This window comes from Scyliorhinus canicula, chromosome 12 (genome assembly GCF_902713615.1).
Source record: "Scyliorhinus canicula chromosome 12, sScyCan1.1, whole genome shotgun sequence".
Taxonomy (NCBI): Eukaryota; Metazoa; Chordata; class Chondrichthyes; order Carcharhiniformes; family Scyliorhinidae; genus Scyliorhinus; species Scyliorhinus canicula.
The window spans coordinates 68,738,630-68,882,808 of NC_052157.1; the positions used below are offsets into that span (position 1 = coordinate 68,738,630).

General features: G+C 50.5%; 1 protein-coding gene across 5 annotated transcripts; it reads left to right on the top strand.

Moving 5' to 3' along the window:
- The first annotated feature begins 52,762 nt into the window (after positions 1-52,762).
- On the top strand, positions 52,763-115,909 carry LOC119974722 (HEPACAM family member 2-like). Of its 5 annotated transcripts, none has more exons than XM_038813870.1 (6): positions 52,763-53,099; positions 97,676-97,823; positions 106,387-106,731; positions 109,347-109,616; positions 113,423-113,548; positions 113,693-115,909. In XM_038813870.1, exons 2-6 carry the CDS (start codon positions 97,766-97,768, stop codon positions 113,728-113,730), a joined length of 837 nt encoding a protein of 278 aa, XP_038669798.1. In that variant the 5' UTR covers positions 52,763-53,099; positions 97,676-97,765; the 3' UTR covers positions 113,731-115,909. The 5 variants fall into 5 exon arrangements, with proteins under 5 accessions (XP_038669798.1, XP_038669803.1, XP_038669800.1 ...); XM_038813875.1 differs by lacking the exon at positions 52,763-53,099 and adding an exon at positions 60,937-61,032; XM_038813872.1 differs by lacking the exon at positions 52,763-53,099 and adding an exon at positions 62,490-62,864.
- Positions 115,910-144,179: the final 28,270 nt, after the last annotated feature.

Here is a 144,179-nt window from a genome sequence, read left to right on the forward strand (position 1 = left end):
ATCATGTCCGGCTGCATCACAGCTTGGTATGGCAACTGCTCGGTCCAAGATCACAAACTGCAGTGTGGTGAACTCAGCCCAATGCATCATACAGGCTTGCCACCCTCACATTGATTCTATATACACCACATGCTGCCTCAGGAAGGCAGACAGCATTATCAGAGATCCCTCCCACCCAGACATTGCCTTCTTCCAGACCCTTCCATCAGGCAGAAGGTACAGAAGATTGAAGACTCACACATCCAGACATAGGAACAGTTTCTTCCCCACAGCTACTAGACCCCTCAATGACTCTCCCTCAGATCTGTTCCCTGTAAGAACACTGTTCACAAAGTCCTATGGTGCTCTTGCTCATGTATTTGCTTTGTTTGGCCCCTTGTTCCGCACTGTAACCAATCACTGTTTGTCGATGTACCATTTGTCAATGTTCTCTGTCGATTATTCTTTTTTTGTCTACTATGGAAGTACTGTGCATGTTCTCTTGGTCACAGGAAAATACTTTTCACTGTACTTCGGTACATGTGACAATAAATCACTGTTACTGTGAAGTTACAGTGAAAAGCTCCTAGTTGCCACATTCCGGCACCTGTTGGGGTACACAGAGGGAGAGTTTAGAATGTCCAAATTACCTAACAACACGTCTTTCAGGACTTGTGGGTGGAAACCAAAGCACCCAGACGAAACCCACGCAGATCAAATCAAATACTTATCCAGGAACTGTTTTAAAGGATGTGAGGCAACCCGCCTCTACCACTCTACCAAACAGTGCATTCCAGATCATCACCAGCCACTGGATAAAAAAAGATCTTTCCTCAAATTCCTCCTTGACCTCCTGCCTTGAACTTGTGTCCCCTCATAACTGACTCTTCAACTAAGAGGGACAGATGATCCCGACCCACCCTGTCCATGAGAATCTGTTCCTGAGGGTTTGGTTCAAAGAGAGAGGCCGGGAGAAGCTGGAATTGTTCTCCAGAGAAGTTTAAGGGACTATGGGAGGACGAGCTGGGGGTCAAGAGAGTGGTACTTATTGAAGAAATTTTGCACAGAGCCGATACAGAGCACGATGGGCCGAACGGGCACCTCCTGTGTTGTGCAAGTCTATTTATAGTCTGTGGTTTCTGTTTAAGATAGAAATGGAATGTGACCGATACTGAGGGTGAAGCACAAACAAGTGCAGGATCCCGTCAGACCGGTTACCGGATGCAGGCTCACCTGAAATCCCTGGCTAACCCCTCGTCACGCAAACGTGGACCTCAGCGCCACATCTTCGGCAGAAAGTGGGCAGCTCGGACAGCCGTGGAGGAAGTGGTGGATTGTTAAACCGCACAAGGGTCCAAACGTCAAGTCGCTCCCCGTGGCCGATTCCAACCTTTATTTTTAAAAATCAGAAACTTCCTGGTGGAGGCAGACACCACCCGACAGTCCTTAAAGGGGCCACGCACCCTTTTAAAGCAGTCTCCATCCCGGTGTTCATTTACAAAGGTCAGGTATTAGGTGCACAGCCACAGGTTCCCTTAGAAACTTTCGATAATCTTCTCACTCAAGCTTACTTTGATTTTGGAGGCTCAATTCAGACGTGTGGGGCCCACTCATTAGCCCAGCACCGAATACTGTCCCCCCTCATTCCTCCACATCCTACAAAACTTTCCCCTTCCAGTATTTATCCTTTTGAATCTGCTTCCACTGCCCTTTCAGGCAGCACCTTCCAGGTCACAATTCAGTGTAAAAAAAAATTCTCCTCATATCCACCGCCCCCCCCCCCCCCCCCCCCCGTTCTATTACTGATTCTCTTCAATCTGTGTCCCCTCTGTTTACCCGCCCTCTTGTCAACTGGAAAAGCTTTCTCCTTTTTACTTTATCTGAACCCCACTCATGATTTTGAACGACCTTGATTAAATCTCCCACTGAACCTTTTCTGGAGAACAATCCCAGATCTCTCATACACACACACAACCACTCACAGACACACTCTTTCTCACACACACACACGCTTGCACACTCATACACTGACACGCACATTCACACAGACATACATACACGCACAACCACTTACACAACTCATGTACACACTTTCGCACACATACATACACACGAACACACACAACCACTCACAACTCATACGCACTTTCTCTCACACACAGACATTGTCACACACATACACAAACATGCACTCACTCACACAGACACACTGACTCACACACACACATTCTCACACACAAACTCTTGCATACTCTACATTCACACACTGACACACATTTACACAGCCACTTACATGCATACTCACACAGACACATTCACACTCACAACCACTCACACAACTCATGCACACACTTTCTCACACAGAAATACACTCATACACACTTTCACATAAACACACTTGCAATCACATATACTCACACGCACATTGACACATTCGATACACACACCCACTTACACAACAACTCATGCACACTTTCTCACACGCTCACACAATTCATAAACACACTTTCTCATACACACACTGTCACACACACACACATATACTGACACACGCATTCACACACAGACACACTGTTGCTCGTTCTGGGTAAGTGTGCTTGTGGTGAATGAGATTCACACGGTAATATCTGTATATATATGTATCAATATTATAAGTGCAGTTGCACTACCTGACCACCAGGGGAGTAGCTCTGGGAGTACTCGAGAGTTGGTACTGGGCTCCTCCCTTGGCTCCGCCCAGTACTCCTCCCCCTGGAGCTGCTGTATAAAGATCCATGCAACAGGGTCAGCCAGCCAGTTCACCGAAAGTTCAACGGCTAACAGGCTGGCTCTGTTGTAAGTATATTAAACCGCTATTCTAATCCTACAAGCACATGTCCGTAGAATTGTTGGTTCCAACAGTGCTTAACACTCAATTTGGCTCTGTTTCGTTCGTTAGCTTTGTCGTCCCCAGGTATCGTTAAGATACCGCCACAAGTTTCAAGGTCAAGTTCAAAGCACTAAAACCATACACCAATTAGTAAGTTCAAACAATATACTTTAATATACTTACGAAACAGTCGAAGTAAATCATGGAAGCAGCCCTCAAGCCTGGACGCCTAGAACTCGACCCGCAGGATGCAGAGGCTAAGGAAATTTTTTTCCCACTGGCTGAGATGTTTTAAGGCCTACCAGGCAGAAGCCAGCACCGCCGGAACAACGGAGGAACAAAAACTCAGCTTACTGCACGCGAGGGTACGCCACAGAATCTTCACACAGCTAAATCCGGCCGGTTTTTACACCGCAGCGCTGGCGATATTGGACAAAATGTACGTTAGGCCTATTAACGAAGTGTATGCACGCCACGTGTTTACGACTCGCCGTCAGCGACCTACAGAAACGCTAGCCGAGTTTGTACGGGAACTGAACAATCTTTCCAATGACTGTAATTATCAAGCCGTTACCGTGGCTGAACATAGGGAGCTTGCTGTGCGGGACGTTTTCGTAGCAGGCCTTAGATCTAACTATGTGCGGCAAAGACTGCTAGAAAAGGTGGCCCAGGACTTAGACACTACTGTGGAGGCTGCCACTATGGAAGTTTCCTTCCACAGCCTCACGTCGTTTCCCGCGGACCCCGCGACCTCATCGTGGACCCCCGACCAACAGTCCCCCCAAACCTGTGCCGCACGGCCCCCCAGCTACCGCGCTGCCAAAGCCAGTTACTCTGCTGCCCCAGCCAGCTACTCAGCTGCTCCAGCCAGCTACTCAGCTGCCCCAGCCTGCCATTTCTGTGGCCAAAGCCAGCACCCGCGGCAACACTGCCCAGCCCGATCCGCAACCTGCAGCGGCTGCGGGAAGAAAGGCCACTGTGCCAAAGTGTGCCTCGCGAAAAGGGCCCCAGTTTTTAACTCCCCAGTAGAGAGAACAAATCGCTCCCAACACCAGCGGACCCGCGGGGCCCGAAATGCTGCGGCCTATGCCCCGATATGACCTCCCACACAGTCATTAGGGCCCTGCATAGTGTCTTCACCCTGTTCAGTTTCCCCAGCTACGTGCACAGCGACCGGGGTTCGTCCTTTATGAGCGACAAGCTGCGTCAGTACCTGCTCGACAAGGGCATCGCCACGAGCAGGACTACCAGCTACAACCCCAGGGGAAAGGGCAGGTGGAGAGGGAGAACGCGACGGTCTAGAAACGTGACCCTCCGGTCTAGAAAACTCCAAGTCTCCCAATGGCAAAAAGTCCTCCCAGATGCGCTCCACGCAATCAGATCCCTCCTCTGTACAGCTACAAATCAAACCCCTCATGAGTGGCTCTTCATTTTTTCTAGGGGCACTACCACGGGGGTCTCACTTCCGGCGTGGCTGAGGACATCAGGCCCGGTTCTCCTGAGGAAGCACGTCAGGGGGCACAAAACTGACCCCCTTGTTGAAAAGTGCACCTCCTCCATTCCAACCCCCAGTACGCCTTCGTGGAGTTCCTGGACGGTCGCCAGGACACAGTATCCCTTCGGGACCTGGCACCCGCTGGATCCAGCCATCCCCCCCTACCCCCACTGAGGAACCCCTTACCCCGTTCCCTATGCTGCCGCCCCCTCGCACCCCCGATTCCACAAGCTCGCCCCACCGGTTCCACGCGCCAGCACCAGCCTGCCCCCAGTCTCATTTCGAGCCAGAGGTGTATGAAGTTTGGACGAGACCCACCCCGGAGTCTGCCATTGTACCCCAGCTCTCAACACCCACCCAGCCACCGCAAGAGGCTGCAACCCCGGTGCTCCGCGGATCGAAACGAACAATTCGTCCACCGGACAGACTAACTCTGTGAGCCACCACCCCCGCCGGACTCGATTTTTTTTACAGGGGGTGAATGTGGTGAATGAGATTCACACGGTATTATAATCTGTATATATATGTATCAATATTGTAAGTGCAGTTGCACTACCTGACCACCAGGGGAGTAGCTCTGGGAGTACTCGAGAGTTTGTACTGGGCTCCTCCCTTGGCTCTGCCCAGGACTCCTCCCCCTGGAGCTGCTGTATAAAGATACGTGCCACAGGGTCAGCCAGCCAGTTCACCGAAAGTTCAACGGCTAACAGGCTGACTCTGTTGTAAGTATACTCTATGCGGATGATCTGCTCCTCTATATCTCGGACCCACAAAGCAGCATGGACGGAATCATCGCGCTCCTGAAAGAGTTTGGAGCCTTCTCGGGCTACAAACTCAACATGAGCAAAGTGAGATCTTCCTATTACACCCGCAAGGGGGGGGGGGGCAGCACTAAAGGGGCTGCCGTTCAAACAAGCCCGACATAAATTCCGCTACCTGGGGATCGAATAGCCCATGACTGGAAAGGGATCCACAAATGGAACCTCACCAGCCTGACGGAGGAAGTTAAAAAGGACCTGCAAAGATGGAACACACTCCCGCTCTCCCTCGCGGGGAGAGTTCAGACGATCAAAATGAACGTACTGCCCAGGTTCCTCTTCCTGTTTAGATCCATTCCGATCTACATCCCCAAGGCCTTTTTCAAAGCGCTGGACAAACTCATCATGGCGTTCGTATGGGGGGGTAAAAATGCTAGGATCCCAAAGAAGGTCTTACAAAAAACAAAAACCAGGGGAGGGTTAGCCCTCCCGAATCTACAATTCTACCACTGGGCAGCAACAGCCGAGCGAGTAAGGGGATGGATCCAGGAGCCAGAAGCTGAGTGGGTGCGTGCGGAGGAGGCCTCCTGCATGGGAACCTCCCTCCGGGCCCTCGCCACGGCAGCACTCCCATCCCCACCCAAAAAACACTCCAGCAGCCCAGTGGTGACAGCCACCCTCCAATCCTGGAACCAACTGCGGCAGCAACTTGGCCTGACCAAATGTCGAACAGGGCTCCCATCTGCAACAACCATAGGTTCAAACCAGCACTGACCGACGCCACCTTCAAAAGGTGGAGGCAGGACGGGGGAACATTGACAGTCAGGGACCTATACACGGACGACAGGATCGCAACACTGGACGAACTGACAGAGAAATTTCAGCTAGCTGGGGGGAACGAGCTACGGTACCTGCAGCTCAAAAACTTCCTACGAAAGGAGACAAGGACGTACCCACAACCGCCACGACAGACACTACTGGAAGACCTACTGGACGCAAGTATCCTAGAGAAAGGGAACTGTAGTGACATGTATGACCGACTGGTAGATAGGGACGACACCGTACTGGACGCAACAAGGAGGAAATGGGAGGACGACCTGGGGATGGAGATAGGGTGGGGACTCTGGAGCGAAGCACTGCATAGGGTCAACTCCACCTCCACGTGCGCAAGGCTCAGCCTGACGCAACTAAAAGTGGTACATAGAGCCCACCTAACAAGAACCCGTATGAGTAGGTTCTTCCCGGAGGTGGAAGACAGATGTGAGCGGTGCCAAAGAGGCCCGGCCAACCACGCCCACATGTTCTGGTCTTGCCCCAGACTTGTGGAGTACTGGAGCCTTCTTCGAGGCTATGTCCAAAGTGGTGGGGGTGAGGGTGGAGCCATGCCCGATAGTGGCGGTCTTCGGGGTTTCAGACCAGCCAGATCTATTCCTGGGGAGGAGGGCGGACGCCCTTGCCTTTGCCTCACCGCTATTCTAATCCTACAAGCACATGTCCGTAGAATTGTTGGTTCCAACAGTGCTTAACACTCAATTTGGCTCTGTTTCGTTCGTTAGCTTTGTCGTCCCCAGGTATCGTTAAGATACCGCCACAAGTTTCAAGGTCAAGTTCAAAGCACTAAAACCATACACCAATTAGTAAGTTCAAACAAGACACGTTTATTATATTACAGTAATCTACTAGTCATGCATATAAAACTATAAGACTAAGGTAATCCTACCACTAATAGGCCTAATACTTATCTGGATAAGGGGACTGCAGGATCAGGGAACAACGGCCTCTAGCTTTTCCTGGGTCCGCAGGCTTCCAGTAGTTATGGACTACAGGGGGTCAGGAGTGTCTATCTTGTAACGTGCGTTGTGACTTACTTGCTGGCGGCTTCTGTCCAGACCTCGCCTCCTCAAGGTTCTTCTGCTGCAACTGAGTTCTGCTGGGAGGGCTGGCTGGTCAAGGAGAGGCTGGCAGAGAGAGAGAGCTGGGATCGCGGTCTCTGTCTTATACTCCTCTCAGGGTCTTGCGCCCACCTGGGCGGACCCTCTATACTCTCGCAATCGATTGGGTCTCTTCCCAATCGATTGATTTGAATTCCCCAATAGCGGGGCAATTCCTCGATCACTGGGGCGGTTCTTAGGACTTATTGTTTTGGACTTCTTTGGCGCCGAAAAGGCTGGCCTTCCATTGAATGTATCTATCTGTGTTTAACTTGTTTCCATTGTGTCTGGGGATCGCCCGGTATCGCCTCATTAATATGCTAACTGTTTTCTTTTCATAGTGCTGTCTGGTTTCTGCAGCAGTCAAAACTGGTTTCTGCAGTAGTCTGAATATACAAGCGCTTTGCAAGCTGCTTGCTTTGCAACATGTCCAATTTCCCTGCATTCCTTGCAATCTTCCATTTTGTGTTGGGCAGTGGTCACCCCAGGTGGCTACAAACTCACACCAACGCATTCGCACTTTCTCACACACACAACCCGTACACACACTTCCTCACTCGCACACTTTCCCACCACATTCTCACATACACACACAAACGCACACACACTTTCACAAACCCGCAACTCACATACATACTGGGAGTGACAGACGCAGAGAAACATGCAGAACGTAGGTCAGAGAGACGATCCACATAGAGACGTGCTCATACTGAACACACACGTACACACAAACACACAGAAAACCACTCCAATTCCGGCCGCTTGAGCATCCCCGATTGCCATCACACACTATTGGCGGCCATGTCTTCAATTGCCTGGCAGGCCCTAAGCTGTGGAGTTCCTTCATGAAACCTCTCCACCTCTCTCCTCCTTTAAGACATTCCTTAAACCCTATCTCCTTATCTGAGCTTTTGGTCACCTGTCCCTAATATCTCTTTTTGTGGCTTGAGTCCAAACTGTATGAGCTAATCACTCCTGTGAAGCATCATGGGATGTTCTATTTTACTAAAGATGCTTTATAAATGTAAGTTGTTGTTGCCATTAGGGACAAAGGAACACGGGTGGCCTATTCAGCCCATCGAGTCTGTTACACAGGAACAGGAGGAAGCCATTCAGCCCCTAGAGCCTGTTATACAGGAACAGGAGGAGGCATTCAGCCCTTCGAGCCTATTGATTGATTGATTCATTCATTCATTGTCACATGCACCGAAGTACAGTGAAAAGTGTTTTTCTGCAGCCAAGGGAACATACACAGTACGCACATAGTAGACAAAAGAATAATCAACAGAGTACATTGACAAATTGTTCATCGACAAATAGTGATTGGTTACAGTGCGGAACAAGGGGGTCAAACAAAACAAATATGAATGGTGTTCTTACAGGGAGTGTCATTGAGGAGTCTAGTAGCCATGGGGAAGAAGCTGTTCCTATGTCTGGATATGCGGGTCTTCAGACTTCTATATCTTCTGCCTGATGGAAGGATCTGGAAGAAGGCAATGCCTGGGTAGGAGGGATCTCTTATAATGCTGTCTGCCTTCTTGAGGCAGCGGGAGGTGTAGACAGAATCAATGGGAGGGTGGCAAGCTTGTGTGATGCGCTGGGCTGAGTTCACCACACTCTGCAGTTTCTTGTGATCTTGGGCCAAGCAGGTGCCATACTAAGCTGTGATGCAGCCGGATAGGATGCTCCCTATTGCACATCTGTAGAAGTTTGTGAGAGTCGATGCAGACATGCTGAATTTCTTTAGCTTCCGTAAGGAGTAGAGATGTTGTTGGACTTTCTTGACTGTTGCATCAACATGAGTGGATCAGGACAGACTGGTGATGATAGTGACCCCCAGGAACTTAAAGCTGTCAACCATCTCCACTTCAGAGCCATTGATGCAGATGGGAGTATGTGTCGTGCTACGCTCCCTGAAGTCAACGATCAGTTCCTTGGTCTTTCCAACGTTTAGAGAGAGGTTATTTTCAGTACACCTGCAACCAAGTGATTTGTCTCCCTTCTGTAGTCTGTTTCATCTGATTTGACATATTACACAGGAACAGGAGAAGACCATTCAGTACATCGAGGCTGTTACACAGGAGCAGGAGAAGACCATTCAGTAGATTGATGCTGTTATACAGGAACAGGAGGAGCCCATTCAGACCCCTTGAGGCTGTTATACAGGAACAGGAGGAGGCCCATTGAGCCCTTCGAGCCTATTATACGGGAACAGGAGAAGATCATTAAGTACATCGAGGCTGTTACACTGGAACAGGAGGAGGTGTTTCTGCCCCTCGAGCCTGTTACACAGCAATATGTGGAGGATCATTCAGTCCCTCTCAAGCTAGCTCTGCCATTTAATTAGATCATGGCTGATCTATTCCTTAACTCCATCTACCCACTTGGGTCTGCAACCCTTAATGACCTTATCCACCTGAAATATATCAACTGACCCACCCCAGCCTCGATGGTTTTGTGTGTGGCAGAGCGAGGGGGAGGGGGGTGTGCCTCGGGAGATCCATGTTTCCACTCCTGCTGTTGTGTGAGGAAGAAGGCTTCCCGACATCGCCCCTGAGCATGGCCTGCCTCGGATTTTACTGTCCTGGTCTGAACCCCCACCACCAGACAAAATAATCTCTCTATTGACCCTTTTGAATCATTTAATCATCTTCAACTTTCCAGTAAGTTCACCCATTTAGCCGTACAGGCTCAATCGCTTACGAGGCAGTAACCTGCCCCTGTAATTTAACCCTTTCAGCCCAGGAATCATCCTGGTGGATCTATGCTGCACAATACATCCCGCTTCCAAGCCGTTCCCCACCACACCCCACCTACGCAGGGCAAGGTCAATACCTCCTTCCTGAGGTGCAGGGCCTCTGACTGAACCCAGTTATAATCTGGATGGCTAAGTTAACACCTACCTCCATATATTCCGATTAATAATAATAATCGCTTATTGTCACAAGTAGGCTTCAATGAAGTTACTGTGAAAAGCCTCTAGTCGCCACATTCTGGTGCCTGTTCATGGAGGCCAGTACGGGAATTGAACCCGCGCTGCTGCCTTGTTCTGCATTACAAGCCAGCTGTTTAGCCCAACGTGCTCAACCAGCCCCAATTAAAGATTGATGTTCCCTTCAACTTGTAAAAAAAATTTTTTTTGTATCTCTCCACAAAGTTAAAGTGATTTCTGTTTATGATTCCTGTGTCTCGTTTAACCCTGGGCTGAGTGTCTGACCCTGTATCCGTGTCATCATTAACCTCGACTGTTCCCACCATGCATAGATTGCCCAATACTCTTCCTGTCAAAGCGTATCCGCTGCGGAAATCTGCTGATGTCAGCCTTCATTCCCTCCAGAATTGGCTATTTCGACATACTCATGGCTGATCTCCCTCCCCTCCATCATCATCAGCCCGTGTATTAGTCCTCCGGCTGACCCTGTGCTCGTTGACCAACACCAACTCCTGGTCAAACAACACACTAATTTTAAAATTCTTATTCTTGTTTTAAATTTCTCCAGAGGCTCATCGCTGCAATCTATGCAACCTCCTCCGGCCTCTACAAACCTCCCTATCTCTGTAACATCTTTCAGTCCACAAAATATTCCCAACTTTTGTAACCTCCTCCAGCCCCCACAACTCTGCCTATCTCAATAATCTCCTCCTGCCCCTACGTCCCTCTCTATCTCTGTAATCTCCTCCTACGCCAACAACCTTCCATATCTCTGTAACCTCCTCCAGCCCCAACAACTCTCCCTATCACTGTAAAATCCTGGAACCCCTATAATCTTCCCTACCTCTGCAACCTCCTCCAGCCCCTACAGCCCACCCTATGTCTGTAACCTCCTCCAGCCCCTACAACCCACCTATGTCTGTAACCTCCTCCAGCCCCTACAACCCACCCTATGTCTGTAACCTCCTCCAGCTCCTACAACCCTCTCTGTCTCTGTAATCTTCTCCAGCTCCTACACCCCTTTGAGATGTCTGCGCTCCTCCAACTCCGGCCACTTGAACCATGCCCGATTACCATCACTGCACCATGGGTAGCGATGTCTTCAGCTGTCTGGGGGGCCCTAAACTCTGGTATTCCCTTTCTAAAGCTCTCCACCTCTCTAGCTCTCTCTCTCTCTCTCTCTCTCTCTCTGCCTCTGTGTGTGTGTGTCTCTCTCTCTCTCTCCACCTCCGTCTCTAGCTCTCTGTTCCTCTTTCTCCAGATCTGTGTGTGTGTTTCTGTGTGTTTCTCTCTCTGCCCACCTCCCTCTCTCTGTCTGTCTGTCTCTCTCTCTCCACCTCTCTCTCACTCTCTGTCTCCCTCTCCACCTCCCTCTCTCTGTCTCACCCTCCACCATTCTCTCTCTCCTCCTTTAAGTTGCTCTCTGAAACCAATTTCTTTTTGTCACCTCTTCTTGAATCTCCTGACATGGCCCATGGTCAATCCTATGTTTGATAATGACAGTTATGACTTTATTAGGGATATTTTGCTCTGTTAATCAGTTATGTAAATGTGGTTGTTCCATAAGTGCATCACAATCACATGCTTGAGTGATTGGAATACACTTCATGATTGAAATGCACTTACCTCTCTTTGTGTGATTTATATTTGTAAACATTGGGGTTTCAGCACTTGGAGTCACTCATCCATGAAGGGAGATGGATGACTCAAGACTGCAGCTGTTTTGTGGAAGCTGTAAATCACAGCCCACTACTGGAAATCAATGAATGACTTGCAGACAATGGATCTGAGGGGTTGAAATACAGGTCACAGCTGGTCCCCTTCCAGGAATAAACATGTGGAGCTTTAATTACAGCTGTAATTATTTTCACTGCCCCTGGCTGGACTGCTCTCTATCTTCTAGGCAGTGGTCTCTTTACTGGGGGGTGGAGGTGGGGGGGAGTTATGGGGAGGGTTCCTATAGTCGGGGATCCCTGTGGGGTGTTCCTTTAGTTAGGGGGTCTCTAATAATAATAATTTCTTATTGTCACAAGTAGGCTTCAATGAAGTTATTGTGAAAAGCCCCTAGTCGCCAAATTCGGCGCCTGTTCGGGGAGGCTGGTACGGGAATTGAACCCGTGCGGCTGGCTTTGTTCTGCTTTGCAAGCCAGCTATTTATACCACTGTGCTAAACCAGCCCCTGATTTGGGGGGGGGGGGGGGGTTCCTTTAGTTAGTGGGTCCCTGTGAGGAGAGGGGTGTTTCGATTAGGATGCTGCCCATTAAGACCCATTTGCATTCATTTGCATCCTCCCACTGGCTCACAGGCGTGCACCTCGACCCCGCCGCTAGCGGGGTGTCAGAGCATCACTTTCGGATCAGTGCCCGCCGATGCCCGGCACCGATCCCCATGTCCCCATCTTCTCCACAGTATCAGGGACCCTGCTATCAGCGACGGGCAGCAGAGAATTCCCGCCATGAGACTTCCGAGGCCGGGGTTGTGCTGAGAAGTCGCACATCTAGCGGCTCTCCTCCCACAAACCTGGAAAATAGGCTCTTTTTGCCCAAGAAATGCCCACAAACACCAAAAAACATGCCCACACCATGATCACAACACAACAAAAAGGGAAATATGCCAAATAGTAGCCGCCATAGAGGACGCATGGAAATCAGGAGCAGAAAATGCCTGGACAAGCATGTGATCAAGCGGGCCGATGCAGGAGATGGCGAAACCCGTGCTTCGTCAGGGCAAAAAATTAACGGCCCACCTCACACGAAGCCACCCCCCCCCCCATCCCCCACACCGGGGGATGGGTGGAGGATGTTTCTCGGAGGATGTCGGTCATTCAAGCTGCGGTACAGGGTGCGGTTGCCGAAGTTCTGGCGACCATGCAGGTGGATCTGGATAAGGCGGAAAGGTGACTGGAAGCCCAGGAGGAATCAATCAAGGAACTGGAATAGGCTGCATTAGATCAGGATGACCGGATCATAGCCCTAGAAAAGAAGATGGCAAGGCTGTTCGTGATTCAGGGGAATTTAAAAAGAAAAATCGAGGACCAGGAGAACCGGTCGAGGCGTCAAAACGTACGAATCATGAGACTTCCAGAGGGGATGGAAGGTAGGAATCCCGCGGACTATGTGGCCCAAGACCCATATGCTGGGTAACCTGGTGGGAAGGGATAGCTTCCCCAATCCGCCAGAAATTGACAGAGTGCACCGGTCACTTCGCCCAAAGGCCAAAGCCTGGGAACAGCCGAGGGCGATAATTACAAAAATGCACCGGCACCAGGACCGGGAGCAAATCCTGCACTGGGCGAGACAAACCAAAAACTGTAACTGGGAAGGACACAGGATCCGGATTTATCAGGGCATTGCGCAAGGCAGAATTTAATACAGCAAAGTCTACGCTGTACAAAAGCGGCGTAAAGTTTGGGATGCTGTACCCAGCCAAGCTCCGGGTCACGTTCCAAGGCAAGGAGCACTTCTTCATGGCTCCTGCAGATGCGGACAAGTTGGTCGTGAAGACCAGACTAGAGAAGCAGCAGCAGGAACAGCGATGACCCGCCCACAGGAACAAACTTAATGCTTAATGTTTATTTTTTACCTTCTGTACAGCCAACTGTGAACCATCACCATATTGACCACTTTGCACCGTATTGTGCTGCCTCTTTCTGGGGACGAGAGAGGAAAGAGAGGAAGATAGGAACGAGTGCAGCAAAGCGTGGAAGAAGGTGAGGGGAATGGCGAATGAGAAGCTCAGGGATTGGGCAACGGGAGGATGCACAACTAGCCCTGGGAGGGGGCCACACACTAGCGGGGTAGCTAGTATCGGGACACATGCAGGAGAGAGAGGCCAGGCATAACTCTGCAAGGGGAAAGTATGTGGCGAGGGGGGGGAGGGAGAAGACACCGGGGATTAGGGGGACAACTCTTGGAAGAAACAGGGAGGAGGGAGAAGGGTGGAGCTGCGACAGGGTATGGGGGGGCAAAAAGACATTGGGGGAGAAGAAAACATCACAAGAGAGAGACAGATAAAGAAGGGCATTAAGCTGGCTACAACAGGCCACACATGGCAACTTAGAACAAAATGGCACCACAAGCAACCAATTTGGAGGGTCTGTGAACCAAGAGAAACCCTGGAGTGCAGAGGCTCACCCACATGGCAAACTCACAGTTGGCAGCCTTGTTGGGGGCCCTCTGGACAAAAGGAAACCCTGGAACACAGAGACCTGTCCTCATGGAGAGAATGGTGACCGTGGCCATCTTGGATGACCCCCTAACAAAGGGAAACCCCGGAGTGCAGGGACGCGTCCATCAGGTAAGTATGGTTGATCCCGCAGTAGCGGGCGGACAAAACCCCCTATCAAGATAGTCATCTGGAATGTCAAAGGACTTAACAGCCCAGTGAAGAGATCCAGAGTCTTCGCCCACCTGAAAAGTTTGAAAGCTGACATAGTCTTCCTCCAAGGAATGCATCTGAGCGAGAAGGACCCACTATGGGTAAGGAAGGATAGACCTAACATTCCTGCTACGGGACGAGGGCCAGGAGGATAGCCATACTGTTAAATAAAATGACAATGTTTATCACGAAGAGGACAGTTACAGGCCCGGGGGACCGTACGTCATGGGCAGCGGTGTCCTGGACAGGGTGCTGGTAGTATTGTTGAACGTGTACGCTCCCAACTGGGATGACATGGATGACAACTATGCTCCCAACTGGGATGACACGGAATTTGTAATGAAGACCATGGCAGAAACACACATCGACTGTTTATGAGGGGAGACTTTAAACTGCTGCACGGTGTAATGTTCTTGTCAGATGGCCTGATTTATTACAAGAACACTTGTAGCTAAAGCTATAAATGATTTATTAACATTAGCTGTGGGTAAAATATATACAAGACAACAGACGAATAACAGTAAAATCATGCACAAACAATTTTCTCTTCAGTTTCCTCCAGCCAGTCTGAGGTCAGCTGACTTTCACATTCACTTATATACTAGTGAGACTCCTAGTGGTCAGTGGGTGAATTACCACACAACCATGATGTCACTATATCCCCTTTTGAAAGAATAAATTAATCATTATCATGAACCTATGAGTCTAACAGTATTAACTTTTTTTAAATTTTCAAATCTGGTTTTGCAAATATACATATACACAAGAACAGCAAGCATAGTATGTATAAAAAGTCCAAATCTACAAATTGAGTCGATCGGGTATTCTTCTGATTCTGGTCAATCTTCTCAAAGATGTGGAGATGCCGGCGTTGGACTGGGGTGAGCACAGTAAGAAGTCTTACAGCACCAGGTTAAAGTCCAACAGGTTTGTTTCAAAACACTGATCACCTGAGGAAGGAGCAGTGCTCTGAAAGCTCGTGATTTGAAACAACCCTGTTGGACTTTAACCTGATGTTGTAAGACTTCTTCCTATGATCTTCTCAAAGTTTGACCTTGCTGCTCAGAACTTGGAGATTCAATGTTCTCCGTGACATTCTCATGCTCAGAAACTACTGAACTACATGACACTGCAGCTTGTGTTGATTCTGATGTAGATTCATCATCCATCACATTGTTGTGAAAGTTTATCTGGTTTTCAAGAGTGCGCGATGATTTCTTCTTAAAACCAACCCATCCTCTGTCTGTACATTGTAGAAATGAGGTGCTACTTCTTTAAGTACAATGGCTTTTCTCGACCAATTGCCTGAATCTTCTATTCTCACAATATCATCACTACTCAGAGGTGGCAAAGTTCGAGACACTCTAGCATATAACTGCTTTTGTTTTACTTTAATGTTTTGCATTTCCTATAGTACCACTGCATTCTCCTCCTTCTTTTCCAAGCATTGAAGTGTGATACACAACCTTCTATTCATGAGTGACTTTGCTGGTGATCTACAATGTGACAATGGTGATGCTCTGTAACTCAATAGTGAGAGATGTGGATCAGATTGTCCATTGCTTTCTTCGACAATTGCTTGACAATATGTACACCTTTTTCAGCTTTTTCATTGGCTTGAGGGTACAACGGACTCGATGTGACGTGATTGAAATTATACATGACTGCAAAGTGCTGCCACTCTTTACAGCAAAAACAAGAACTGTTGTCACTTGAGGAATTCCGTGTCTCGCAAACATTTACTTGGAATGCAGTATTAATCAGTTGAGACAAATTATTGTCCTTTGGTTAACATCATCAAAATAAATCTCAACAAGATGTCTCCACGCATTCAGAGGTTGATGATGAAGTTACAACGCCATGACTTCAATCTCAAATACACCCCAGGCAAATATTTGTTCTTAGCAGATGCATTATCGAGAGTGTCAATACAAAATATTAGTGGTGAAATTGCTGCAGATGTAGATCTGCATGAATTATTTCCATACTACTATCATGATCAGATACAAAAGTACGTGAGATCCAAGAAGAGACCATGAAGGATTAAACTCTTCAAGAGGTGATGAGGAACATCAACTCACACTGGCCCAAAGGTCAATGTATGGAGTTCTACAATATAGTCATGGCGTTGTAACTTCATCATCAACCTCTGAATGGGTGGAGACATCTGGTTGAGATTTATTTTGATGATGTTAACCAAAGGACAATAATCTGACTCAACTGTGAAAATTGGAAGCCCCTGGATGTTGTCTTGGAATTTCTCCAAGCCTCCAACTAAAGCCAGGTATCCTTTTTTGATTTGAGCATACGTCTGCTCTGCTGTCGTCATGGTTAGTGATGCATGTGCATCCAAGCGTCATGCTTGAGTTGCAGAAGAACTGCTCCTAGACTATTTTTGGACACGTCTGTTGACACTTTAATCTGCATAGTTGGGTCAAAAAATGTAAGAACTGGTGTGACGGTTAGTGAAGTCTTGAGCTTCTTCCACTCTTGCTCATGTTGCTCAGTCCAAGTGAAATCCATTGTCTTGTGCACGTAGATGTGTTTTTTAGCTGACAGGTTTGGAATGAATTTCTCTTCACTCTATATACTAATGAGACACCTAGTGGTCAGTCGGTGAATTACAACACAACCATGATGTCACTACATACAGGATCCACGTACAGACAGGTTGAACCCCAAAACGGGAAGACCTCCAACATGGCAGAAGAACTCAGCTTATTCATGGAGCAGATGGGGCAGTGGATCTATGGCGGTTCACCCAACCAAGGAGAAGGACTTCTTCTGTCATGTACATAATGTTTATTCATGGATCGACTTCTTTGTAGTGCGAAAATTGGTGCTTCCAGGGCCAGTAAGAGTGGAATATTCTTCGATCATAAGGCCGGGATTCTCCTAGCCTCCGCGCCAAAATCGCACTCAGCAGGGGGACGGAGAATGGGCCGTCGGACCCGTGACACCTTCGCGCGATTCTCCGGCGACTGGAGAATCGCCGCCAGTCGCACGCGGGCGGTCGACGCGGCACCAGTTGGAGGCCGTTGAAAGAGGCCCCCACGGCAATTCTCCGTGGATGACCAGCCGAGTTCCCACCGGTGTGGTTCTAACATGGCTCCACCCAGCGGGAGCTCAGAGTCGCAGCTGTGGTGGCCGTCCTCGTGGTGGGGGGAGGGGGCCTTCACGACGGCCAGGCCCGCGATTGGGGGCCACCGATCGGCGGGTGCGCACGATCTGGGGGGGTCTACTTCTTCGGCGCCGGGCCGCTGTGTGGGTCCGCCATGTCGCGTGGGGCCGGCACCGCAGGCGACCACTACATGCATGCGTGGACCTGCGGCCAGAAATACAGGGCTCCGTATCGGCAGCCGGAGCTGCGTGAAGCAATCCGGGGCCCTGCAAGCCCCTTAAAAATGTAGAATCACCCCGGACTTTCTATAAAAAAGTCCGGAGTGATTCGCGCCCATTTTCTTGCGGGGGTGGGGACATAGCCTCATTATTGGAGAATCCCGCCCATAATCTCTGACCATACTCAACACTATATGGATGTGCGGTTGGAGGTTGGACATGGCCCTCCTTGCCAACAAGGCCATCGATGAGTATGTTACTAACAACCAGAACGGGGTGGTCTCACCCTCTGCATTCTGGGAAACGCTGAAGGCTGTGATCAGGGGTGAATTTATAGCTTACAAAGCACAAAGAAACAGGGAAGAGAGGGTTGGCTAGGCAGCAGCTAGTCGACCCCATACCGGAGATAAAATGGCGATACTCCACGGCCCCAACCATAGAGCTCCTGGCGGAGAGGAAAAAGCTACAGATGGACTTTGAGCTGCTCTCCACGAGGAAAGCAGTACACCAACTCTGCCAGGCACATGAGGCCCTGTACAAACATGGAGATATGGCCAGCTGCCTGCTGGCTCACCAGCTGAGAAAGCAGGCAGCCACGAGGGAAATAGAAGTGGCAGCAGAAGACCAGACGGGCTTTGTCAAGGGTAGACAGCTAACATCGAACATCAGGCGCCTGCTGAATGTAATCATGACGCCATCCGGGGAGAGAACACCTGAGGTGATCGTCTCCCTGGACGCAGAAAAGGCCTTCGACAGAGTTGAAGAGAAGTAACTCATAGAGGTACTGGATCAGATCGGGCTTGGAACAGGGTTCACCGCCTGGATGAAGCTGCTGTACAATGCTCCCACCGCAAGTATACAAACAAATATCACCAACTCTAAGTACTTCCAGCTGCACGCAGACACATGGCAGGGATGTCCGTTATCCCCCCTGCTGATCCCCCTGGCGATCAAACCATTAGCGATCGCGCTTAGAATGCCAAAGATCGGGAAAGGGATCTGGATAGGAGACAGAGAGCACGGAGTCTTGCTCTATGCAGATAATCTTCTCCTCTACATCTCATTCCCGCAAAGCAACATGGAAGGAATCATGGCGCTCTTGAAAGTGATTGGAGCCTTCTGGGGCTACAAACTGAACCTGAGCAAAAGCGAGGTCCCGGTGAACCCGCAAGGGGGAGGGGCAGAGCCTGAGGAGCTGCCGTTTAAACAGGCCCGGAACAAATTCTGGCTACCTAAAGATCCAAATCGCTCACAACTGGACAGGGGTCCAGCCTGACGGAGGAAGTTAAAAAGGACTTGCAGAGGTGGGACACACTCCCACTCTCCCTGCAGGCGGATGCAGACGATCAAGGTGAACGTACTCTCCAGGTACCTCTTACTGTTTAGATCCATATCCCCAAGGCGTTTTTCAATTCACTAGACAAACTGATTATGACTTTTGTGTGGGGAGGGAAGAATGTAAGGATCCCAAAGAGAGCACTGCAGAGAATGAGATCTATAGGTGGCCCAGCCCAGTGTTATTCAAACTTTTTTTCCAGGGACCCATTTTTACCAGCCAGCCAACCTTCGGGACCCAACCTGGCCGATCTTCGCAACCCACGCCGGCCATCCTGCGCGACCCACCATTTTCTCTGACCTTGTTTGCTGCTGTCAAAAATGGAGGAAATTATTTTAGGTCCCTTTGGCCCTTGTACACGCTCCTCCAATGGAACCTGTTGGATGAAGGTGAAGCCTTCCGGTGTCGGAAAGTATGGAGTCTCCATCTGTCCAAAGTTCTGCATTTTTTCCTGTAAAGTTTTATCAAATAAACCCCCCCATCCCCACCGAACTTGTAAAAAAAACATAAAATGACTAAAATAAATGAAAAAAATGAATAAAAAACCCCCGAACTTGTAAAAAAAATGAATAAAATAAATGAAAAAAATGAATAATCCCCCCCCCCGAATTTGTAAAAAAACTGAAATGAATAAAATGAAAAAAATGAATAAAACCCCCCCCCCCAAACTTGTAAAAAAAATGAAATGAATAAAATAAACAAATAAAAACCACTACAGAACTTGTAAAACAAAAAGCTACAACCATTTGAAAAGATAGCGGTCGCACTGCGCATGCGTGCCTGATTTGCACATGCGCACTGATCATCGCATGCACATGCACAATGCTTCCAAATTTTTTTTTTAACATGTTCCCGGCCGCTTGCAGCCGGCGTTATGAAAATCCGGCTGCTGCGCGGGGATTTGCGCGATCGGCAGCACTGTGGACAACAGCTTCGCGGCCCTCCCGACACCCGCCCGTGACCCACCCACAGGTCGCACCCCCGACTTTGAAGAACACTGGCCTAGCCCTCCCAGAACTGCAATATTACCACTGGGCAGCGACCGCCGAGAGAGTAAAGGAGTGGATAAAGGAGCCAGAAGCTGAGCAGGTGCTTATTCAGGAGGGTTCCTGCAGAGGGCTCTCCGGGCCCTAGCCATTGCTGCACTCCCATCCCCACCTAATCAATATTCAACGAGCCCAGTGGTGGTCACAACCATCTGATCATGAACCATTAACCGAAATGTCCAAAAGGCCCCATCTGCAACCACCACAGGTTTACGCCAGCATCTATGGAAGCCACCTTCAAAGGGACTTTTACACCAACAACAGACTGACAATGCTCGAGGAACTGACAGAAAAATTCCAGCTGATGGGTGGAACAAACTTAGGACTTAGCACCTACAATTCAAAAACCTCCTATGAAGGGAAACGAGGACATATCCCTGACCACCACGGTGTATCCTTGACCATCACGACAATCACTGCTAGAGGACCAACTGGACGTGGACATCCAAGGGAAAGGGAACTGTGGTGATATTTATGGGTGATTACTAAGGGGGGCCAACACCCAACTGGACGATACAAAAGAGAAGTGGGAGGAGGACTTGGGGTTTGAAATAAGGTGGGGATTCTGGAGCGAAGCACTGCACAGGATCAACTCCACCGCCACATGTGCAATGTTAAGCCTAATGCAGCTAAATGTCGTACACAAAGCCCACTTAATCAGAACCTGAATGAGCAGGTTCTTCCCAGAGGTGGCGAACAAATTCAAACGGTGTCAAGACGGCCTGGCCAACCACGCCCACGTGTTTTGGTCTTGCCCCAAACTTGCTGGGTTTTGGACAGCCTTCTTCGAGGCAATGTCCAAAGTGGTGGGGGTGAGGGTGGAGCCATGCCCGAGAGTCAGAACAGCCAGATCTCTTCATGGGGAAGAGGGCCGCCACCCTCGCCTTTGTCACCCTAATCGCCCGCCGGAGAATCCTGCTCAGCTGGGGATCAGCACCACCCAAAGTGGCTGTCCGACCTGTTGGAATTTCTTCAAATGGAGAAAATTAAATTCACCATCTGAGGGACGGAGGAGGACTTCCACAAAACATGGGAGCAATTCCCTCGGTTGTTCCAAGACCCGTTTGTAGCCAACAATTAAGAAGTCAAAGAACACGAGAGGGTAGCCACGATACAGCAAGGATGGGGGAGGGGAACCCAACCATGCCCAACAAAAGAAGCATGAGAAGCAGTATCACACCAACATAACAGAGCAGGGCATCAAGTACAGATGAGGGAAGAAGGCAAAATAAGTGACCCAGTGGGGGTGGTGGGGGAGATAGGGTGGGGATGCGCTGGGGAAACAGCCAAATCAAAAAGCTAATGGAGATCGAATAACAGGAAATCATAACCCCCACGAATGCAAGAAGAAGAACAACGATGTATGTATGTAAATAATTGAAACCGACCGACGTGAAAATATGTTTCTTTATCATCTATCTCCTAATGTTTGTCCATGCTTAGACTTGTTTTGTATACTATGAAAAACTCAATAAAAACATTCTTAACAAAGAGAGAATCCAGGCCATTATGTTAAATTTGTGCAGAACCATTGTTAGAGTGCAGCTGGTCTCAGTTCTCCTCTCCCAATTACAAGACACATACAGAAGCACTGGAGGAAGTGCTGTTCACATCTTGCATGTTTGACACCAGAAATAGCATTCAAAGAATCAGCAAGTGGATAGTGCTCATTTCTCCAGGAAAGAGAAGTCCGAAGACTGATGAATCCACTTACTGGAACAACCAGAAACTAGGAAGGTCATCAATATAAGATGGTCATTCATGAATCCAATCGGGGAATTCAGGAGAAACGCATTTACCCAGAGAGTGGTGAGAATGTGGAACTCGCTGCCACAGCGAGTGGTTGAGGTGAGTGTATTGATATATTTAAGAGGGAAGCTGAATAAATTCATGACAGAGAGAGGAATAGAAGGATATGTGAGTGTGGTGGGATGAAGAGGGGCTGGGAGGAGGCTCGTGCAGAGCATGAATGGAGCAGTTGAGCCGAATGGTCTGTTTCGGCTCTGTAAATATGAAATATCGTCAATGGATCCATCAAAGTTCAAAATAGCTCCTTCAACTTATTTCTTTGCCCTTTCTGATAATCATCCAGATCCTCATTGGAAATATCTGCCTGTCAAATTCCCAAACTTGAGGCAAAGGTGTGGAAATGAGGAAGAGAAAATTCCTGCTCCCGGTGTTGTGCACAGCATAAGTGATTATTCGCAGCTCAAGATATTCACACAATAGAATGAGGGGTCCCAGAATTTTTTTTTCAAACCTTGTCGTTCCCTGGTGTTGAACTGGAGATCCATCGGGAACTCCCATTGTCTTTACATTGGCTGGAATTCCCCGGCATTGGGATTCACTTTTCCCACCAGCAGTGACCCCCTGCCCATGGGCCACCCGCTGGCATGGGGTGCCTTCAATGGGAAATCCCATTGACAAGCATTGACAAGAGTGAATCCCACCATCAGCGAACGGCACACATCAGGAAGCATGCGGCTGGGGGGCCGGAGAATTATCGCGTCCAAGCTGCTACAATAGGTCCCCAGGCAAGGTACCCACATTTGTTAACCTCTGTGCGAAGTATCTCGACATGAGCCCCACTTGATTATATTCCAGTTGGGATACTGTAAAGGTCCTTCCTGTTTGTTCCTATTTATTCCACTATTTCCCTATTATTTTTGCTGTAACATTTTCTATTATTACTTTATCAGAATTAAAGTCAGAGCTCAGAGTGTGGACAGGGGCAAACCCCTAACCCAGCTCCTTGCCTCCTCCAAAAACCAATTCAAATTGAATCCAATTCATGGTCCCCACAAGAGAGACATACCAGATCCAGGCATTACACCTGACATCACGCTCATCTGAGCCAAAAGGCCGAGAAGCGATAATAACATTTTGATCCATCGATGTTTAATGGACCTGTGTCTTTAAGGCAAAGCTGCCTGTAAGCAGCCTGCACCTTTAATTCAAACAGAAGACTCCGGAAGGTTGTGCCAGTTGAAACTGGTGATAGCAGACTTGCCGGTATCAGTGAGTACTCAGTTTGATTAATTTGGCTGGTGGCCAATGAATTGGTCCAAGAGACTGTGCTCTGCCTAGAAACAGGTGGCAATTTGATCTGAAAACACTGGAATGTTTTTCAGAGCTTCAAGGATTGACTTTGGTTTCAGGTTGACTTCTGGCAGCACTGATGTAGGTCTGCTATCCTCTCCCCTACACTTTTCTCCAGAAAGGCTGTGTTTCTGAACTGTCTGAGAGCCTGGATGAATCTACATGCAGGTAGAGTCCAGAACTGACCGACGCTCTCTCCAGAAAGACAGAGGCAAAATGGGCCAACTTTCTCGACAGAAAGATCAAAGCCTGAATGGGAACCTCAAACTGAAAGCAAAGTTGAACAGCAAGATGATGACTGACCAGAAGGCCTGCTGCCCATGGGTACTGCATTTTCTAAACTACCGAGACTTTGCCTGAATGAATCTACAAAGAAGATCATTGCAGGCTGTAAACCAGAGACTTTAATCTGTATGCTTGTTGTGAAGAAAGCGTGCTCAAGAACCATCATCTGAAGCAAAGACTTTTATCTTTAGATTTTCATCCTTCTTACTTTTCACCCCAGCTCGAGCAGCATTTTTTCCACCCATGGGGTTTGACCCGCCCAAACAAATCCCGAGATCTCTGCATTCACTTTTATGAAGAACGCCTTGCGGATAAAAATTGTGAGGCTCTGAAAAACAAACAAAAACCTCGGGAGGAAAGTCGTCAAAGAACAAAGAACAAAGTAAAGTACAGCACAGGAACAGGCCCTTTGGCCCTGCGAGCCTGCGCCGACCATGTTGCCCGTCTAAACTAAAATCTTCTACACTTCCTGGGTCTGTATCTCTCTATTCCCATCCTATTCATGTATTTGTCAAGATGAGCCTTAAATGTCACTATAGTCCCTGCTTCCACTACGCCCTCCGGCAGCGAGTTCCAGGCACCCACTACCCTCTGTATAAAAAACATGCCTCGTACATCTCCTCTAAACCTTGCCCCTCGCACCTTAAACCTATGCCCCCTAGTAATTGACCCCTCTACCCTGGGAAAAAGCCTCTGACGATCCACTCTGTCTATGCCCCTCATAATTTTGTAGACCTCTATCAGGTCGCCCGTCAACCTCCGTCGTTCCAGTGAGAACAAACCGAGTTTATTCAACCGCTCCTCATAGCTAATGCCCTCCATACCAGGCAACATCCTGGTAAATCTCTTCTGCACCCTCTCTAAAGCCTCCTCATCCTTCTGGTAGTGTGGCGACCAGAATTGAACACTATATTCTAAGTGTGGCCTAACTAAGGTTCGATACAGCTGCAACATGACTTGCCAATTCTTATACTCAATGTCCCGGCCAATGAAGGCAAGCATGCCGTATGCCTTCTTGACTACCTTCTCCACCTGTGTTGCCCCTTTCAGTGACCTGTGGACCTGTACACCTAGATCTCTCTGGCTGCCAATACTCTTGAGGGTTCTACCATTCACTGTATATTCCCTACCTGCATTAGACCTTCCAAAATGCATTACGTCACATTTGTCCGAATTAAACTCCATCTGCCATCTCTCAGCCCAAGTCTCCAAACAATCTAAATCCTGCTGTATCCATTGACAGTCCTCATCGCTATCCGCAATTCCACCAACCTTTGTATCATCTGAAAACTTACTAATCAGACCAGTTACATTTTCCTCCAAATCATTTATATATACTACGAACAGCAAAGCTCCCAGCACTGAACCCTGTGGAACACCACTAGTCACAGCCCTCCAATCAGAAAAGCACCCTTCCATTGCTACTCTCTGCCTTCTATGATCTAGCCAGTTCTGTATCCACCTTGCCAGCTCACCCCTGATCCCGTGCAACTTCACCTTTTGTGCCAGTCTACCATGAGGGACCTTGTCAAAGGCCTTATTGAAGTCCATATAGACACCATCCACTGCCCTACCTGCATCAATCATCTTTGTGCCCTCTTCGAAAAGCTCTATCAAGTTAGTGAGACACGACCTCCCCTTCATAAAACCGTGCTGCCTCTCGCTAATATGACCCCTTGCTTCCAAATGGGAGTAGATCCTGTCTCGAAGAATTCTCTCCAGTAATTTCCCTACCACTGACGTAAGGCTCACTGGCCTGTAGTTCCCTGGATTATCCTTGCTATTCTTCTTAAACAAAGGAACAACATTGGCTATTCTCCAGTCCTCTGGGACATCATCTGAAGACAGTAAGGCTCCAGAGATTTCTGTCAAGGCCTCAACAATTTCCTCTCTCGCCTCCTTCAGTATTCTGTGGTAGATCCCATCAGGCCCTGGGGACTTATCTACCTTAATATTTTTTCAAGACGCCCAAAACCTCATCTTTTTGGATCTCAATGTGACCCAGGCTATCTACACACCCTTCTCCTGACTCAACATCCACCAATTCCTTCTCTTTGGTGAATACTGATGCAAAGTATTCATTCAGTACCTCGTCCATTTCCTCTGACTCCACACATAGGCTCCCTTGACTATCCTTCAGTGGGCCAACACTTTCCCTGGCTACCCTCTTGCTTTTTAACTTTTTAACGTCATTTTAACTGTCTGAATCCACCCCGTCCATGATGCATCCCACCTTAGAAAGTCCCCCTCATCTGTTCTACCAACCGCTCCAAATTCAGTGTATGTAGCTGCTCCCACTCCTGCATCACCTGGACACCCAAATATCAAAAGCTCCCTTCCACCATCTTGAATGGCATATCTCCCAATCTCTTCTCCTTTCTCCTTGCCTGGATCGTAAAGACCTCACTCTTATTCATATTCAATTTGTATCCCAAAAACTGGCTGAGTTCTTCTTATATCCGTCCAATTCCCCCCAGCGGGTCTGATATGTACATAAGCAGATCGTCCGCGTAGAGCAAGACCCGATGTTCCACCTCCACCCCGCACTATCCCCTGCCAGACCCATGATGCTCTCAACGCCAATGTCAACGGCTCTATAGCCAAGGCAAACAGCAGTGGAGAAAGTGGACATCCCTGCATCGTCCCACGGTGCAACCTGAAGTAGTCCGATCTCGCTCGATTTGTCTGCACACTTGCCACCGGTGCCTGGTATAGCAATCGGACCCAATCCACAAATCCCTACCCAAACCCAAATCACCCCATTCCCACTCCACCCGATCAAAGGTCTCCTCTGCATCCATGGCAACTACCATCTCAACCTCGCGCCCCTCTGGAGGCATCATGAGTACATTAAGCAACCTCCTAATGTTGGTCGCCAATTGCTGCTTCTCAACGAACCCGTCTGGTCCTCCCCCATTACCTCTGGGATGCAGTCTACGATCCTTGTGGCCAGGATCTTTGCCAATAGTTTGGCATCCACATTTAACAGGGAGATCGGCCTGTATGACCCACAGTTTTCTGGGTCTTTATCCTGCTTTAAAATGAGGGAGATAGATGCCTGTGTCATGTGAGAGTACCTTTAAGAAATGGGTGTTTATCAATAGCTGTAGTGGATGTTCTTTTAAGAAATGGGTGTTTATGAAATAGCTGCAGTAATGTCAGAGTGTGGGTGGAGCTGGGCTGGCTGTCTTTCACTTTTGTTTTTGAGCAGGCAGCTACAGTGTGTTTTAGTTTTGTTTTCAGCTGGATAGCTGCAGGCAAAGCAAACAGCTGTATACAGATCTCTCTGCAATCTAAATAATGTCTCCAAATCATTTGAGGATTTCAAAGTAATACATGTTTCTGTAGAGAATTTAAACCTGCTGTATTTCTGTAAAAAGAGTCTTTTGGTCTTATGAATGTTGTGAGGAAAGTTATGAAGGGTCACTTATAGAATATTGTATCTGTGAGGATTTATTGGTGTTGATAGTTGTTAAGATGTTTACTGTGGGTTTATAAAGTGTTAACTGGTTTCATAATTAAACATGGTTTTGTTTTCAAAGTACCTTCGCTCTCTGTTGCATCACACCTGTAAAGTAGGCTCTTGTGCTCCCCATAATCACAATCTATTAAAGGTCGTGGGTCAGGTGAACTCCATGATACACTTTGGGGTTCACTAAACCCTGGCCCATAACACCTGTGACAATGTTAGGGGGAGCACTCCCAACTCCTTTGTTTCATTGAAGGTGGTCCCAAAACCGCCGAGAATTTCTTATAAAATTCCACCGGGTACCTGTCCGGCCCTGGGGCCTTACCCGATTGCATCTCCTCCAACCCCTCCACTACATCTACAAGCCCAATTGGAGCCGCCAGGCCCTCCAACAGCTCCTCATCAACCTTCGGAAACTCCAACCCTCCCAAACACAGGCTCATCCCCACTTCCCCGGCTGGGGGTTCCGACTTGTACAATTTACTATAAAGCTCCCAAAACATCCCATTCACCCCAGCCAGGTCCAAGACCGTAGTCCCACCTGTGTCCTTCACTTTCCAAATCTCTCTTGCCACCTCCTGCTTCCTCAACTGGTGTGCTAACATCCTGCTTGGTTTCTCCCCGTACTCACATACCGCCCCTCTCACCTTTCACAACGGCCCTACCTCCTTGCCCGTGAATACGAACCCGAATTCCATTTGCAATCAATGGAGTTCCTTTAACAACCATTCCTCTGGGACCTTTGCATATCTCCTGTCCACTTGCAGGATTTCCTCTACCAGTCTCCCTATCTCCACCTGCTCCGCCTTCTCCCTGAGTGCCCAAATCAAACTAAACTACCCCCTGACCACTGCTTTCAGTGCCTCCGAAAGTGTACCTGCCAAACCTCGCCCGTGTCGTTGATATCAACATACCCCCAGATGGCCTTCCTCACCCTCTCACACACCTTGTCCTCTGTTAATAGTCCCACATCCAGCCTTTATTGTGGGCGCTGGGCACCCCCTTGCTCAGTCGTAAATCCACCCAGTGTGGGTCATCTGCCACCCCTGCCAACAAAGTATTATCCAACATGAAGAAATTTATTCGGGAATACACCTTGTGCGCATGGGAATAAAACAAAAATTATTTTGCCCTCGGCCTCCCAAATCTCCATGAATCCAGCCCCCCCCCCCCCCCCCCCCCCCCCTCACCCCGCCCCATGTGCTCCATGAACCCCTGAAGCTCCTTAGCTGTAGCCGACACCCTCCCCGAACTCAAGCTCAACCGGTCCAATCACGGATCCAGGACCGTATTAAAGTCCCTCCCCATAATCAGCCAATGAGAGTCCAGGTCCAGAATCTTCCCCAGCACCCGTCTCATAAATTCCACATCGTCCCAGTTTAGGGCATAGATGTTTACTAACACCACCGGCATCCCCTCCAATTTCCCGCTTATCATTACGTACCTTCCCCCAGAGGCCGGCACTATATCTCCCACCTCGAACGCCACCCACTTATTAACCAAAATTGCCAACCCCTTCATTTTAAAGTCCAATCCCGAATGAAATACTTACCCAACCCATCCCTTCCTCAGCCTAATCTGGTCCCCCACCTTCAGGTGCTTCTCTGTAGCATGGCCACATCCGCCTTCAATCGCTTTAAGTGTGCGAACACAAGGGCCCTCTTGACTGCTCATTCAATCCCCGCACATTCCATGTGATCTGCCCGGTTGGGGGGCACCATACCATCCACCCCCCTCCCCCCAGCCATAGTCTCTCTTGGGCCAGCCTCCGCACCATGTCCCGCACCTCCCCAGGCCCACTCAAGGCGCCCATCGTCATCCATCCTCCTCCCCATACACTTTAAAAGCCCTTCCCCTGTCAGAAGTACGACTCTCTCACCCTCAAATCCTGGAGCAACAACCCCTCCCCCCATGCTCCCACCCCCCCACTGACCTTTCACTCACCCCCCCGTTGCGCTTCCATGAACTAGCCCGCCCAGCTAGCCTAGCAGCCCTCGCCCTTGGCACCTAGCATCCTACCCCCCACTGATTCCGCCCCCCGCCCCCCCACTCGATCATTAGTGCAAACAATCAAAAACAACCCTTCCCCAAGCCCAAACAAAGAGACCAACCCCTCATCCCCGAACAAAGAACACACCTGAAGCCGAAAAATAAAGAAATGACCCCAAACGTAAGATAAAAGCAGCACCATCACTGCATCTCCACCAAAGTTCAAAGTCCACATTCTCCTGCCAGTCCGTTGTCTTTAACAAAATCTACCACCTCCTCCGCCGAGACAAAATACAATTCCCAGCCTTCGTAGATCACCCACATACTCACATACTGTACCTCCCAGGTACAGTAGTCCAAACTTCACCCCCTTCTTGTAGAGGGCTGCCTTGACCTTGTTAAAGCTCGCTCTCATCTTGGCCAACTCTGCACCCAGCTCTCGGCAGCTTGTTCCCCTGGGGCTTCTTCATTAACACCCTGTGCGCTCGATTCACCTCCAAAGGCCGTGCAAACTTACCCTCTCCAAGCAGCTTCTCTAGCATCCTCCCCACATATGCACCAGCATCGGCTTCTTCACTCCCCTCCGGCAGGTCCACGATCCTTATGTTCTGCCTACGTGACCGGTTCTCTCAGTCTTCAACCTTCCCCTGGAGCCGCCTCTGCTGATCACACATCAGCCCCATCTCCGCTGCCATCGAGGCAAATTGTTCCTCGTGTTCTCCTGCCACCTCCTCCACCTTCTAGATCTCCTGACCCTGGGCCACCAGCTTCATTTCCAAGCAGTTGACCACTGCCCCCATCGAATCCACCACCCCGGGCCAGGTCCTCCAGACTCTCGTTTCGTTACTGGGTGGACTTCTCATTTAAGAAGCTCACCAGTTGGTCCATCGACCACTGAGCCGGCAGAGCCGTACCCTGCCCCTCTGCCATCTCCACGTGCGTCGCAGGCGCCGTACCAGCTCCAACACATTCATTTTTTGACCAGTTCTTGCCTTCAGCTCCATACACCAGACGGTCAATCTCTTCCATTCACTCTCCCACACCTTTTTCTACCTCACATCCACCTGTTAACCGGGGAAAAGGTCAGAAAAAAACACCACGAGCAGGAGCCACCGAATGTGCGTTCACTCACTCCATGGTCACCGTTGAAAGTCTAGCCTCCCTTTCTTTATTAAAACCACATGGTTGGTCACAACAAGATCACTTCAAAAACAATCCCATCCCTTGCATATACCTTTTCTCAGTCCAATTTTATTTATGCTTTAAGAGGGATCAATTTAATCAAGTCTTCCTGAGTTATTTAATCAAGTCTTCCTGAGTTAAAGAAAGATTGAGTTTATTTGTTAATCAATGCAAGGAAACTAATAAAGCACATGCACATGCATTCACACAGATCAGAAATGAGAAATCAGTCCAAAAATAAGCAAATAAAGAGATATATGAATCAGTCTTTGGCTTATTTGTGAGTAGAAAGATAGCAAAACATTGTGACCATTTGAGATTTGTGATTCCGGCAGCGTTGACTTCAGCAGTTGAATATTTGGTTTTGAGAATCCAGGGTTCTGCAGTTTAGCTGAGTGGAGATGACCTACTTCATTTTCCACTGTGACTTTGCCGACATGGCTTGCTTCAGAAATCAGAGCAAGAGAGAGATGGGCTTTTATCTTTACCTAACGGAGCAAGGATGACTGCTGCTACCTTTCTTCGTGCCTGTGTCACATACTCTGACACATCCAGCACTAGCCCATGGTTATAGCTGGCTTTCTATCCCAGTCTCTTGTGTAATCCTGAAAAAGGGGAGAACCAATGACAGATCTGAGGCACAATTTACAGATGCAACTCCTGCTGAGATGATAATCAGCTACTATTATCTCCACAGGAGATTACAGTCAATTTCTGCATGGCTTTGTGCCTTTGAAGCACTGTTCCGGTCGCCATACACCTCAGTTAGACCACAGTTGGAGCACTGAGCATAGGTCTGACCTCCATATACCTTGGCTAAGCCACACTTGGAGCACTGTGCACAGTTCCATTATCCCTATGCCTTGGGTGGATCACAATTAGAACATAGAACATAGAACAGTACAGCACAGAACAGGCCCTTCGGCCCTCGATGTTGTGCCGAGCAATGATCGCCCTACTCAAACCCACGTATCCACCCTATACCCGTAACCCAACAACCCCCCCCCCCCCCCCGCCTTAACCTTACTTTTTAGGACACTACGGGCAATTTAGCATGGCCAATCCACCTAACCCACACATCTTTGGACTGTGGGAGGAAACCGGAGCACCCGGAGGAAACCCACGCACACACGGGGAGGATGTGCAGACTCCGCACAGACAGTGACCCAGCCGGGAACTGAACCTGGGACCCTGGAGCTGTGAAGCATTTATGCTAACCACCATGCTACCGTGCTGCTAATTGGAGGATTATGCACAGTTCCGTTATCCCTATGCCTTGAGTGGATCACAATTGGAGGACTATGCACAGTTCCGTTCTCCATATTATCAGGTAGAACACACCTGGAACACTGCACAGTCCCGGTCTCTATACACCTTGATTAGATTATACTTGGAGCACCGTGCACAGTTCTGATTTCCATACACCTTGGTGAGACCAGACCTGGAACACTGTGCACATTTCCGTTTTCCCTATGCCTTGTTTAGACCACCCTTGGAACACTGTACACAGTTCTGGCCTCTATTTACCTTGGTTAGGCAACACTTGGAGCAATGAACACAGTTCTGTTCTCCATATACCTTGGTTAGACCACATTTGAAGCACCATGCCCAGTTCTGGTCTCCATATAAGAACATAAGAACATTAGAACTAGGAGCAGGAGTAGGCCATCTGGCCCCTCGAGCCTGCTCCGCCATTCAATGAGATCATGGCTGATCTTTTGTGGACTCAGCTCCACTTTCCGGCCCGAACACCATAACCTGTAATCCCTTTATTCTTCAAAAAACGATCTATCTTTATCTTAAAAACATTTAATGAAGGAGCCTCAACTGCTTCACTGGGCAAGGAATTCCATAGATTCACAACCCTTTGGGTGAAGAAGTTCCTCCTAAACTCAGTCCTAAATCTACTTCCCCTTATTTTGTGGCTATGCCCCCTAGTTCTGCTTTCACCCGCCAGTGGAAACAACCTGCCCGCATCTATCCTATCTATTCCCTTCATAATTTTAAATGTTTCTATAAGATCCCCCCTCATCCTTCTAAATTCCAACGAGTACAGTCCCAGTCTACTCAACCTCTCCTCATAATCCAACCTCTTCAGCTCTGGGATTAACCTAGTGAATCTCCTCTGCACACCCTCCAGTGCCAGTACGTCCTTTCTCAAGTAAGGAGACCAAAACTGAACACAATACTCCAGGTGTGGCCTCACTAACACCTTATACAATTGCAACATAACCTCCTTAGTCTTAAACTCCATCCCTCTAGCAATGAAGGACAAAACTCCATTTGCCTTCTTAATCACCTGTTGCACCTATAAACCAACGTTTTGCGAATCATGCACTACCACACCCAGGACTCTGCACAGCGGTATGTTTTAATATTTTATCATTTAAATAATAATCCCTTTTGCTATTATTCATACCAAAATGGATAACTCACATTTGTCAACATTGTATTCCATCTGTCAGACCCTTGCCCAGTCACTTAACCTATCCAAATCCCTCTGCAGACTTCCGGTATCCTGTGCACTTTTTGCTTTACCACTCAACTTAGTGTCATCTGCAAACTTGGATACATTGCCCTTGGTCCCCAACTCCAAATCATCTATGTAAATTGTGAACAATTGTGGGCCCAACACTGATCCCTGGTGAGGAAGGAGCAGGGCTCAGAAAGCTCATGTTTGAAACAAACCTGTTGGACTTTAACCTGGTGTTGTAAGACTTCTTACTATACCTTGGTTAGACTTCACATGGAGCACAGTGCACAGTTCTGATCTCCGTAAACCTTCGTTAGATGACAGACTGAGCACTGTCCCAGTCTCCATATACCTTGGTTAACCCACACTTGGAGCACTGTGCACCATTTTGGTTTTCACATACCTTGGCCAAACCATGCATGGAGCACTGTGCACAGTTCTGGTTTCCATATACCTTGGTTAGACCATATGTGGAGCACTGTGCACAGTTCTGAACTCCACATACCTTGGTTAGACTACATTTGTGGCACTGTGCACAGTGCCAGTCTCCATATACTTCTGCTAGAATACACCTGGAGCACTGTGCATAGTTCTGGTCTCAATATGCCTTGGTTAGATCACACCGAGCAATGTGCATAGTTCTATTCTCAATATACCTTGGTTAAGCCATACTTGGTGCACTGTGCACAGTTCTGGTCTCCACATTCCTTGGTTAGACCACACTTGGAGCATTGTGCATAGTTCTGGTCACCTTATTCTTTGGTTAGATCACACTTCGAGCAATGTGCAAAGTTCTATTCTCAATATACCTTGGTTAAGCCACAATTGGGGCACTGTGCACAGTTCTGGTCTGCACATTCCTTGGTTAGACCACACTGGGCACACTGTGCATAGTTCTGGTCTCCGTATTCCTTGGTTCAGCCACAGCAGGAGCACTGAGCAGTTTCCATATTCCTTCTTTAGACCACAGCGTGAGCACTGTGCGCAGTTCTGGCCTCCATTTACCCTGGTTAGATTGGAGAGAGAGTTGACTGTGGAAAGAGACCGCAGACTGGAATGGTATTGGACACGGGGTGAGAGAGAGACAGTGTGTGAGGGTGGTCAGCAAGGAAAGCAGAGATGAGCAAGAGAGAGAGAGATGAGAAGATAGGGACAGAGAGAGAGAAAAGAGGGAAAGGAAAAGTAGGAGGAAGAAAAGAGATGATGAGGTGAGAGAAGTGGAAGAGTGAAAAGTAGGAGCGGAAGAAAAAAGGAGAGTAGTGGAAGAAAGACTTGATGTGCAGGGGAAAGAGAGGCAAGTATGGGGAAGAGAAGGGAAGAGGGTATAGTGAGGAAAAGAAGGAGTGGGGAAGGAGAAGTGGAGCGAGGAAGAGAGTGAGAGGATGGGAGTGAAGGGGAGAGTGGAAGTGGGAAGTGAGGGAAAGAGGGAAATGAGGAAAAGAGGGATGTAAGGGAGAGAGGGAAGAGGGGAGTGAGGCAAAAAAGAGGGAGGGGAATGAGTGAGGAGGGAGGCGAGGGAGAGAGGGAAATGGGTAGTGAAGGGAGGAGGAAAGCAAGGAAGGGAGTTTGAAGAAGGGAACACGAGAGAAAGGGGGAAGGGAGTCGCAGGGAGGGGAGAGAGAGAAGAGAAGATGGAGGGGGAGAGAGAGACTGTAGAAAGGAGAGTGAAGGAGGGAGTGTGATGGAGAACAAAGTGGGAGAGGGGCAGAGGAAGTGAAAGAAGGAAAAGGATTGAAGTTAAAGAGATTTCCTCTTTATGAAGAGAAAACATGGTGCACGTCATCCCCCATTCCATCAGGAACTAATAAACGTACATTATGCAAATACAGAACCCTGGGTGCGGACAAGGTCACCCAACCCCCTGACACCCTTAACCTGGCTTGGGGAAAACCTTGAGCTCTGTCAGCTGACATTCACCCTGAAGAAGCCTCGGCTTCTTCTGCTCGATTTCGTCCAGTGAGAAACCAGGCAGGAATTTGTCCATTGAGTCATGAGGGAACATTCATAAATTTCCTCCTGCCTCATCCACTCATTAAACTGATTGCTTCAGAAGAGCCCCTCAGAAAATGTCCATGCTTAAACAATGGGAATTTCCAGTGCATTGGACAGAAGTAGTCCTTGTGTGAATAAAATTCTCGAAGCCTCTTCGCTGATGAGGTTCTTCTCTATTCCTTCATGGGATATGGGAATCGCTGGTTCGACCAGATTTATTCCCTAGCCCTAATTGCCCCTTGAGAATGTGGTGGTGAGCCAGGATTTTGACCCAGCGACAGTGAAGGAACAGTCAATATATTTCCAAGTCAGGATGGTGAGTGACTTGGCGGAAGACCTCCAGATGGTGGGGTTCCCAGATTTCTGCTGTTCTTGTCCTTCTAGATGGTAATGGTTGTGGGTTTGGAAGGTGCTGCCTCGGAGCTTAGGTGAGTTTGTGCAGTGCATCTTGTAGATGGTACACATGTCTACCACTATTTGCCGGTGGTGGAGGGAGTGAATGTTTGTGGAAGGGGAAGCAATCATCTAGGGCTGCTGTGCCTTGAATGTTGTCGAGCTTCTTGCGTGTTGTTGGAGCTGCACTCATGCAAGCAAGTGGAGAGTATTCCATCACACTCCTGACTTGTGCCTTGTAGATGGTGACTTGTGCCTGAAGATGCTGCACAATTGCCAGGCAATGACCATCTCCAATAAGAGAGAATCTCTCACCTTGACATTCAATGGCATTGTCATTGCTGAATCCCCCACTATCAACATCCTCATGGTTACCATTGACCAGAAACTGAACTAGCCATGTCAATACTGTGGCTACCAGAGCAGGCCAGAGGCTGGGAATCCTGCGGCGAGCAACTCACCTCCTGACTCCCCAAAGTCCGTCCACCATCTATACAAAAATTACATGTCTACAGGGGAAACAGTAGTGTTTGAGCTGCTCTTGCAATGAGGTGTCGCTGACACCACAGACTGAATGGTCTCCCTCAACGCTGCAACCTTTCTGTGATTCTATGGATCAAAATCATTGAGCTCCCTCCCCAACAGCACTGTGGGTGCACCTAAACCACATGGACTGCAGTGGATCAAGAAGGCAGTTCACCACCACCTTCTCAAGGGTAATTAGGAATGGGTAATTATTGCTGGTTTAACTTTAATGCCCACATATCCCAAATAAAAACAAGAGGTACGCCCTCACGCACACACACTCACACAAAAATACATTCTCTCTCACTCTCACTGACTCACTCATAGTGAGGCAGAAACACACACAGTCACTACCACTCACACACACACACAGTCACTCACATTTGCTGACACACTTACACTCTCACACATGAACACACATTCATAGAAATACTCACAAATACACTCACACTCACTCTCACACAAACACACCCCTCACACATACACATACCAGCACATTCACAAACATACACGGGCATAAACATACACACACATAAACAAACACACTCATACATGCACACACATACTCACACTCGCAGAAACATGCACACACACTCGTGCACAAAATCTCACACACACAGAAACACACATACATACTCACACTCATGCGCACAATCTCAAGCACACACACACTTGTGCACTTACAAACACACAATCACAGAAACATACATACTAACACAGGTACAAACACACACGTTCGCTCACAGACTCACGCATAACACATCCACATTCTCTCACTGACTGACTCAACCACATTCCTCAGTGAACTATCAGAGTGGGAATGCCTGATATTTCTCAGAAGTAAACGGGAAATCTGCGGCCCTGGCTGTGGGTTCTTCAATACCACACTCAACCTGATAGCGTCAATGGGGTTTTAAGCAGCCACGGACTCTCCCTGCCATTTCCTCTCACTTTATTGATGTTGAAACCGTTTGTCAGAGGCTTCCTGCTCAAAGGGATTGCCTAATTCGGTTGCAGAGCTGGAAGCTTCGTGATTCGGTAGGCCGTTGAATTCCTGAGATGAGGTGGCGGCCTGCAGATCGCAAACGCAGTGATTCTGGCTGATCGTGTAAGACAGCTCTCAATGTCTGACCGGCAGAGCAAATTCACTTGCAGGAACATGACAACCTAAGGCTGAGGAGTGGGAAGAGGCCATTCGGCCCTTTGAGCCCGCTCCGCTGCCGTTCAATAAGATCATAGAACATAGAACATAGAACAGTACAGCACAGAACAGGCCCTTCGGCCCTCAATGTTGTGCCGAGCCATGATCACCCTACTCAAACCCACGTATCCACCCTATACCCATAACCCAACAACCCCCCCCCTTTAACCTTACTTTTATTAGGACACTACGGGCAATTTAGCATGGCCAATCCACCTAACCCGCACATCTTTGGACTGTGGGAGGAAACCGGAGCACCCGGAGGAAACCCACGCACACAGGGGGAGGACGTGCAGACTCCACACAGACAGTGACCCAGCCATGTCTGATCTCACCACCACTTTCCTGCCTGCGACTCCCTGTCCATCAAATATCTATCTCACTCAGCCTCGCGTATGTCCAGTGACCCCCACAGTCTCCACTGCTCTGCCAAAGACAAACCACCCTCTGAGGGTGGTTTTGATCCTGGCCGCGAGGTTTGCTCGTGTCGCACGGGAGGGTTGAAACTAGTACGGCAGGGGGGTGGGCACCGGAGCAATAGGTCAGAAGGTGAAAAAATTGAGGGAGAACTGGGAAATAGGACCAGTATGGCTCTGAGGAAGAGCAGACAGGGAAATGTTGCTGAAAACAGCGGGACTGGTGGCCTGAAGTGCATATGTTTTAATGCAAGAAGTATAACAGGTAAGGCAGATGAACTTAGAGCTTGGATTAGTACTTGGAACTACTTTTTAAATTTTTTTTTAATTTAGCGTACCCAATTATTTTTTTCCAATTTAAGGGGCAATTTTAGCGTGGCCAATCCACCTGACCTGCACATCTTTTGGGTTGTGGGGGTGAAACCCACGCAGACACGGGGAGAATGTGCAAACTCCACACGGACAGTGACCCAGGGCCAGGATTCAAACCCGGGTCCTCAGCGCCGTAGGCAGCGATGCTAACCACTGTGCCACCGTGCTGCCCTGTACTTGGAACTATGATGTTGTGCCATTACAGAGACCTGGTTGAGGGAAAGACAGGATTGGCAGCTAAACGTACCAGGATTTAGGTGTTTCAGGCGGGATAGGGAGGAAAAAGGGGAGGAGGAGTTGAACTACTGGTTAGGGAGAATATCACAGCTGTACTGTGGGAGGACACCTCAGAGTATTGCGAGGCTATATGGAATACGCAGGTCTCCAAACAGCCAGCGGGAGATAGAGGAGCAGATAGGTGGACAGATTTTGGAAAGGAGTAAAAGCAACAGGGTTGTAGTGATGGGAGACTTTAACTTCCCCAATATTGAATGGGAGTCACTTAGTGCTACGGGCTTAGGCGGGGCAGAGTTTGTAAGGAACATCCAGGAGGGCTTCTTAAAACAATATGTAGATAGTCCAACTAGGGAAAGGGCTGTACTGGGCCAGGTATTGGGGAATGAGCCCGGCCAGGTGGTAGAAGTTTCAGTAGGGGAGCATTTCGGGAACAGTGACCACAATTCAGTAAGTTTTAAAGTGCTGGTGGACAAGGATAAGAGTGGTGCTCGGGTGAATGTGCTAAACTAGGGGAAGGCTAATTATAACAATATTAGGCGGGAACTGAAGAACATAGATTGGGGGCGGATGTTTGAGGGTAAATCAACATCTGACATGTGGGAGGCTTTCAAATGTCAGTTGAAAGGAATTCGGGACCAGCATGTTCCTGTGAGGAAGAAGGATAAATATGGCAAATTTTGCGAACCTTGGATAATGAGGGATATTGTAGGCCTTGTCAAAATGAAAAAGGAGGCATTTGTCAGGGCTAGAAGGCTGGGAACAGATGAAGCCTGTGTGGAATATAAGGAAAGTTGGAAGGAACTTTAGCAAGGAGTCAGGAGAGCTAAAAAGGGTCACGAAAAGTCATTGGCAAATAGGGTTAAGGAAAATCCCATGGCTTTTTACATGTACTGTTTTTGTAAATCCACCACTCTGTCTTAGAATTCCCCCTATACCAAAAAGGGCCGATATTCCAAATGGTGAACAGGGATTCTCACTCCCTGACTCCGATGCAGGCTTCTGCGGGTGCTATTCAGGTCAAACTATATTTCCAAGTTATTCCCCGGTATAACCCATACCTTCACCGAAGAATTTTACCTACTTACCCCTTAGTAGCATCGATGTCCTGGGTCCTGCATTGCTAAGGAAGTGAAGTAAGCTAATAACCACTTTTTCAGGTTAAATTATTTTATTATTATTATACTTTTTTTAAATAAGTTGTAAACACTTTCTTTACAGAAAGGAAAAACGATTAGTGATTCTGGATGCTGCTGGTTTGTTGTAGGGACCTTCAAACTCTCTCTCTCTTGTAGTTCTCCTCCCCTTCTCTCCTGTTGCTGTTTCTCTCTCTCTCTCTCTTTTAATTCTCCTCCCCATCTCTCCTGTTGCTGTTTCTCTCTCTCTCTGTTTTCTCTGTTTTCCTGCTGCAGGTTGTAATAACAATTCTGACAGACTGAAATTGATTGCATTTTTGACAGAAGAGCTGGCAACAGTTTCTGCTCTTTTCAGCTGCCACCAACCTCTTGTGGGATCTTTCCCTGCACTCTCCCAGACCAGATATTGGCAGACCTCTATGTTTCAAATGACACATTCTGTATTTTCCAGAACAGTACATAAAAAGCAAGAGGGTAGCCAAGGAAAGGGTTGACCCACTGAATGACAGGGGAGGCAATCTATGTGTAGAGCCAGAGGAAATGGGCGAGATACTAAATGAATACTTTGCATCAGTATTCACCAAAGAGACGGGCAGTATGGTAGCACAAGTGGCTAGCACTGTGGCTTCACAGCGCCAGGGTCCCAGGTTTGATTCCACACTGGGTCACTGTCTGTGCGAAGTCTGCACCTTCTCCCCGTGTCTGCATGGGTTTCCTCCGGGTGCTCCGGTTTCCACATACAGTCCAAAGACATGCAGGTTAGGTGGATTGGCCTTGCTAAATTACCCTTAATGACCAAAACGGCTAGGAGGGGTTATTGGGTTATGGGGATAGGATGGAAGTGAGTGCTTAAGTCGGTCGGTACAAACCTGATGGGCTGAATGGCCTCCTTCTGCACTGTATGTTCTATGTTCCATGTTCTGGAAGGAATTGGTGGATGTTGAGTCTGGCGAAGGTGTGTAGATAGCCTGGGTCACATTGAGATCTAAAAAGACGAGGTGTTGGGCGTCTTGAAAAATATTGAGGTGGATAAGTCCCCAGGGCCTGATGGGATCTACCCCAGAATACTGAAGGAGGCAAGAGTGGAAATTGCTGAGGCCTTGACAGAAATCTTTGGATCCTCACTGTCTTCAGGTGATGTCCCGGATGACTGGAGAATAGCCAATGTTGTTCCTTTGTTTAAGAAGGATAGCAAGGATAATCCAGGGAACTACAGGCCAGTGAGCCTTATGTCAGTGGTAGGGAAATTACTGGAGAGAATTCTTTGAGACAGGATCTACTCCCATTTGGAAGCAAGGGGTCATATTAGCGAGAGGCAGCACGGTTTTATGAAGGGGAGGTCGTGTCTCACTAACTTGATAGAGTTTTTCGAGGAGGTCACAAAGATGATTGATGCAGATATGGCAGTGGATGTTGTCTATATGGACTTCAGTAAGGCCTTTGACAAGGTCCCTCATGGCGGACTGGTACAAAAGCTAAAGTCACACGGGATCAGAGGTTAGCTGGCACACTGGAAACAGAACTGGCTAGGTCATAGAAGGCAGAGAGTGATGTGTTGGGTAAGCTGAGGACTGTGGTCACTGCAGTGGTGAGAGAGACAGGCTTCCAACACTTGAAGAAATGCAACTCGATTTTATTGAACACTTAACTATAATACATGCTTTAACTGTGGGTTGACACTATGCTGACTTGACTGGAGACCTGAGGCTAACCTGACCAGACTATCTTACTACCACATGGTGTTTGTTCTAATTGCTGCTCACGAGCTCTGACTGTCTCAGAGGCTGGATCCCGAGAGAGCGGGAAAACTAGTGTCCTCTGGCTTTATAGTGGTCGTGTCCTGTCTGGTGATTGGCTGCTGCATTCTGTGTGTTCACTGGTCATACTGTGTGTCAATCGCTGCCTGTCTGCACACCATCATATACCTAGATGTATAATATGACATCTCTCCCCACTTTTAAAAAAAAATGTGTTCAGGTCAATAAATAGTGAGTGTGTGTGTACAGGAGCCTGACTATATACAAAATATGCTAACGTATTTACTGGGAAGGTGTCTAGTGCAGATGGATGGCAGATAACACATGAGAAAAAAAACAATATGTACAGATGTGTAAACGATGAGATAACAAGGTAATGCAACATTCAATCTATAAATTCAGTCTCTGTGGCGGGCGACGAATTCCGGTTGACCGCCTCAAGGATGGGTCAGGGTCCGCCTGCACTGGAACAGGCGGAATTGCTTCCAATACAGAGGTCGGTAGAATAACTGGCAGATTGGTGGCCTCGTGGAAGGGCGCGTCCTGAGGAACCAGCGTGCGAGGTGGGACATCACGGTTAGGTGGCGGGTGCGGAAGTCGACGCAGTGCCCGCCAATTACGCCGAACGAAGGAGCCATCAGGCATACGAACGAGGAACAATCTCGGGGCCACTTGCTTGACCACCACAGATGTGGCAGACCAGCCACCGTCAGGTAACTGAACGCAAACTCGATCAGCAGGGACCAGGTCGGGGAGATCTGTGGCGTGGGCGTCGTACGCCGACTCGCATTGGGCCCGAGACTGTTGCCTCCTCTGTAGGACCGGGAAGTTGTCAAGGTCCGGAATGTGGATAGCTGGCACCGTCGTTCGCAGCGTGGGGTTCATTAGGAGCTGCGATGGGGACAGCCCAGTGGACAAAGGAGTCGCCCTGTAGGCTAACAGCGCCAGGTTGAAATCAGAACCCGAGTCAGCAGCTTTGCACAACAGTCTTTTAACAATGTGGACCCCTTTTCAGCCTTGCCATTCAACTGGGGGTAGTGGGGGCTTGATGTGACGTGCCGAAAATTGTACAGCCGGGCAAAATCTGTCCACTCCTGGCTGAAGAAGCAGGGACCGTTGTCACTCATAACTGTGAGTGGGATCCCATGCCGGGCAAAAGTCTCCTTGCATGCCTTGATTACTGTTGCTGAGGTGAGGTCAGTCAGTTTGACTACCTCGGGGTAATTGGAAAAGTAGTCCACTAGGAGGACATAGTCTCGGCCCTTGGCATGGAACAGGTCAACACCAACTTTGGACCATGGGGAGGTCACCATTTCATATGGCTGTAGAGTCTCTTTATGCTGAGCCAGCTGGGACCTTTGACACGTTGGGCAATTGAGGACCACGTTGGCGATATCGTGTCTGATGTATGGCCAATATACTGCCCCTCGGGCTCGACGGCGACACTTTTCGAACCCTAGGTGATCCTCGTGGATTTGGCCGAGGACCTACTCTCGCATGCTCTGTGGGATCACAATTCTGTCCAGCTTCATTAGTATGTTGTCTACCACCGCTAGATCGTCCTTTACATTAGAAAACTGGGGGCACTTCCCTTTTTGCCAACCATCCGTGAGATGTCGCGTGACCCGCTGGAGTAGAGCATCACTGGCCATCTCCTGACAAATTTGCACGAACCTTTCATCAGTGGCCGGAAAGTTGGAGGCACAGAATTGCACCTGCGTGTCTATTTGACAGACAAAGTCAGTCTGCTCACACGGTGTGGTGATACATCTGGAGAGTGCATCGGCCACAATGAGCTCTTTGCCCGGGGTGTACACCAGGTTGAAATCATAGCGGCGGAGTTTGAAGAGGATACATTGTAGCTGTGGCGTCATGTCATTGAGGACTTTTTGGATGATGTGAACCAATGACCTGTGGTCCGCCTCGACTGTGAATGTGGGGAGGCCATACACATAATCATGGAACTTGTCGATTCCTGTGAGGAGGCCCAGGCATTCTTTCTCAATATGAGCGTATCATTGCTCAGTGGGTGTCATGGCTCTAGAGGCATATACAACTGGTGCCCAGGAGGAGGAGTCGTCCCGCTGGAGGAGCACTTCCCAATGCCAGCCTGGCTGGCGTCGGTGGATATTTTCATCTCCTTGGCGGGGTCGAGAAACGCCAGCACCGGGGCCTTGGTGAGTTTCGCCCTGAGCTCTCGCCACTCTTGCTCATGAGCGGGTAGCCACTGGAAGTCCGTAATTTTTTTAACGAGATAGCGGAGAGCTGTGGTGTGTGATGCAAGGTTGGGGATAAACTTCCCAAGGAAGTTGACCATCCCTAGGAAGCGGAGGACCGCCTTCTTGTCCTCCGGGGTCTTCATGGCGTTGATCGGCGACACCTTGTCTGCATCTGGCTGCATACCGAACTGCGAAATGTGGTCACCAAGGAATTCGATTTCTGATTGACCAAACGAGCATTTGGCTCTGTTGAGTCAGAGGCCGTGCTCGTGGATCCTGGGGAACACCCACTTGAGGCAATCGATGTGCTCCTGAGGAGTTGTGGACCAGATAATGATATATCCCCTCGATGCCCTCCATCATTTGTTCCATTATGCGGTGGAACACCTCTGAGGCGGAGATGATGCCAAAGGGCATTCGGTTGTAACAGTAGCGGTCGAATGGGGTGTTCAATGTGCACAGCTTGCGACTGGATGTGTCCAGCTGTATTTGCCAAAACCGCTCGGAGGCATCCAGATTCGTGAAGAATTTGGCATGAGCCATCTCGCTGGTTAGCTCTTCTCATTTAGGTATTTGGTAGTGTTCCCTCATGATGTTGCAGTTTAAATCTTTGGGGTTGATACAGATTCGAAGTTTCCTGACGGCTTTTTGACACAAACCATGGAGCTAACCCAGTCTGTGGGTTCCGTGACCTTAGAAATGACGCCCTGGTCCTGGAGGTCTTGCAGCTGCTGCTTGAGGCGGTCCTTAAGGGGTGCCGGGTTCCGGCGCGGTGCGTGTACTACAGGGGTGGCATTTGGCTTCAACAGGATTTTGTAATGGTAAGGGAGTGTGCCCTTACCTTCGAACACACTGTGGTATTGTGCTATGATGTCATCGAGTTGGGCTTGGAAGTTAACATCTGGCGAGGCCGTTGCCTCTGCGGACGATATGGTGTGAACACACTGCACAAGGTTCAGGAGTTTGCAGGCCTGAGCACCGAGCAGGGAAGCTCTGTTGGTTCCTACAATTTCAAAACGCAGCGTTGCTTTTGAAGAATGATGGGACACCGCAAGCTAGCATGAGCCAGTGGCAGCAATGACATTGCCATTGTAGTCGAGGAGCAGTCAGGCCGGTGGAAAAATGCTTGGCTTGACGCGGATGGTGGCAAGGTCAGACTTTGAAATGAGGTTTGCTGAAGCGCCGGTGTCCAGCTTGAAGCGTATGCGAGCCTTGTTGACCGTAAGGGTGGCACACCACTCGTCGTCCGGATCAATGCTCATTATTGGGAGTTGTTTCACCATTGTTGATAAAGGCAGCGTATGCTTGGTGATGATGCCCACTCAGAATGGGGATGTGAGGCCCTCAGTGTCGGGATCTGGGAAGAATGTTGGATCGGAGTCTGTGACGGGTTGCTGTACTGACCGGACGCTCCTGCGCTGTGACTGGGATCGCTGTGTATTCGGCAGTTGAGCAGATCTGCAAAGGGCTGCGTAATGGCCAAGCTTGCCACACTGGAGACAGCGTCGAGATTTCACGGGACATTGCCGCTTTAAATGGGTGGAGCCACAGTTGGAGCACGTCATGGCGCCGCCGTCAAGACGTTCCGTGTGCCACCGCGCATGCGCAGTGCGGTCGAACAACGTGCGCACTTGCACGGTTCGGTCGTCGGCCTCGCCGTCCCCTTGGTCGTGGCGCACATGCGCAGGAACCCGGGAAAAGCACGCGAAATGGCCGCCCTCATCCAGACTCAGGCCCTGCATTTGTTTGATGGCCTGCACCCGTTCCGCATCGTGGGGGGTTTGCCGTGCCGTTTCTGCCGCCTTGATATGGGAGAACTGGTTGTTAGCGTGCTCGTGGAGGACGCAGGTCTTGATGACGATGGTAAAGGTGAGTTGCTTAACTTTTAGGAGCTGCTGGCGAAGGGGATCGGAGTGGACCCCAAAAACGATCTGATCCTGGATCATGGAATCGGAAGTGGAGCTATAGTTGCAGGACTGCACGAGGATGCGGAGATGGGTTAAGAAGGACTGAAAATGTTCATCCTTACCCTGAAGCCTCTGCTGGAACGCATAGCGTTCAAAGCTCTCATTGACTTCGATGTCACAGTGGCTGTTGAACTTCAGCAGGATTGTTTTAAACTTCATCTTGTCCTCGCCTTCAGCAAAGGTGAGGGAGTTGAAGATGTGGATAGCGTGGTCCCCGGCTTTAGAAAGGAAGAGAGTGATCTTCCTGGCATCTGATGCGGCCTCGAGGTCGGTGGATTCAAGCTATAGCTGGAACTTCTGCTTGAAAATCTTCCAGTTAGCACCGAGGTTGCCGGCGATGCGGAGCGGCGGGGGAGGGCGGACGCTGTCCATATTACCGGATGGCTGATCGCTGGTCAAAGGCAGATTATCTCAAGGTAGGTCCGTCAAACTTGAGCATAACTCACTGGTACCATGATGTGTTGGGTAAGCTGGGTCTGCGAGGACTGCGTTTACTGCAGTGGTGAGAGAGACAGGCTTCCAACACTTGAAGAAATGCAACTTGATTTTGTTGAACACTTAACTACAATACATGCTTTAACTGTGGGTTGACACTATGCTTACTTGACTGGAGACCTGAGGCTAACCTGACCAGACTATCTTACTACCACATGGTGTTTGTTTTAGTTGCTGCTCACGAGCTCTGACTGTCTCAGAGGCTGGATCCCAAGAGAGATGGGAAACTAGTGCTGTCTGGCTCTATAGTGGTCGTGTCCTGTCTGGTGATTGGCTGCTGTGTTCTGTGTGTTCACTGGTCATCCTGTGTGTCACTCACTGCCTGTCTGCACACCATCATATACGTAGATGTATATTATGACAGAGAATAGCAATGGAAGGGTGCTTTTCTGATTGGAGGGCTGTGACTAGTGGTGTTCCGCAGGGATCAGTGCTGGGACCTTTGCTGTTCGCAGTGTATATAAATAATTTGAAAGAAAATGTAACTGGTCTGATTAGTAAGTTTGCGGCTGACACAAAGGTTGGTGGAATTGCGGATAGCGATGAGGACTGTCAGAGGATACAGCAGGATTTAGATCATTTGGAAACTGGGCGGCGAGATGGCAGATAGAGTTTAATTCAGACAAATGTGAGGTGATACATTTTGGAAGGTCTAATACAGGTAGGGAATATACAGTGAATGGTGGAACCCTCAAGCGTATTGGCAGTCAGAGAGATCTTGGTGTACAGGTCCACAGGTCACTGAAAGGGGCAATACAGGTGGAGAAAGTAGTCAAGAAGGCATATGGCATGCTTGCCTTCATTGGCCGGGGCATTGAGTATAAAAATTGGCAAGTCATGTTGCAGCTGTGTCGAACCTTAGTTAGACCACACTTAGAGAATGGTATTCAATTCTGATTGCCACACTTCCAGAAGGATGTAGAGGCTTTAGAGAGGGTGCAGAAGAAATATACCAGGATGTTGCCTGGTATGGAGGGCATTAGCTATGAGGAGCGGTTGAATAAACTCGGTTTGTTCTCACTGCAACGACGGAGGTTGAGGGGTAACCTGATAGAGGTCTACAAAATTATGAGGGGGATAGACAGAGTGGATAGTCAGAGGCTTTTTCCCAGGGTAGAGGGGTCAATTTCTAGGGGGCATAGGTTTAAGGTGCGAGGGGCAGAGGTTTAGAGGAGATGTGCGAGACAGGTTTTTTTACACAGAGGGTAGTGGGTGCCTGGAACTCGCTGCCAGAGGAGGTGGTGGAAGCAGGGACAATAGTGATGTTTAAGGGGCATCTTGACAAATACATGAATAGGATGTTGTTGCTCGTTGTGTTCTCTCTTTAATTGGCTCTGCTTGGCGGTTAATATGGTCGCCTTCCTTAATTTTAATTACGTTTACTCAAGAGTCGGCAGGTATCTTTCGATACCACCACAAGGTTCAAAACCGAATACTGATCAAAGACTCGATAAACCAGTTAGTAAGTTCGAAATCAATGCTCATTTATTTACACACAGTCAATTATACTCATGCACAAACTCTACCAACTAAACTATCACTACTACTAAAGCCTATACTTAGCTACGGGCGCCCACTCAGTCAGAGGAACTATGGCCGTTGTCCGGTTCTGAGGCTGCTGGGGTTGAGCTGGTACGGAATAGTAGCTAGGAGTGTCTATCGCGTAGCGTGCCTTCACTTTGGACTTGCCTTATTCTGGTGCAGCTGCTAGGCAGGTCTCTCGTCGCTGAGAGCCAAGGCCAAGAAGAACGATTCTCTCTTGGGGGCTTCTTCTTATACCCAAAGGGGGCTTCGCGCATTTTTGGGTGGTCCCTGAACTTGGTCCCAATTAATTGGACCGTATCCTGATCATTGGTATCGATTTCCTCCAATAAAGGGGTGGCTGCCCTGATTGCTGGGCGGGCCCTAGGTGGCCGTTGGGCTGCTTTGTTCTAGTCGCCTCTGACTAGAGGTGTCTGCTTTAGTATTGTTTACCTAAATGTTTCCCTTTTGTCCCCGGAGATGGCTCATTAGTATGGTAATGGCTTTGCAGTATCGGTCTTGTCTGGGAGCTGCAAACTCCAATCCACAGACAAACCTTGCACCTGCTTTCTTTCTCAGCAGTGTCCATTTTTCCCTTCATTCTTTGCAAACCGTCCATTTTGTAATCGGGACGTGGCCACCCCAGGTGGCTACACTCCCTCCTTGTGATCCTCAATGTGAAGCGTGAAGGATCACATTACCATGTCGTCTTCGTTATCTGACCAAGCAGGGCACCCATGACTAGGCTCTACACTGCCCTATGCTATGAAACACAATTTTACCGAAAATCATTGTAAATACATACATCATCAAAAAAACTCTACGGGGCGCTATGACATTCAGGCATGCATTACAAAATTTTTAAAAACTGGAACCTCTAACTATCCTCAATAAACTATCCTCACTCAAACAATTAAAAAAATATTCTATCACATCTTAACTGTACAAATAGCAGCACACAAATTTTCTCTGGCTTGGCAGTCAAGCACAGAGTTTACATTTCTTTATTGAACAAATAAAACAAATACAAAAAACGGATGCACTTTAATTCATGTCAAGGGGTTCGGGGGTCTGGTGGAGTCCGAAAATAGGGGACCTAAACGTGTATACCGGGGTGCGAGAGAGGTGGGCTCTCCTTCGCCATTTCCTCATTCTAATTGTTTGCACAACACTGCAAGGTATCGCGAGTACTAAGAGGGCTTCTACTACATACGAAAGTGAATACCAGCTGATAAACTTATCACACCAGGTCGGGGTATTGTTAACCTTCGCTGGGCTCTGTGTATTGCAGGGGTGGGAATCATTGATGGCCTGTGTGGTAGGGGTTAGGGGGTTAGCGTCCACGCGCAATCGAAGGGATCCCACTAAGATCCATGTGGAAAAGATGGAGGTCATCTTCATCTTTCTTCTTCTTTTCTTGTTGCTTCCTGAGGTTCCGGAATTCTGTGAACATAAGCATAATATCTGTTATTATCTTGCTTAAGATCTTGTGTGTTTGTCTGTCTGTCCCTTATTTCCAATTACCCTTTATAATTGGTCACCATCTGTGACTCCTTTTTTTAAAACCGAATCTTTGGACAAGACATCCTAGAAAAATACTGACACAGTGTGAGCCGTCTCACAGCCTGTGCGATTTATCATCCCAATGTTTGAGGATGTAAATAGCATGTAGAGAGCAACCTAAGGATGGCCGTGAAATAAACAAAAAATTTCGAACGGAAAGTGCCAAAATGAGGTGTGTATGGGTAAAAAATGGATGCAATCCCCGGGTAGGACGGTGATCAGAGCCGTATGTGCTCTACCCTAGCGTAGCTGACCAGGGGGGTCCTCAGGCAGGGTGGGGACCAGTGCCGTTTCTCCACTGCCTGAGCAACTGGCAAGAACGGGTAAGAATGTGGTCATCGTGGGGGTTGCAGTAATGCCTCTTCTCTCTCGAAGCTGAAGAACAGTTACGAGCTGGTGTCTGGCAAACTTTTACCTCTAAAAGCTTTCTGCGAACAAACTTGTACCTCTGAACGGTTGTCTGTGGACAAACTTGTTCCATTAACTGCCAGGGGGCGTTAAAGGAGTGGTGGCGGGGGGCCGTGAAAAACGTGCAAATTTTCACAATCAACAGTTAACAGTCACACTAGCAAACAAACATAGAACAAACATGGTGCAGGTTCCATCAGAAAGGACACCGTATCTATCCATCGGTTCCTTTTTACCATCATCTGGACACCTCAGTTCTCAGTAGCGAACAGAGTCACAAAGGGATTCGTTTGGTGGGAGTCAGACTCAATGTCATAATCTTCTCCCGGCTGCCATACTCTCGACTGGAGTAACTTTGCCAAAGCTGCATGGGCCGAATTGGAGTCCATCTCATCGTTCCGGATGAGCCTGAACGAATTGTCTCAGTGCCAGAATCGTGTGTCAAGGTTGGAGCTACTGGGGTTCAATCCGTAATCGTTGGGCGATGGGTCTGGGTCAGGGGCTTTTATGTACGTAATCTCAAAGGGGTCACTGGAATCATGCTTTTAATCGCTGGGAGTGGGGCCTGGTACAGGGGGACAGTCGTAACGTGGTGTGCTGTGGCTGTCGTCATTGCTATCGCTATCACTGTCACTGCTGGTTGTGGGTGGGGAGAGGCAGAGCCGTGCCTCTGGGGGTGGAGTTGAAGTCGTGTCTGAGGATGGGCTGGACTGGCTGGGGGAGGGTAGGAATGCGTCATCTGTGGGCGGGGCGTGCTCGTCTGCTGCTGCGAGCAAGATGTGGTGTGTGTGGTTATTCTGTGAGCCATAAGCCTTAAGCTGGTTTATGTGGAACCACGCAGACTTTCCATCGGGATATGTGATCTTGTATACCGAGGGGCTTACTTTGTCCGAAATGGAGTACGGTTCTGAGAATTTTGGGGAAAGGAATGAACTGGGGTTGTATAGGGAAAGCATCACTCGCTGCCCGACTGCAAACTCAGTGGCGTGTACTGTTTTGTCAAAACAAGCCTTGCTCTGTTTCCTCCATGTCCCAAGTCTTACAGCTGCTGAGAGTTGGGCTGCCTTTAAGTTCTCAATTAGCTGCTGTACAGCGTTTTCATGTGTGAGGGCTGTGACTGCGGAGCTGGCCAAATCCAGTCCTAATAAATACTCTGACCCTTTCATGGGGCGTCCGGTCATGAGAGTGTGGGGGGTGTATCCTGAGGAGTGGATAGCGTGTTCCGTAAAAACATTAAAGCAAATGGGAGAACTGAATCCCAGGTGTTGTTATTCTGCTGCACCATTTTCCTGAGGGTGGCTTTTAATGTCCTGTTCATCCTCTCTACAATACCACTTGACTGGGGGTGGTACACAATATGAAACTTTTCTCTTATCCCGAAAATTGTGAGGACTTTTTTCATTACGCATCCTGTAAAATTGATCGGACTCTATACTGTGGGGGAGTCCCCATCTTGTAAAGATATGGTGGGGTAGGATTTTTGCGGTTGTCTTTGCCGTATTCGTTCTTGATGGAAAAGCTTCCACCCATTTTGTGAAGGTGTCGATGACCACCAACACATACTTAGAACCATTTCTGCAAGGGGGTAGGGGTCCTATGTAATCTATCTGGAGATTAGTCCAGGGGCCATTAATGGGGCGGGTATGACTAAGTTGAGCCTTTTTTGCATGTCTGTCCAGATTGTTCTGGGCACAGATCAAGCAATTCTCAATATAGTGGGTTACATCGGCTTTTAAATTAGGCCATCAGCAGAGCAGTCTGAGGTGGGCTAAGGTGGGTTCAATACCTTTGTGTCCATGATTGTCATGGAACTGACAAATGATCTGGTTCCTGTCCTGCCTGGGAACTACATAAATGCCATCTTTCAAAATCAAAATGTGTGGTTAATTAATTTTTAAATTATCATACGGGGCTGGGAAGGTTCCCTTTAAAACTTCCCTGCGTTTCTCATCTTCCTTTTGGGCCTTCGCTGGATCCTGAATGTTGGTCTGTGAGACCTGAACTGCATGTACTGGGGTGCTTTCTTGGGGGGGTTCCAAAAATAACCATGCCTGGAACCTGCCTTTGTTAGGGCGTCTGCTTTAACGTTACCGGGGGGGGAAGAACGGTGGTGACTGCGAACATTAATTATTCCATAATTGCTGTCTTTCGCTTTCTCTAAGATATGTTTGAGCAATGGGGCTGAGGGTAGGGGTTTTCCGTCAGCGAAAACAAATCCTCTCATCCATTTTGTGTTCTGAAAGTGGCCATCCCAGATGGCTACACAGATATTTTGCACCATCTCGGTCCAAAATGCATCAGCCCCCCTCCCCCCCTTCCCACCCACCAGCTCCCGACTCTCCAGCCAGGAGGATGTTCCTCTCCAGGGGGGAGAGGAACATCCTCTCGGCATCTCCCATTTCATCTGGATAGATAGAATCTGTATATATATGTATGTTTGGACACATATATTTGTTGAATTCAATATATAATGGGTTAGGTTCTACAGTTCCCCCAGCCGTGTGTCTGTCGGCCGTGTGCCGTTTGCTGGAAGGATTCTCCACTCTCACCGCCTGGCAATGGGATTTCACATTGTGGCTACCTTTTGCCGCTGGGTAGCCCACAGGCGGGGGGTGGGGGGTGGAGTACAGGGATTGCACTCCAAGCTTCTGCGCCAAAATCACGATTGGCGCAGGGACAGAGAATGGGCGATGAACCTGAAATCCGGTCCGACGTCGCTCCCACAAATCGCACATGGCTGCCTACGCGGCACGGGTTGGGAGCCATTTGGCAGAGGCCCCCACGGCGATTCTCCGATGAAAACTGGCCGAGTTCCCGACGGCGTGGTTTTAACCACATTTTGCCTGTCGGGCATGGCCAGCGGCGGCTGTGGAGTCAGTCCATGGCCACCCCGCTGGGGGGCGGAGGGATCCTTCATCGGGGCGGGTCCTCACGGACAGCCAGGCTAGAGATCGGGGGCCACTGATCCGCGGGCGTGGGTGTGCGCGATCTCGGGGCTGCCTATTTTTTCGGTCCAGTCCACAGTGTGAGTCCGCCATGCCGCACGGGGCGGCCACCGAAGGCCGCCGCCGTGCGCATGCGCGGACTCCTGACCAGAGGTACAGGGCCCAGTATCGGCAGGCAGAGCTGTGAGGAGTACTCCGGGGCCCTGCTAGCCCCCTTCAGGTCAGAGAATCGCTCCGGACTTTCTTCAGGAAAGTGCAGAGTGAAACGCCCGTGTGTTGACACTGGAGTGGGGACATAGCCCCATTATTGCAGAATCCTGCCCATGAATTGCAACGGCCCCAGAATCCTGGCCAACATATAAACTCTTGCATTCCTTGTGCGCCTTTCAGTTCCTCATCCCCTCCCACTGCATTTTAATCACTGTCGTCCCATGGGGATAGGGCAACCCTCTCTTAGCCATGGCGTGCACAGCAAGATTCCAAAGAGAAAACAGCCATGTGAAGATTAATGGGTCATTTGTGTGTGCCTAAGTTTCGTAACGTTGGCTGAGGAGATGGGGGGTGGGAGTGCGGGGTCTCCTCTTTCCTTTGGCCCCCATGCACAGCAAGATCCCACAAGCAGCAACTTGACACCGTGCAGATTCCCTGTGTGTCTGACTTTTTATCTCTTCCTCTCGTTCTCTTTCATTCAGCTCTTACAGCTTCAGGGCTAATTATTAAGTGTGCGAGAACTCCCGTGTTTGCTCTTATTTGGCATGAAGCCAGCTGACCTGGCGCCTGAATTCAGAGTTGCTGCTTTGCCGGATACACTTCCCCTTTGAGAGCTGTGCCCTCTGCAGACAGAGCACGCACGTCCTCGGCTTCACTTCGAAGTTGACGTTGTCTACATTGTAAACAATTGTAAACAAAAAGGTCGATTCACATTCCCCCTTCGTAAAGTACTGGGTACTGGCTCAGGTTTGTGAAACAGCTAGCCAATTGCCCCCCCCCCCCCCCCCCTCTCTTAAAGGGGCCAGACACCAGACTACCTGGAACCAATGCGCAGAGAGACAGAAAGAGAGAGAGAGAGAGAGAGTGAACCTTCAGAGTTGAGCTTGTGGGGAATTTATCATTGGGAGTTCAGCAAGTAATTAATACAATACTTCCTTCATTCTTTTGGCTGGGATTTCACCTGGCACACACGCGCAAAATACCCGTGAGGGAAGAGAGAGAAAATCCCTCCCCTGTTCAGCGTGTTAAGAGAGCAGATGTGGGATCGAGGCGTCCGAACCAGACGAAGATTTGAAAAGGGAGGAAGTTTCAATCCGAGATACTCTGTACTCGAGCTGACGGCCTGAGATGGGGGTGTGGTGGTGTTTCTGAGTGAGGGGATCCAGGTGCATCTTCCCAGGAAAAGGTATGTCTCCTTTTAAGCTTTGACAAAGGGCCATCCAGTTTGCAGCGTTAGCTCCCTTTTCTGCAGATGCTGTCAGATGCTGAGATTGTCCAGTATTTTCTGTTTTTGTTTTAGATTCTGCAGTAATTTCCATTTATCTCACTTTTAACCCTGTCCAGTTCTTTGCAATGACTCTCTCCTGCCCTCCACCACCCCCACCACCCCCACACTGCCTCTGTGACGACCCTGGCACGGGCCAAGTGGGTTCGATGCTGCCTGCGAGACGGACCTGCAACATCTTCAGAGTCTCCTTGGCTCCCTCGCCTTTGGGCTTCCGTTTCCCGCACCAATCTGGCAAGACACGAGATGGATTAAATGCAAATTACTGCAAATGCTGGGACCATAGAATTATAGAATTCCTCCAGTGCAGAAGGAGACCATTCAGCCCATCGAGTCTGCACCGACCATCTGAAAGAGCAGCCAACCTAGGTCCACATTATCCCCATAACTCCACCTAACCTGCACATCTTTGGACACTAAGGAGAATGTATCATGGCCAATCCACCAAACCTGCACATTTGGACTGTGGGAGGAAACCGGATCAGCCTGTGGAAACCCAGGCAGACACGGGGAGAATGTGCAAACTCCACACAGTTATCCAAGGTCGGAATCTAACACCGGTCCCTGGTGCTGTGTGGCAGCAGTGCTAACCACTGTGCCATCGTGCCACCCCACATATCTGAATCTGAAAGAAAACAGAAAATACTCAATCTCAGCAGGTCTGCCAGCTTCTGTTGAGGGAGAAGGGAGCTCACGTTTTGAATTGGGATGACTCTGTAAAGCTGAAGAGGACTGGCAATTGAATGCGATTTATACTGTCATTGTGGCAGGGGTTGCAGATATGTGGAGCAGTGGGGCTGGATAGAGGGCCAGCGATAGCTGTAGATTGACCAGGATGTCATGGACAGAAAGACAAAAGGAATGTTAATGGGGGTTATCCTGGCTGTGAAGCACTGCTGCCTCACAGTGCCAGGGATCCGGGTTCAATTCCGGCCTCGGGTGACTGTGTGGAGTTTGCACTTTCTTCCCGTGTCTGCGTGGATTTCCCCCGGATGTCCAGGCTTCCTGCCACAGTCCAAAGATGCGCAGTTTAGGTGGATTGGTCATGCTAAATTGCCACTAAGTGTCCAATGGTTAGGTGGGATTAGGGGGATAGGACGGGGTATTGGGTCCAATTCGGGTGCTCCTTCGGCGGGTCGGTGCAGACTCAATGGGCCAAATGGCCTCCTTCTGCACTGTAGGGATTCTATGACTCGATGACATCGTTTTCAATGGAGCTTCTGGTTTCGTTGTTTTGATGACTATTTGACCAACCAATGCATGTTGCCACACGACTGGTTTTGCGACAGTGCCCAATCGTGCCTTCAGCTCACTGAACACACTGTCTAAACCTCGCCTCAGTAACTTCAACGGACAGTGCCTCTGGCAATGCAGCACCCCCTCACCCCCACCCAGTGTGGCAACCTCAGTCAGGGTCTCCCATTGGACTCACTCAAGTGAACATCTCCTCTCAACAAGACCAGCAACCGATTATTTGGTCACGTTATCTTAGTTGTGGGATCTTGCTGCCTGCCACTTGGCTGCCATGCTTGTCAGAGATAGAACACTTCAACAGCACACCATTGCTTTCAAAGTCAGTTGTGTTTCGGGGGGTAGCACTTTAGTCTCTGTGTCAGAAGTTTGTGGGTCCAAGTCCCACTCTGGAGACCTGTGTCCTGAGCTGACTTGGAACAAGATCTGGACAATATCCAGGCTTGGGCTGACGAGTGGCAAGTAACATTCGCGCTAGGCAATGACCATCTCCAATAACAGAGGATCTAACAATCGCTCCTTGAGATTCAATGGCATTACCATCGCTGAATCTCTGGCAATAAACATCCTGGAGTTACCATTAACCATGAGCTGAACTGGTCGAGCCATATGAATACTGTGGCTACCATGGCAGGTCAAAGGCTAGGGATCCTGAAGTGAGTAACTCACCTTCTTACTCCCCAAAGCCTGTCCACCATCTATTCGGCACAATTCAGGAGTGTGATGGAATAGTTTCCACTTGCCTGGATGAGTGCAGCTCCAAGAACATCTAAGAAGCTCAACACCATCTGGAACAAGGCAGCCCCGCTTGATTGACACCCCATCCACCAACATTTACTCCCTCCACTATCGACGTACAGTGTCAGCCCGGGGTACCATCTACAAAATTAACTGCTGGAACTCACCAAGACTCCTTAGGCCGCACCTTCCAAACCCACAACACTATCATCTAGATGGACAAGAGCAGCAGATACCTGGGAACACCACCACCTGGAAGTTCTCCTCCAAGTAAATCACCACCCTGACTTGGAAATATATTTACTGTTTCTTCACTGTCTCTGGGTCAAAACCCTGGAGCTCGCTCCCTAACAGCACTGTGGGTGTACCTACACCTCAACGACTGCAGTGGTTCAAAAAGGTAGCTCACCACCACCTTTTCAAGGGACAATTAGGGATGGGTAATAAGTACTGTCTAACCAATCATCGCTGAATCTCTGGGCATCTGCAAAATCTCCAAAATCTGCATCCCTTGAATACATTTTGAAAAAATCTATAGGAAGGATAGAATCTCATTTACTTCGGTGTATTTCATAGTACTGGGGTCTCCCGGTGGATGGCACAGTGGTTAGCACTGCTGCCTCACAGCGTCAGGGACCCAGGTTCGTTTCCGGTCTTTGGTGACTGTGTGGCGCTTGCGCGTTTTCCCTGTGTCTGCGTGGGTTTCCTTCGGGTGCTCTAGTTTCCTCCCAGATCCAAAGATGCACAGGTTAGATGGATCAGCCATGATAAATTTCCCCTTAGTGTCCAGGGATGTACAGGTTAGATGGAGTTATGGGCGTTAGAGGATAGGGCAGGGTCAGGTAGGGTGTTCTTTCAGAGAGTCAGTGCAGACTCAATGGGCTGAATGGCCTCCTTCTGTACTGTAGGGATTCAATGGTTCTTTATGAACACATTGAAGAGAATGGTCCAGGGATGAGAAACTTCAGTTGTGAGGGTAGATTGGAGAGGTTGGGATTGTTTGCCTTGGAGAGAAGAAAGCTAAGAGGAGATTTGATAGAAATGCTCAAAATTATGAGGGGGCTGGAGAGAGTAAACAGGGAGAAATTGCTCCTGCTTGTAAAAGGATCCAGAACGAGAGGGCACAGATTTATAAAAGGAGCAAATATGATGGAGTAAAGGCTATTTCCACAAAAAGAGTGGTTTGGTTCTGCATTGCACCGGTAAGAAGTGTTACGGAGGCAGGTTCAATTGGGGCATTCAAGAGGGAATTAGATGATTAATTAAACAGAAACAACATGCAAGGGGAAAAGGCAGGGGAATGGCACTAAGCCATGATGCTCAATTGGAGAGCCGGTGCAGACAGTGTGGGCCGAATGGATCCTTCTATCCCTTGAGGTTTCTGTGATTCGGTGTCAGTAGCGTTGCAACACTAAAGGAGCTCCACAGTGTCAGAGCTGCCGCATTTCGGGGGCGATGTTTTAAACCAATGCCCCACCTGCACTCACTGGCGGGTTGGGAAAGATACAGGGGGGAACTTTTTGTCCAAATAACCAGGGGTGTTCTGCTGGCCACAGGAGCAGAAACATACAACCAAGTCGGAAAAGCAAAATAAAAGCCGAAAATGCTCGAAATGCTCAGCTGGATGTGCGGTCCTTGCAGAGAGAACTGCCACATTTCGTTGGAATTGTCACAATTTAGAGAACGGGAAATGGCAGAGGTACAGAGGGAGTGAGGCTGGGGGGGTAGATGAATGGTACTGAAAGTTCCGGGATAGGATGGGAGACTGAAGGGATCAATCGACAAGTAGGGATAACGGCACCCCAGACTTGTGTTTATCCCTCAACCAACATCACTTAACAACAAACCAACATTGTGACATCGGTGTTGGTGGGATCTTATTTTGCGGCAATCGCCTGCCGCGTTTCCTGCAGTGCAAACAGTGTGACAGTGTTCCTATAAAATGCTCCATTGGCTAGGAGGTGTTTCAGGACCTGAGGGGTGGGGGAGAGGCGACGGGGCAGTTATAAGAAATGGAAGATGTCCTATTGGTTGGGAAATCCATCGAGAGCCAATTAGGTCAATTTCTAGCAATGCGTATGTGTTTTCTTTAAACGAGGGTGGTGTTGCTGACATATCCATATTTCTGCACCCCGCCCCACCATCCCCCTCCCCAGTCGATGGTAGTCAGCGGTGGACCATCTGAGCGCCTGGAGAAGCACAGTCTGGTTACATGATTTCCGTGGCACACTGGCTTATTGCAGTCAGTATTGAAGGAACAGGCCGCACTGTTTACCACACTCAGTACTGTGCACAAACATTTTGTGACGTTTCGCACCACTGTACGGGTGTACTCTAAAAATTTACAGAAATTTGAAAGCTACTTAATAATAATAATTGCTTATTGTCACAAGTGGGCTTCAATGACATTACTGTGAAAAGCCCCTAGTCGCCACATTCTGGTGCCTGTTTGGTGAGGCCAGTACAGGAATTGAACCTGTGCTGCTGGTCTTACCTGTATTACAAGCCAGCTGTCTTAGCCCACTGTGCTTAACCAGCCCCATAATTCTGTCCAGCATCATCTATGGTATTTGTGTGTGGCCTGGCAAGCAACAGAGGGTCTCTCCAGCTATTCCAATTTGAAGAATCTTCACTGAACTCGGAGAACATAAACCTGAAGCATCGATTAGAATATTCAATTCAAGGTAAAATCCGGTGTGAAAAGCACAACAAAGTTAGGGAGAAGAATAAGGGATTAAGGGAACTGAAATAAACCAACAGAACAATAAAAAGAGCAAATAATTTTTAAAAATTTAAATCTCCAACAATAATTAAAATCCGAAGGAATAAGTCCCCACAGTAAACTTTCAGTGTCAGATGGTTTTTTTGTGAGGAATGAAGAAGGTTTTTAAAATATTTAATATTTTTAAGGTGCGGTCCCACCTTGGGTTTGGTGAGGAAAGAAGTAAAACCTTTGAGAGGGGCAGAGGGATTTACTGGAATGGTTCCAGTTAATGTGGAGAGACTGGAGAAGATGGGATTTTCCTCTTTGGAGCAGAGGAGGTGAAGTGGGAGATTTAATTGAGGCCATTCAAAATCACGAGGTGGGATTTAAGTGGAGTAAATAAGGAGTAAGTGTTTCCAAGTTGGCAGGAGGATGGATAACCAGAGGGAACACAGATCGAAGAGAATCGCTAAAAGAACCAGTCGGCAGGGCAATGAAGATAATTTTTTTTCTGCACAGTGAGTTGTTGTGACCTGGAAGGTGCTGCCTGAAAGGGCGGTGGACGCAGATTCAATAAGAACTTTAAAAAGAGGGACTGGATAAATACTTGACCTGGAAAAATTTGCAGGAATGATTGCGGAATGAAAGGTGTCGGGAGGGACGGAGGGTGGGGACTAATTGGATAGATCTTTCAAAGGGCCTGCAAGGGCATAAATGGGCTGAATGGCCTCCTTCAGTGTTGTACAATTGTCTGATTCTAAAGCTGACACCTCAAAGTGGGTCATGGGGACCTCAGTATTGTCATTGTAAACTGTGTCAGGTTGTCAGGCACAAAGTTCTCGCTTACGCAAATGCTGGTAAATGCTTTTGGAACATTTCCCAACAGGAAAGCACTCTCACGCAGGTTAATTCCATATAGTTCTTTGGAAATGTATTTCCAGTTGAGGCTTGCTGGGGGAGGCCCATGACTTCCTGAAGGCCGAGATGCCTCAGCATTATTGCATTGTCATACAGTAACCGAATAGAAGAATTATCTGGAATTTGCTTATATTCCCTTGTCTGGGGAATTATGCTCGATGCTAGTCAGAATGTGCCATGTCGCGCTGACCCAGAGTTTCTGTAGAAGACGTGCCTGCAGTAAGGACAGCCTGAGATGGTCTAATCTGGTCTTTCCTGTCATTCGCTGACATCCCGAGGGCCCTTCTGCGCCTCGAGCTTTCCCTGTCATTCAGTGGGACCATGCTTTTTATTAATAACTGTTTTTATTCTCCATTTTCACATTTTTCTTCAAAATTTACACCCCACCCACAGACAGTAAACGGTAACAAATACAAAATCAATCCCCTTAACAATAACAACGATCCCATCCTCCCACCACCCCAAACACCGGCCCACCTGTCAATATATGCATCCAATAAAACAAACCCTCCCACGGTGGAAACAAAAAACAAAGGGGAAAAAGAAAAAAGTCGGGGACCGCTATGGTGACCATAGAGTCCACTTCCCCTGGCCCCTGACACTCAATGCCGTCCAACCTCTGACAGTATGCCGTACATGATACCCAAGAGTTGTAAACCCGCCACCCCCCCTCCCCAACTCCTCCCGTCCACTGCCATTTGCAAAACTCCTTCCCCCAAGCTCGGTTCCTTCCCCCCAAATTTCCACCCCAGCTAGACCATTCGGACCCTGTTCTACCAGGCTCCGATGGCCGCAGCCCCTCCCCCCACGTCACTCCCGTTCACTAGCCGGTTTAAGCACTCCCTCTGTACTGACCCTCTGACAGTGCAGCACTCCCTCAGTACTGACCCTCTGACAGTGCAGCACTCCCTCTGTACTGACCCTCTGACAGTGCAGCACTCCCTCAGTACTGACCGTCTAACAGTGCGGCACTCCCTCTGTACTGACCCTCTGACAGTGCAGCACTCCCTCAGTACTGACCCTCTGACAGTGCAGCACTTCCCCAGTCCAGACCCTCTGACAGTGCAACACTCCCTCAGTACTGACCATCTAAAGGTGCAGCACTCCCTCAGTACTGACCGTCTGACAGTGCAGCACTCCCTCTGTACTGACCCCCTGAAAGTGCAGCACTCCCTCAGTACCGACCCTCTGACAGTGCAGCACTCCCTCAGTTCTGACCCTCTGACAGTGCAGCACTCCCTCTGTACTGACCCTCTGAAAGTGCAGCACTCCCTCAGTACTGACCCTCTGGCAGTGCAGCACTCCCTCTGTACTGACCCTCTGACAATGCAGCACTCCCTCAGTACTGACCCTCTGACAGTGCAGCACTCCCTCCATACTGACCTTCTGACCGTGCAGCACTCTCTCAGTACTGACCTTCTGACCGTGCAGCACTCTCTCAGTACTGACCCTCTGACTGTGCAGCACTCCCTCAGTACTGACCCTCTGGCTGTGCATCACTACCTCAGCATTGACCCTATGACCGTTCAGCACTCGCTCAGTAGTAACCCTTCAATGGTGCAGCATTCCCTCTGTATTGACCCTCTGAGAATGCAGCACTCCCTCAGTACTTGCACTGGGTATGTCGTCCTGAATTTATGGGATTTGGGAATTGATATGCGGGTCAGTGGTGTTTAAATGGAAATTAGATAAAGAGGAGGATGGTTGTGACTGTCAATGCCCGCATTGACTTGTCGGGCTGAATGGTCTCCCTCTGTGTTGTGGATGCTGTGTAACTCAGGTATATTGTTATCTGAGGGAGGTCGGTCTAAGATCCCTGTAACCTTACCTTAAGTGTCCTGCCACAAACCTCAGAGATATTGATTTAAAATGAAACACAGACTCTGTGGGGTAGTGCAGGTTAGGGGACGGCAGGGCGTGGAGGGGTTCCGAAGGGCTTGCCTCCCAAAGCATCTTTGCCAGACTTGGAGAATCCTGCATTCATTCACTTCTTGAGGAGTGAATCAGCAGGCTATTAATAGCTGGTTGTCTCATACTCGATGTGCGTCGGCCCTCTGTTGTCACTCGTGACTCCAGTAATCTCCAGCATGACTCAAACTTCTCCCTCATAAGTCAGAGCAGAGTTTGCGTCGAGCGCCGGCACAGCTCCAGCTGCAGAGAAGGAGGAACTTTCAGATCTCAAGCGCACGCACATGGACGTGTCCCAAAGGGACACACAGCCCAGTGAGTACTTCTGGAAGTGATCTGATCATGGTATCAACTCCACTTTTCTGCCTGTTCCCCCTTAACCCTTGACTCCCTTAGAATCATAGAATCTCTACAGTGCAGAAGGAGGCCATTCGGCCCATGGAGTCTACACTGATCCTCCGATAGAGAACCCTAAACTCGGCCCATTACCCCGACCCCTCCCCGTGACCCCATCCAACCTTTTGGACAGTAAGGGGCAATTTACCATGGCCAATTCACCGAACCCACATACCTTTGGATTATGGGGGGAAACCCAGAGCACCCGGAGGAAACCCACGCAGACACAGGGAGAAGTGCAGCCTCCGCACAGACAGTGACCCAAGCCGGGAATCTAACCCGGGACCCTGGTGGTGTGAGGCAGCAGTGCTAACCACTGCCCTACCACATTTGTCGATCATGAATCTGTCCGACTCGGCATTGAATTCTGTTCTGTGACTTGCAGCGACCCCCCCCCCCCCGCCCCCGGATTCCACGGAGAGATTTCCAAAGATTAATGACTCCTGAGTGACAACATTCCTCTGCATCTTTATTTCAAACTAGAGACTTTGTACCCCAAAACTGTGTCCCTCCTTCCCATTCTCGATCCTCCCACCTCCACCAGGGGAAGCATCCTCTCAGCACCCACCCTGTCAAGCATCCCCTCAATATGATCACCTCTCATTCTTTTAAACTCCAATTGGTAAAGGTCCCGACCTGCCCAACCTTTTCTCATCAGACAAACTTCATCATCCCAGGAATCGGCCCAGTGAACGTTCTCCAAACTGCTTCCGGTACGATTTTATCCTTCATTAAATAAGGAGAGCAAAGCTGTACACAGTACTCCAGGTGCGGCCTCACCAATACCCTGTACAGGTGTCGGAAGTCCCTATTTTTATCATCTGACCTCCTTGGAATAAATGGCAACATTCCATTTGCCTTCCTGATCATTCGCGGCGGACTATCCTTTTCATGATTCACGGACGAGGACACCGGGCACCCCAATAACAAACTGGTAACTTGTTTTAGCGAGGCTGGTTTACGGGTTGAATATTGACACCGGGTGATTAGGAAGGCCTGATACCCCCCCCCCCCCCCCCCCCCCCCACCCCTTCCCCTCACCTCCTGTTAGTTCATTGCCCATTCCCCGGATGCCCTGAGGAGGTGACGATGGGGTCTCCTCTTGAACGCAGTTCTGCCTTCACCAAGGCAGAGAATGGTGAAGAGGAGGTGGCGTAGAGAAAGAGGGAAGTGAAAAAGAAAGAGAAAGGCAGAACAGAGAAAGATAGATTTAGAGAGAGAGAGAGAGAACTGGAGCGTCCTGGAGGAATGGAGAACAAAGAAGACAGATAGAGAGAGAGAGAGGGGAAGGAGAGGGTATTTCAGATTGGGCAAGTGGGAATTGAGAATGGGAGAAGGAAAGGAAGAGAGATAGAGAGTGGGAGGGGAGGAGCTAGCGGGTGAGGAGTTCAAACCAAACAGTACACAGTGTTAATGCTGTCATGGGATGATGCAGACAGGCCATAGATGTAAATGACCGAGGGAGCCAGAGAAGATTCCGGAATCTCGCCTCTTCTTCGGACTTCCCAACGTGGTTACGGTCTAAATGTGGCGAACCTGTGGGAGTTTGCTTTGAAACCTCGTGCTGAGCAGAAAGCTGTTCTGCTGAAAGTGACTATATTTTAGTTCCCCTTGCCCCTGTTGATCACTGCGACCGGCACACTGCCCTGTCAGAAAGTCCCCAACCTATCTATCGCTCTGGTAACCAAGACGACAGCAGACAAGCAGTTATCTTCTCGGCAGCCCTGTTACTCCACGTGGGACCTCTCTCTGTAAGTGAAACAACTAATCTATCAACGGGGTTTCAGCCATAGTTGGATTGTTTGAAGGGGGGGATCTGTGATGAGGAAGGATTCTGTGCCAAGTGAGCGGGCGTGTGTGTCAATGTTTGAGCTCATCTGCTGTAGAAATCCTCACCCAAACACCCTGTCATCACCAGGCTAATTTACTCCTTCCTGAACTTCTCTAATTTTCTCTAAAGTTCAGCTAATCCAAAACTGTGTTACCCTGTATCCAAACTCGCTCTGAGCGCTGGTCACTCCAGGTGCTCTCTGGCCAGGTCCATCATCACCTCACTTTTAAACATCGTGTCCTTGTGTTCAAATTCTCTGGCCCTCTCCTTATCTCTGTAACCACCTCCAGTCCTTACAACTCTCCCTATCTCTGTATCCTCCTCCAGCCCCTACAGCCCTCCCTATCTCAGTTGCCTACTCCAATCCCTACAACTCTCCCTATCTCTGTCACCTCCTGCTCCTGCAACTCTTCCTAACACTGTAATCTCCTCCTTGCAGCCCAATTTTCCCTAACTCTGTAAAGTCCTGCAGCTCCTACAACCCTCCCTGTCTCTGTTGCCTCCTCCAGCCCCTACAACCCTCCCAATCTCTGTAACCTCCTCCCTCCCTTTCTCTGCAGATAGTGCTGTCCTCTGGCCTCTGCTGATTAGTTCTGCTGTGGGTTTGGAAGGTGCTGTCGTAGGAACCTTGGCAAACTGCTACAGTGCATCTTATGGCTTGTACAATGATTGCTATTTGGAGCAGGGAGATGCTGTCTCTCTCTCTCTTATTCTCTATCCATCTATCAAATACAGGTTATGCTGCCAAGGCAGGCTGCAGAAACAAATTCCCCAGAGTGTCAAAATTCAGGGATGATCTACTCTCCGGGTTTGAGATGGTTGAAGGATTCAATAAGGTCGACAGGCGGATCTATCTCCTCTGCTGGAGAGCGTGGGTGGAGATTCAGGATGAATGGGGGGGGGGAGAAAGAACCTTTCAATTTGAACCAGGTCATTCAGAGGTCACAAAAGGGAGTGGAAATACAGAACTTTCTCCTTTCCTCGCACAAAGGGGGTCAATTGGAAACTTCAAAACTGAGATTGGTGGGCTTTTATTGCTCGGGATCAGGAGGCAAGCCCTGACAATGATCTTGAGGTAATGATTAACCGGGGTATCACTGTAACCACATGTACTAACCCTCACAAGGCCCTCGGGAAAACTTCAGCTGATTACCCCGTGGGATTCGTGGAACACGAGCTCCCCCGCTAGTGCTGAAAATAAAGCTGAGGCCCGTACATTCGCCTTATGCCAGTGAGACTAGAGTTCTGGTTCACCGCTGGTGTCATTGCCTTCCCAGGATTCATGTGCTTCTGCCTGTGCCGTGAAGTAGTATCCCCTGCCCTGGAAAGTCACACAGAGCTTGGCGGGGTACAGCATCCTGAACCGCATGTTGTTCTTGTATAAGGCCGCCTTGGCTGTGTTAAATTCCTCCCGGCGCTTGGCCAGGTCTGCCCTAATGTCCTGGTACACATTGATCGAGTGTCCCTCCCACTTACAAGAGCGTATGTCCCTTGCCAAGTTCAGGTTCTTTTCCCAGTCTTGGTACTGGTGCAGTTTTTGTGATGATGGTCCTCAGCTCCTTCCTGGCTTTGGGCTTACGCCGGAGTGACCTGTGGACTTCGTCCACCACTGGGGGCTTGGGGAAGCTTTCTTCTCCAACAAGTTTGCTCAGCATCTGGGCCACATATCTGTAGGGTTCCTGCCGTCGATACTTTCCGATAGGCCCACAATGCGGAGGTTTTGGCGGCGCCACCGATTCTCTTGGTCTTTGACCTTCTCCCTTAGCGAACCTTGTGTTGTCACCAACCTCACCATCTCTGTCTCCAGTGAGGCAATCTGGCCACTCTGGTCGGTTCCGGCCTTCTTCAGCTCTCTGACCGTCACCTCCTGTGTTTCCAATTGCCACTCCATCTTTTCCAGCACCGTGAAGGGGAACCACTTTCACCATTGCCATCATTTCAAGCTAGCCGGCGTCTCTAAGCACTTGGAGCTTTTGTGTTCGGAGGTCCCTCCACTAATTTATTGGGAGTTGGCCCAGCATATGTCCTGGTGGCCAATCCTGTTTGGGCGTGGTCAAATCCTCGTCGCCTTGCGTGTTCGTCATCGCCTCAATCTTCCCCTACAGACTTTTGCTGATTAGGCCATCCTTTCAGCTCCTCAGACTGTTGCCTGGCATGTCTCGTTCGTTGTGGTGGTGTTGGAGGAGGGTGTTTTTTTTTTTAACATGGGTTTCGTGATCTGTTTTGGGGCTAAAAGTCTTAATTTCAAGTTTCCAGGAGGATAGCCACCTTTTGTGTGTTTGCTCAGCACGTCTCTGTCACTGGACCCTCATAAATTTGCCTTATAAAAGAAAGGCCTGGACTGGGACTGGCACGGCGGCACAATGGGTTAGCACTGCTGCCTCACAGCGCCAGGGACCCGGTTCCCCATTCCGATCTTGAGCGACTGTTTGTCTGGAGCTGATACATTCTCCCCATGCCTGCGTGGGTATCCTCCAGTGCTCCACTTTCCTCCCACAGTCCAAAGCTGTGCAGGTTAGGTGGATTGGCCATGCGACAAATTGCCCCTCAGTGCCCAATGGTTTAGATAGGGTTACAGGGAGAGGGAGGGGGGAGTGGGTTTCTTGAATAATGTTTAACCGTGCTCCCAGGGCGCACGGTGGCACAGCGGTTAGCACTGCTCCCTTATGACGCTGAGGACCCAGGTTTGAACCCGGCTCTGGGTCGCTGTCCGTGTGGAGTTTGCACAATCTCCCCGTATCTGCGTGGGTCTCACCCCCACATCCCAAAAAGATGTTCAGACTAAAATTGGCCCTTAATTGGGGAAATAATAATTGAGTACTTTAAATTTATAAAAGAAAAACTTTGTTCCTCTGACCTCCTGAGCTTTTCTTACCACAGAAGAAAAAAACAGTTTAGGCAAGGAATCTTATTTCCCCATCTTCATGTGTTTTCTTCCTCCTGGGAGGCCGAGCGGCCTGATTGACCTCTTCCTGCCCCGAAACTGCAGTTCAACTAGCGACCAAAGAAGAAGAGGCCCTTTATTGGGAATGCAGTGAGTGAATGAAGATAAGATATCGGAGCAAAATTAGGCCATTTGGTCCATCAAGTCTGCTCCACCATTTGATCATGGCTCGTCCCCATTCTCTTGTCTTCTCCCCAAAACTCCTGATCCCCTTATTAATCAAGAACCTATCTATCTCTGTCTTAAAGACACTCAGTGAGTTGGACTCCGCAGTCTTCTGCGGCAAAGAGTTCCACAGATTCACCACCCTCTGGTTGCAGAAATTCCTCCTCATCTCTGTTTTAAAGGATCATCCCTTCATCCTGAGTCTGTGCCCTCGGATTCTAGTTTCTACTGCCAGTGGAAGGACAAGTTAAAACACAGTCAGCTAGGCTGTGAGGCTCACTCCATGGTGGAAGGCATACCCTTGCTGTCTTTGATGTGGTCCTGAGAGCGAGAGATCATAAACCCAACATTCCTCTCCTGTCAAGTTTCCAGTGACTGCCCATAAATTCATCAAAGCTGCCAGAAGGCACAATAATGATCCAACACGGCCGGGACGACTTTGTCACCTCAGGAAGTCCCAAAGCTCAATATCGCCAATTGGGTACTTTGAGAAGTGCAGGCACGGCTGACAAGCAGGAAATGTGCACACAGCAAGATCCCACAAAGCAATGCCATAAGGAGCCTTAACATCATCATTTCTTTAAGTAGTGTTGCCGTGAAGGGTGAACATTGAGAAAGGACATGAAAGAGGGAGAGTGACCCTTGTTCCCCACTTTAGATAGAAGGATTGCGGTCCAACTGAAATTTTAGATGGATCCTCCAGTTAATGTCTTATTTGAAAGACAGCATCTTCAACAATGCAGCACCCCCTGAGTACTGACCCACTGACAGTGCAGCACCCCCTCAGTACTGACCCGCTGACAGTTCAGCACCTCCTCAGTACAGACCAACCAACAGTCCAGCACCCCCATCAATACTGACCCACCAACAGTCCCGCACCCCCTCAGTACTGACCCACCAATAGTCCGGCACCCCCATCAATATTGACCCACCAACAGTCCCGCACCCCCTCAGTACTAACCCACCAACAGTCCGGAACCCCCTCAGGACTGACCCACCAACAGTCCCGCACCCCCTCAGTACTAACCCACCAACAGTCCGGCACCCACTCAGTACTGACCCACCGACAGTCCGGCACCCCCTCAGTACAGACCCATCAACAGTCTGGCATCCACTCAGTACTGACCAACCAACAGTGCAGCACCCCCTCAGTATTGACCCGCTAACAGTGTGGCACCCCCTCAATACTAACCCACCTGCCGACAGTGCGTACCTCTTCAGTACTGACCCACCAACAATGCAGCACCCCTTCAGTACAGACCCACCAACAGTGCAGCACCCCCTCAGTATTGACCCGCTAACAGTGTGGCACCCCCTCAGTACTAACCCACCTGCCGACAGTGCGTACCTCTTCAGTACTGACCAACCGACACTGCGGCACCTCCTCAGTACTAACCCACCGACAGTCCGGCACCCTCTCAGTACTGACCCTCCAACAGTGCAGCACTCCCTCAGTACTGACCCTCTGACAGTGCAGCACCCCCTCAGGACTGACCCATCGATAGTGCAGTGCTCCCTCAGTACTGACCCACCAACAGTGCGGCACCCCTTCAGGACTGACCCATCGACAGTGCAGCACTCCCTCAGTACTGACCCACCAACAGTCCGGCACCCCCTCAGTACTGATCCACCAACAGTCCGGCACTCCCTCAGTACTGACCCATCAACAGTCCGGCACCCCCTCAGTACTGACCCATCAACAGTCTGGCATCCACTCAGTACTGACCAACCGACACTGCGGCACCTCCTCAGTACTGACCCACCGACAGTCCGGCACCCTCTCAGTATTGACCCACCGATAGTGCGGCACCCCCTCAGGACCGACCCATTGACAGTGCAGCAAACCTCAGTGCTGACCCTCTGACAGAGCAGCTCTCCCTCAGTACTGACCCTCTGACAGTTCAGCATTCCCTCAGTACTGACCCTCTGACGGTGCAGCACTCCCTCAGTACTGTCCCTCTGACAGTGCAGCACACCCTCAGTACTGTCCCTCTGACAGTGCAGCACTCCCTCAGTATTGACCCTCTGACAGTGCAGCTCACCCTCAGTACTGTCCCTCTGACAGAGCAGCTCTCCCTCAGTACTGACCCTCTGACAGTGCAGCACTCCCTCAGTACTGACCCTCTGATAGTGCAGCACACCCTCAGTACTGTCCCTCTGACAGTGCAGCACTCCCTCAGTATTGACCCTCTGACAGTGCAGCTCACCCTCAGTACTGTCCCTCTGACAGAGCAGATCTCCCTCAGTACTGACCCTCTGACAGTGCAGCACTCCCTCAGTACTGACCCTCTGATAGTGCAGCACACCCTCAGTACTGTCCCTCTGACAGTGCAGCACTCCCTGAGTTATGACACCCTGATAATGCAGCTTTCCCCAGTACTGAGCATCTGACAGTGAAGGACACAGCCTCTAACTGTGCAGCACTCCTTCAGCACTGACCTTCTGAGAGTGCAACGCTCCCACAGCAGCACTGCCTCAGCATTAACCTTCTGACACTGCAGCACTCCCTCGGTACTGACCTTCTGATAGTGCAGTACTCCTTATGTGCTGACTCTCTTGACAGTGCAGCACTCCATCAGTACTGACTCTCTCACAGTGCAGCACTCTCTCATTACTAACCTTGTGACAGTGCAGTGCTCCCTCAGTACTGACCCTCTGACAGTGCAGCGCTCCCTCAGTACTGACCCTCTGACAGTGCAGCGCTCCCTCAGTACTGACCCTCTGACAGTGCAGCACTCCCTCAGTACTGACCCTCTGACAGTGCAGCGCTCCCTCAGTACTGACCCTCTGACAGTGCAGCGCTCCCTCAGTACTGACCCTCTGACAGTGCAGCGCTCCCTCAGTACTGACCCTCTGACAGTGCAGCGCTCCCTCAGTACTGACCCTCTGACAGTGCAGCACTCCCTCAGTACTGACCCTCTGACAGTGCAGCATCCCTCAGTAATGACCCTCTGTCTGTGCAGTGCACCCTCAGTACTGACCTTCTGACAGTGCAGCACTCCTTCAGTAATAATCCACTGACAGTGCAGCACTCCCTGAGTACTGACCCTCTGTCAGTGCAGCACACCCTCAGTACTGACCCTCTGACAGTGGAGCACCCCCTCAATACTGACCCTCTGACAGTGGAGCATTCCCTCAGTAATGACCCTCTGACAGTGGAGCACCCCCTCAATACTGACCCTCTGACAGTGGAGCATTCCCTCAGTACTGACCCACTGACAGTGGAGCACCCCCTCAATACTGACCCTCTGACAGTGGAGCATTCCCTCAGTACTGACCCTCTGACAGTGGAGCACCCCCTCAATACTGACCCTCTGACAGTCCAGCAGTCTTTCAATACTGTTCACATTGCTGGGGATCTTCCTCTGTATCTAACCCCGTGTTGTACCTGTCCTGGGACTGTTTGACAAGTACAATATTGAGATAAATGTTGTAATCTTATGAAGATTTCCATTTGCCAGTATGGGATGTTTAAATAAACGTGCCTGAGCGAAAAATGTAGCAGAGTTTATGATTCTTTGGAATGCAATTTCATTGCACAAGTTGGGGGTATTTCATTGACAAGGCATTCCAGGTATGTCATAGTTTTGGGTTGATATTTCGAGTCATCCTGTCGTGCGTCCCTGTATAGCTCTGAGAGAACCTTTGTGGAACACTTTGGTTTCAGGAAGTTGAGCTATTTATGACCAGTAAACAGATGCTGTTTCGATTGTCCCTTATCAGAACCTTGCAGCACCCTTGTTTTGCCTTTTGCAAGCACTGTTGACAGTGAAAAATGGCCCTGATGTTTTGTCCTTGTTTGCAAAATGTCAGAGCTTAGCGTTGCAGCGATCACACTGTGTGGCGAGGGCACCGCGGTGGGAATAGTAGCAGCAGAGCCCACGTGGGCACAAGCCCCCGTGACTGTGCTTTGGGAGCATAGGGCACTTCCACATGAGCCCCGCACGTCGCCCACGCCTCCCTGCAGCATCACAAACGTCACACCCTCGTGTCTTGTGGCGGACGTGTCAGGGGGCCACCCAGGCAGTCACTGTTGTTCTCGGCAGGGTGATGGTAAGTAGCTGCAGATGGTGCAGGGGGGTTGGGGCACATTCATCCAAGGTGCCGATGTTTTGAAACTCAGGGTTTCAAAGAGTTCAGTGCCGATCAGAGAAAGACAATTAATACTCTTTGGAAGGAGCAGTAAGTGTACAGTGGCTGGACGAGGTGACGGATGGAGACAGCACACCAATTTGCTTTGAAACTGTAATCTGTCAACATAATAGATGAAAGGAGTGACAATACTATAAGGTAATAATCTTTATTTTCACAAGTAGGCTTACATTAACACTACAATGAAGTTACTGTGAAAAGTCCCTAGTCACCACACTCTGGTGCCTGTTCGGGTACACGGTGGGAGAATTCAGAATGTCCAAATTACCTGACAGCAAGTCTTTCGGGACGTGTGGGAGGAAACCGGAGCACCCGGAGGAAACCCACGCAGACACAGGGAGAACGTGCAGACTCCGTACAGACAGTGACCCAAGCCGGGAATCGAACCTGGGATCCTGGCGCTGTGAAGCAACAATGCTAACCACTGTGCTACCGTACCGCCCCATCTCATTGGCTCTTAACTTATGGACAGCCCATATTACGAACAAACGTTCTAGTGTTAAAGGCTGCTAAGTGAGGATGTTGTTGCTGGTGAAACAGACTGTGCTTGATCAGTGGGGTGAATAACTCCATGCGAAGCAACAGAACTGAGGGATTCCCTCCCCCCTCCCACCACCCCGCCAAGGAAGCTGAAGGCACGATCACCAGTAGCAGAGCGATGGGAGTCGGAGGATGCTCAAGGGGCCGACATCCTTGTTTTCCTCCTCTCCTCCCAGCAACATCAAGGCTGGACATTAAAGTCTGTTACAGGTTATGTTCAGAGTACATTAAAAATCTTAGATTATGGGCAGTGTTGGCAAGACTGGCATTTATTGATTTATTTTTTTAAAAATTTAGAATACCCAATTAATTTTTTCCAATTAAGGGGCAATTTAGCGTGGCCAATCCTGCACATCTTTGGGTTGTGGGGCCGAAACCCACACAAACACAGGGAGAACGTGCAAACTCCACACCGACAGTGACCCAGAGCCGGGATCGAAGCTGGGACCTCAACGCCGTGAGGCAGCAGTGCTAACCACTGTACCACCGTGCTGCCGCTAAGGCTGACATTTATAACCAATCCTTTTGTAAGAAGGTGGGCCTTTGTGAACCAAAATTACAAATAAGTGTCTTGTTGAGTCTCTTCAAATGGTGGTTTAGTTATTTTTTTAACCATTCATAGATGTGGGCTTCACTGGCTTGGCCCAGCATTTAGCCCATCCCTAATTTCCCCTTGAGTGGTGATGAGCTGCCTTCTTCAGCAGCTGCAGTCCCTGAGGTGTAGATACCCCATAGTGCTGTTTGGGAGGGAATTCCAGCAACACTGGAGTAACTAGGAACGGCCAATATATTTCTAGTTGGGATGGTGTGTCTTGGAGGGAAACCTTCAGCTGGTGGTGTTCCCAGGTATATGTGCCCTTGTCCTTCTATCCCTGGAATCTAATAGAATCCCTATAGTGCAGAAGGAGGCCATTTGGCCCATTGAGTCTGCACCGGCCCTCTGAAAGAACACACTACCTCGGCCCACTCCCCCGCCCTATCCCAGTAACCCCATGCATTGGTCATGGCCAAACCACCGACCCTGCACATCTTTGGACTATGGGAGGAAACTGGAGCACCCAAATGAAACCCATACAGACACTGGGAGAAACAGCAAACTCCACACAGACAGTCCTCCAAGGCCCGAATCGAACTCAGGTCTCTGGCGCTGTGAGGCAGTAGTGCTAGCCACTGTTCCAGATGGTCGTGGTCGTGGGTTTGGAATGTGCTGCCTAAGGAGCCTCGGTGAGTTCCTGCAGTGCATCTTGTAGATTGTTCTCGCGGCTGCCACTCTTTGTCGGACATGGAGGGAGTGAATGTTTGTGGAAGGGGGATCAATCAAGCCGGCTGCTTTGCCCTGCTGGATATTTTCGAGTTTCATGAGTGCTGTTGGAGCTGCACTCGTCCAGGCAAGTGGAAAATATTCCATCACACTCTTGACTTGTGCCATGTAGCTGGTGGACAGGCTTTGGGGAGTGAAGAGGAGAGTTCCTTACTGCAGGATCCCTGGCCTCTGACTTGCTCTTGCAGCCACAGTATTTATATGGCTGAGTCCAGTTCAGTTTCTGGTCAATGGTAACCCCCAGTATATTCATAGTGGAGGATTTGGCGATGGTGATGCTATTGAACATAAAGGGACGATGGTTAGATCCTCTTTTGATGGAGATGGCCATTGCCTGGCACTTGATTTTTTTTAGAAGATTTTTATTTCAAACACATGTAACAACAACAAAATATAAATTTCACACTCCACAGTTTGTACAACTTTTCCCATTTTATCCCTCACCCCGCCACTCCCCGCGACAAACAATTCCTCAAATAGTGTCATGAACAACCCTCATGCAACTCGAAGCCCTCCACTGACCCCCTCAACTCAAACTTAGCTACTCTAATCGCGAAAGTGGTACAAATCCCCCAGCCAAGCTGCCACCCTTGGCGGCGTATCCGACCTCCAATTTAACAGGACCTTTTGCCGGACAATCAGAGAGGCGAAGGCTACAACATTGGCTCTCTCCCCTCCAGCACTTCCAATACCCCAAAAATCGGCATCATTGCATCTGGCCTGACCTCCACCCCGACTTTCTTACATAGCATCTCAAACACAGCCTCTCAATAGCTCTCCAGCTTCTCGCAGCCCCAGAACATAGGTGCATCATTGGCCGGCCTCCGCCCACACTTCTCGCCCATCGGCCACCCCCTTGAAGAACCCACTCACCCTCGCCCAAGTCATGTACCCTGTTCGCAACTGTGAACTGAATCATGCTCGTCCTCAAGCAGGAGGAGGTTGAGTTCACCCGTTTCATCGCCTCACACCACAGCGCCCAAACTATTTCCCCTACAACTCCTCCTCCCATTTATTCTTGATCCTCACCACTTGCTCCCATAACCACCCTTATATATCTCCAATCCTGCCCTCCACCAACTCATCCGGGAGCAGCAGTTTCTCCAACAGAGTGTATTCTGGAAGCTTTGGAAACGCACTCCACTCCTTCCGCACAAAGTCCCACACCTACAGATATCTAAACTCACTGCCCCTCGGCAACTCAAACCTGCCTGCAGCTCATCCAGACCCACAAACCGAAAGATCAGGGGGGTTCTAAAAAACCTTGGCAACACATTCATCTTTACCACCTGTACCCTCTCTGCCAGCGTCAAGTGCAAAGTGTCCCACATCTTAAAATCCCCCTTAACCTCCTCCACTAAAGCTGTCAGATTCCACCTGTGCATCGTAGCCCACTTTTGCCAGGTCTGGTAATCAGTAGACATGCCAACCTTGGAGAGAACCCTACACCTTCCACACCACGTTTCTGCCGGAACTACCCACTAATGGGTATAAAGTGCCCAAACCAACGCCATTGAGCTGGAGTTGCCCTGTGTGCGACCATTCACTCCATTGCCTGGTACTTGTAGGTGCGAATGTTACTTGCCACTTGTCAACCAAGGCCTGGATACTGTCCAGCTTTTACTGCATTTGGACATATCTGAGGAGTTGTGAATGGTGCTGAACCTTGTGCAGTTATCAGCGAACATCCCCACTTCTGACCTTGTCTTCCAAAGAATTGGGTAAGGATGGCAGGTTTCCTGCCCTAAATGGATATTGCCAGAGCAGTTGGTGTATCAACAACTATCTGACAGCTTCCTGAAAACCTTATTAAACTTTGGACGCCATTCCAACTCTCAGACTGCCTGACTGGGATATTCCCTGAATTATTTGCCCAACTCGCTGTATTACTGGCTAAGGAACCTAGCTATGATGCCAGCATACCCTGTGTGCGCACAACGCATGATGTGCAATTCATGGAATGCAGAGTAGTACGGTCGAGAAGGAGGCCATTCAGCCCATCAAGCTTGTGCATTTCAATTCAGTTTGTCCCCCATTTGTTCCTTGTATCGGCATAATTGTTCCCACCTTCGACTATTTATCCAATTCCCTCTTTCGAAGGCTCCTGTTGAACTTGTATCCATGGCCTCGACTGGAAGCGGCCTTGAAAATCCAAATAATTTGTTATATAAGTTAACACTTCCTCCTAACTTTCATCCCCAATGTGTCAATTCCTCTGCTTATCGATCCTTCAGCTGTTCAGACTAGTTCCTCTTTATTTCGCCTGGAGAAACCCTTCATGATTTTGAATGCCTCTTTTAAATCTCCCCTCAGCCTTGTCTGCTCTCGGGGAATAACCCAGTCTTCCCCTGTAGACAGTTTTTAAAAATTATTTTGTGGGGTAGGGGAGCCGCTGGCCAGGCCCAGCATTTTAAAAACTATGTCGGGTTCACTGATATCCCTCTAGGAAACGGAATCTGCCAGCCTTACCCCAGTTTGGTCTACACGTGAGTCACGGACAAGGAGGATGGTCAGTTTAGGCCTACCAATTACCGGCAGCATCGCCACAACGTTACCACGGACCTGTTCCGTGGAACTTGCCAGGGCTCTCCCAATGGAATTCGCTCAGGTTAGAAAAAAACCATCAGAAAATCCCCCAAACTGCTTGACTCAAGAGATCCCGGCAAGCTGACTCACTTCCAACTTGATGATTCACCATTAACTATGTCCAGGAATCTGTACTGAGGCAAACAAGGTCGATACTCGAGATGAGGAACTGGGAGGTGACGAGAAAAGAAGCAGGCAAGGGAACCAGAATTAAAAAGGGATATTTCGGTCTGGGGCCCCACGGCTGGAGAAAAACTCACAGGCTTTTTGTTTAGAACGCCACCAGGCCTGGCATTAGGGATTCCACACAACCGCAGGCAGAAGAGACAGCCTTCTATCCTCGGGCAGAACGAACACAAACTGGGTGATCCCGCTTCTGCATCAGGAAAGATGGTGGCCTGGTGGTAATACCACTAGACTCAGGCTTATTCCCTGGGGAAAAAAACAGACGGAAAATACTGGGGGAGAGAAAAAACCTCCGCCGGGCTCAGAGAGATACAAAAACAAAACACATTTGTCTCTCACCAGCTCTGGCGACGAGCCACACTGACTTGGACCGTTAACTCTGTTTTTCTCTCTCTCCACAGAGACTAACCAGGCCTTCTGAGATTTCCCAGCACTTTCTGTCTTTATTTCGGATCTCCAGCAGTCGCAGTATTTTTTGCTTTTATTTTAATGCTCGGCGGGTGTGGGGCATGGGTATGAATCCCACCACGGCAGCTGGTGGAATGTAAACTCAATTATATAAATCTAGAATTATATAACGCCAATCTCAGTAATTCCAATTCTGTTCCCGTATTTAGTCTGCCCCACAGCTGGTAATTCCTGGCACAAGTCCCTAGCCTGTAGCCGTGGGCTTTTAACTTCAGGGGCGCCACGTCACGTCAAGTGCGGCTGAGCAGGATTCTCTCCCGCTCTTACTGACAGCCTTTGGCGTTTGTGGAAGAATTTGGCAGGTTGACGCACCCAACGGGCGTGATTCTCCGCCCCCTCACGCCAGGTGGGAGAATAGCGGGAGGGCCTCCTGACATTTTTCACGCCCTCCGCTATTCTCCCCCCCACGCCCGATCCACGCCACGAATCGCCGAGCGGCCGGGCCATCATGCCCGTTTCAACACGGCAGCAAACACACCTTCTCGTTGCCGTCGTGAAACGGGCACCAGATGCCCGTTTGGGGCATCTGGGGGCCCGATTGGCACAGCAGTACCACGGCCGCGCCAAGGGGGGCTGTGCGTCCATAACGGACGCACTCTTTTCCCTCCGCCGCCCCGCAAGATCAAGCCGCCATATCTTGCGGGGCGGCTGAGGGAAAAGACGCCAACTGCGCATGCGCGGGTTGGCGTTGTCCAACCTGCGCATGCGCGGTCAACGTCATCGGCCGCGTCAGCCGGCGTGACGCTTGACGTGCGGCCTTGACGACCGTCGTCAAGGCCGCGCCGCCGTGACGCACGGGGCCGCGCTCCTAGCCCCGCCCGGGGGGGAGAATCGGCCCCGGAAGTGGCCGTGAAGACTGCCGTGGGTCACGGCCTGTCCCACGGCAGCCTTTACGATTCTCCGCATTTGCGGAGAATCTCGCCCAACCTGTTTGACTGCGTTATGAACGCACCTTACTCTGTATCTAACCCTGTGCTGTATCTGTCCTGGAGTGTTTGATGGGGACAGTGCAGAGGGAGCTTTACTCTGTATCTAGCCCTGTACTGTACCTGTCCTGGGAGTGTTTGATAGGGACAGTGCAGAGGGAACGTTAGTCTGTATCTGATTGATACTTTAACCATTGACAACTTGTGGCTGCTTGCCAATCCAGATATGACATATTGCTTAATCTATAGAAAATGCATCTGTGATGTTATCGAAGGGCATGTGATCTGGGGGTTTTTTTGTTGAATATTTACCTCTCCCAGGAGAGGCCTATTCTGTGGGGGTAGAGCAGGGGTTGTGGTGTGTGGTGAAGACAAAAGGTTTCTCACGAGGCAGGATTTTTACAGCACATAGATAATCATTGCCCCTGTACCTTGGTCTGTTCATTCACACAGTGCACATCAGTAAACGTGACCCTTTCTCTCTGCTTGCTGATCAAACACTTTGAGGTGAAGCAGAATTGCTTGATGATATTCATTAAATCTTCAAACCTTACAGCGCAGAAGGAGGCCATTCTGCCCATCATGTCTGTGCCGGTGTTTGAAAGATCTATTGGATTGGTCCGAACACCCCCGCTGCTCTTACCGATATGGTTCCTGCTAATTTTGCCCCTTTAAACATATTTATTTTTGCAAGTTACTATCGAAGTGGCTTCCCAGGTCATGACCCACTGTGTAAAAAATAGAAAAACGTTCAAATGATCATATATTCACTGGCTGGAGATAGATAGAGAGTTAGATGGAGAGTGGAAAAGATAAATAGAGAGATGGACAGATAGAGTGAGTGAGAGAGAGAGAGCAAGGCAGAGAGAGAGAAATAGATAAAAAGAGAGCGAGGGACAGTGGAAAAGATAAAATATATATATTTTTAAAATTTAGTATACCCAATTAATTTTTTCCAATAAAGGGGCAATTTTTTTCATTTCATTTAACACGGCCAATCCACCTAGCCTGCACATCTTTGGGTTGTGGGGGCGATACCCACGCAGACATGGGGAGAATGTGCAAACTCCACAAGGAGCTCCAGAGCCAGGATCGAACCTGGGACCTCAGCGCCATGAGGCTGCAGGGCTAACCCACTGCACCATCGTGCCGCCCCGAAAAGATAAAGGGCGCGATTCTCCGACCTCACGCCGGTTCGGAGAATAGCGGGCCGCGCCGGTTTTCACTCGACGCCGGTCCGACACACTCCCGCTATTCTCAGAAACGAGAAAATTTTTTACATCGTTTTTCCCGCGGATAACCTCGTCAAACGCCCCGATACGGCCAAACAGCCGACTATCCGGCCCCCCGTTATTCTCCGGCCCGGATGGGCCGAAGTCCCGACGTCGTGATGCCAGGTTATGATGCCGGCTATCACACCTGCTTTTTAAAGTCGTCAGCCAGTCATGCTGGCTGACGAGAGGAGCGAGGAGGTGAGCGGACCGCCAGAGCCTGGGCAGACCGGGGAAGGCAGAAGGCAGCGAACAGTGGGGGGGGGGGAGGTGGGAGAGGCGGGGAGGAGGGAGAGGGAGGGAGAGGAGGGGGAGGGGGGGAGGGAGAGGAGGGGTGGGGTGGGGAGGGGGAAGAGGGGGGTAAGGGGAGGTGAGGGGGGAGAGGGAGGGAGGGAGTGACTTGTCCAACCCCGGTTACAAAATGTCAGCCGCCCTGCCATGGCATGACGGTCACGAGGACACGGCCGCTGGTTGCCCTGTGGCTTACGGCCACAGGACACTGATGCACCAGTGAGGAGGATGTAGTTAACTGCCCGTTGGATGCAGAAAGTGACCAGGGGTTAGGCTGGCCGCATGTTAGCAGCGCGACCAGGCCACCGGGACACACAGGTATCCTGTGGCACAATAACCTCCATCTAACATGTCGTTTCTCTGCCCCCCACCACCCTTCTGTAGGTTAGCAAAATGTATGCGAACAGAACAGTAGTTGGGGCTGCTGCACTGCAGTTGGAGATGGAGCAGCGCCCACAGCCACAACCCGCAGTGGATGCAGGGCCAGCTGCAGCAGCAGAGGGAATGGCCGAGGAGTTGCCAGTCGTTGAGCAGCATTGGGGGGAGGAGGAGGAGGAGGGGGAGGAGGAGGGGGAGGAGGAGGAGAGTGTGGGTGCACCCAGGGCGCCAGAGGCGACGACCGAGGCTGAGGGTGTACCGTGCCCGGATCTCTTTCCAGACAATGCCGGACATCACCTGCAGGAGGAGACTCCGGTTGAGTAGAGAGACGGTGACACATATCTGTCACCTCGTGGCACACCCCCTCGTGGGGGGGGGTGGGGGGGGGAAGGATTGTTGTGACCCGGGGGCACCCTCTTGGCACTTACCCTGGCAGGCCTGGTGAGGTCGTGGAGCTTCTTCCTGAATTGCTCCCCAGACCGAGGGGTCTGCCCCACTGCACTCACGGCAGTGCCCACCTCACGCCAGGCACGTCGCACTATGCTGGCAGGGTGGCGGTGCCCTCTTCTAGGGCAGATGATGCTCCTCCTCTGCTCCACCTCATCCAGGAGCGTTTCGATATCTGCCTCTCCAAACCTCGGGGCGGCCCTCCGTGGCTCCGACATCTTTCTCCTCCCGTTCCTATGCTCGCTTGCGCCTTTTGACGACGCAGAGCGGGTCACGTGGGCGTCGTCGGGGCATCATTCGGGCGTCGCAGGCTTATGGCATCATTTTTCACGTGAGGTCCGCGGCCCCGGTCCTAGCCCATTTCCGGGGAGTGAATAGCTCGTGAGCGGGGCGTATCGGGCCGTCGTGAAAGTCGGCCGATTTCATGACGGCCTTCGCGATTTTCCGCGGGAGCGGAGAATCGCGCACAAAATATAAATAGATTGAGTGAGAGAGAGCGAGAGCAAGGGCTAGATGGACAGATGGATAGATATGAGGCGGGATTCTCCAATAATGGGGCTATGTCCACATGCCAGCGTAGAAATGCTGGCATTTCACTCTGGACTTTCCTTAAGATTCTCCTACCTGCAGGGGGCTAGCAGGGCCCTGGAGTGCTTCTCGCAGCTCTGACTGTGGATACGTGACCATGCACTTCCGGTCGGGAGTCCGTGCATGCGCATGGTGGCAGCGGCCTGCAGCGGCCGCCCTGTGGGATATGATGGACTCGGACCACGGAGCAGCAGCAAAAATGTAGGCCCCCCCTCGCCCCCCCCCCCGGAGATCATGTACGCCCGACCGCCCCCCTGGTTATCCATGAGGCCCCCCCCCCGGTGGATCAGTCGCCCCGCTCCCCACCAGGGTGGCCGCAGACTGATTCCGTAGATGACACCGGCCATGCCGCCGGCCAAGATGTGGTTAGAACCACGCCTTCGGGAACTCGGCCAGTTTTCCTCGGAGAATCGCCGGGGGTGTGGGGGGGGGGATGGGCTTTGTCAATGACCCCCTACCCGCGCGCCACATAGATCGTGCCTGAGAGACTCCCGAGCGATTCTCCGTGGGAGCGGCATCGGATCGGATTTCGGCGTAAACACCCATTCTCTGACCCCGCGCCTATCGCGATTTCGGTGCGGAGGCTGGGACAATCCAGTCCATGGATCAATAAAGTATCAATCACTAAGTTGTGATGAGTGTATAAATACTCATTGATCATTGTTGATAACATAGTTATATGCAAGCATTTAAATCAAAATCAGGAATGCAATGACAAATGGATTGCAGAAATATAATTATTTCAACATAAAATTGATTACAATACAAGCCACCTTAATTTACAGAATAGAAATGAAAGGCTGACAGCACTCTGTATGTTGCATTAAACTCCAGAGATCATATCAGGTTGAGTTTTTGTTCAATCCACAATCATTTCCATTCTATTTGTGGGTTTTATGCTGATATACACACAGGAAAGAATTTATTCGTATTGTGTGTCTAGCCACGAGGGAACACGAAACAAGATAATGACCTGCTCTGAACAGGACAGGCGCCTATGTTCGTGCGGGAGCTCACATGAGCCTTCCTGGAAATGATAATAACTTTAACCCTATCAGTGCAACAGCGACTTGCTCTTGCATTCTCCCACTCTCTCAGCGCGATTCTGCGAAACGTAGAGAAACAGCCGACGCCAGAGTGAAACCCGGAGTGTTTCACTCCGGCGTCGGAGACCGCTTCTCGCCCCCATTCCCCCCCCCCCCCCCCCCCCCCCCCCCCCCCCCGGGGGTCTAGGAGCGGCGGTCCGCGAATCTCGGGCGCCGGGCCTTGACGCTGGCATCAAAGCGGCGCGCCAAGAATGACGCGGCCGGCGGCGCCCAAGTTACATCAGCCGCACATGCGCAGGTTGGCCAGCTCCAACCCGCGCATGCGCGGTTGCCCTCTTCCCCTCCCCGTTTTTCACGGCGAGCGGCGATTCTCTGAGCGGAGTCACGCAAAACGCAAAACGCCATTTTGGGGGGGGGGGGGGGGGGAGAATCGGGGAAGGGTGCCAGGACGGCGTGTCGTGATTCGCCCGGCCCTCCCGCGATTCTCCCACCCGGCGTGGGGAGCGGAGAATCGCGCCCTCCATATCTCACACTCTCTGTATCTCCCACTTTCCCTCTCTCTCTCCCTCACTGTTCTCTCGCTCTCCCTCTCTGTCTCTCCCCCTCTCTGTCTCTCCCCCTCTCTGTCTCTCCCCCTCTCTGTCTCTCCCCCTCTCTGTCTCTCCCCCTCTCTGTCTCTCTCCCCCTCTCTGTCCCTCCCCCTCTCTGTCTCTCCCCCTCCCTGTCTCTCCCACCCTCTGTCTATCCTCCTCTCTGTCTCTCCCACCCTCTGTCTGTCCCACCCTCTGTCTTTCCTCCTCTCTGTCTTGCCCCCTCTCTCTGTCTCTCTCATTCATTCTCCCACTCTCTCTCTCGCTCTCCCACTCATTCTCCCATTCCCTTTAACTCTCCCACTCTCTCTCGCTCTCTCACTCTGTCTCTCTCTCCCACTCTCTCTCACCCACTGTCTGTCCCATTCTCTCTCAATCTCTCAACTTCCGTCTCTTCCACTCTGTCTCTCCCACTCTCTGTCTCTCCCATTCTCTCTCTCTCTCACTCTCTCTCCCACTCTCTCTCTCTCTCCCACTCTCCCCCTCTCTCTCTCTCTCCTCCCACTCTCCCCCTCTCTCTCTCTCTCCCACTCTCTCGCTCTCTCCCACTCTCTCGCTCTCTCTCTCCCCCACTCTCTCTCTCTCTCCCCCACTCTCTCTCTCTCTTCCTCCCCCCACTCTCTCTCTCTCTCCCCCACTCTCTCTCTCTCTCTCCTCCCCCACTCTCTCTCTCTCTCTCCCCCACTCTCTCTCTCTCTACCCCACTCTCTCTCTCTACCCCCACTCTCTCTCTCTCTCCCCACTCTCCTCTCTCTCCCCCACTCTCTCTCCCCCACTCTCTCTCCCCCTCTCTCTCCCCCACTCTCTCTCCCCCACTCTCTCTCTCTCTCCCCACTCTCTCTCTCTCTCCCCCACTCTCTCTCTCTCCCCCACTCTCTCTCTCTCCCCCCCACTCTCTCTCTCTCTCCCCCACTCTCTCTCTTCCCCCACTCTCTCTCTCTCCCCCACTCTCTCTCCCCCACTCTCTCTCCCCCACTCTCTCTCCCCCACTCTCTCTCCCCCACTCTCTCTCTCTCTCCCCACTCTCTCTCTCTCCCCCACTCTCTCTCTCTCCCCCCACTCTCTCTCTCTCTCCCCCAATCTCTCTCTCCCCCACTCTCTCTCTCTCTCCCCCACTCTCTCTCTCTCCCCCACTCTCTCTCCCCCACTCTCTCTCCCCCACTCTCTCTCTCTCCCCCACTCTCTCTCTCTCCCCCACTCTCTCTCTCTCCCCCACTCTCTCTCTCTCTCCCCCACTCTCTCGCTCTCTCTCCCACTCTTTCTCTCTCCCACTCTCTCTCTCTCCCACTCTCTCTCTCTCCCACTCTCTCTCTCTCCCACTCTCTCTCTCGCTCTCCCATTCTCTGTCTCTCCCACTCTCCCTCTCCCAATCTCTCAGCCTCTCCCACTCTCTCAGCCTCTCCCACTCTCTCAGCCTCTCCCACTCTCTAGCTAGCCTACTCTGCATTTTCCCATGTTCAAGCGAAATGATGCCAGTGAATAGCGGATTGGGCCAACAACGAGAAACGCGGCAGGCGCCAAACAGTTTGCGATGCAATCGGCCCGTTCCTGTAGGCAAAATTGGGATCTCATGTTGCGAGAAACCAATTATCGCAGCTTTTAAAAAGAATTTTGAGTACCCAATTAATTTTTTCCGATTAAGGGGCAATTTAGAGTGGCCAATCCATCTACCCTGCACATCTTTTGGGTTGTGGGGGTGAAACCCACGCAAACACGGGGAGAATGTGCAAACTCCACACGGACAGTGACCCATTGCCGGGATCGAATCTGGGAACTCGGCGCCGTGAGGCAGCAATGTTAACCACTGCGCCACCGTGCTGCCCCCAATTATCACAACTTAAACCCTATTTCTGTATAATTAACGGGGGTGATCCCATATCCAATGGCCTCCCGTGATTCAGCGCTGGCGCCGATTAGTACTCCTTTTTCAAAATGTGAACCTGGAGGAAGGGCTTCTTTGGGTAGCTGAGGAGGTGATTGTTTTGTTATGCTCTTGACATAGCATAAGCTGCTTCCTTAATGTGCAGTCTGACAAAGGAAGGTTCAGACTTGGAGTTAGCTTCAACACGTTTATTAAGCTATTAACAATTCTCCTACTTGGATTCGACTCTACTGTTAATCCTTCTATAGCTACTCAGACTACCTAACCAGTCTGCTGCAATCCACGTGGTGGGAGTGATGTGTTTCAAATCAACCCTGTGTACTCACTAAGTGTCTCCACTGGAAAGAGACAGATTATGTGTGCTGTGTCCTTATATATGGGTTGGTGTAATGCCCTCCTGTGGTAGTGTCACCTCTGTGTGTGTCTTGAATGCTCATTGGTTGTGCCCTATCTTACTGGCCTATTGGTTGAGTGTCTGTGTGTCATGTCTCTGGTGCTCCCTCTAGTGTCTAGCTAGTCTACATGTATTTACATTAACCCCTTGTGTATTTACAGTGATGCATATCACCACAGTGATTAACCGCCTTTGCTCACAGGCAAAGAGCCCTGGGGCGCTAGTCTTGCACCCCAGTGCTCAGCGGGGGAGGGGGACCCTCGATAGGAGAACCCTCTGCAGGAATGGGCCGTTATGGGAGGGTGGGGGGGGGAGACACTGGGAGAAACCTGGGGGGAAACCACATACGGCACTACCATGCCAATCCCTGGATTATGCGTACCTATACCAGGGGCTACCCTTGCCCCAGTTCGGCTGCCTCATCAATGACCCATAACCCCCATCGACTGCCGAGGCCTCTGGCCATGCAGATGAAGACTATTGCTGATAGGGAATTGGCAATCGTGGTTAAGTGAGTACTTCACACAACCCAAGTGGATTCCGTGGGAAGCGGGCCATTTAGCATGTGGAAGTCATTGCCAAGCATCCCAATCACACCTTGATGCGCAGCTCCGGGAACATGTCCACGGCTGGAGAGCATGTTAGTGCCACAAGAGGGGCGGGGGGGGGGGATGCCTGCAGAGATGGGCCAAGAGTTCTGAGGTCGGCCCGCACTGTGGAAGAAAGTGATCGAGGCATCATACTGGGTGCTTATTGTGTATAGCAATTTCCCACTCTCCCGAGGGTGTCCCCCGCTCACTCACCCCGGTGCCCTCAGTGATCCTCGTTGTGCTTGACCCTCATAGCTCTATCACTACGTCAAAGTGTGTCCCCAGGTTGCACATCAGAGGTGGAGGCACGCAGCTGCTTACCGCACCCCGTGGCCTTCGATGCCCCTGGCCACCATCCTCTGGGGGCTCTGGGGTCGGAGGGCCCAGGCTCACTTGACGGCGGTTCATGCACAGCCATGTCGCCCTGTCCCGTGTGCTGACTTCAAGATGCAGCCTCATCAGAGGGGTGGAACTCGGAGGAGTTGGTGGCCACCACCGCCACTCCATGAGATGGATTCGGGTTGCGATCCAGTGTCCTCTCCTCTTGGTTGGTACCCATAGGGCCATGGGGTTCACCTGGGACAGAGGGGCAGCTGGTTCGAGCACTGACTGCCGCTGCATCATCTGGCTCTGCCAGCCCTGGCGGCTCTCCATGGTCTGCACCATTGTGCCATCTGGTGCTCCTCCAATCAGCTGTGGACTTGCTAGAGTGTCGCTGATATCTCCCTCTGAATGTCATGACCACAGCCTGGTGCCTCCATCAGCTTTGGGTCTACCTGTTCCACAGGTTCAGCATCAGGCTGAGACTCAGCTGGGTCCTGGGGTCCAGCAGACCTCCCACTGCTGTCTCACCTGGGGGTTTCTGCCTCCACCAGATGCACATCAGCAACTATGTGGTGCTCACCAGATTGTGCCCCAGAAGCCTGACTACTAACATTTCCCACTGAGGTGTGTGTATCTGTGCTGGTGGAGGGTGGGGATGACAACTATGACGCCTTGATCGTGTCTTCCTTGGAGTTCTCCTCTGAGGTAAGCTCCTGGGAGGCTGGAGAGGAGGCTATCCTGGATGGGCAGGCGCTGTCGGCTGGGGGACATGCGGGAAAATGGACAATGGTCAGTGTAAGGGATGGGTCAATCAGTAAGGCAATAACAACTAACGTTTGACAGGTCCTTTGGTTGGGATCGGTGGTTCCTCACCTCTGCCAGCCTCCATGTCGTTGACCGCCCTGTCCTTGGCCACCCGAGTTACCTCCAGGGCTCGCTCCTCAAACAAGGTGAGGATTCGTATGTCTGGCACCCCTCCACCAGCCTGGGCCCTCTTCTGGCGATTGTGGGAGAGCTTTTCCCGAGGTGACAAGAGAGAGCATTGTTAGCCACACACGTGGTTCATTGTGGTGGGGGCGGGTGTGAAGGGAAGGTTGGGGGAGTTGAAGAGGGAGGGGGTAGAGGGAGGGTTGGGGGTCGCATGGAGACTTGGGGGGTGGATGCTCGCATTGGGGGGAAAGGTCTCTGGGCGGGTGGGGGGGAGGTGGTGTTGGTGTTTACTTACCCGTGCCGCCCAGTGTAGATCATCAACCTTTTTCCGGCACTGGAGGCCAGTCCTCCTGGTCACACTTTCCAAGCTCATGCCACCTCCATCTCGTCCCAGGAGCAATGGTTGTACTGTGGCGGACCCTCCGGGATCCTCAGGGGAACAGGACATCTCTCTTGGCGTCCACTTAGTCGAGGAACCTGGCTAGATTTGCATTCCCGAATCACAGAGCCGATCTCCTGGGCGCCATTGTTGTGAGCTGGTATGATACCCCACCCATCGGATACCCCACCCATCGGATACCCCACCCATCGGATACCCCACCCATCGGATACCCCACCCATCAGATACCCCACCCATCGGATACCCCACCCATCGGATACCCAACCCATCGGATACCCCACCCATCGGATACCCCACCCATCAGATACCCCACCATCAGATACCCCACCCATCGGATATCCCACCCATCGGATACCCCACCCATCAGATACCCCACCCATCAGATACCCCTCCCATCAGATACCCCACCCATCGGATACCCCACCCATCGGATACCCCACCCATCGGATACCCCACCCATCAGATACCCCACCCATCAGATACCCCACCCATCGGATACCCCACCCATCGGATACCCCACCCACCGGATACCCCACCCATCGGATACCCCACCCACCGGATACCCGACCCACCGGAAACCCCACCCACCGGGTACCCACTCACCGGGTACCCCACCCATCGGGTACCCCACCCACCGGGTACCCCACCCACCGGGTACCCCACCCACCGGGTACCTCACCCACCGGGTACTCCACCCACCGGGTACCCCACCCACTGGGTACCCCACCCACCGGGTACTCCACCCACCGGGTACCCCACTCACCGGATACCCCACCCACCGGGTACCCCACCTATGACGGAGACTGTAAGTCACACAATGGACTCTTCGGTCATCTGGGAACGCATTTTTCGTGTGGCAGTAGGTCATCCTCGACCCTGAGGGACTGCCTCAGGAGAAGGACAGAGAGTGGAGAAGGTAGAGAGGGGGGGGGGGGGGGGGGGGAGAGAGAGCGCGAGAGAGATGAGAGTGGGGCAGGGAGAGGAGCAAGAAAAAAGGGAGAGGGAGCAACAGAGTGCAATGAAGAGAGATGATGAAGGGGAGACGGATCAAAGGATAAAGAGTGGATACCAAGAGCGAAGGGCAATAAGGTAACAGAAGGAATGCAAGAGAGAAAAAAAGTAAGGGAGAAAGAGACGGTAAGAGAGTGAGAGAGAGAGAGAGGATAAGAGAATGAGAGAAACAGAATAAGAGACTAAGTGAGAGAGAGAGAGAAAAAGTGACTAAGGGAGAGTGTGAGGGCAAGAGAGAGAGGGTAAGAGAGCAAGAGAAGGTAAGAGTAAGAGACTGTTTACAATTTATATAAATGATCTGCAAACAGGAACAGAGTCTGACATAACAATAGCAACATTTCCAGATGATACTAAAATAGATGGGAAAGCAGACAGTGAAGAGAAGATAAAGATTTTACCGATGGATATAGAAAGGTCAGGAGATTGGGTCAAAATTTGACAGATGGAGTTCAGTGTAAATAAATGTCAGATTATCCATTTTGGCCGAAAAGATTTTAAAGCAAATTATTACCTGAACGAAAAGCAGATTCAAAATGCGTCTGGGCAGAGGGATCTGGGTGTCTTTGTTCATGAATCACAGAAAGTCGGTATGCAGGTACAGCATGCAATTAAAAAGGCAAATGGAATGTTAGCATTTATTGCAACAGGACTGGAGGATGGACGTAGAGAAGTGTTGTTGCAATTGTATCCAGTTTTGGTCTCGTTATTTGAAGAAGGATATGATGGCATTGGAGGCAGTTCACAGGAGGTTCACCAGATTGACTTCGGGGATGAAAATGTTGATGTACGAGGAGAGATTAAACAGTTTGGGCTTATACTTGCTGGAGTTTAGAAGGATGAGAGAGGATCTAATCGAGACGTATGAAATACTAAATAGGATTGACAAAGTAAATGTAGACCAAATGTTCTCCCTGCGGGGCAATCTAGAGCAAGAGGTCACGGATATAGATTGAGAGGCGGTAGATTTAGAACTGAGATGAGGAGGAACTACTTCTTGCAGAGGGTGGTGAATATGTTGCCCCATAATGCGGTGAAGTCTGAGTCATTAAATGGTTTCAAGAAGGAGATAGATATATTTATGATTTAAACGTGGGTTAAAGGGACATGGGCAACAGGTGGGGGAGTGGATTTAAAACCAGGAAGAGATCAACCATAATCTGATTGCATGGCAGAACAGCTCAAAGGGCTGAATTGCCTACTTCTGTTCCTAATTCTATGTTCCCCACACCGTGCTTGCATGGCTACAACGCAAGGTGTTAAAGCTACAACATTATAATATCAGCGTTGCATAGTAACGCGAAAATGGTCTCAATCTGGTTGCTGCCCTCTTCAGAGCCTTCCGACCCACTATGATCGCGAGGTGGCCATGGACATAATGGAAACAGAGGTGCTGTTCTCTCCCCTCACCCAAGAGCTTGAGCGGACTCTACAAGCAGACATCACATGCACATGACTGCATAACATATGAATGAGAGGTTGGCCGGAACCCTCCATTGAGCTTCTCGCGAACTCTGCATATTCCTTTCCTTCAGAGAACAACTAACCATCCAAGGTGACCTAATCCTGCATGGCCAATGATTCACCCTGCCCTCCAGCGGTACTACACCCAACAGCTGCACTAACAGCACCCTGCGTTGGAAGCAACAAAATGCAGGGCCAAAGAATGGCGATACTCTCCCTCTGTGAACGGTGTTATTGACAGGGAAGTCTCAAGCTGGTCACCTTGTGATGCGCTAAAGCCTCACCAAGCAACGGAACCGTTATATCTGCATGAGGTCCCAGACCTCACGTGGGTGTTCACAGTGGCTGATATTTTTCAGTCGAATGATAAGTGGCACTTGGTCCTTGTAGAGTCATACTCTGGGTGGTTTGAACTCGGTGACCTTCTGACCACAACCAGCAGTTCGGTGATAATCGAGCTCAAGAAACATTTTTCCACGCATGGCGTCCCGCAGAGCCTTGTAATGGATGATGCTCAATAATTCTCCGCTGCGGAGTTTTGGAATTTTGCACACCCTTGTGTCTTGGAGCACGTCTCAAGCAGCCCTCTCTGCCCACAGTCAAACGCAAGCAGGAGGACATAAAACGTTGAACAGTACAGCACAGAACAGGCCCTTCGGCCCTCGATGTTGTGCCGAGCATTGCCCAAAAGCAAGATCAAGCTATCCCACTCCCTGTCATTCTGGTGTGCTCCATGTGCCTATCCAATAACCACTTGAAAGGTCCTAAAGTGTCTCACTCCACGATCACAGCAGGCAGTCCATTCCTTACACTAACCACTCTCTGAGTAAAGAACCTACCTCGGACATCCCTCCTAAATCTCTCACCCTGAATCTTAGAGTTATGCCCCCTTGTAGCAGCTACATCCACCCGAGGAAATAGTCTCTGAACGTCTACTCTATCTATCCCCCTCATCATCTTATAAACCTCTATTAAGTTGCCTCTAATCTTCCTCCGCTCCAAAGAGAAAAGCCCTAGCTCCCTCATCCTTTCCTCATAAGACCTATCCTGCAAACCAGGCAGCATCCTGGTAAATCACCTTTGCACCCTTTCCAATGCTTCCACATCCTTCCGATAGTGAGGTGACCAGAACTGCACACAATACTCCAAATGTGGTCTCACCAGGGTCATGTACAGTTGCAGCATAACCCCACAGCTCTTAAACTCAAGCCCCCTGTTAATAAACGCTAACACACTATAGGCCTTCTTCATGGCTCTATCCACTTGAGTGGCAACCTTCAGAGATCTGTGGACATAACCCCGAGATCTCTCTGTTCCTCCACATTCCTCAGAACCCTGCTGTTGACCCTGTAATCTGCATTCAAATATTTTCTACCAAAATGAATCACCTCGCACTTATCAGGGTTAAACTCCATCTGCCATTTTTCGGCCCAGCTCTGCATCCTATCAATGTCTCTTTGCAGCCTACAACAGCCCTCCACCTCATCCACTACTCCACCAATCCTGGTGTCATCAGCAAATTTACTGACCCACCCTTCAGCCGCCTCCTCCAAGTAATTGATAAAAATCACAAATAGCAGAGGAGCCAGCACTGATCCCTGTGGTACACCGCTGGTAACTGGTCTCCAGTCTGAAAATTTCCCATCCACCACCACCCTTTGTCTTCTATGTGACAGCCAGTTACTTATCCAATTGGCCAAATTTCCCTCGATCCCACACCTCCTTACTTTCTTCATGAGCCGACTATGGGGAACCTTATCAAACGGCTTCCCAAAATCCATGTATACAACATCAACTGCTCCACCTTCATCTACACACTTAAGTTAGCTCCTCAAAGAATTTAATCAAATTTGTGAGGCAAGACTTACCCTCCACAAATCCGTGTTGACTTTCCCGGATTAAGCTGCATCTTTCCAAATGGTCATAAATCCTATCCTTCAGGACCTTTTCCGTTAACTTATCGCCCACCGAAGAAAGACTAACCGGCCTATAATCACCAGGGTCATTCCTATTCCGTTTCTTGAACAGAGGAACAACATTCACCATTCTCCAGTCCTCTGGCACTCTCCCTGTGGCCAGTGAGGACCCAAAGATCAAAGCCAAAGGCTCTGCAATCTCATCCCCTACCTCCCAAAGAATCCTTGGATAACCCATCTGGCCCAGGGGACTTGTCGACCTTAAAGTTTTTCAAAATTGCTAATATATCCTTCCTCAGAACATCTACCTCCTCCAACCTACATGCCTGTATCATACTCTCATCCTCAAAAATATGGCCCCTCTCCTTGGTGAACACTGAAGAAAAGTATTCATTCAACACCTCTCCTATTTCTTCTGACGCCATGCACAAGTTCCCACTACTGTCCTTGACCGGCCCTAACCTCACCTTGGTCATTCTTTTATTTCTCACGTAAGAGTAAAAAGCCTTGGGGTTTTCCTTGATCCGACCCGCCAAGGGCTTCTCATGCCCCCTCCTAGCTCTCCTAAGCTCTTTTTTTTTGCTCATTCCTTGCTGCCTTGTAACCCTCAAGCGACCCAACTGAACCTTGTTTTTTCATCCTGACATACATAGAACATAGAACAGTACAGCACAGAACAGGCCCTTCGGCCCTCGATGTTGTACCGAGCATACGCTTCCTTTTTTCTCTTGACAAGACATTCAACCTCTTTTGTGAACCATGGTTCCCTCACACGGCCATTTCCTCCCTGCCTGATAGGGACATACCTATCAAGGACACACAATATTCCTTGAACAAGCTCCACTTTTCATTTGTGTCTTTCCCTGACAGTTTCTGTTCCCATCTTCTGCTCCCTATTTCTTGCCTAATTGCACCATAATTACCCCTCCCCCAATTATAAACCTTGCCCTGCCGTATGGACCTATCCCTCTCCATTGCAATAGTGATAGACAGCGAATTGTGGTCACTATCTCCGAAGTGCTCTCCCACAAACAAATCTAACACTTAGCCCGGTTCATTACCCAGTACCAAATCCAATGTCGCCCCCCTCTTGTTAGCCTATCCACATATTGTGTCAGGAAACCTTCCTGCACGCACTATACAAAAACTGCCCCATCCGAACTGTTTGACCTATAGAGGTTCCAATCAATATTTGGAAAGTTAAAGTCGCCCAATGTAACTACCCTGAGATCTCCGCACCTATCCATAATCTGTTTTGCAATTTCTTTCGCCACATCTCTATTACTATATGAAAACTCCTAACAATGTGACCGCTCCTTTCCTATTTCTAACTTTGGCCCATATTACCTCAGTAAGCAGTTCCCCTTCGAACTGCCTTTCTGCAGCCGTTAAACTATCCTTGATGAACAATGCTACTCCTCTACCTCTTTTACTACCTTCCCTACTCTTACTGAAACATCTATACCCCGGAACTTTCAACAACCATTCCTGTCCCTGTTCTAACCATGTCTCCGTAATGGTCACAACATCGTAGTCCCAAGTACCAATCCAAGTTCACCTACCTTATTCCAGATGCTCCTTGCATTGAAGTAGACACACTTCAACCCATCTTTCTGTCTGCTGGTACTCTCCTGCGACATTGATACCCTCCTCAGTACCTCACTACTCTCAACACTGGCTTCTGGACTACAGCTCGTTTTCCCATCCCCCTGACAAATTAGTTTAAACCCGCCCGAAGAGCCATCGCAAATTACCCTCCCAGATATTGGTGCCCTTCTGGTTCAGGTGCAAACTGTCCTGTCTGTACAGGTCCCACCTTCCCCAGAATGTGCTCCAATTATCCACGTAACTGAAACCCTCCCTCCTGCACCATCATTGCAGCCATGTGCTTATCTGCACTCTCTCCCTGTTCCTCACCTCACTAGCACGTCGCACCGGCAGCAAACCAGAGATGACAACATGGTTTGGCCTGGCTCTCAGCTTCCACCCTAGCTCCCTAAATTCCTGTTTTAAATCCCAGTCCCTTCTCTTACCTATGTCGTTAGTACCGATGTGTACCATGACTTGTGACTGTTCACCCTCCCGCTTAATGATTCTGAGATGTCATGGACTCTGGCACCCGAGAGGCAACATACCATCCGTGAGTCTCTTTCGATGCCACAGAACTGTTTTTCTGTCCCTCTAACTATCGAGTCCCCAATAACTATTGCTCTCCTGCTCTTCCTCCTTTCCTTCTGAGCCACAGGGACGGACTCAGTGCTGGATAACTGTTTACTGGTAGGTCATCCCCCTCAACAGTATCCAAAACGGTATACTTGTTACTGAGGGGAATGACCACAGAGGATCCCTGCACTAACTGCTTCCTCCCAGCCTCTCTCACCATCACCCATCTATCTTGATTCTTCGGAGTAACTACATCCATGAAGCTTCTATCTATGGCCACCTCTTCCTCCCGAATGATCCAAAGTTCGTCCAGCTCCAGCTCCAGTTCCCTAACACGGTTTCTGAGGAGCTGGAGCACCTCCCACCGGTGAAATCAGCAGGGACACTGACGGAGTCCCTCACGTCAAACATTCTGCGGGAGGAACATTGCACTGCCTTCCCTGCCAGCCCCTCTATATAAAACAAGAGAAAGAAAGAAAGAGTTTACCTGTCATTCACTCTACCCCTCAGTTTAGAGGACGTGGAAGGGTGGGGGACACTACGGGCGAGATTCTCCCAAAACGGGAGAAATCGTAAAGCTGGCGTAAAACCCGGGCGGGTTTTATGGCAGCGCGCCCCTTCCCGACCGGGGACCGATTCTGGTCCCCGGTCGGGGCTAGCAGCCCGACGCCGTAGGCTCCGGCAAGACGGGCTTAACGAAAATCGTTAAGCCCGCTTGCCGGAGTTAACGCCGGCTGACGCGTCATATGACGTCAGCCGCGCATGCGCAGTTTGGAAGACTCCAACCCGCGCATGCGCGGGTGACGTCATCCCGTTTTTGCGCGAAACCCGCGCATGCGCGGGCCGGGTTGCCCCTCAGCCGCCCCGTGAATGGATACTGCGGGGCGGCGGAAGGACAAGTAGTGCGCGGGCATCGGGCCCGCTGCCCGCGATCGGTGCCCACCGATCGCGGGCCCATGGCACCCTTGGCACGGCCGTGGTACGGCCGTGCCAATCAGTGCCATGGTTATTAATAGCGAGTTTGTGACGCCGTTTTTACAAACGGCAAGACCAGGTGTGTTTGCCGTTCGTAAAAACGGCGGAAAGGGCTGGGACTTCGGCCCATCTAACAGCTGAGAATCGCTGCCGGCCGTAAAAAAAACGGCAGCAGCGATTCGGGTCGGGACTTCGGCGGGGGGGTGGGAGAATAGCGGGAGGGCGGCAAAAATGTCGGGAAGGCCCTCCCGCTATTCTCCCACCCGTCGTGGGGGGCGGAGAATTTTGCCCTACAAGTGTAGTGTCTAGGGTTTAGGAACCTCCCAATTTAAATAGAGGTAAAAATAAAACATTTAACCAGCAATCACTGCGCCCCGCACGAGAACAACAATCAGCTGTTATAGGCTGTCACTTGACAACAGCTCCTCCACAAACCACCTTCTAGATACAGTGACCGCAATGCACTGATGCAAATTTTCCCTGCATCAGCCAATCAGCAGCTCCGCTCTTCTGCCCTCTGCTGGATGCTGGCCTTCACTTGAACACGAAGGGTGTCTTGCTCAGGTACACGTTCTGGATACAGTGACCGAAATGCACTGATGCAAATTTTCCCTGCAACAGCCAATCAGCAGCTCCACTCTGCTGCCCTCTGCTGGATCAAGTGGTGAACTCAACCAAACACCTCTGGGGAAAAATGTATGTGAGACCACACTGACTACTGTACAGTGTTACATAGCCTGTGTAATCTTCCATGACAGGGACTGCCGTTGTCCACACAGCAACATTTTTCCAGGCTCAGTCGGATCATGACCTCACTGCCAAGGCTCTGTTACAGCCCAAACGTGAAGCTAATGTACAAGGTGTACTGTTTCAACACAGACTGCATGACAAGGCACATTACGATTGACATGTTCATAGCCTCAACCCCCTAGCACCAGGATAAACCATCTGGATCCATACCGCACATGACCAGTTGCTGGTGGTCAACAGCGAGGCCCCACAACCCAGCAGCTATGTTGTAGCTTCCATCTGAAAGCAGTAACTATGCAATCGCCGTCCCTTCTTGCGGATATCAGAGTTATCACCGATAGCTGATGCTGTGACTCAACCGTCCTGCCTTGACCACAACTCTCCACACCCACGTTCATGCAGACCCCATCGGAGTCCAAAGCAGTAGGTCCCAAGTCTCTGCAACACACAATGGCTGGGATTCTCTGAGCCCATGCCGGGTCGGAGAATCGGCGAGGGGGCGTGCGAATCCCGCCACGCCGCTCTGACGCCGGGCCACCGATACTCCGGCGATCGGAGAATTGGCGGCAATCGCGCCGGTGCGGTCACCGCGGCACCGGTCGGGGGGTTGAAAAGGGCCCCCGTGGCAACTCTGCGCGCTCGACGGGCCAACTGCCCGCCGGGTTTCACTGAGTCCCGCCGGCGTCATTTGCGTATCGTTTGCGGGACCTCGGCATTCTGGCTGCGGGAGCTGTCATGCTGGGTGGTCAGGGGGAGCCGACACCGAAGGGGCAATCCACGGTGGCCAGGCCCATGATCGGGGGCAACCGATTCACGGGCGTGCTAATTCCAGGGGGGGTTCCTATGTTTCTCCGTGCTGGGCCCCTGTAGGGCTCTGCCATATCGTCCAGGGGGCGGTGCGGAGACGGCCGTGGCACGCATGCGCGAACCCACGGCAGCTGTGACGCACGCATGCATGGACCCGCGCTGGCCATGCATGGCCGGTTTTCGGCACGGAGCAGCACACAGCACTCCGCCGCCGTTCTAGCCCCCGAAGAAGGGGAGAATTACTGCGCCTGGAGGTCCATTGGCGTCTGCGTCGCTCGCGCCAGTTTTGACGCTGGCGTCAACATTTTGGCGGGATTTCGGAGAATCCCAGTCAACATGTCTCATGAGTCAGCTGAATGGACACAGGCCATAGAGCAGACATTCCTCCACCTGTCGGTGTTATCACACGGTCTGGGTGTCTGAGCAGGCCAAACACATGATATTGGGATTTTGTCACTGTTTGGACATATCAGATTTTCGGGGGATTCACAGGGTAGATGCTGAGAATATATTTCCTCTTGTGGGAGCGGCTCGGACCAGCGGTCATACTCTCAGAGTAACTGGGTCACCCATTTCAGACAGAGGAGGAAGTTCCTCTCTCAGTGAGTAGTGAATCTGTGGAATTCTTTACCACAGAGAGCTGTAGAGCTGGGTCGTTAAGCATGTTCAGGGCTGAGATAGACAGTTTGTTTTTAATCTGTAAAGGAATCAAGCGTTATGAGGATAAGATTGGGAAAGTGGAGTTGAGGATTGTCACATCAGATCAGTCATGATCTCGTTGAATGACAGAGCAGACTCAATGGGCCGAGTGGTCTACTTCAGCTCCTATGTCTTATAGTTTTATGGTCCTATGGACACGGTGACGTCTTACGTCGCGTGGTGGGAGCCCAAGTCTTTTCTTACAGCTGCGAGTTGATTCAGTAAACCTGCTGTTACTACAGACCTTGTTGCAGTCCATGTCACAGAGCACCGCGGAAACTGCACCCACAGTCCCAACCTGTGTTTGAAAGGCCGTTTTAAAACATCCTGTTTTTTATTTGGATTACTAATGGAGTCACTTTCCTGTCAACCAGACTGAATTCCCAGCTGCCAGCCTTTTTTCTTTTACTTTTAGTTTCATATTCCTTTCAATCCAGCTATTGGTTTCAAGATGAACAGCTGTTCCTGACTCGCCCCATGTGATATAAAGCAAAGAAATTTTCTTGTGCAGGCTGAGGGCAGGTCACCCAGCCTTTGCTGTGCCTCTGACCAGGATCTATCCACCCGACAAGGTGAGGACGTTGCCTCTGCTTCACGGAGGGGGAGGGGGAGGGGGAGGGGGACGGGGTCTCCCATGATCTCCCGAACATTGCTGCCTCCCAGTCGGCACAGACGACCGTCACTTGTTCTGAGGGAGGGGTGAGTATAGCGGATTACTGAACAGGAGGGGGGTTGCAAGGGTGTAGGGGGGCGATGGCGGGCGTTCGTGTACAGCTTGAGTAGAGGGGCTGTAAATTCACGCCCCCCCCCTCCCTAATCCCCTTGTGTTGAAGCCTCCCCATTTTGTAACCGGAGGGATTGGGGAGCGAGAGGTGCACAGGAAGATCCCACAAGCCGCAATTCAATGAAGGGTGGCAAAGTTTTTTTTTGACCCAGAGATGGCAGAGGAAGAATGTATCTTGGGCCTTCACTCCAACCTCTTGGGATAGCCAAATTATCTCCCCCCCCCCCCCCCCCCCCCCCCCCCCGTCCTCTCCACTCCACATGTCCACCAGTGATGGCTGTGGGATTTATTTCTAACCTGACAGGGGGGGTAGGGGTGCAGACACGACCCTTGGTATTACCCTTCACCCAAAGGGAGTTTTTAAGGCCCGGTCCAGCAAGGTGGTCAGTGACAGGCTTGGGTACAAGTGATAAGAATTCAAATCTCCCCGGGTCCAATCTACAGTGCATCTGACTGCCAGTTAAAACCAGGCTTTACAGTGTGGGGAGAGGGTCTGCTTTCTTATAAGTTGCTTACTGCATCTTTGAACTAGTCAGTGTGGAATTTCTCACTACAACCATATGGAAGAGGAACTGGTTAGATAATTCAGCCTACATGCTTATAATTTGGACATTGCGATGGAGGAGGGGAACATCTTGTCATCCTGCCTGTAAATGTGTCTCAGATTTCTCTCTCTCATCCCTCTCTTTCCCCTCCCTCACTCTATGACTCTCTTACTGCCTCTTTCTTCCGCCCTCTCTTCCTCTCCCCTCGCTTCCTCTCTGTCTCACCCCCTCTCTCGGTCCCTTTCTCTCTCTTAACTCCCCACTCTCTGCCTTTTTCTTGTCTCCTGCCTCTTTCCCCCTCTCTTCCTCCCTATCATTCTGCCTTTTTCACTTCCCACTCTCTCACCCTACCCCTCTTTCCCTCTCTCTCTCTCTTCCTCTCTTGCTGTCTCTATATCCCTGTCTCTTTCCTCCCTCTCTCTCTCACTCTCCTTCTTTCTCTGCCTCTCTCTCCCTGTCTCTCTCTCCACCTCTCCCTTCTCCCTCTCCATCTCTGCCTTTCTCTCTCACTCCTTCCTTCCCACACTGCCTGTCTCCCACTCTCTCTACCTTTCTCTCCCTGCCTCTCTTCTTTCCTCTCTCTCCCTCTCTTCCTGCCATCCTCCTCTTGCATCTCTACTTATTCTCTCCCTTTGACTCTATCCTGCTCTCATTCTCTCTCTCTCTCTCTGGTTTAGCACAGTAGGCTAAATAGCTGGCTTGTAATGCAGAACAAGGCAAGCAGCGCAAGTTCAATTCCAATACCGGCCTCCCCGAACATGCTCCAGAATGTGGCGACTAGGGGCTTTTCACAGTAACTTCATTGAAGCCTACTTGTGACGAGAAGCGATTATTATATTCTCTCTCTCGATCTTTCGACCTCCCATCCCTCTCTCTATCGGCCTCTATCCCTTTCTATTCCTTTCTCATCAATCTCTCTCCGCCTGTCTGTTTCTGTCTCTCTCCCCCTTCCCCCATATTCTCCCACCATCCGTTTCGACCTCTCTTTCAATCTCGCTCCCTCTCTTGCACATTCCCTCCTCCTCCTCTATCTGCCACTTCCCCTGCTTTTCTGTATTTCCCCTCAAGAAGCCGGCGAATCCCTAATGGTTAAAAGCCCCCTCTCAAGACATGACTGTCGCTGAACTCTGTGCGGACAGCCCCTGGCAATGGGCCCAGGTCTGCAGAGGCCTCACTAATCACTGCCTTGTGATGTTCACAGGATTTTCTGCTGTCCAGAGAATACTGGATGGGAACAAATGGGGAATCTGATTCAACGTGATTTAACCAGCTCCGGACCACTCATTGACACATGGATATAAGACAGACGTTGCCTTCGGTGATTATTAGCATCATTCTCCTACTGACAGGTGGGTGACCTGACTGATCAGATTCTGAGGGGATGAATGTTGGAAGGATGTTTCCCCTCGTGAGGGGACTCTAAGACAAGGGGGGGCACTGTTTTGACAATAGTCTCCCACTGAAGACAGAGATGAGGAGGAATTCCTTTTCTCAGAGGGACTTGAGGGTTGGATCTCTCTCCCCGGATAGCAATCGAGGCTGAGTAGGTCACTGAATATGCTAAATGCTGAGTTAGACAGATTTTTGATGGACAAGGGAATGGAGGGCTGTGGACGGACAGACAGGAAAATGGTGTCCAGGCCACAATCAGATGAGGCGTGACCATATTGAATGGCTTAACAGGCCGAGGGGCCGAATGGCCTCGTCCTGCTCCTGTTATTCTGTACACAAACCATCCAAAGCCTTTGATTAGATTCTCGTCTGTAACTCACTCCCGGGTATCTGTTATTCTATATATAAACCACCCCTAACCCCTCGATTAGATTCCAGTCTGTAACTCACTCCTGGGTATCTGTTATTCTATTTAAAACCACTCCCAACCTCTCGATTAGATTCCAGTCTGTAACTCACTCTCGGGTATCTGTTATTCTATATATAAACCACCCCAAACCCCTCGATTAGATTCCATTCTGTAACTCACTCTCGGGTATCTGTTATTCTATATATAAACCACTCCCAACCTCTCGATTAGATTCCAGTCTGTAACTCACTCTTGGGTATCTGTTATTCTGTATATAAACCACCCCAAACTCCTCGATTAGATTCCAGTCTGTAACTCACTCCAAGGTATCTGTTATTCTATTTAAAACCACTCCCAACCTCTCGATTAGATTCCAGTCTGTAACTCACTCTCAGGTATCTGTTATTCTGTATATAAACCACCCCGAACCCCTCGATTAGATTCCAGTCTGTAACTCACTCTCAGGTATCTGTTATTCTGTATATAAACCACCCCGGACCCCTCGATTAGATTCCAGTCTGTAACTCACTCTCAGGTATCTGTTATTCTGTATATAAACCACCCCGAACCCCTCGATTAGATTCCAATCTGGAACTCACTCTCGGGTATCTGTTATTCTGTATATAAACCACCCCAAACCCCTTGATTAGATTCCAGTCTGTAAACTCACTCCGAGGTATCTGTTATTCTATATATAAACCACCCCAAACTCTTGATTAGGTCCCAGTCTGTAACTCACTCACGGGTATCTGTTATTCTATTTAAAACCACTCCCAACCTCTCAATTAGATTCCAGTCTGTAACTCACTCCAAAGTGTCTGTTATTCTATAAGTAAACCACCCTGAACAGCTCGATTAGATTCCAGTCTGTAACTCACTCCTGGGTATCTGTTATTCTATTTTTTTAAATATAATTTTTATTGGAATTTTTAACAGAAAATATAAAACATAACGACAAACAATGAAATGCAACAAAATAACCCATAATAACTGTAACACCCCCAGACCGTATGTATCCCATCCCCCCACCCCCCCAACCCCAATGAACAACAAAAGAACTTAAAAATGAATTCAAATTAAATAAACAAACATATTCATTGTCCGCCCCCCCCCCCCTTTTCCCTCCCCCTTCCCCCCCTCCCCCCCGGGTTGCTGCTGCTACTGTCCCTGTAACCTATCGTTGAGCCAGAAAGTCGAGGAAAGGTCGCCACCGCCTAAAGAACCCTTGTACCGATCCTCTCAGGGCGAATTTGACCTTCTCTAGCTTAATGAAACCCGCCATGTCATTGATCCAGGTCTCCACGCTTGGGGGCCTCGCATCCTTCCATTGTAGCAAGATCCTTCGCCGGGCTACTAGGGACGCAAAGGCCAGCACACCGGCCTCTTTCGCCTCCTGCACTCCCGGCTCCACCCCAACCCCAAAAATCGCGAGTCCCCATCCTGGCTTGACCCTGGATCCCACCACCCTCGACACCGTCCTCGCCACCCCCTTCCAGAACCCCTCCAGTGCCGGGCATGCCCAGAACATATGGGCATGGTTCGCTGGACTCCCCGAGCACCTGACACACCTGTCTTCACCCCCAAAGAACCTACTCATCCTCGTCCCAGTCATGTGGGCCCGGCGCAGCACCTTGAATTGGATGAGGCTAAGCCGCGCACACGAGGAGGAAGAATTAACCCTCTCCAGGGCATCAGCCTATGTCCCGTCTTCGATCTGTTCCCCCAGTTCCCCCTCCCACTTAGCTTTCAGCTCCTCTACTGACGCCTCCTCCGCCTCCTGCATAACCTTGTAGATATCAGATATCTTCTCCTCTCCGACCCAAACCCCCGAAAGCACCCTGTCACTCACCCCCCTCGCGGGAAGCGAAGGGAATCCCTCCACCTGCCGCCTAGCAAATGCCTTTACCTGCAGATACCTGAACATGTTCCCCGGGGGGAGCCCAAATTTCTCCTCCAACTCCCCCAGGCTCGCAAACCTCCCATCAATAAACAGGTCCCTCAGCTGTCTGATGCCCGCTCTGTGCCAACCCTGAAATCCCCCATCAATGTTCCCCGGGACGAACCTATGGTTCCCCCTTAACGGAGCCTCCATCGAGCCCCCCACTTCTCCCCTATGTCGCCTCCACTGCCCCCAAATCTTGAGGGTAGCCGCCACCACTGGACTCGTGGTATACCTCGTAGGAGGGAGCGGCCACGGCGCCGTTACCAGGGCCCCCAGGCTTGTATCTCCACAGGACGCCCTCTCCATCCGTTTCCATGCTGCCCCCAACCCCTCCATTATCCACTTGCGCACCATCGACACATTGGCCGCCCAATAATACCCCGAGAGATTGGGTAACGCCAGCCCCCCCCCATCTCTACCCCGCTCCAAGAAGACCCTCTTCACCCTCGGGGTCCCATGCGCCCAAACAAAGCTCATGATGCTGCTAGTCACCCTTCTAAAAAAGGCCCTAGGGATAAAGATGGGCAAACACTTAAAAAGGAACAAGAACCTCGGGAGAACCGTCATTTTGACGGACTGCACTCTACCCGCCAACGATAGTGGTACCATGTCCCACCTTTTAAATTCCTCCTCCATCTGCTCCACCAGCCTGGTAAAATTAAGCTTATGGAGAGTCCCCCAACTCCTGGCCACTTGCACCCCCAGATATCTGAAACTCTTCACTGCCCTCTTAAATGGGAGTCTCCCAATTCCCTCCTCCTGATCACCCGGGTGTACTACAAATACCTCACTCTTGCCTAAATTTAACTTATAGCCCGAGAAGCCCCCAAATTCCGCTAACAGCTCCATCACCCCCGGCATTCCCCCTTCTGGATCCGCCACATACAACAGCAGGTCGTCCGCATACAGTGATACACGATGTTCCTCCCCACCCCGCACCAGACCCCTCCATCTCCCTGATTCCCTCAACGCCATAGCCAAAGGTTCAATCGCCAGTGCAAAGAGCAAGGGGAACAGGGGGCACCCCTGCCTGGTCCCACGGTAGAGCCTAAAGTACTCCGATCTCCTTCCATTGGTAACTACACTTGCCATCGGAGCCGCGTAGAGCAGCCTCACCCATTTGATGAATCCCTCCCCGAATCCGAACCGCTCCAGCACCTCCCACAGGTACCCCCACTATCAAACGCTTTCTCCGCATCCAGCGCCACCACTATCTCCGCCTCCCCCTCCACTGCCGGCATCATAATAACATTTAGCAGTCTCCGCACATTCGTGTTGAGCTGCCGTCCCTTGACAAATCCTGTCTGATCCTCGTGTATCACCCCTGGCACACAGTCCTCTATCCTGGTGGCCAGGATCTTCGCCAGCAACTTAGCGTCAACATTGAGGAGCGAGATAGGTCTGTATGATCCACACTGCAAGGGGTCCTTATCCCGCTTCAGGATCAGAGAGATCAGTGCCTGCGACATCGTCGGGGGCAAAGCCCCCCCCTCCCATGCCTCATTGAAGGCTCGCACCAACACGGGGCCCACCAGATCCGCATACTTTTTATAAAATTCCACCGGGAACCCGTCCGGCCCCGGCGCCTTACCTGACTACATTTGTCCAATCCCCCTGACTAGCTCCTCCAACTCTATCGGCGCCCCCAGCCCCTCTACCAGCTCCTCTTGAACCCTTGGGAAACATAGCCTGTTCATGAAGCTCTCCATCCCCCCTCTCCCCATCGGAGGTTCTGACCGGTACAGTTCCTCGTAGAAGTCCCTAAAGACCCCATTTACTTCTGTCCCCTTCTGCACTACATTCCCACCCTTATCCGTCACTCCACCAATTTCCCTAGCCACATCTCGCCTGCGGAGCTGATGCGCCAACATCCTGCTCGTCTTCTCCCCATACTCATATACCGCGCCCTGCGACCTCCTCCACTGTGTCTCCGCCTTTCTGGTGGTCAACAAGTCAAATTTGGCCTGAAAACTACGCCGTTCCACCAGCAACCCCTCCTCCGGTGCCTCCGCGTATCTCCTGTCCACATCCAGGAGCTCCCTCACCAGTCTCTCCCTCTCCTTCCTCTCCCTCCTTTCCCTATGGGCCCCGATGGAGATCAGCTCCCCCCGGATCACTGCTTTCAGAGCCTCCCAGACCATCCCCACCCGGACCTCCCCCGTGTCGTTGGTATCAAGATACCCCTCAATACTTCCCCGGACCCTCCGACACACCTCCTCATCAGCCAGCATCCCCACATCCAGGCGCCAGAGCGGGCGCTGGTCCCGCGCCTCCCCCATCTCCAGATCAACCCAGTGTGGAGCATGGTCTGAAATCGCTATGGCCGAATACTCTGCATCCTGCACCTTCGGGATCAACCCCCTGCTCAGGACGAAAAAATATATTCGGGTATAGACCCTATGGACATGGGAGAAAAAGGAATACTCCCGCGCTCTCGGCCTCCCAAACCTCCAGGGATCCACCCCTCCCATCTGGTTCATAAACCCCCTCAGCACTTTGGCCGCCGCCGGTCTCCTACCCGTCCTTGAACTGGACCTGTCCAGTGTGGGATCCAGCACTGTGTTAAAGTCTCCCCCCATGATCAGGCCCCCCGCCTCCAGGTCCGGAATGCGGCCCAACAAGCGCCTCATGAAGCCGGCATCATCCCAATTCGGGGCATATACATTTACCAGCACCACCTTCTCTCCTTGCAGCCTACCCTTCACCATAATATATCTGCCCTCCTTGTCCGACACCACCTCAGCCGCCTCGAACACCACCCTCTTCCCCACCAGAATCGCCACCCCCCGGTTCTTCGCATCCAATCCTGAGTGAAAAACCTGCCCCACCCACCCCTTCCTCAGACGAACCTGGTCCGCCACCTTCAAGTGGGTCTCCTGGAGCATAGCCACGTCCGCCTTCAGCCCCTTCAGATGAGAAAATACCCTAGTTCTCTTAACCAGCCCATTCAGTCCCCTCACGTTCCAGGTAATCAGCCGGATCAGAGGGCAACCTGCCCCTCTCCCCTGCCGGCTAGCCATAGCTTATCGACTGCTCGCCCCAGGCCAGCTCGCCCCGCCTGACCCGTTCCCCATGGCGATAACGCCTCTCCTCTACCCCCCCGGCCCACACCAGCTCCTTCCTGGCCATTCCAGCAGCAACCCGGTATCCCCCCCACCCCCCCCCCAGGCTAGGACCTCTCCTAGCCGCGACGCACCCTCCATGGTACTTCCGTGAGTCAGCTGACTTCTGCTGACCCGACAGCTCCCGCCAAAACCCATCTCCTCCCGGCATGGGGTCATCCCCCTCTTGCCACACTTCCTTGGCACCGCTTCAGCGGGGGAAAGAAAACCAGTGAAGGCCACGCCCCCACCTCCAGCTCCGCCCCCCCGCCCCGCAGCGCAGACATCCAGAGGAAAGCCCGCGCTTTCACACTGCCACACCCCACCCTTCTGACACAGCTCCTCAAAATCCAGTTTCACCCCAACCCCCAGCCCCGTACAGAAGAGAACATATAAAGCACATACCCCCAACGTTCCCCACATACCCCACACCCATACCCAACAGCCAAACCCACCCAGAAACAGAGCAAAAAGAAAACCAGCATAAAAATAACACCTGTCGAAAGTGAAGAACAGCAACGGCCATAGTGTGTCCCCAGACCCTAGTTTGAGTCCAGCTTCTCCGCCTGTACAAAGGCCCACGCCTCCTCCGGGGACTCGAAGTAGTGGTGCCGGTCCTTATATGTCACCCACAGACGCGCAGGCTGCAGCATTCCAAATCTGACCTGCTTGGCATGCAGCACCGCCTTCGTCCGGTTGAACCCGGCCCGCCGCTTTGCCACCTCCGCACCCCAGTCCTGGTAGATTCGCACCACCGAATTCTCCCACTTGCTGCTCCTCTCTTTCTTGGCCCAGCGCAGCACACACTCCCGGTCACTAAACCGATGGAACCGCACCAACACCGCCCGCGGGGATTCATTTGCCTTAGGCCTCCTGGCCATCACTCGATGAGCTCCCTCAAGCTCCAGGGGCAAATGGAAGGACCCCGCTCCCATCAACGAGCTCAACATCGTGGTCACATACGCCGGGAGATCCGACCCCTCCAGGCCCTCCTGCGAACGTCCAGCTCCTCCAAGCGGTCTTGCCACTTTTTGTGAACTGCCTTGTGCAACTCCACTTTCCCCACGAGGACCACGGCCTCCTCCTCCCTCTCAGCGGCCTGCTGCTGCAACTCCCGAATCGACACCTCCTGTGCCACCTGGGTCCCAAGCAGCTTGTTTGTAGTTGCGTTCAGGGAGTCCAACAACTCAGCCTTCAGCTCCGCAAAACAGCGCAGAAGAGAGGCTTGCTGCTCCTGCGCCCACTTCCACCAGTCCTCTGGTGTTCCGCCGGCCGCCATTTTGTCTTTCTTCCCCTGCTTTTCTTGGGGAGCTGCTGCAGCTTTTTCCTTTGCCCCACTCCGGGTGAGCACCATAAATTATGGGGAATGCTCCTCTAGACACCTTCCCCCACTGGGATTCGTCGGGACAGCGTCGACTGCTGCTAGAATTCAGCTTTCATAAAGGCCCTCAAGTCAGCTTGAGAAATCTGAGCTGGCCCTTCCCCCGCCTGCCTGCTTGTAGAGGCTCTTGTTTGCTGCTGCTTCCGCCCAATCTTGCACTGTTTCTGAGGGTCTGATAACCCAGAAACATACTATTCCTGGGGGAAAGTACTCCTTGAACATTCACCTAAGGCTTTTCATCGAAATTCCAACCCGTGCCGCCCAAAAAAGAGCTTTTTTCTGTAACCTTGGGCAGGGGCTGCCACTGTGTGCTCACTCACTTCATACTGCACACCGGAAGTCTCCGTATCTGTTATTCTATATATAAACACTCCAAACACCTCAATTAGATTCCAGTCTGTAACTCACTCCCGGGTATCTGTTATTCTATACATAAACCACTACGAACGTCTCGATTAGATTCCAGTCTGTAACTCACTCCGAGGTATCTGTTATGCTATATATAATCCATCCCAAACCCCTCGATTAGATTCCAGTCTGTAACTCACTCCCAGGTATCTGTTATTCCATATATATACCACCCTGAACCCCTCGATTAGATTCCAGTCTGTAACTCACTCCCAGGTATTTGTTATTCTATATGGAAACCACCCGAACCCCTCAATTATATTACTGTCTGTAACTTATTCCTTATTAAATTCCTTAACCCCTGATTAAATTCCAGCCTGTAACTCACTTCCAGCTATCTGTTATTCCATATATGAACATCCTGAACTCCTCGATTAGATTCCAGTCTGTAACTCACTCCCGGGTATCTGTTATTTTATTTAAAACCACTCCCAACCTCTCGATTAGATTCCAGTCTGTAACTCACTCCTGGGTATTTGTTATTCTATAAATAACCCATCCCAAACATTCGATTAGATTCCAGTCTGTTACTCACTTCCAGGTATCTGTTATTCTATAAACCACCCTGAACAGCTCGATTAGATTCCAGTCTGTAACTTCTCTTGGGTATCTGGTTTTCTCTATGTAAACCGCACCCCTCCCCCAAAAACACATCAGTTAGATTCCAGTCTGAATCTGTAACTCAGTCCTGGTTATCTGTCCTGCTTCGTTTGAATCCCGTTTTGAGTAAGTTTTCGGCCCCGAATCTAAGGAAAGATGTGCTGGCCTTGGAAACGGTCCAGAGGAGGTTCACAAGAATTACCCCTGGAATGAAGAGCTTGTCATATGAGGAATGGTTGAGGACTCTGGGTCTGTACTCGTTGGGGTTTAGAAGGATGAAGGGGGATCTTATTGAAACTTACAGGATACTAAGAGGCCTGGATAGAGTGGACGTGGAGAGGATGTTTCCGCTTGTAGAAAAACTGGAACCAGAGGACACCATCTCAGTTTGAAGGGATGATTCTTTAAAACAGATATGTGGAGGAATTTCTTCAGCCAGAGGGTGGTGAATCTGTGGAACCCTTTGCCGCAGAAGGCTGTGGAGTCCAAATCACTAAGTGTCTTTAAGACAGAGAGAGATAGGTTCTTGATTAATAAGGGGATCAGGGCTTATGGGGAGAACGCAAGAGAATGGGGATGAGAAAAATATCAGCCATAATTGAATGGTGGAGCAGACTCGATGGGCCAAATGGCCTAATTCTGCTCCTACGTCTTATGATCTAACCCCTCTGCCTTTCAGGTGCAGGGCTGTGCCTGAACGTGAAACTGAAGGAGGGAAACATTTACGGCATCAGTGGCCAGTCCATTAACCTCAAGGCCACTTACCTTGTGGAGTCCTCAAACAAGCTCCACAGCATCACCTGGAAAGTTGACAAGTCGGGTCCCACGCGAATCCTGCAGTATATCATCAACAAAAACAAAACCCTCACTTCAACACCATATCGCAACAGGATCAAGTTTGACAGCAAGACCGGCTCTCTCATCCTCCTCGACTTCACCCCGAGTGACCAAGGCACCTATCAGATCATTGTAACTGCTGATGATGGGGCAGAGGACAAAGCTTCGACAGAGGTGACCCTTTACGGTGAGTGGGCTCAAGGGTACAAACATGGTGGTCACCAATGACAGGTGGAGTTAGTTGTCAGCAGCTGGCCAACTGTGATGCCTGGGTTTGATAGGGCAGTCAGAGATGGCCAATTATTTATTTATTTATTTTTTAAAATTTAGATTACCCAATTATTTTTTCCAATTAAGGGGCAATTTAGCGTGGCCAATCCACCTACTCTGTACATTTTTGGGTTGTGGGGGCGAAACCCACGCAGACACGGGGAGAATGTGCAAACTCCACACGGACAGTGACCCAGAGCCGGGATCGAACCTGGGACCTCAGCGCCGTGAGGCGGTTGTGCTAACCACAAGGCCACCGTGCTGCCCACGAGATGGCCAATTATGACGAGTGGAGTGAATTGTGTCAACAGCTGGCAAACTGTGAACATTGGATTTAATAGGGCAGGCAGAGATATGCCAACTATGATGAGTGGAATGAATTGTATCAATAGTTGGCCAACTGTGATGACTGGGTTTAATAAGGGAGGCAGAGATGGCTTAACTATGATGAGTGGACATAATGGTGTGGACATAGGTTGAGGTATGGTCAGCGGGGTTAATTGTTTTGTCAAAGGTGCCTAAATAAAGGCAGCACGGTGGCGCAAGTGGTTCGCACGGATGCCTCACGGCGCCGAGGTCCCAGGTTCAATCCCAGCTCTGGGTCACTGTCCGTGTGGAGTTTGCACATTCTCCCTGTGTTTGCATGGGTTTCGCCCCCTCAACCCAAAAGATGTGCCGGATGAGTGGATTGGCCGCGCTAAATTGCCCCCTAATTGGAAAAAATGAATTGGATACTCTATTTTTAAATAAAGGTGCCCAACTATGTTCAGTGTGGTTATTGCTGTGGGTAGAAGTGGCCAATTATTATGGTGTCAAGGTTGGTGGCCAACTGTGGTCAATGAGTTGATGATGGCCACTGGGGTTCATGGTGAGGACAGAGAGGGCCAACTGTGATAAATGGGTTTAGTGATGTGGAAAGAAGTGGCCAGCTATAGTTAGTGAGGATACTGGTGTAGACACAAGTGGTCAAATATTGTCACTGTGGTTTACCATGTGGACAGAGGGTTAATGCGGACAGAGGTGGCCAACTAGGATCTGGAAGGTTTATGGTGTACGGTGATGAGTAACTTAGTAAGTTTCCATTCAGCTCTCACAGATGGTATTCAATATGTTCCCAAGGTTGAGGTGGAAGCTTATCAGATTTTTGCTGTACATGCCTAGGAGTGTTTCATGGGGACAGGGTACAGAGAGCTTTACTCTGTATCTAAGCATGTGTTGTACCTGTCCTGGGAGTGTTTGATGGGGAAAGTGTAGAGAAAGCTTTACACTCTATCGAACACCGTGCTGTTCCTGTCCTGGGAGTGTTTGAATCAGACAGTGTAGAGGCAGCTTTACTCCCAGTTTGATGGGGCAGTGTTTGATGGGGACAGTGTTGAGGGAGCTTTACTCTGTACCGAACTAACCCTATGCTGTTTCTATCTTGGGAATGTTTGATGGGGACGGTTTAGAGATTTATTCTGTAACAAACCCCATGCAGTACCTATCCTGGGAGTGTTTGATGGTGATGGTAAAGAGGGAACTTTATGATATGTCTCTAACCCCGTGCTGCATCTGTCCTTGTTTGATGGAGACAGTGTAGAGGGAGCTTTACTATGTATGTAATCCCGTGCTTTGTGAGTCCTGGGTGTGTTTGATGGGGCAGTGTTGAGGGAGCTTTACTCTGTGTGTTAGCCTGTACTGTTTCTGTCCTGGAAGGGTTTGATGAGGAGTGTAGAGGGAGGTTTACTCAGTCTCGAACCTCGTGTTTTACTTGACCTGGGAATATTTGATGGGGACAGTGTAGAGGGAGCTTCACTCTGTACATTACCCCATGCTGTACCTGTCCTGGGAGTGTTTGATGGGGACAGTGTAGAGGGAGATTTACTCTATATCCAACCCCATGAAGTAACTGCCCTGTGAGTGTTTAATGGGGACAGTGTAGAGGCAGCTTTTCCCTGTATCTAACCCCTGTGATGCACCTTGTCTTAGGAGTGATTGATGGGCACAGTGTAGAGGGAGCTTTACTCTGTATCTAACCCTGTGCAGTACCGGTCCTGGGAGTGATTGATGGGCACAGTGCAGAGGGAGCATTACTCTGTATGTAACCCCGTGCTGTACCTGTCCTGGGAGTGTTTGATGGGGACAGTGTAGAGGGAGCTTTACACTGTGTCTAACAACGTGCTGTACCTGTCCTGGGAGTGATTTATGGGCACAGTGTAGAGGGAGCATTACTCTGTATCTAACCCTGTGCTGTACCGGTCCTGGGAGTGATTGATGGGCACAGTGTAGATGGAGCATTACTCTGTATCTAACCCCGCTTTGTACTGGTCTTGGGAGTGGTTGATGGGCAGTGTAGAGGGAGCTTTCCTTTCTATGTTACTCTTCTGTACCTGTGGTGTAGGTCCCTGGGACCCATTGGCAGAAATTTTCAAGTTTTCAATTTGTAATGTGAAATCATTTGACTGTTCCTCTTATAAAAGTTGGGGTTCAGTAATAGTGTGAATTCAATCATAAAACTACTTTCCACTGATGTCAGAATGCCTTCCTCCTCAGAGCCCATTGAAGGGATCACGATTATCATGGCACCCAACCAGACCAGCTCCATCCGCAACGTGACTCTAAGTTGCTCGGTGAAATACGGCACAATGCCCAAGTTCTCCTGGACAAAAAATGGGAAAAGTATCATGGAGACGGAGAGCATATCCCTCTGCAATTTAGGACAGAGTCTCACTCTGCACGCATTCGGTCTGGAGGACTGTGGCACCTACACCTGTTCGGTGGCAAATCGACTTAACAACCAGACTTACAGTCTGAATTTATTAGGTGGCGAGTTGTTACTTTGTAATGTCCACCATCATCTGCACTGTTATCAGAAATTGTCTAATGCTTGATATGATTGTGCAATTGGGCAGCACTTGCTGAGCAGCCCAGGGTGTGCTAATCGCTACAGAAACAACCACTTTAAAATATTCTTTGAAACTCATAATGCGGCTCAGTTCTAGATGCTCAAAGTGACATACGGACAGACACAGATCCACTCTCTGCTAACGAAAGGAATATGTCCAAGCCACGCATCATTTTTGACTTGCACAGGACCTGAGGGAGCCTATGGTTCCCCGTTACTCCTCTCCATAACAACACCCCAACCAATCAGAGTTGATTTACCAACTAATCCGCACCCTTTTCTCCTGTAGTCTGAATCATCGTGATTGAAATTTATCAATCTTGTCATTTTCCTGATGAATGCAAGATGAAAACTTCAATAACTTGTCTTTCTCCTCAGAAATGTGCAAATGGGAAGTTGTCAAATTGCGGTGGATGGTCAATTAGAGAGTGTTGCAACGCAATTTGCAACACACAGTCCATTTGGCCCATCTGGTCCACACGGGTCTCCACCCTTTTCCCTTTCATTTCATTCCTATCAGGATATCCTTTGGGGTATTTGCTTGGGCTGAGGATTGGTTAATAGATGAAAAAGAGAGAGGGGGAATAAATGACTGGGATAGTGGGGCCTTTCTAAGTGTCGGTGCTCGACCCTCAGCTACTTACAATGGAAAAGAGTTAGATGAAGGGGAGTCGATGATCTGATTGAGGTATATAAAATACTAAAAGGGATTGATGAAGTAAACGTACACCAACTGTTCCCCTTGTGGGGCAATCCAGAACGAGATGTCAAAGGTATATATTGAGAAGCGGTAGATTTAAAACTGAGTTGAGGAGAACTACTTCTTGCAGAGGGTGATGAATTTGTGGAACTCGCTGCCCCATAGGGCGATGGACTCTGAGTCATTAAATGGTTTCAAAGAGATAGATATATTTCTGATAAATAAATCGGGTCGAAGGGATAAGGGGAATAGGTAGGGAATTGGATTTGGACGAGGAAGAGATCAGCGATGATCTGTCTGAATGACGGAGTAGGCTCGAGGGGCTGAATTGCCTACATCTGCTCCCAATTCCTATGTTCCTATGAGTTAAGGCATAGAAGCTGAGATACAATATTAGGAGGGAAAGGGAAGCTACGAGGAGGATACAGAGAATTATGTGGTGGCACAGTGATTTGCATTGCTGCCCCACAGCGTCAGGGACCTGGTTTCATTTCAGCCCTCGGGTGACTGTGCGGACTTTGCACATTCTCCCCACATCTGTGTGGGTTTCCTCTGGTGCTCCTGTTTCCTCCCACAGTCCAAAGGTGTGTAGGTTAGGTGGATTGGCCATGCTAAATTGTTCCTTAGTGTTCAAAAGATGTGCAGATTAGGCTGGGTTGTGGGGTTACAGGGATAGGACGGAGAATTGGGCCTAGATTGGGTGTTCTTTCAGCGGGTCGGTGAAGACTCAATGGGCTGAATGGTTTTCTCCAGCAACTATAGGTATTCTACGGTTCTATGGATGTGGATGGGTCGAGTGAGAAAGCGGCAAATGGAGTGTACCGCGGGGAAATGTGAAGTTATCCATATTGGTCAGTGGGTGGGATGGTGGAGTGAGGGAGAAGATCAGATAAAGATCATATCATATAATCCCTACAGTTCAGAAGGAGGCCATTCGGCCCATCAAGTCTGCACCGACTCTCCGAAGGAGCACCCTACCTAGGCTCAGAGGCCAGGCAATCTGAATCACAAAAGGTTGTTATGTAGATACAGCAAGTAACTTGGAAAACTAATAGAATATTATCATTTATTGGGAGGGGAATTGAATACACAATTATGCTTCACTTGTACAGGGCATAGTGAGACCACATTTGGAATATAGTATACAGGATTCGCCTCCTTAACTGAGGAGAGGTGGAAATGCATCAGAAGCAGTTCAGAGAAGGTTTACTGGACTGATACCTGGAATGGGGCAGGTTGTCTTATGAGGAAAGGTTGGACAGGCAAAGTTTATATCCACTGGAGTTTAGAAGAGTAAGAGGCAACTTGATTGAAACATATAAAGTCCTGAGGCATCTTTACAGGATGGATGTGGAGAGGATGTTTCCTCTTGTCAGTGTATCTAGAACTGGGGTCACTGTTTAAAAATAAGAATCGCCCATTCAATACAGAGATGGTGAGATTTTTCCTTTCAGGGGATTGTGAGTCTCGAAGACACTTCCTCAGAAGGCGATGGAAGCAGAGTCTTGGAACATTTTTGTTTTACAAATTTAGAGTGCCCAATTATTTAAAACAATTTTTTTTTTTTTTTTATAAATTTAGGTTACCCAATTATTTTTTCCAATTAAGGGGCAATTTAGCGTGGCCAATCCACCTACTCTGCACATTTTTGGGTTGTGGGGGCTAAACCCACGCAGACACGGGGAGAATGTGCAAACTCCACACAGACAGTGACCCAGAGCCGGGATCGAACCTGGGACCTCAGCGCCATGAGGCGGTTGTGCTAACCACTTGGCCACCGTGCTGCCCCTATTTTTTTTAAAATTAAGGAGCAATTTAGCGTGGCCAATCCACCTAACCTGCCCATCTTTGGGTTGTGGGGTGAAACCCACGCAGGCAGTGACCCAGGACCAGAATTCGAACCCGGGTCCTCAGTGCCACAGTCCTAGTGCTAACCACTGCGCCACGTGTCGCCCTGAATATTTTTTAAGGTGATACAGAATCTTGGTAAGCAAAGGGGTGAAAGGCTATCAGGAGGGGGAGGGGGGCAAATTAGCCGAGCACGCGTTGTGAGGCCAGAGAATCCAGCCTCTATAGCACTATTGGTGACCTCAGGATGCCCACAAGTACGTTTCCAGCCAAAGGAGCCCTTTGTTCTCCTAGTGCGGACTCTGTTGTCAATGTAGGAAGTGTCAATTTGTGAACAGCAGTATCCCATAACAACAATGATATAATGAACATATAATCTGCTTCCTTTCCTGACTGGTGGGCACCGGAGGGGCTGGGGTGCATCATCACCCTCAAAAGGTTTTGGTTTTGTTAGTTAAGTTTCCTTTTAGACGTTGTTTTAGTTACAGTCCTCACTAGGGATTGTTGCCCCCGGCACTCCTGTTTAATTTCTTGATCCATTCATTTTATTACAAGAGAAAGATTTTCCCTGCTGATGTTGGTTGAGGGGTCAGTATTGGCCCAGGGAACCCCTGGGAATTTTTATGCCCATCTGAGAGGCCCAACAGCCTTACAGTTTAAAATCGTGTCCAACAGACAGTATCCACGATAGTGCTGCACTCCTTCGGGACTGGTGCTGGGAGTGTCGGCCTAGCTTTATTTCATGCTCAAGTCTCCCAGAGTGGGATATGAACGCACAAACATCTGACTCGGAATCAGGAGCGCTCCCCATGGAGCCAGTGTGTGTGTGTGCTTGTGTATTTGTGCATTTGTGTTTGTGCTTGTGCATTTGTGTTTGTGGATTTGCGTTTATGGATTTGTGTTTGTGTGTTTGTGCATTTGTGTTTGTGGGTTTGTGTTTGTGTGTTTGTGCTTGTGTATTTGTGTTTGTGGGTTTGTGTTTGTGCATTTGTGCTTGTGTGTTTGTGCATTTGTGTTTGTGCTTGTGCATTTGTGTTTGTGGGTTTGTGTTTGTGCATTTGTTTGTGGGTTTGTGCTTGTGTATTTGTGCTTGTGCATTTGTGTGCCCTGCTTTTAAGAATGTGCAAATGATGCCGCTATGATGACCTTATCTATCCTAAATTCATTTCCATTCAGCATCCTCAAACTTCCCGCAGTGCCGAGTAGACCTGAGCACCAACAAGAGGCAACATTACATAATCCCTATCTTAATTGTGACCTTCAGCACATTGTTAGCCGGCTTGGTGATATATTCCACAAAAGGTGATTATCTCTTCATGTATTAATTTCAGGGGCCGAGATTCCATGTGATTCTAACCACTACTTGGAAAGAGGCCACATTTTTGTGAGATGTTTCAAATTGTGAATCTATGACAAAGAATAACCTTTCCTCTATCTTCTTCACAGTGGGTAAAATCGCCCTGCAGAAGAGCAGGTCAAAGTAATGCCTCATTACATTGAAAACCAGGCGACGAACAGCATGAATACACCATGAGACACCCTTACCCTATTAATATTGCATTTTTATTATCCCTGACCATATGCATGCTCACCCCAACAGATGCTGCTCCTTTACTATATTGCACACTCACCGCGACTGATGCTGCAACGTTTACCATACTGCACTTATCCTGATTGATGCTGCATCCTTTACCATATTGCACACTCATCCTGATTGACGCTGCATCCCTTACCATACTGCACTCACACTGATTGATGCTGCATCCCTTACCATATTGCACACTCATCCTGATTGATGCTGCATCCTTTACCATATTGCACACTCATCCTGATTGACGCTGCATCCCTTACCATACTGCACACTCATCCTGATTGATGCTGCATCCTTTACCATATTGCACTCACACTGATTGATGCTGCATCCCTTACCATATTGCACTCACCCTGATTGACGCTGCATCCCTTATCATATTGCACTCACCATAAGTGATGCTGCATCCCTTACCATATTGCACTCACACTGATTGATGCTGCATCCCTTACCATATTGCACTCACACTGATTGATGCTGCATCCCTTACCGTACTGCACACTCACCATAAGTGATGCTGCATCCTTTACCATATTGCACTCACACTGATTGATGCTGCATCCCTTACCATATTGCACTCACACTGATTGATGCTGCATCCCTTACCATATTGCACTCACACTGATTGATGCTGCATCCCTTACCGTACTGCACACTCACCATAAGTGATGCTGCATCCCTTACCATATTGCACTCACACTGATTGATGATGCATCCTTACCATATTGCACTCACACTGATTGATGCTGCATCCCTTACCGTACTGCACACTCACCATAAGTGATGCTGCATCGCTTACTTTGTTGCGTCCATGCCCCCATCGATATGGGGGGGTGCTCAATATTCAACGTCTCTGTTAGCGGGTTTTGCTCCTGAAAGTTGAAGACCCACACCCCGCTAACCTGGTAAAAGCTTGTTTTGAGGTATTGTCTGCCCTCACAGACCCCGTTTTTTTACTTAATTATCAAGAAACGGAAAATCATGTTCACATCAGTATTAATGCATGAGGGATTGAAGAGAATGCAGAAGAAAAAAGCCATTCAGCTGGCCGGCCCTTGTTCCTCTCACAGACAAAGGCACCACCAGGGTATTTAGTCCAACGCCAGCTGAACCAGAGCATTGTCCGCAAAGCAGAAGGCTAGTGAGGAGCGACTCTTCACTGATACAGCAGAGGTGCAGAGGAACTGAGGGTGCGGTTGCGGCTTAATCATGATGACCAAAAAAGGCAGGTCTTAACCAGATGTTTGGAAGTGGTTACAGATGTGACCCACTGGAGAACTCAGCAATGGGAGCTGGGGGGAGAGGTATGGATGAGCGACAATAAAGCAGAGCGAGGGATTGATTTTGAGATCGTACAGCAAAGCGGTATGGAATTCAACCATGCGGATGGTTACAAGTGATGGAAGAACACTCGTGATGTTTGATGTACGTGGATTGACTAAGCTCTATCTCCCTTATCTTCATGCTGCCAGCTCTGATTATGAATGCATCTCCATTCTGAGACTGACAGTGCCCTGAGGTATTTTCCTACCAAGGACGATCGTCCATATTCTCATCATACCCAAAGTTTGTGCCTGGATACCCCAGCATATATGTGCTTCCAACTGTGTTAAAGTAAGGTTGCCATACTGCCAGATGACCAGAGGCTGCTTTTCCCTTTAAGGGGGCGGGCTGACTGACGGCAATTTAACCTGAGTATCACCACACCTCAGGGAAGAGACAAGGTTGAGAAAGCGGAGCTTTCATCGATATCTTCAGCCCATACAGTAATTGAACCCATGCTGTTGGCCTCGCTCTGCGTCATGTACCAGCTGTCCAGACAACTGAGCTAATCCAGCTATGTTATAAGGTGATCTCCTTGATGTCCCCCTGAATGCAACTTGTTTCTCCGCAGCGAGAACGAGCTCAGGATTTTCATCTCTATCTCGTTGCCATGTTAGGAATTATTGTAACTAGTTAGATGTAAGGTACAGTCATTCTAAAACTATCATCCCTGTGTTCAAATCCCACCATGGTCTCGCCACTCCCTATCTCTGTACCCTCCCCCACCCCATACAAATCCCTCCCTATTTCTGTAACCTCCTCCAGCCCCTACAAATCCCTATCCTTGTAACCTCCTCCAGCCCCTACAAACCCTCCCTATCTATGTAACCTACTCCAGGCCTCACACCCCTCCCTCTCTCTGTAACCTCCTCCAATGCGTACAAACACTCCCTATCTCTATAACTTCCTCCAGCCTGTACTAACCCTCCGTTTCTCTGCAACCTCCTCCAGCCCTGACAACCCTCCCTATCTCTGTAACCTCCTCCAACCCCTACACCAGGGGCAGCACGGTAGCACAGTGGTTAGCACAGTTGCTGCACAGCTCCAGAGTCCCATATTCGATTCCCGGCTTGGGTCACTGTCTGTGCGGAGTCTGCACTTTCTCCCCGTGTCTGCGTGGGTTTCCTCTGGGTGCTCCAGTTTCCTCCCACAGTCCAAAGATGTGCAGGTTAAGTAGATTGGCTATGCTAAATTGCCCTTAGTGCCTTAGTGTCCAAAAAACAATTAGGTGGGGTTATGGGGATAGGTTGGAGGTGTGGGTGCTCTTTCCAAGAGCCGGCGCAGACTCAATGGACTGAATGGCCTCCTTCTGCACTGTAAATTCTCTGATCTATGAAGCCCTCTCAACCTCCGTAACCTCCAGAAGTCTGGACTAGCAATCATGAAACAATGTACCTATTTTGCACAGAACCTATATCTTTGATTGTATTTCTGCACTTTAATGCTGTAAACTGTCACGTGTACATTAATTATGGATTGCAATCATTTTGTGTTGAATTATGTATTTCTCTGTGATGCCACCTTTATTAAATGTTGAGTTTTATAAAGTCCGTAGTATCCATTCTCCACAGAGTTCTGAACTTCTGACGAGCCTGCTGTTCGGGAGCTGGATCCCAGTTGTTCATGGAACTGATGTCACAGGTTCCCACATTAACCTTTGAAAACTGATCCACAGATGAGCATTGGAATGGCAAGAGGCCATTCGGCCCCCTTCTAGCCTGTTCCTCCATTGATTCCGCGCACAGCGGATCTGTATCTTAACTCAATCCTTCCAACTCTGATTCCCCCTCACTATAAATTCTTCAGGGGTCTTGAGAAGGTTACACAAATGAAAGTTTATTTAGGCAAATAAAGGTAAAGACCTGCAGCACCTAAGTCCCAGCCAGGACTACCGATCATGCCAGTCCCAATCCGGGCCGCCTTTGAAACACTAGATTCATGGGTCCCCTCTACTGGTCCTCCGCTCCTCAGCAGGGGAGCTGGTATTCCCCGAGCCCCACAGGGAGGTCAATCGGGCCGTCCCTGGTTCTCGTGACGGTGATTAGGTCGACCTAACAATAGTCAGTTCCTCTCAGCTTTGAAGTTCACAGTGAGCTCTCCCACCCTCGACAGTATTCTTGAGGAGCGATGATCGGAAGTTCTGGATTTCCACCCCTGCTCTGTGTGAGGAAGTGATTCCTGGCACCAGTGCTGACAGTCTGGCTCCAATTTTAAGGTTCTTTGGTTTGACTTAGAACAGGAATAGTTGTAGGCCATTCGTTCCTTCGAGCCTGCTCTGCCATTCAATATGATCAGAGTTGATCCTCTATTGCGTCATAATCCCGCGCTCTCCCAAAACACCTTCAGGGTCTAGAAATCTATATATTTCCTTCTTAAATATTGTCAGTGACTTGGCCTCCACAGCCTTCTGTGCTGCAGAATTCCACAGGTTCACCAGCCTCTGAGTGAAGAGGTGTCTCCTTATCTCAGCCTGAAACCCCATATCCTGAGACCCCTTGTTCCAGAATTGACGCATTATCGGTGGAATTCTCCGGTCCCCCAGCTACAAGTTCCTCGGCCGTTCACTGACAGTAGGATTCTCCCTTCCCGCCACTTGTCAATGAGCTTTCCCATTGAAGCCACTCCAGGCCTCAGGGAAACCCACGGGCGGAGGTGCACAGCCAGCAGGAAACGTGAATCGCAACGGCCGGAAAATTCTGGCCTAAATTTCTAGTCTTGAGTAATCGTGACCATGGAGTTGGATAATTGTAAAATGCCATCTGATACAAAAACAGTATTCAGGGAGTGAAAGTCTGCCATCCTTTCCTGCTCTTAACTACAAGTGACTGAAACCCACTGAATATGTTGCTTACTCTTAACTGCCCACTAAAATAAGCCACTCCGATAGCAAGCCACACAGACTGCAGCGGTTCAAGACAGCCGCTCACCACCACCTTCTCAAGGGCAATTAGGGATGGACATTAAATGCTGACCAAGCCTGGGCAAAAACATGCAATGGTAACAGGAGTGTGGCACCCACACACAACTAAATGTCTCAGAGGTCTGGGGGTTGTAAGAGGTTACAGAAAGAGGGAGGGTTGTATGGGGTTGACCAGGTGAGGTCTAACTAGTGCCCTGTATAGTTTTAGCAAGACATCCCGATTTTTAGACGCCATGCTCTTTGAAATAAAGGCCAACATTTCATTTGCCGCCCCAATTACCTGCAGGACTTGCTTGCTAGCTTTTTGTGATTTATGCATGAGGACCCCCAAATCCTTCTGTGCTGCAGTTTTTCTCCATTTAGATAATATTCAGCTCCTTTGGTCTTCCTACCAAAGTGCATAACTCCACATTTCCCTACATTATATTCCATCTGCCAAGTTTTCCCCCCACTCGTTTAGTCTGTCCCCAACCCTCTACGGACTCTGTGCCATCAGAGTAAAGGGTGACTTGGTTGAAATATGTAAGATCCTGAGGGGTATTGACAGGGTCAATTGTTTTTTAAATCTAGAGTGCTCCATTCTTTTTCTTCTAATTAAGGGGCAATTCTCTGTGGGCAATCCACCTACACTACACATCTTTAGGAAGGATGTGGAAGCTTTGGAAAGGTGCAAAGGAGATGTACCAGGATGTTGCCTGGAATGGAGAGTAGGTCTTACGAGGAAAGGTTGAGGGTGCTTTTCTCATTTGAACGGAGAAGGATGAGGGGCGACTTGATAGAGGTTTATAAGATGATCAGGGGAATAGATAGAGTAGACAGTCAGAGACTTTTTCCCCGGGTGGAACAACCCATTACAAGGGGACATAAATTTAAGGTAAATGGTGGAAGATATAGGGAGGATGTCAGAGGTAGGTTCTTTACCCAGAGAGTAGTGGGGGCATGGAATGCACTGCCTGTGGAAGTAGTTGAGTCGGAAACGTTAGGGACCTTCAAGCGGCTATTGGATAGGTACATGGATTAGGGTAGAATAATGGAGTGTAGATTAATTTCTTCATAAGGGCAGCACGGTAGCATTGTGGATAGCACAATTGCTTCACAGCTCCAGGGTCCCAAGTTCGATTTCGACTTGGGTCACTGTCTGTGTGGAGTCTGCACATCCTCCCCGTGTGTGCGTGGGTTTCCTCCGGGTACTCCGGTTTCCTCCCACGGTCCAAAGATGTGCAGGTTGGGTGGATTGGCCATGATAAATTGCCCTTAGTGTCCAAAATTCTATGATTAACCTAGGACAAAGGTTCGGCACAACATCGTGGGCCGAAGGGCCTGTTCTGTGCTGTATTTCTTTATAATCCCTACCGGACCTCTTCACAGTCGTGCCTACTGGCTGACCTTTCATACATAGTTGAATGGAGTTCTCCCACCCCTCAGTGGGGGAGGTCGTATCCTGTGAGAACCACGGGGAAGATATTCATTCCCATCCCACAAGTCCCGTGCGGGATATTACAGAGAGGATGTTTCCTCTTGTGGGAGAATATAGAACGAGGAGTCACTGTTTATAAATAAGGGGGTCGCCCATTTGAAACGGTAATGAGGTGAAATTCTTTCTCTCAGAGGGTGGCGAGTCTTTGGAACCCTCTTCATGAAGAGCTGGTGGAAGCAGAGTTTTTGAATTTTTAAAGACAGGTGGGTAAATTTTTTATAAGCAAGGAGGTGAAAGGTTTTCGGGGGTATCGGGTGGGGTACAGTTTTGAGGATACCATCAGATCGGCCATGACCTTATTAAATGGAGGAGGGAGCCTCGAGGCCTCTTCCTGCACCTTGTTGGTTTGAGCTTTTCGAGATGGGGGAGTTGCCGGGGCTGGAGGTGGTTTCAGAGATCGGGAAGGTTGGAGGGGAGGAGGTACCTCCTCCCCTCCCGTCCCCCAGCCATTTTCTCTCTGTGGCACAGTGAACCCTTGACACATCCACGCTCCCTTCTCACAGCTGTTTTACTGAACAAGAACTGATTTGATTGTGAAACTTCAGCATCGGAACCAAGCCTGACCTCGTTCCGAACTATTGTCCACACTTTCCCCCTGAGGTGGAACTGGTCAATGATAATGGGAAGGATGGCCCTTTGACTTGCAATCTTCCAGGAACCACTTTGATATGGACTGAGGGTGACCTTGTGATATTTTACTGGTAGAGTGGTTTTGACGTCCCATTCAAAACCAATGCTTCCGGCACTGTCACATTCTACATTGGAAGGTTACACTCGGGCCCTGGAATGCACTTTAACCCTCTGGCCGTCTGACCCAGAGGTCAGGGTGCAAGCCTCGCTCCGTGACAGCTTTGGTGCAGCTTACCAGCGAAGCAAACTTCCATCGGGTGCCAATGTCTGGCAGCGGAGAGAGAAAATAATCACAGATTGGGGTGCATCGAGGGTGCCTGCAATTTGTGCCTCAACCTGTGCGATTCCTGCATTTCGTTTACCTGCACGAAACAGTAACTGATCTTCCCTATTGAAGTCCAGAAAGCCACAGCATGCTCCTCTCTGCTCGATGCTATGATATAATTACCAAGGGGTCAGGGTTTAACTCTCGCATTCTGAACATTAACCCACGCAATGTCCCTCAGTGTGGTAGTGGTGTGTTACACCTCAGGGAGTCGCTGTGGCGACGTACACTTTTCCATGCCTGTTATACAGCCTGGAGTTATGGATTTTTAACATTTTATTTCAAATATATACTTTATTCATAAAATCTCTAAAAATGAACGTGAAAAAAAAATTCAAGTTGTCATAGGTGTAAAGTTCGATAATTAATTTTTTTCCAGAGGTCCAGATTCACTTCAGTTTCTTCAATTCAATAAGGGATGACGTCACACACATTTCAATGTTTGCTTCACAATTCTTTTCAAAATATTTCCATCAGGCATCGTGGGGAGGTGGGAAGAGGGTCTAATCGGCAAGCTGGTTTTTAGCACAGGGCTAAATCGCTGGCTTTGAAAACAGACCAAGGCAGACCAGCAGCACAGTTCAATTCCCATACCAGCCTCGCTGGAATGTGGCAACTAGGGCAATTAGGGATGGGCAACAAATGCTGGCCCAGCCACCGATGCCTGTATCCAATGAAAGGATTGAAAATTATATCTTTCAATATTGCCCCCTCAATATAAATGCCCCTCAACAGGGGCATGTGGTACTGCCAAATCTAGTGACCCCTAGTTATCTAGGTGCACACAGGGCACGATAAAGCAGAAAAAGAAAGTTTCTGACTTACAAAAAAAATTATATATTGGAAAGCCTGGAGGAGTACAAAAATGTACAAGGGTTGAGATAAAAAAAATATGGGCCGGGTTCTCCGTTTGGGAGACGAAGGGATGAATGCTCCGCATCAAAAGCCGCATTTCCTCGGTGGAGCAACGGCAGTGGGATTCTCCATTCCCACAGCCAGCCAATGGGATTTCCCATTGAAGCAACCCCATGCAGCCGGGAGAAACCCATGCGTTGTCGGTGGAACGGATAATCCTGCCTCAAAGTGTTGCCACTCAGACTGAATTGCATGCAGTTCACGTTCCCGTTGGGGGTGCTATTTGGTCAGAGAGTCAGGAAATGCAATTGGTCAGCACGCTGCAGGCGTAGATTCAGAGCAATTCCCGGCCCAGCGGGCGTTCTAACTGCTAGGGCCAGAGTTAATGCCAAAGAGCCTGACACCTGGAGCTGGTTTTAAGCACTCCCCTTACCAGACACTCACTGCAGCCACCAAGATGGCTCAGAGAAGACTTGCCCCCTGAGGTCATGAGTCTGAGGTGGACCCACACTCCATGCCAGTGAGAAGTGGAGGGACACCCTCTTCATCAGGGTGAGCTTCAGGCTCAAGTCTACCCTCCTGAATGGCGCCTGGGAGGTGGTGGCAGAAGCAGTCAGTGCTGCCAGCCTCACCAGCAGGAGAGAGCTGGTGATCCGGTGGGGTAGGGGTCAGTGGCGAATCCGCTGCCATGAGCAGGGTAGATGTAAGATTTACACTTTCCTGTTATTGCATATATTAAGTAACGTCGACCACCCAACTAACAATGCAGAATCTTGTCTCACCGTTTTGGGTGCCAAATAATTTTATTTGGTATCTATTGATCGATTATAACAGAAATTCTTGTCACAGAATTTACAAGGTTCTCAGTTCAGCCCTTGCCTGCAAAAGACTGTTTTGAGAATCAGATTATCCTTAGTAATTTACAGAACGACTTGAATTCAAAATACAATAGCAGTAACGGTTTCTTTGCATGAAGCAAAACAGCTGCATAGGTTAGAAGTAGAGATGGAAAATATGAAACAAAGATAGTAGATAGCTTCTGAGGCAAAAAGAATAGGATGATTCTAGAATGGAGATGTGATGAATGCTATCGGTAACTGCTGTAACTGTACCTTGCCTTTAATACGTTTGCCCTTTAAGACCGGGCTTGGAACCCTGGGGGACTCCGCCTCTGGCTCCGCCCCCAGGAAACGGTATATAAGGTGATGCTCACTGGCCAGCAGGCTGTGAGCACACTTCTCGGCAGCTGTCCGATTCTCTGATGATTAAAGCCTTTGAATTACCAATCTTCTCTCCCATGTCGTAATTGAGGGTATCTCAGGAGATAATAGCCTAAAACTATTACCTTTTTAGGAATTTGTTATCAGTCTAAGTCAATCTATTCTTGCCCCTATAACATGCTGATTGGTTTGGATGGGTCTTCAATACATTTGGTTCAATGATTGGGTTGTAAATCTTCAATATGCAACATTAACTTGGAATTATCAGTCATGTTGCATCTTCAAATTCTTTAGTGTGTGTTGGTATGCAAAATCTGTTCTTATCATTGCACTGGTACGCGCTTTGTCTTATGATTCATTCTTTCAGACAATAGAAGGCTCATATGAACTCCAATGTCAACCTGACCTTCATTAGAAATGTTGCACTTGATCAGCTTGTTGCAAGCTGTTCCTTGCAAACAGATATTCATTTTGCAGAAGCAAGCAATGTCCATTTTGCAAAGGCAAGCAATATCCATTTTGCACAGTCATGATGGAATCCATTTGAAATGATTTCTGATTGAACTTTTTAAGTCAGTTATTAATTCAACTTATTAATTACCCCTATTTAACTAAAAGAAATAGCTAGTTTCTTTCAATAGGGAACCAATGAGGGTGTCAAAGGCCACGGTGCAGATGTCCTCTGGTTGGCATGAGCTTTGCTGATCACCTGCTTCCTCTGTAGTGTGCAGCAGTTCTGAGGTGTGCCGACACCTGGTGGGTCCTTGATTGAGTTTGGCCACACCCATCCATTTGATGATACAGATGGGGGATGAGAGTGTCAAGAGGAGTGGCTTACGTGGGCTCCCAAGTGACCAGATTCTCTCTGAGTATTCAAATGGCACATGCAGCAATCAGCCGTGTGAGCAGCCAGGAGCCTGTAAGTAGCACCAAAGGGGTGCGTTTAAAAGGCAGCATTGGCGGTTTGAGCCAGGCCACCCCAATCCCGAGGGTCACACCCTGAGTTCACAGAATGGCACCAAGTTGTTCCCTGCTACCCCCCCGCTCCTACTTCATTGGCCCAGGCAGCCACCCCCAGCAAACCCAATGACGTTTGAGGCTTTTTCAGAGTTTTTTTAATCACCCGCTTGGCGTCCGCGGCCATGGCACCAGTCCGCGCTTGTCCAGACTTGCACAAATTCACGCCTGCGAGACCTCCACGGCCATGGCACCAGTCCGCGCTGGTCCAGACTTGCACAAATTCACGCCTGCGAGACCTCCGCGGCCATGGCACCAGTCCGCGCTTGTCCACACTTGCATAAATTCACGCCTGCAAGACATCCACGGCCATGGCACCAGCCCGCGCTTGTCCAGACTTGCACAAATTCACGCCTGCGAGACCTCCGCCTAAGAGAGGCAGAACATGAAATGTCCAAGCACTAATGATATTAAAATCCATGCAATTGACAGTTTCCCAAGGACACAGAGCACAAACATCGATATCACTGCCAGCGAGGGACCGCAGCATGGCATCGCAATCAGCAATGGCCGCAAAATGTTTTTTTTTCTATTTTGCGCCATTCTCTGCCCAATTGCGATTCTCACCTCCAGCGCCATGAAGTGGACAATCCAGCCCCAGATATGAAATAATGTTGGCCATTAAATTCAAGGAAAATCCAAAGATAATTTCTCCGCAGGCAAAGAGCAATAGGATAGCTGAGGAAAAGGTCGGATCTGTCAGAATTATACTTGGTAACTTGTTGGTTGGTGCGTGCAGGGTTCGCTTTGGATACTTTGTCTCTGTCTTCACTAAGGAGAAATGAAAAATGAAAATCGCTTATTGTCACGAGTAGGCTTCAAATTAAGTTACTGTGAAAAGCCCCTCGTCGCCACATTCCGGCGCCTGTTCGGGGAGGCTGTTACGGGAAGAGTCATTCTAGTTAAAGAGGAGGAGCGTGGAATATTAGATACAGTCAGCACAGTGAGAGAGGAAGTACAAGAAGGACTGAGATCCTTGAAGTTGGATAAATCGCCAGGTTCGGATGTTTTGTATCCCAGGCTGTCAAAGGAAGACAGGGATAAAATAGCAGATGCTCTGAGGATCATTTTCCAATCCTCAGCAGATCCAGGTGAAGCACCAGAGGGTTGGAGGTGTGCGAACGCTGTACAGTTCTGGTCGGACAAGTTACAGGAATGAGATAATGGCCCTGGAGAGAAAGAGCAGTGGAGATTTAGAGGAATGTTGCCAGGGGTTGAAAATTGCAGCTATGAGGAGAGATTGAATAGGCTAGGGTTGTTTTCCTGAGAACAGAAGAGGCTGATGGGTGACCTAATTGGGATATGCAACATTAAGAGGGGCTTAAACAAAGTGGACAAGAAAGATTTGCTTTCCCAAGCTAAGGGGTCAATTACCAGGGGGAACAGATTTAAGATGAGCAATAGAAGGATTAAGAGGGACAAGAGGAAAAATATTTTCACCCAGAGAGTGGTAGATGTCTGGAATTCACTGCCCAGATTGATGGTCCAGGCTAAAATGCTCAGATCATTCGAAAGGTACCTGCATCTACATCTGAGTCTTGTAACAAGAAAGGCTATGAACCAGGGGCGGGATTATCTAATCCCGCAGCAGAGTGTCCACGCTGTCGTAAACGGCGTCGTGTTTTACGACGGCATGAACAGGCTGCTGCAAAGACTAATTCTGGCCGCTACAGGGGTCTAGGACTGCGCTGGATCGGTTCGCGCCGCTCCAGCTGCCGATCCCGGTGCAAACTGTGTGCCGTGGGATCCGCGCATGCGCAGTGGCACCGGCGCTAACGCGCAAATGCGCAGTGGCCTCCTTCAACGCGCCGGCCCCGACGCAACATGGTGCAGGGCTACAGGGGCCGGCGCGTAGGAAAGGAGGCCCCAGCTAGAGAGGCCGGCCCTCCGATCGGTGGGCCCTGATCTGGGGCCAGGCTACATCGGAGTCCCCCTGCACCGAGGTCGGACCCCCCTCCCCCCCACAGGCTGCCATCTGACCCTTCAACGCCGAGGTCCAGCCGACTCAGAGCAGGTTAGAATGACGCCAGCGGGACTCGTTTGTTTTCTCACAGCCACTCAGTCCATCCGGGCCAGAGAATCGCGGGGGGACCGCGTAGAGCGGCCTGCGACTGACACTGTGCCAACCACGCCGGCGCCAATGGCGCTGATTCACCGCTCTGTGGAGAATCGAGTGCTGGCGTTGGGGTGGCGTGGCCCGGTCGCAGGGATTCTCCGGCCCGGTCCAGGGCTGGGAGAATCCCGCCCCAGTTGCTGGAAGGTTGGATTAGAAAAGAGGGCTAGTCTTTTTCAGCTGGTGCAGACACAATGGGCTGAATGGCCTCTTTCTGTGCTGTAACTTTTCAACAGTTTCAGTATAAAATCACCCCAGTGTAGGCAGTCCCATCCTGACTGGAATAAATGTCTTGCAGTAGAACACCATCAGTGCAGTACCTCCTACAGAAGACACCCCATTGGGTTTAAAGACAATGACAAGTCATAAAATGTCCTCCTCCAATCTGCTCCAACTCCCACAATCCTCCCTATCTTTGTAACCTCCTTCAGTGCCGACAACACTCCCATCTCTGTAACCTCCTCCAGCCCCGACAATCCTCCCTATCTCTGTAACCTCCTTCAGTGCCGACAATCCTCCCTATCTCTGTAACCTCCTCCAGCTCCTCCGACCCTCATCTCTGTAACCTCCTCCAGCCCCTACAACCCTCCCTATCTCTCTAACCTCCTCCAGCTCCTCCGACCCTCATCTCTGTAACCTCCTCCAACCCCTGCAATTTTCTCTATTGCTGTACCTCATCCAGCCCATATCACCCTCCCTATCTCTGGAACCTCATTCAGCTCCGACAACCCTCCTGATCGCTGTAACCTCCTCCAGCCTCTACAATGTTCTCTGTCTCTGTAATCTCCTCCAGAGCCTGTAACCCACACAAAATCTGTATCCTCTTTCAGTCCCTACAACCTTCCCTATCTCTGTAATCTCCTCCAATCCCTGCAACCCTGCCCATCTCTGTAACCTCCTCCAGTCTTTACAACTCTCTCTATGTCTATAACCTCCTCCAGCCCTAAAATTTTCTCTATTGCTGTACCTCCTCCAGCCCATATTACCCTCCCTATCTCTGTAACGTCCTTCAGCCCAGAAAACACTCCCTGTCTCTGTAACCTTCCCCAGCCCTACAATCTCTCACAATGTTTGTAAACTCATCCAGCCCCTACAAATTCCCTGAGATATTTGCTCTCCTTCAATTCCGGACTTTTGCACATCTCATGATTATAATTTAATTTGATATCTATATTTAATGTTATATTTTAGTTCATGCAGGTGTGGTTGGGTCACTGCCTGAGCGCAAAGAAACAGAGAGAGGGGAGAATGTGCAGAGGATTCGATTGGCAGGATATGGACAGGATGGTGACCTGTTTTAATCAGCCTTGTGATCTTTTCTATTCTCTGTACCTTTTAGCGACTTAGATGAGCGTGGTTTACGTGGTTTTCCCCTTCCCACAGTTCACTTTTGCATTGCCCTGTCTTATAGCCATAGGCACATACTGTTTTCTTCACATCACCTTTATGTAGCTACTGCCTCTCCCCAAAGCTAGACAGCGGAATTCTCCATTCCTGAGACTAAGGCTAGGATTCTTCGATCCCGCCCCGGGTCAGAGAATCACTGGGGGTGGGGTTGGGGGGGATGAATACCGCCACGCCATTCCGATGCCGGGCCACCGATTCTCTGGTCGCCACGGTGCCGGTCAGAGTCCATTGAAAGCGGCCCACCCCCCGGCGACACTCCAAGCTCAATGGACCGAGTACCCGCCGAGTTCCACCAAGTCCCGCCGGTGTCATTTGCGTATGGTCCTACCCGGCAGGGCCTCGGCGTTCCGGCTGCGGGGACCGACCGGGTGCCGGGGGGGGGGGGGGGGGACCTGACTCCCGGGGGGGGTTGCCCCCGCGGTGGCCAGGCCTGCGATCGGGGGCAACCGATCAGCGAGTGGGCTCATTCTGGGCAGGGCCTATTTTCCTCCGCCGTGGGCACTGTAGGGCCCCACCGTTTTGTCTGGGGGCCGGCGCGGAGATGGCCGTGGCGTGCACATGCACAGACTCGTGCCGGCCACGGCGTGCCGGTTTTCTCTTCCGGAGTAGCGCACAGCACTCCAACGCCATTCTTGCTCCTGAGGAAGGGATGAATGCCTGGGCCTGGAGGCACGTTGACGTTGGCATCGCTCGTGGCAGTTTTGACGTTGGCGTCAATACTTGACTTCGTTGACTTCTATGACAGCAAAACTGGCAGCGCACCTGGACTGATTCAGCGACTGTTAAGGGTCTAGCACCATGTGGAACACAGTCGATTCCTTTGAGAAACCGTGTGGGATTCGCCGGGGTCACGATTCACACTCGGGCACTCAGGAGGCTGGCAAGCTGCAGCCGCATATACACACGTCACTCCCCCCACTCACCATCCCAGCCAACAAGATGGCAACAAGGAGAGTGGCACCCCGTTTCACCGACGCCGAGCTCGAGACCCTGCTAGACCCCGTGGAGGAGAGGCGGGTTACCCTGTACCCTGGGCCGGGAAGATAGCTGCCTGCCACAGGCATTCACCAAGCCTGGGCACAGGTGGCAGAGTTGGTCAACACCCTGGGCAACACCGTCTGGACTGGCCTGAAGTGCAGGAAAAAACTGAATGAACCCCTCAGGGCGGCCAAATGAGTAGACAGCATTGTGCCCCTAGCACCAACCCCCATCCCACACACCCGTAATCATACAAACCCCCCCCACACCTGGAGGTCAGTCGAACCCCCACCTGCACCGCATGCTGCATCCATACTGTCCGCCATAGCCACGTGCCCTGGCTACTGAAGCCAACAGCTACCGATCCTCTGGGCTACATGGTATGGACTGTCTAATACTGTGCATTGTGTTTCCCCCACCACCACCCCAGGGGAAGGCCGCCCCTAACGGCCGGGAGAGGGAGAGGTCAGGAGGGGCACTGCTGGACCTGCGGCCTCTCACTGCAGCAGAGCAGAGGGCCCAGGACATGGTTGGTGAGCCCAAAGAAAGGGCAGTTGCTGGTGTGGAAGTCAGTATTGGGTGAGTGTGGTGAATCATAATCCTAGTAATTCACACTGTGTTATATTATATGTGTTGTGTCTTTGTAAGCTCGGTATACGAGCAGTTGCGCGGCTCTACCCATAGGGGGAGATGAGGAGTTTGTACTGGGCTTCACCCTTGGCTCCGCCCATGGCTCCGCCCATGGCACCTCCCACTAACCGGAAGTATAAAGATCTGCAGTTGTGAGCCTGCTGCCAGTTCATCTTGTTGCAGGCAGGCTCAGTTGTAAGACTATTGAAACCACTGTTCACTTCCAATCACGTGTCTTGTGAATTGATGGTCACATCAATGAGTGAGACCCTGCTGAGTTGCGGTTCCCCATGACACTTGTGTCACCCCGCCCCCACCATCACACCATCCTCACATCCACACTACCCTCACAAAAACACCACCCCACACACCCACTTCACCACCACCCCTACTCCCCCCCCCTCCCAAACACTTCCCCCCACCCCCCCACTCGACCCATGGTCTAATTGTGCATCTTTCAGGTGCTGCTGGCGATGGGGCAGGTACTTCTGGTGTCGTTTGCCCCCTACCCCAGCCACAGCCAGAACCCTCGGTCGATCAACAACGAGGATGAGACCAACACAGGTGGGAGCCATCGAATCCAGGGATGACACAGATTTCCCGTCACAGCTGTCTCCCTCCACCATTCCAGAGACACTCACCTTGGTTAGGCATGTCAGTGAATAGGCTCCTGGGACACTGTGGTGCGCACGAAACACATGCACCAGTGCAGCAGGTGGAGGTAGGAACTCCCGAGAGGGTGGGCGGTCAGAGGGCGGGCTGACCCCAGGAACTAGCTGCCATCCAGATGGGTTTTGAGCTTCTGGAACAGATGGTCCTATCGATTGTGCAGATGTAGTCCCAGATCTAGGGACTGCGTGAGGGGGTTGGTGAGCACCCTGCACCTGCAGGCGCGTGTAGAAGCAGGAGGTGGGGCCGGCCCTGCAGGCCAACACTGCACTGGTGGCATCATTGATGGAGGTCTTGGGGTCGAGTGACTTGGCCATGGATCAAGATGTCCAAAGCTTGAGGCATTCTGTGAAGGCAGTGGCCGAGGCCCAGGACAGGGCTGCCCTATCACAGGCAGCCATCTTCCAAAGCCACCTGGACATTGCAACGGCACTCCTGAATATGGCCCAGGTACTACTGGCTAACATGGCACGGACACCGATGGACGTGACCCAGTCCCAGAGGATGATGGCGTAGTCACCGGTTGGTGTGGCACAGACCCAGAAGGTGGTGGCATAGTCGCAGCGTGATGTGGCGCAGTCCCAGATGGAAGTGGTCCACTCTCTGTGCTCCATGGCCGCGAGTGTGTAGACCCTGGTCGAGATGGCAGCGGGCCTCCAGGACTGGCAGGGCCAGTTGGCGGGGGTACCTCAGTAGTTAACTCCACTTGCACCCCCATCCCATGTAGTAGCCCGAGGGCCATCGGGCACACGGAGGAAGTGACGAGGCCCGTGCCGGTGACTCCCACAGGGGAGGTGCCGGAACACTGCAGCGCATCAGACTCCTGACCCACTCCCCACACACTCCTGTCCCCTGGGCATCACATGGGCAGCGGGCAGGATAGGTGGCACCATGCCACCTGGGCCACCCGAGCAGCAGCCGGGCCTATCCAGGCCTGGTCGCCCCAGAATTTGGCAGCCACAGGGGACCCAGGTCGCAGGGCGGGAATCACAGCAGGCCGCCTCCACTCCAGATGTATCATCTTGGGATCCACCTGGACGTAGTGCCAGGGTCCGTAAGGCCAGAAAATTAGACACCAGTTAAATTGGCATGGGTGAAGGGTACAGTGTAGTGATAGGGGCCAGGGCACAAATATGAATATATGTTTTCAAACTAAACAAATGTGCACAATGTGAAACCTGCTTTAGAGCTCTGTCAGAAGGGTGTGAGGAGTGGGCAGGTCTGGTCTGGGCTGGCTGAGGGGTGGGGCAAGGAGAGTAATGGGCGGATATTGGAGGTGGGCTTGGCGAGGGACCACAGTGCACCCCATTGCAGCCAGCGCTCACTGCTCAGATGTCCCACCCTCATTCTCCCCCCAACCCCCCTATGACCAACTTTGCCACCCCAGGCATTCGACGGTGCCATGCAATGGAATGGCCTCCTCGCATGTAGGGATCATCCAGGTGGACAGTGGAAAGTGCTACTGTGGGCAGGAGTCAGACAATGTGGAGCACCAGAGCTCATTGCAGAGTGGGTTGTCATCATCCTCCATCCCATGGCCCATACCCGCTGTTACTGGCAACCCAGGGCCCACACCCATAATGCGACAGGTATGTTTAACGAGGGGGTTGGAGAAGTGGGGTGGTGGGTGGGGAGGGGACGGGACGGATGTGGGATATGGTGTCCATGCCCAAGCCAGTCCCCCTCGTCGGTGAACTGGAGGTGATCAGAATATCTCATGTGCATTGGCCCGGGCGTTGAGGCCTGCCGTTCATCCTCCTCTTCAAACATGTTGTCCCTCTGCTGCGCAATGTTGTGGAGGGCGCAGCAGGCCACCACAACCTCCCAGTCCTATACTAGAGAGCCCCTTCAGAGCGGTCCAGGCATCTGAACCAAATCTTCAGGAGGCCGTGGCATTGACTATATCACCCTTGGCCCCGTCAGTGCTGAGCACTGTGGGTACCTCTGGCCCTGCTGCCTGTCTCCGCTGCCAGAGATACCACGGCTGGCACTGCCCATGACAGCGGTACACTCCGCGACCCCGTCAGGTGCCCCCCTCTAAAGGCTACTGTGGGCATTGTCCTTAGATGTCCGCGTGATGCACCACTGGTGGGTGGTAGCCGGTTGTGGGGGTGTTGGGCTGGAGGATGGGGGCTGGTGTGCGGGTGTGGTGGGGGACCCATTTGACCTGTGGCACTCTACAGAACCATGGCCAAGGTGGGCGGTCAATGGGGTGCGCAGCAAGATGGCTGTCTTGCAGGCCACGGCAATGGCAGTCTGTGCCTGGACACCCCGGTCCCCTGGGAGTTCCCCATCACCTCCCCCCCACCCCAGCCCTATCAGATCCCCCCACCACCAGCAAGCCCAGCCAATGTCAGGACCGCAGCCCATGTCGTGGCTCTGTGTCGTACCTCCTCTCTCTCTCTCCCACATCAGCTGCAATGCCTGTTTCTTGATTTTTAAAATCACAAGTGAACCTCGCAAACGGAAGTTCCCCCTAATGGAGACGGAGAATCGTGGAGGCCCCAGTGAATACCAGGTCAGCCCTGCTAATGGTATGCAAATGCTGTTTATGGTACATGCGGCGAAAAATGCATTGACGCCCCTGTTGAGGCCCTGGAGATTTGTGATTTGTTATGAAACCGGCACCTGCCACAATTTTGGCATCAAAACCAAGCGGTCTAAGCTGATTTTACATGTCAGTCTGCCAGAACGGAACCACCCCTGACCTTAGGAACCTTGTGGTTTTCCATCTGCGACTTACTGCATTTAGGGGACACTGGCTGAAAATTCTCCTCTTATCATTGATTCTCTCATGTTCTTTAAATTCTTTTCAAGTTTCAACTTCTGGAACCATTTGTTCCACATCCATTTCCTTCTGCCTCACAAATTCTATAAGCAATTAATTTGGTCTTTTCTTCAAATTCCAAATTTTCTACTGATATGCTTTGAGGACCACCTACTAAGCACTGATTGCCGCAGTTTTAACTGTCCCATGATCTGTGGGCCGTTCTACCCAAAGGGGAAAACACACACACCCACAGCTCCCCCCCCCCCCCCCCGACCACCTGCCCCACCGCCCCCGGCCCCCCCACCCCTCCCCCCCCCACCAGTGCTCTGCAAAATAAAAGGCTGTGCACCCTTTAGCCACTTTAGTTGTGTAGCCAACTTTTCAATGGGGAAAAATAACCCTCAACCCGACCCCCAAGGTCAATTTCAGTATGAGGCAAAGATTCCTCATTAACCAAAGCGCTGAGTGACACTCGATTCATCATCTGAACCACAAGGCTCTTTCACTCCATAACCTAAGTTTTTCTTTAACAATTTTGTGCTGCCTGATTTCTTGCTCATTTTGAAACTCTCTGTTTCTTTCCCGACCTTTTTCCTCCCTCACTAATGTCTCTGCAGTTCAAGCTCAAAATTTCAAATTTCTCTTTCCTTCACCTCTTTTCTTTTCGCAAGTTTAAGCTTTTCTACATTCATTTTTCCTTCTCAAGTTCAAGCTGCTTCATCTGCACTTGAAGTCTAGCCAACTCAACTGAACTGCTACCCGGATTCATCTTTTCTTCTCCTAATTTCACATGCTGTGCTCTGGACCTCAACTATATGTGCTTTCTGAGCCTCTCCTTTTAACTCGAACTCAAACTCTTCTGCTGATGTGGTTAACCTAATCTTGGTTAACCGTTGCAAACCAAAAGCACCCCCCACCCCCATTTAAAATCACTATATCTGGTTACTGACCAGTAACATACCTGTAACATTTTGTTTAAAATAGTCAAAATTAGAAACCTCAATTACACATACGACACTAAATTACTCATACAACAAGATTGCACGGTTTTAAACAAACTAAATAAACGTTACTATACAAAGACAGGAAAGTAAAGAAAACCTCAACAATATCTAGCATATACTCCATCATTCGAAATTAACATGAGGCAAATATGAATTAAGTCAAATTGTGGTTGAACACATCGCATATTAAATGGCAGATGTGACCAAAATGGGTCCCGTGGATTTCTCAGCAACCCACCCAGACATCAGTGCTTGCTGTGCATCACAATAACTCAGTAAAATTCTGTTTTCACCAATGCTAATTTCATCTTGACACTCTCGAATATCTTGCCCCTGAATCCTCTCAAAAATGACTCCTTATTCAGACTGCCTCAATGACTGCTCTCCTCCTACAGGTTCAATCTCTCCTCTTGAGACTACACTCCATAGGTTTCACAAAGCTGCACTCCCGTCTCTAATCACCATTACACTTCCAACCTTCTTGCAGAATGCTAGCTTCACTAAGCTGACGCCGCTCATGGGTTTCTCCGAACTCCAGTCTCCGAGATTGCAATGAGTGACAAATAGCTCCCAGGGCTTCTTCTGAGCCTTGACTGTCTCTTGCAAGGAACCAATAATCTTCTTCCACCTTGTCAGCTCTCTCATTGAGGCAGTATGAGATGGGAGAGGACTTTTGAGGAGGTTTTTAAAAGTGGAAGCAGTTAGATTCTTGTTAGGCAAAGGAATTAAAAGTTCCCGGGGGGTAGATTGGAATGTGGAACTTCAAATACAATTAAAATGAGCAATTATATTATTGAATGGAGGAGCTGGCTTGAGGGCTCAGATAGCCTAGTTCTACTCCTAATTCATATGTTTGTACGTTTTGCTAACCTGAAGTCTGTGCCCACTGATACTCCGCTCCATCCAATGGGAACAGTGCCTCCCAATCTACTCTGTTCAGCCCTTGTGAACACCAATTGTGAACACAATTGTGAACACCTCAATCAAATCTCCCTTCAACCTTCACTTCTCCAAAGACAGCAGTCCCCAGTTGCTGTAAACCATCTTCCTCACTTAAGGCAGAAGTGGATACAATCTTGGTAAGCAATGGGGTGAAAGGTTATTGGGGGGGCAGTTGGGTGCAAATTTGATCTGGCTATAAGATCAGCCATGATCTTATTGAATGATGGAACATGCTCGAGGGGTTGAATGACCTCACTCCATTTAAGAGGGAAACTAATTACAACAAATTATTAGCGCAGACAATGAATGTAGTCTATAATGGGATCTTAGGGAGTTTTGGAAAGTATAAAGTTACCCTAGTCCGAGATGGCTATTGGCTGCTTTCCCCATTGAGGGGGAGATCTGACTGTTGGTGATTTAATCTGAGGATCACCACACCTCAGACGGGGGACAAGGTTGAGAAGGCAGGGCCTTCATGAATAACCTCAGTCAGGATTAAACCCGCACTGTTGACATCACTTCGCGTCACCAACCAGCTGTCCAGCCAATTGAACCAAACTGACCTGGTGACCTCCTTACTACCTCAACGGCCTGAAGTAGCTGACAAAGCTAGCAATACAAGACCGAGCCTGGTAGTAACACACACTAGGGAAGAGAGCAGGAGGAGCCATAGAGAGATAAGCAAATTATTCTTGAGGTAGCAGACACCCTGCCTTGCAAATATCTGTAAATTGTTCAATGCAAAACCTAAACCAGGCAATTTTGGGGGCCATGGAGTGAGTGGTCACTTATTTGGTAGGTCCCGCTCGTGGTGGACCTTTGAGACCTTTTCCCCTCACTTATGGGGGATTTGATCGGCAAAATAGGAGATTGGTGAGGTAGAGGAGAAGAATTCCTCACCGGTGTATGGATTCGTGGACCAGAAGTGGTCTGAAAAGGAGAGATCTTTGGGCAAAGAAGGGAGTGGAGTCTGCAGCATAGAAAAATATGGCGGAGGCTCAGGGCCCAGTGGTCAACGGAGCAACTGGTGGAATTCCTCAGGGAGAGCTTTGCTAAGCAAAGACAAGAGTATCTGGACCCGATTAAGATGGGGATTGACCGGCTGGAGTAAAGGTTGGAAGCCTAGGGCCAGGCAATCCAGAAGGTGGAAGAGACGGTGGCTAAGCATGCGGACCAGCTAACTGCGATGGCGGCGGAGATGGAGCTGATGAAGGACCACCAGAAAAGGCTGAAAGAGACAGTGGGAGATCTGTAGAACAGGCCATGCATGGCAGAACCTGAGAATTGTTGGCCTCCCGGAGGGCTGCAAAGGATCAGATGCAGGGGTATATGTGGCACGTATGCATGAGAAATATGCATGGGGGAGGGTGCATTTACTCAGCTCTTGGTGATGGACAGGGTGCACACAGCGCTTATGAGGAAGCTGCGGATGAATGAGCCTCCGAGGGCGATGGTGCTCCGAATACACCAGTTCCTGAACAAGAAACAGATCTTAAGGTGGGCCAGGCAGATGAGGAGCTGCAAATGGGAAGATAGCGAGCTGCATATTTACCAGGACTTGGGCGCGTAACTGGCCAAAAGACGTGTGAGTTTCAATAAAGTTAAATCGTCCTCTTCAAGAAGGGAGTGAAGTTCGGCATGTTTGTGGGTCACTTACGAGGGCCAAGAACTTTATTTCAGATCGCTGGATGAGGCGATGAACTTTGTTAAGGACAGGGGACTGGCAGGTGATGGAGGACATTGAACTTGGGGGCGAGTAATTCTATAACTATACTGCTAAATTTATTTTCTCTTTGGGTTTTGTGTACTGCTTTTGTACCAATTTTTGGGCAGTTTTGTATGCGAGTTAACTTTGTTCTAAATGGGGATGGTGGGTGGAATTTTCTTCTTTGTGTTTGCTGGAGATTGATGGGCGGAATTCACCGCAACCGGAAAAAATCGGCAAAGCCGTCGTGAACTCGGACGAGTTTTACGACGGCTCCCCACGGCCCCGTTCCCGAGTGATTCAGGCCCCGGAAATGGGCTAGGAGCGGGGCCGCGGGAATCATGTGGGCGATGACGCCAGAATGGTGCGACGCCCGAATGACGTCAGTATGACGCCGCTCCGCGTCATGAAAAGGCGCGGGCGACCAGGTCAGCAGACTGAGGATGACGGAGCCACGGAGGGCCGTGCCGAGGTTCACCAAAAGTGACATGGAGACCTTCCTAGATGCCGTGGAGCAGCGGAGGAGCATCATCTGCCTTAGAAAAGGGCATCGCCACCCTGCCAGTGTCATGCGACAGGCCTGGCGTGAGGTGGGCACGGCAGTGAGTGCTGTGGGGCACACCCCTCGGTCTGGCGAGCAGTGCCGGAAGAAGCTCCATGACCTCACCAGGGCTGCCAGGGTAAATGCCATGAGGGTGCCCCCGGGTCACAACAACTCCCCCCCCCCCCCCCCCCAAGTCCCTCATCATCCACCTCCCCCCTGGGCACGAGAGGGAGGGGGAGGGGGGGGGCGAGAGTGAGTGGAGGGTGGTTATCAAAGTTGTCACAGACCCACATGAGTGCTGCGACCCCTTGGAGATATGCCATGGTTGAACTGCAACTTTCCCCCTGTGGTGGTATGGATATGAGCACTGCCATTGGTGCAGAGCACTGGCTTCCCATTGGCTCTGGCTGGTCATGTGCCTCTCGTCCGATTGGTTGGGACTAGTCATGTGACTGCTCTCCAATTGGTCGAGAGGCAAGTAGTCTCCGCCTCCGAGGCGGGGTATAAGTACCCAGAGTTCCCGGCGGTCGGTCATTCTCTGTAGTCGACCACCGGGCTAACAACTAGCTGATTAAAGCCACAGTTCTGATCCTAAATGTGTCTTGAGTCGAATTGATGGTACATCACCCCCCAACTTGTGCCAATATCTGAATGGCCTGCTGATACCTGCTGAATTGTAATGATCTATCTATGGCCCCCCCAACAGGACAAGACTGCTTACAACAACCGGGAGCACAACAAGACCGGAGGGGGTTCTCCCATAATGCACCCACTGACCGCCTTTGAGCAGAGGGCTCTGGACCTTGCTGGGGGATCTGCCACCCGAGAGGTCGCGCAATGCCAGGTTGGCGGTGCAGAACCAAGTGAGACAACCCTGCATAACAACCCCCCCCAAGCCCTTCCGCTCTTCTGCCCTCACACTCAGCCCACTGGACCCCCATCCTCTCTGCCCTCACACTCAGCCCACTGAACCCCCCCCCCCATCTCTCTCCCCTCACACTCAGCCCACTGGACCACCCCATCCTCTCTGCCCTCACACTCAGCCCACTGGACCATCCAACGCCTGGCCGAGCGTGCCTAAATAACCCTGTCTTATTCTGTTCCCTAGGGCGTGCTGACGAACATCCAGGGACGTCTGATGCCACACCCAGCCGGAGAACCGCCAGCACCACCGCATCCAGGGCCACACGCCAGAGGGTGGCAGGACATCAGCCAGGAGGGCCATCCTCCCAACCCGGGACCTTCAAGCAGAACGCACACACGGCGACACAGTCAGCAGGGTCAAATGAGGGAGAAGAGTACATGGGCCGTGTGCAGCCTGCCGCCAGAAATGAATGGGACGATGACCCCTCAGACATAATGACGGACGAGGACCTAGAGCTTGCGGCACTGCTGTCTCCCACACCATCCACCATCCCAGAGACACTCACCTCGGTTGGGCAATTAAGTGATGAGTCTCCTGGGTCACGGTCTGGTGTGCACCACACAGCTGAGCAGGTACAGAAGGTGGAGGTCGGAGCAGCCGAGGGCCCGGACTGTTGGAGGGCAGGCCAGGCCCAGCATTCAGCTGGCTCCCAGACATTTCCCGGGTTCCTGGATTTTCTCGACCCACCTGGAAAGCCGATGCATTTTGAAATCCAGGGACACAATGAGGGGAAGAGGGCCGTCTTCCAGCAGCTGCAGACGCAGTTAGAGGAGTCGAATCGTGTCCAGGAGCAGGGAGTGGTGCCGCTTATGGCAGCCACCCAGGCCGACACCGCACGGGTGGCATCCGCGGTCGAGGCAATGGGTGAAACAGAATCGGCCATGGGTCAGGTTATGCAAGGCGTTGGGCTTCACGTGCACGCGTCATCACAGGCAGCAATGCGTCAGAGCCAACACGACATTGCCGGCGCACTGCGGGCCTTGGCTCAGTCTCACCAGGTCATGGCCCAGTCGCAGCAGTCAGTCGCCGAGAGCATCAACCACCTGATGCACGTGCTGGAGGGCGTCACACACTCACAGGTTGAGGTCGCACAGTCCCTGGTGGGAATGTCTAACTCCCTGGACTCCATGTCTGCAAACCTTCGGATCCTGGTGGAGACCGTTGCAGGCCTCCAGGACTGGCAGCACCAGGTGTCGGTGGGGCGACGGGGCACCTCCCCGCTCACACCTCCGTCCCACAGTGAGGCCCGGGGGACAGCAGGCTCCCCGAGGGAGGAGGAGGTTCCGGGGCCCATCCCATTAACTCCATCACGTGACGTCCCGGAACGCTCGGCCTCCCCCCCGTCCCATCCCTGGTGCATCGGGTGGGCAGCAGGCAGAGCAGGGTGGCACCACATCATCCGAAACGCCCGCGGAGCAGCCTGGCCCATCAAGGCCGGGTCGCCCCAGGAAACGAGCGTCGACGGGGAGACATGTCACGGGGGGTGATTCTCAGCAGTTCGCCTCCACTCCTGCTGTACCATCTGGGGAGTCACTTAGACGTAGTGGTAGGGCCTGTAAGGCAACGAAGAGGGACACATAGTAAGTTGGCACAGGTGAAGGGCACAGATTAGTTGTAGGGGCTAGGGCATCTGTACATAATATTCACCATTAAACTCACTGTTGCACCTAACTTGTTAGACTGTGTGATTTTTCCGTTGCCACGGGGATCGTGATGGTGACCGAGTGTCGCTGGGGTTGACGAGCGGTGAAACTTCGGTGCCGGGTGTGCAGTCCCTTCCCCCCCACCCCCTCCCACAGCTAGCCCACGCGGGCACGTGATGGAGTGTCCGTGACGAACTCAGCGGCCACCGAGGTGGATGGTTCAGCTATTGCCATGAGTCAGACTTTGTCTAACGATTCTGAGCTCACAGCTCATCGCAGAGCGGGCTGTCACCATTCAACATGGCACTGATCACACCCGCTGACACAGCCATCAATGTCGTGCCATACCGTCTGGCCCCAGTGGTAAGGGTGATGTAGAACTGGAGCAGTGTACGCAGAGCGGCATCTCCCCTCTGCATCGCTATGTTGTGCAGCGCACAGCAGACCACGACAATGCGAGACATCCTCTCAGGCTGGTACTGCAGGGTCCCTCCAGAGCGATCAAGGCACCTGAATCGCATTTTCAGCAATCCGAAGCAGCGCTCCACCACACCCCTGGTTGCTGCATGGGCCTCATTGTATCGGGTTTCCACGTTGGTCTGAGGCCTCCGTATAGGCGTCATCAACTACGACCTCAGCGGATAACCCCTGTTGCCCAGCAACCATCCCCTCAGCTGGGGGGGGGGCGTCCATCAAACATTGCAGGGATGTACAACTGTGCAAGAATGAACGCATCATGCACACTCCCTGGAAACCTTGCGCACACGTGCATGATCCTCATGTGGGGGTCGCATACCACCTGGACATTCATGGAGTATGTCCCCCTCCTGTTTGTGAACACCTCCCTGTCCCCTGCAGGCGGACGCATGGGGACGTGAACACAATCGATTGCACCCTGCACCATCGGTATCCCGGCCACCTTGGCAAATCCACGAGCTCGTGAATCTTGACTTGCTCGGTCCTCGGGAAAGGTGATGTAGCGGTCGGCGATGGCATAGAGGGCGTAGGTCACATCCTGGATGCAACTGTTCAGCTATGACTGCGAGATCCCGGAGAGGTCCCCGCTCGGAGACTGGAAGGAGCCGGTTGCATAAAAGTTCAGTGCAACCGTCACCTTGACGGCAACCTGGACTGCGTGTCCTCCCCTTCCATGTGGGGTGAGGTGCGACACGAGTTGGCAGATATGTGTCACTGTCTCTCTGCTCAACCGGAGTCTCCTCCTGCAGGTGATGCCCGGCATTGTCTGGAATGAGATCCGGGGACGGTAAACCCTAGGCCTCGGTCGTCGCCTCTGGCGCCTTGGCTCCACCATCAATGCCTCCTCCTCCTCTTGCTCCTCCTCCTCACCCCCATGCTGCTCGACGACGGGCAACTCCTCGGGCATTCCCTGCGCTCCTGCAGCTGGCCCTGCATCCACTGCGGGTTGTGGCTGTGGATGCTGCTGCATCTCCAACTGCAGTGCAGCGGCCCCAACCACTGCGCTGAACATGGCTGTTCTGTTCACATACATTTTGCTCTCCTACAGAAGGGTGGTTGGGGCAGAGAAACTAAATGTTAGATGGAGGTTATTCCACACCTCGGCATCCGCCTGCCACGGGACACCTGTGTGTCCCGGTGGCCTGGTCGCGCTGCTGACACGTGACCATCCTAACCCCTGGTCACTTTCTGCGTCCAACGGGCAGTTAACAACACGTCCTCCTTGTGAATCACAGTAGCGTAATTCACACTGTATTACTATGTCTCTGTAAGCTCGGCACACGAGCAGTTGCGCTGCTCTGCCACTAGGGGGAGATGTACTGGGAGTGTACGGGAGTTTGTACTGGGCTCCACCCTTGGCTCCACCCACGGCTCCTCCCCCCTAACCGGAAGTATAAAGGTTGATGCTGAGAGCCTGCTGCCAGTTCATCTGGAGTTCATTGTGTCACAGGCAGGCTCTGTTGTAAGACAATTAAAACCACTGTTCACTTCTAACCACGTGTCGCGTGAATTGATGGTCTTGTCAATTTAATCGTCTTAAGAAACAGTAAGGAATGACCATGGAATCAGCCCTCAAGCCTAACCGACTGGAACTCGACTCGCAGGATGCAGAGGTGAAAGAAATCTTTTCACATTGGCTCCAATGTTCTAAGGCCTACCTGGCTGAAGTAAGCACCCCAGAAACGACGGAAGAGCAGAAACTCAGTCTACTGCACGCGAGGGTGAGTCATCGTATATCTACTCAGCTAAACTGTACCGGCTCATATACAGAGGCCCTGGCCCTACTCGATAGAATGTACGTGAGGCCTATCAATGAGGTCTACGCGCGCCACGTTTTTACTACTCACCGCCAGCGCCCAGCAGAATCGCTAGAAGAATTCCTCAGAGACTTAAAAGCCTTATCCCGGGACTGTAATTATCAGGCTGTAACTGCAAGAGCATAGAGAACTTGCTGTCCGCGATGTCTTTGTAGCAGGCCTTAGATCGAATTACGTGCGCCAGCGACTGCTGGAGAAGGGGGCCCTAAATTTAGAAGATACTGTTGAACTCGCTACAACTATGGAGGTCTCATTTCGTAGCCTCATCTCGTTTCCTGCCGACTGCGCGATCCCGTCATGGGCCCCCGACCAGCGACACCTCCAGGCCTGCGCCGCGTGGCCACCCAGCCACCATGCTGCCCCAGCCTGCCACTTTTGTGGCCAGCCCCAGCACCCGCGGCAGCACTGCCCGGCCCGCAACGCGACCTGCAGCAGCTGCGGGCAAAAAGGCCACTACGCCAGAATGTGCCTGGCAAGGAAGGCCCCAGCCCCTAAAACTCCAGCGGCACAAAGTAATCGCTCTCCGCACTTGCAGGCCCCGGAACACAGCGGCCTATGCCCCGACTCCGCCCCCACCCACCACGTGTGATCCATGGGAGCTGCCATCTTGGCAGATCCCCACCACGCGCTCCACCTCGGGTGACTCATGGGGTCCGCCATCTTGGACGCAATCTTCTTCGCCGCCCGCCACATGCGATCCACGGGGGTGGCCATCTTGGGCCCCATCCTCTCCTCACTCAGGAAACTCGATTGAAGACTGCGACCTCAGCGGGCACTCATCGCGGGGCCATCCCAGCGCAGCCGACCGAGCCGCCGACTACCCGCAACTTAACGCAGTCACACTGGACCAATCGCGCCCAAAGCATTTCAACAACTCTATGACGAAGGTCCAAATCAACGGGTACAGTACACCGTGCCTTTTCAACTCTGGGAGCACTGAGAGCTTCGTACACCCAGATCTGGTAAGACGCTGTTCGCTCCCCGTTTTCCCTGCACGGCAAACTATCTCCCTCGCTTTGGGTTCCCACTCTGTCCATATCCAAGAGCGCACCGTCGCAACTCTAACAATCCAAGACGCTAGCTACTCTAATTTTCAGCTATACGTCCTGCCCGAACTCTGCGCCCCACTCTTACTGGGACTCGACTTTCAATGCAATCTCAAGAGTCTCACCCTCAGCTTCGGCGGACCCCTACCCCCACTCACTATCTGCAGCCTAGCCACGCTGCAAATCTCCCCCCCTCCTCTTTTTGCCAACCTCACTCTGGACTGTAAATCCATAGCCACACGCAGCAGGCGGTACAGTCTACAGGACAGGGTGTTCATTCGATCCGAGGTTCGGAGGCTTTTACGTGAGGGGATCATAGAGGCCAGCAATAGCCCCTGGAGAGCTCAGGTGGTGGTTGTCAAGACCGGGGAAAAATTCCACATGGTCATAGACTATAGTCAGACTATTAATCGGTTTACGCTCCTCGACGCGTACTCCCTCCCCAGGATTGCAGACATGGTGAATCAGATCGGCCAGTATCGGATTTTTTCCACGGTGGATCTGAAGTCTGCATACCACCAACTCCCAATCCGCCCGGAGGACCGCCACTTCACGGCGTTTGAGGCCGATGGCCACCTCTTCCACTTCCTCCGGGTCCCCTTTGGCATCACGAATGGGGTTTCGGTGTTCCAACGAGCAATGGACCGAATGGTGGACCAGTACGGGCTGCGGGCCACGTTTCCGTACTTGGATAACGTTACCATCTGCGGCTATGACCAGCAGGACCACGATGCCAACCTCAACCGATTTCTCCAGATGGCCCAGAAGCTTAACCTCACATACAACAAGGAGACTAGGCATCCTCGGCTACTTCGTGGAAAACGGAGTCCTGGGCCCCGACCCGGACCGTATGCTTATCTTAGAACTCCCTCTCCCTCATTGTCCCAGTGCCCTCAAACGGTGCTTGGGATTCTTTTCGTATTATGCCCAGTGGGTCCCTCAATATGCGGACAAAGCCGCCCACTATTTAAGGCCACACTTTTTCCCCTGTCAGCTGAGGCTCGCCAGGCCTTCAACTGCATCAAAATGAAAATGAAATGAAAATGAAAATCGCTTATTGTCACGAGTAGGCTTCAATGAAGTTACTGTGAAAAGCCCCTAGTCGCCACATTCCGGCGCCTGTCCGGGGAGGCTGGTACGACAATCGAACCGTGCTGCTGGCCTGCTTGGTCTGCTTCAAAAGCCAGCGATTTAGCTGAGTGAGCTAAACCAGCCCCTGTTCAAGGAGGACATCGCTAAGGCTGCCATGCGGGCAGTGGATGAATCCGTCCCTTTCCAGGTTGAGAGTGATGCCTCAGAGGTAGCTCTTGCAGCCACACTAAATCAGGCAGGGAGACCAGTCGCATTTTTCTCCCGAACCCTCTCCGCTTCTGAACTTCGACACTCCTCAGTCGAAAAGGAAGCACAAGCCATTGTGGAGGCTATTCATCACTGGAGGCATTACCTCGCAGGTAGAAGGTTCACCCTCATCACCGACCAAAGATCAGTTGCCTTCATGTTTGACAACTCGCAAAGGGGCAAAATTAAAAATGACAAAATTCTGAGGTGGAGGATCGAACTCTCCACCTACAATTACAATATTATGTATCGACCGGGGAAGCTCAACAAGCCCCCAGATGCCCTGTCCCACGGGACGTGTGCCAGCGCACAGAGCGACCGCTTAAAAACCATCCACAATGACCTCTGCCACCCAGGGGTCACCCGGCTCGCCCAATACATTAAAGCTCGAAATCTGCCATTCTCCATCGAGGAGGTAAAAGCCATCACCAGGGATTGCCCGATCTGCGAGGAGTGCAAACCGCACTTCTACAGACCAGACAGGGCCCATCTAGTCAAGGCTTCTAGGCTCTTTGAAGGCCTCGCTATCGATTTCAAAGAGCCACTCCCCTCGACTAACAGGAATGT

What these genes read in the sequence shown, in the direction of transcription:
- LOC119974722 (XM_038813870.1), top strand. Translation starts at nt 97,766, where the DNA reads ATGGATATAAGACAGACGTTGCCTTCGGTGATTATTAGCATCATTCTC. An exon ending in GACAGAGGTGACCCTTTACG is followed by an intron (nt 106,732 to 109,346) that starts GTGAGTGGGCTC and finishes CTTCCTCCTCAG; the next exon opens with AGCCCATTGAAGGGATCACG. An exon ending in GGTGATATATTCCACAAAAG is followed by an intron (nt 113,549 to 113,692) that starts GTGATTATCTCT and finishes TCTTCTTCACAG; the next exon opens with TGGGTAAAATCGCCCTGCAG.